General features: G+C 42.3%; 4 protein-coding genes across 9 annotated transcripts; 1 reads left to right on the top strand and 3 right to left on the bottom strand.

The window, feature by feature from the left end:
• Positions 1-21,523: 21,523 nt before the first annotated feature.
• Positions 21,524-26,722, bottom strand: prdm14 (PR domain containing 14). The gene is made up of 9 exons (XM_044037897.1): positions 26,610-26,722; positions 25,072-25,748; positions 24,876-24,929; positions 24,458-24,618; positions 24,101-24,371; positions 23,771-23,973; positions 23,361-23,462; positions 22,208-22,427; positions 21,524-21,812 (listed from the first exon to the last, which is right to left on the bottom strand). Exons 2-9 carry the CDS (start codon positions 25,694-25,696, stop codon positions 21,637-21,639), a joined length of 1,812 nt encoding a protein of 603 aa, XP_043893832.1. The 5' UTR covers positions 25,697-25,748; positions 26,610-26,722; the 3' UTR covers positions 21,524-21,636.
• A 4,237-nt stretch (positions 26,723-30,959) lies between these two features.
• Positions 30,960-80,806, bottom strand: ncoa2 (nuclear receptor coactivator 2). Of its 6 annotated transcripts, none has more exons than XM_044028011.1 (23): positions 80,718-80,806; positions 80,447-80,566; positions 66,567-66,652; positions 58,852-58,959; positions 57,495-57,667; positions 54,135-54,238; positions 51,197-51,374; positions 49,198-49,386; positions 47,201-47,302; positions 45,656-45,796; positions 45,207-45,354; positions 43,486-44,839; positions 38,507-38,702; positions 38,188-38,397; positions 37,351-37,551; positions 36,859-36,988; positions 36,513-36,690; positions 36,133-36,429; positions 35,460-35,537; positions 34,866-35,337; positions 33,908-34,085; positions 32,760-32,964; positions 30,960-31,097 (listed from the first exon to the last, which is right to left on the bottom strand). In XM_044028011.1, exons 4-23 carry the CDS (start codon positions 58,941-58,943, stop codon positions 31,086-31,088), a joined length of 4,638 nt encoding a protein of 1,545 aa, XP_043883946.1. In that variant the 5' UTR covers positions 58,944-58,959; positions 66,567-66,652; positions 80,447-80,566; positions 80,718-80,806; the 3' UTR covers positions 30,960-31,085. The 6 variants fall into 6 exon arrangements, with proteins under 6 accessions (XP_043883946.1, XP_043883977.1, XP_043883985.1 ...); XM_044028042.1 differs by having other exon boundaries at positions 36,522-36,690; XM_044028050.1 differs by having other exon boundaries at positions 35,109-35,337; positions 80,718-80,805.
• Positions 80,807-82,020: 1,214 nt separating this feature from the next.
• tram1 (translocation associated membrane protein 1) lies at positions 82,021-89,447 on the bottom strand. The gene is made up of 11 exons (XM_044036594.1): positions 89,017-89,447; positions 87,314-87,377; positions 86,246-86,367; positions 86,024-86,140; positions 85,877-85,935; positions 85,703-85,787; positions 85,450-85,520; positions 85,191-85,295; positions 84,931-85,074; positions 84,502-84,653; positions 82,021-83,335 (listed from the first exon to the last, which is right to left on the bottom strand). The coding sequence occupies exons 1-11, from the start codon at positions 89,137-89,139 to the stop codon at positions 83,265-83,267; spliced, it is 1,113 nt and encodes a 370-aa protein (XP_043892529.1). The 5' UTR covers positions 89,140-89,447; the 3' UTR covers positions 82,021-83,264.
• Positions 89,448-91,403: 1,956 nt separating this feature from the next.
• Positions 91,404-94,345, top strand: xkr9 (XK, Kell blood group complex subunit-related family, member 9). The gene is made up of 3 exons (XM_044036581.1): positions 91,404-91,730; positions 92,016-92,230; positions 93,447-94,345. Exons 1-3 carry the CDS (start codon positions 91,414-91,416, stop codon positions 94,070-94,072), a joined length of 1,158 nt encoding a protein of 385 aa, XP_043892516.1. The 5' UTR covers positions 91,404-91,413; the 3' UTR covers positions 94,073-94,345.
• Positions 94,346-144,179: the final 49,834 nt, after the last annotated feature.

The following is a 144,179-nucleotide window of genomic DNA, read 5'->3' as shown; positions in this document are numbered from 1 at the left end:
GTATAGGCTGTGTTCTGCATCTATTTTTTTCCTTTCCTTTCGGTTGAGGACAATAAAGTATTTTAGATGGTAAAAGGAACAATAAAGGCAATATCTACTGGTTGATATAAGTCGGTGGATGTTAAAGATTCCCAAACGTTTGGGGAACAGTGCTTTAAAGTGATGGAGAAGAATTTAAAAAAGCTACTACTTAAAAGGCCACTTACTAATTTTACAGAGATAAATGTGTTATTTGATCATCAGACAGTGGATCTGAGACACATGCCTTATTCCCACATGAAAAACAAATGTTTTTACTGTCTTTACTGTTTGTTTCTGTCAAGTTTAATGTGTAAAAGATCTGAAAATAAATAAAACAAACACCGCAGCATCGAAATGATTTTACGTTTATTCTTCATTTGAAGTGTGGAGAAAAGGGAATGTGAAACAGCCCTTTAATCTGGCTGCATACTAATCAGAGCACTGACTTCATTTTTATACGGTATATCATAACAGCTGATACTTATGACGCGACTTTAGGAATACAAGTTTTCTTTGTGCAATTATAAGATGCAGCTCAAAGAGCATAAATGACTTTTGTGAGCAGATAAGCGATGACATCATCATCATCTGCAGCCTGGCTCGACACCGCATGTGGCCTTGGGTCGCCCCCCCCCCACCCTGCCAATCCCCCCGCTCCTTCCCACACTTCTTCCTGTTAACCATCTCAACTTTATTGACATTACAGGAATCACTAATGAAACACTGTCTGCCCATCAGGTTCAAACTCACACACACACACACACACATACACATGATCATAAATATACTGTACATCCCCATCCCCCACCCTGTTTACATCCACACACACACACACACACACACACACACAACGTCATCTTCCTGTACGTAGCCTTGGCAAACATGTCTGTCGTACGGGAAAGCGCACCAAAGGCAGACAGTGAGGTGTGAGTATCTGTAACTGGAAATCACCGGTGATGAATTCCAGGACTTTGAGAACATGAAAACATGCTTTATTTAAAAAAATAATAATTCTCCTCAGTGGGCCCCGCCATCTTAAGACGCCGATATTCTCTTCGCTTTGTCTCCGACTTCATCAGCTAATGGCTTTACAACAGCACTTTAAGATATAAGAGGACTCTATGCTTGAACTATCACCCTCTGTGGAACTGTTTTACCACATTCTGCTTCCAGGGAAGGCAACCTTTTCAATTAGTCGTGCTCTTTTTTTTTTTGCTGCTTTCTAAGGTCAGTATTCTTCTCCCTGGTTTGCAGTCAGAACTACTCCCCAAATTAGTTTACTCATTCAGAGAGACTTGCAGCTGGAAACTTTGCAGCCCCAGAGAGCGACTTCTACATATGAATAAGACAAGCAGATCAGGACAGAAGGGTGGTGTAGTAATTGTGTTAAAAAGTGCAAGGCCCCCCCCAAAATAAAGACCCTAGTATAAGCCTGCAGTTGCCCCTTACTGTGCCGAGCAATCCCAGCAGATTGGGTCCCATGCTTATGCAAAAAACTCTGCACCCCCCCATCCTCCTCCAGACTCCATCACCCTTTAACCATCGCCCCAACTGTCTGATTGGTGGGTGAGGTCACTCAGTGAGTGGAACTCAACTCAGGTTCCTCCATAACAAAAGACTCACTGAATGTTCCTTTCCTAATAAATCATCAGGGCATTAACAAATGTTGTTATAAAGAAAAAGAAGAAGCTACTTTTCCTCTGTAAGGATCTTTATCGCTGAGGACTTTAAGTCTAGTTAGCAGTGTGATTTATACTAAATGCCATGATTGCAAATTAAAACACAGCAAAGTGAAATTATTGTGTGGCACAAGTGAGAAAAAAATGTCTTCCTGTGGAAATTTCACTCATTTTATTTCACTTTTGTGCATGAATTCAATGTATGCACTTAAACCAAACATGTGTGTTGTGTGGAGATGTTTATTTACCGATATTACGGCAAGCTGCCTTGAATTAATTGTGCAAAGAACATCAGTGTAGTAGCCCATAGAGGAGTTATAAATACATACTGCACATGAAAACATTGTTTGTTTATGATCGAGAACTCATCGAGGGGTGAAAAGCATGTAAAAGCAATAAAAACAAAGGCTAGTTGGAAGGCTTAAGAAGATATTTCTAAGGCATGAACTCAGTTTTAGCATTTTAATTCTCTATTCATGCAAAATGAAATCACACATGAGTCTCGGCTTAATTTGAATTGTGCCAAACGTGGACAAGTAAATATCCTTGACACATACTAGTTACAGTAACAGTATAAGAGTGAGTGATGGCTGGATATGGGAGGGATGCAAAACTCAGAGAGAGGGGAGACCCTGAGTTTACTGTAAACACGGGGCTGTTTCAAGCCCACCTCGATTCCCCTAACACATATGGAAATGGCCCATACCTTGAGGGCTTTGTCCTCCTCCAAGAACATCCACATAGCACTCACAATGTTAAAGGAGGGACTGCCAAACATTTCATATTCATGGGCAACAATTACCTCCATATGAATGGAATAATTGCTCTTTAGAGGCTTAAGCTACCAAGTGAAGTATGTGTGCATTTTCTTTTTTTAAAGCCCCTGGGCTAAAGGTGATCACCATCAGCCGCCTAAACAGAAGGTCTGCTCTTTATGTTAGAGGACAGGAAGGTTTTAATGCAGCGGCAGCATCTGTGTGTGTAACACAGGTCCTCGTGTGTGTGTGTGTTGTGGTTTCTTATTTGAATGACGAAAGAAGTGTAAACTGATCATTTATTCTGGCTTGAATTTATTCTGAAAATGAGAAAAGTTGCCAAAGATCGCAGTAAAAGTCGTGAAATACTTGTTATGATGGAAAACTTTGAACAAATATACAAGATAAACAACTGATTCTTCTTCATATTTAAAAAAAACAAATGTGAAAACTTTTTAATACAACACCAGCTTATGACATCTGTAGGCAAAATTTGCTAATGAAGAAAATGTGTGTAAATCATTGATCAATAAGTCACGGTGACTCCTTTTCCTCCCTGAATGAACAGGTTGAATAAATCTAAAGGGAAATCCCTTCCCATTGTTGTCATTCTACCCCAACACACATCAGCTCGGCTTGGTCCTCAGAAGCCTGAGGTACTTGAGCATGTGCCTCCTTAACCCCTGAAGAGGATCCTTCTGCCCGGCTCATCCCACTAATTACCTTCTAGCCATACTGTAAATGGGCCACTCCTGTTAATCAGCCTAAGCCAGGAGGAAGGCTGGATGGAGGTACAGACAGAAGGAGACACGGGGACGGATGGAAGTTGAAAGGAAATGGGGGCATCTCAGTGCAGAAGATTAGCAGAGGGCCAGAAAGCATGGGTGAAGTTTTCACGACATCCATCCCCTGATGCACACGGTGATTTAAGATCAATACCCTCCCGAGTAGCTGGTTAACTTGTGATCTTTAAATGTGTTTGTGCAGTGTTGGCAGAGTCAGCGAGCTCTGGAAACATCTGTGAAAATGTGTGTTTTTTTATGAAAACATTCCTGTTTTAGGCTGCAGGCATAAACTGTGAAAGTGTAAACTGAAGAACAGTTTTATGACTTCTGAATACTTCTTAAAGCTTGATCGTGAATATCTTTTTGGCTAATTGAAACTTCATGTTATCAAGTATTTATCTTTATTGACCTCTCGCTGCCTATATTAAAAACACAGTATGTAATTTCTACCACCGCAGTTCTCTTAATGAAACAAAAAGAAAAAGACATACCTCTAGTTGAAGATCTGAAGATCGGCAATGGAACATGCAAAAAAAAACAAAAAAAAAAAAACAGAAGAAGACACATTGGTAAGATTTTCTTCCACAAAAAAAACTCTCTATAAACACCAGAGACAGTAAAAGGCAACTGAAACAAAAACAGAGATTTCTAAGGATTTAAAAAGTGTGGGGAAACTTTTAGGCTACTATCGTTTTTAGATTTTAGATTTTATTCCAGAAAACTGTTTTATTGACAAGTAATACACATATGAGGAATTTGCTTTGGCGCTTTGGCGCCACAACATAAAAGAAAGACTACACAATATAAAAAGAAAATGAATGGTCCATGATCATGTCTTGAAATAGTTTTCTGATCATAAAATTTGATAACGCTGCATTAAAAGTCGCAGCATGAAATGTCGCAAATAGATTTATCCGTGCATGTGAGTGAGTCAGTGTGCGATTCTTTGCTAAATTATTTTTTCTGTAATCTATGATGTCAAAAATGATGATAATACAGTTTATTTAGTAAAAACAATCATGCACCAAATCAGCAACTGGGTATCTTTAAATACATTTACTCAGCTTTATTAGTTATATTACCTAAAAGTGTCATAGACTGTCCACACAGGTAGCTGAAAGGTATTTACCACTTTTTTTGAGCGTGTCCTCATTGCTCTATGACTCCCAGGCAATATTAACAGAAATAGAGGAAACATTTAAGCTGCAGATCTTTGCTCCTAATCCCTGTTCTGGACCATCCTGATGGCCACACACACATCCTCCTCTTTACAGTAATCAGGTTCTTGAGACACAGCTGCTAATGGAGCAATGCCTTCTGCCCCCGATCCACACGTCAGCACACACACACACACACACAGACACACACAAACACAATACAGCCATGTTTGCACTGTAATTACTGCAACACTGTCTTTGTCTCCGCCATAATCCGGAGAATCTATTGTTGGCCGTACGTGCCCGCTCCTTCATTACAACCAATACTCTACCCTCCTGCTCATCTCCCCTCTTTGCAAAAGGACTGTCTCTCTTTCACCCCACCCCTCCCTCAATCCGCCCCACACACAAGAGAAGTGTGCTGCGTCTCAAAGGAGACTAAAAGAGAGGCACAATTGGCCCCATGGCAGTAAGCTCCAGCGTGGGCCAGGAAGCATGCCACACAAAAGAGACAAACTTTTATACGGCGCTTTAATGCAAACAGCGGAGTGTGCTGCCTCGTGCCTCGGCATTCAGAGGCCGCACACTCTCAGCACGGGCCTTTTGTGACGAGAGAAACAAGTGGCCGTTCGTTTCATTTATTAGTTAGCCATTAATTGGGGAGGTATAGTGTTGCTATTCAGGCACAGGAGGGAGGTGGTGTTAAAGGGTGGAAAAAAAGAAATAATCAGTGGGCTGAGCCTTTAATTCAATCAAGTCATTCAGAGATGGCTCTGTCAATGATTATATGGGGATCAATACAGTGAGGGGCAGCAGCTATGTGAGCTGAAGTGAGAACCCAGTGATTTTTTTTACTGTAAACCACTCTGAGGAAACCACAGAGACACACAAACACTCACACAGTTCGGTCAGAGTGCAAACCCTCGAGCACACGACACAAAATGGCTCATCTTGTTTGTGGCGCTAAGCTGTGTCACATCCCTTCAACAGGTCTCCACTGCCGCTCTGTATCCGCAGTGCAGGACCCACATTAATGATCTGCAGGCTGAAATAAACCCTGTGCGCTTGTTCTCTATCGATCAGGCGATCTGACAATCGGATAAGCCAACAGATCTATGAAGGACCCGTGCTGTAATTGAGTTGTTCTCCACGAGAGAGTGTGTGAGTTTGTGCCTCTGCTCCTGTTCGAGCACATGTTTGGGATTATAAAGCCACCTTTAGGCACAACCGTGTTGCTGTTTTTTTTTTTTTTTACATCAGTGACCCAAATGGGAGCTGTGCTCCCTGTGCTAATTATAAGTTGTAAAGCAGGTTGTGATTGTGGTTGTTGGTTTGAGTCCCAGAGGAGGACCGGTATTCAGTCTGTCCACTGTGCTGTGTGATTAGAGAGGAGGAGGAGGAGGCGAGGAAAGTTTAGATTGAGATGTGGGATCAGTTAATCCCGTTTGTGATTCCATTCGACTGTGTAATCAATGCATCTCAAAAATCATGCAACGTGACTTGTTTTGGGCATTAACTTCACAGTATTATGTCGAGTTGCACAAAATAAAAGCCTTTTGGGACAAAACACAACATAACATTCCCATAAAATTCTCGGGAAACTATACAACAGGTCATTGATATTTTCCGTATGAGCTAAAACAACAAGAAAATACCTTTTAATGAGACACTTTTACTAAATTATATATTCTCCATTCTGTTTTAATTTTTTATAGTCTTATTGTTGATATTTTTCTATATTCTTTACTTAAACATGTGTGGAAATGCATGTTTAATATTTTATTACCTTTATCATTACTGTCTTTGCAGCTGTGTAAATGTACATTTCCCCCCCTGTGGGACTGATAAAGGACTATTTTATTGACTTATTTTATCTGATGATATATCATGATGATATGCACCGATTAATGGACAACACTAAATTAGTTAAGAGTACCAATATACAGTATGTATATGTCGGGGTATGTGTGTGTTTAAGTTACAGGCTAAGATATGAATTGTGGTTAAGTTATAGTTAGGGTTAGACATTAAAAAGGACCTTAAAAGGATAGCAGTGTTTACCTCTACTTGTGTGTGTGTGTGTGTGAGATGTTGTCTCTGTGGCCCCTCCATGCTTCACTGGTCACCTGTTGCTAATGTCACCTGTCAGCTCGCTCACCACAGAGGCCGCGCACGAGGCGGTTACAGGACGACAACAGTCACAGGTAATGGACACTGAGTCTAGTCTAGATGGCGAATTGCCATCATTAGATGCATGTGTGTTGAAGGGACAGTCTAATGGTCAGGTTTAAGGCTAATAGGCCACAGGGGGGATCTAGGGCACAATGGGTGAGAACCTGCTGCTAAACACATGGACTATAAGAATAAAAGAAGAAAAGGACATGATAGAAACACATGTTTGCTCACGATGTAGTATCTGTATTGAGAAGTTGTCTGTTTATGTTTGTGTGCCGTAGATTGTCTAAATGAAAACATCCATCCATTTTCCACCGCTTTATCCTCCACGTGAGGGTCGCAAGGGGTGCTGTGCCAATCTCAGCTGACATAGGGCGATAGGTGAGGTAAACCCTGGACAGGTCACCAGTCCATCACGGGGCCACATAGAGACAAACAACCACTCACTCTCACACTCAATCCTACAGTCCAATTGACCTAATCACCATATTGCATGTTTTTGGACTGTGGGAGGAAGCCGGAGAACCCGGAGAAAACCCACACACACACGGAGAATATGCAAACTCCATGCAGAAAGGCTTTAATAAAACATACTTGACAAAAAATAAGGAGTCTTTTATGTGTATGCACTTCAGGCAAGGGTCTTGTTTTACATAGGCCACTATTTTGTGTTTCTACCCCAGCCTAAACGGACAAACCAGACAGTGTGTGCATTTCGTGTTTACTTACTCTACACAAATATAGACACAAAGATCCACGTACGTGAAGGCCGCTTAAAAAAAAAGAGGGGTGAATGAAAGATTCCTCCATACACTACATTTAGTATTTTGTGCTTTTGGAGCAACACTTGATTTATTTAACTCAGATAACCTGAAGCTTCACGCGTGTGGCTTCCTCCCACAGTCCAAAAACATGCAGATTTGGGGATTAGGCAAATCAGACACTCCAAATTGACCATAGGTGTGAGAGTGGGTGGTTGTGTGGTGGACTGGCGAACAGTCCAGGGTGTGACCCCGCCTATCGCCCAATTTTTCCACATTGGAATCACATTAAGATTGACAGGCAGATTCAACAAAGTCCATAAAAAAAGTAAGCGTGTGTAAGAACTGTAGTGAGACTTTGTGAAACCTGTGCTTTAAAACACCTTCCAAAGCAGGATGCCTATCAGGAGTGACCCTGACCTTACACAGCAGCTCCAGGTAGCATAACTCACACACAGTTATCTTTGTGGTAACATCAGCAGGGATCCCGGCCTCTAAATCAGGGCTCAGAGCCCATTAGAGTTTCCCCCCCCACCCCCACAGCCTTTCTCCTCCTCTGCTCCAGACACGACTGATGGTCTTTGTTTGAGGAGGTGCATCATCGCTCACAGCTGCTGCTGCTGCTGCTGTAAATCTGACGGGCCGCTGCCACTCGGCCAAGAAAACCAAATGAGCTCATCCTTTTGGCCTCACTCCGTTACTGTGGTGAAATATCGAGAATGATAATGTTGATGATGATGATGATGCAGATTATTGGTGATTTTCTTTACAAGGGGAGGAGGAGAAGAGTGTGCTGCTCTTTGTCATTTTGTCCAGGTCAAAGCAGGATGGATTGTTTGTCCTCGGGTCACTGTTTGGATCGCCTAACTGATCGTATTTTAGCTGCTGATTAACTAAGGCCAGATTAATGTGGGAGCTATATCTGGTGCAAAGAGTAATGACTCCAACTGTGTCCTTCCTCAGCCAGTGCTGCTGTAAAATGGTGCTTTACAAATGGAGCGCTAAAGTTCTCTATCTCCTTCCGAGGCAGACTCTACAGACGCCTGCTCCTCTTCCTCTCTCCTCGTCTCCATGTTCCCTCTTCCTTTAATTACTGTGTTCATGCTTGACGGGCACTGATGACTTGATTAAGCCTGCTGTGTGCAGTTCCAGTCTCTACCCTGCTGATGAATGAGTCTAAAGCTTATTAACTTACTCATTCTGATCAATAATGCGCTGGGCCTGAACACTGCAAGGACAGAGAGGAAACTCCAAGAACGGCAGCTGGGACGAAATCCACACACACACACACACACACACACACACACACACACACACAGGACCAGTGTGTGTAACCGGTCCTGCTGCTGCTGCGTGGAGGGATGAGCACAGGTAGATTGATTTTACAGATTATTTTCAGTAGCAGAGACTTCATTTCAGGGATTTCCTCCCCTGTCCTTCATGGTTAGGGTTGCTGCTTTACAAAACTTATTGAATTCCTTTACATAATAACAGATGCTGTATCGTGACAGTATTTTTGAATTATTCAAATCAAATAGGTACAGATTGTCTGCTATTTTTTTTTTTTGACAACAGGTGATATTGTACAGTGTGTTAAATGTATTGTGCATTGTATACTTATTGTACTTGTATGTATGTTTTAACTTGACAACTGTCCACTGACCAAATTGTTAAAGTTTTACTTCCTCAAATCAAAAAAAAAAAAGAGAGAGCTTGAAATTGGAATTTGACTGGAAAGTCAAAATGAAGAAGAATTAAAGTTTTAGGGAAGTTTTGCAAAGCAATTTTTATCCTATTCAGTTAAGATTTAGACAACATAATATTTAGTTCTTAGTCACAAAGAGACAAAACTTCAGTTGAATTTATATTGTAAACTTTACTTTTAGCAAAGTTGAGCACTGCATTAATGAGACTTTCAAATTAAGAATAGAAAATCAATGTTAATGTCATTTTACCATGTCTATAGTTCAGAGTTCTCAAGACTCACTGCCCCCCACTCAATTTAATGTGGCCCACCATAAAAACCTTTATATTGTAAACTATAGATCAGTCCATATCAACTACTATAAAAAACACAACTCCTGAACAATTGCCTTTTCCCCATAAAAAGTTAGATTGACTTACTGGTCACACTAGATACTTTATTTTATGTTTTAAACCTTTATTTAACCAGAAAATCCCATTGAAAAATCCCCAAGAACCTAATACACAACTTTCAACAGTTACAAATTTAGCAGAAAACAAATAAAAATAATCCAGATTAAATATACAACACATTGTGAAAAACAAGTGCATGTTCTTGAGTCAGCCTCTCAGTTTGGATTTGAAAGCTTTCAATGTTAGTGTCCAAGACTTTCTGCAATATATTCCATGCAAAAGGTGCAGATAATGCAATAATGACATAAAAAAAATCCATTAAAAGAATCTGAAGGATCAGTCTAATACAGTCCAACGTTATTTATAAAGCCCTTTAAAACAACCAAAGCTGCTCAAACGGCTTCAAACACACAACAAACGGAGCCACCGTCTTGTTTTTAAGCCCGAAAAGCAGACATTTTATTCTCTTTATCACCTGCAGAGGATTCCACTCACACATCAGCCACTGACTCTTAACTACTCTATACTTTATAGGTTTTCCCACAGCATCAGGGGGCAGAGGCTGATCTAAACCCTTTTCCCCCGAGGAGGCCTTTCAGCTCCACCAGGACCTTCAGCCATAAGAAGGGGGAATAATTGAAGCTAATTTGACCTCCAATGGAAGCAGTCAGCATGCATGTAGCCTATACACTTGCAAGGAGATAGTGTTTGAAGGTGTTATCTTAACTGGTAATCCTTCTAGTGGGAGATTATGAGTGAGAAAGATGCCACTGATGCCGCTTTAGTCCTGTTGCATTGTGGTCAGAAACCCACACACATGCACAGAGGGAGAGGTTTTTGATTCATTTTTCATGTTACAAAAACACACTTCCTGTTGCAGAGAAGGCGCAGATCACACGATATCCCCTCACGCGCCCTCGTGTCTGAGAACTATCTCTGGTTCTGTCGGGGTCTTTAATGAACATGGACTTTGTAATGTAAGCCTGTAACTGTTAGCAGGCCCGGCTACAGGCTAAACACGACCCAGTGTCTGTATTGACCTCTGTCTCTTCTCTGCTCGCTGCTGCTGCTGTGTTTGTAGCATGTGTGTGTGTGTGTGTGTGTGTGAGAGAGAGAGTGTGAGCAGGAAGGTCTTCTGGGAAGAGCCCTTTAAGATGATGTGTGCACCATTAATGTGACTGCAGGTCGGCTCCATTTCAGAGACATTGATCCGCTGCTGGAGCGCACAGAGTCGTGTGGCAGCAGAGCGGATTTGGGACCCGAGTGAGGGAGCGGAGAGAGCTGAGGGTTAACCCTTTACCGGGCAAAGAACTATATTTGGTAACTTCCGCGGACATCCAAAACAGTTCCGAAGCAGTTCCAAAAGGCAAAAAATACAGTCATGTGACTCTGTCTTCTCCTGCATCCATGCGGTAATATCTTATGGCGTGTTCAGGCGTGTTGGAGCAGGGAAACATCTAAAACATGCAGGACAGGGGTCCCCAGGGGCCAGCAGGATTGGGGAACGCTGTTCTAAAATGTTCTGAAATAATGTTCCTTTCACTTTATTTGTGTTTTTCTTGTATATTCTCATATATGCTGTTTTCAGGGGGAAGGAACCATATATGTTACCTTCATGGACCTTGATTTTCTACATGGAAATAAAATCCTCCAACAATCCAATCCTCCACATTTTTAATTTCCAAGTATTTCAATGAGTGCCCTGTAGAGTTAAATGTTTCAAATGTTTGCATGTGTTTTGTGAAGAGAAGAAAAATGATTCCTAAAATATAAAAAATTGGTTGGAAAATAATTAGTATTATTAATATTAGAAGTCATTTAATTAGTTTACTGGTTAAATGTGTTGTCCTTTTTAACTAAAAGCTTACATTCTTTTTCTATGGCTTTGTTAAGATATAATTTAATGCATGTGTCTGAGAGAAAAAAATGAATTGTTGAAAATGTCATTTGTGAAAAATCACGTACTGAATAGCACAGCACAATCATTAGATTTAAAGATGTATGTCACATTTCTGCATTCAAGTATCTATAAACTACAATATTAATGTTTTAATTAATGTAAATGCTTTTAACACTCTTTAAATCTGTAGAAATATTTGTATTCAACATAATCCACCGCTGATTTATTCATCCCTGTAATCATGTCTGGGACATTAACTCAACCCTCTTGAGTGCAGTTTGTGATGTGATTTTCATCAGCATTGGACAACAACAACAACAACAATTCCCATGATCCCATGCTGTGCTTTCTGATGTCAAGGTCTTTTTTTTTTTATTAGTCGCATGTCAACCTCTACGCAAAGAAAGACTGGACATGTTTTTGCTGAATGTTTATGACATTTGTGTCTTTATAGAATAATGTACAGCACTTTCAAAAAAAATAAAGAAAATCGATAAGGTGGAAGAATCCAGACACTCGGCAGGCTCCATATCCATATAGATTCTGAGGTGAAGAAAATTCTTGCAGAGCTCTGCAGTTTTTCCCCCCCGATGAATGTACATTATCAGCGCTATAGACTGACTCCACTGTATCCTGACTCTGACCCATCTCTTCTGTGACTTCTATTACCTCAGTCAATAAGAGTATTGTCAATAATGTAGTCTGAGATGTATCATTTGTAGTAAGTGAGGGTTTAAGGGTTGAATAAAGAGAAAAGGTAGCCTGCATAGGTCGCATTATTTCAAATAATGTTTATGTTTGTACGACTGGACTCACGACAAGAACCGGCAGTGATTGCCGCCGCTAATTAATTGGCCTGTTGTTACCAGATGAATCAATGACCATCAGAAGATGAATCTCACGTGTTGAAAAAAAAAAAATAAACAAATCAATGGCGCTTCACTTTGTAGGCCGGCGATATGGCTTGGATATCCGTTCCGTTTGATGCTGGAGTGTGTGTGTGTGGGGCCGATGGTTGGCCTTGCAACCAGAGCCGTAATAGAAGCCCATTTAGCATATGGCATTTTTACCACGGAGAGGTAAACACAGTGGGGAGGCCAGGAGAGCAGTAAAACACACTGCTCAGACCAGATCTCCCTGTGGACACACGCAGGGTGGACACACACAGAGGACACAGTGTCGAGCCCTAATAACAAGCCGAGGTCATTCAAGTCTCCTTTCAATTCATTTATTTGCGCTCCCACAGGTTATTGAACAGCTAAACTTTTCCTACCACGTTACGTCTAAGTTTGACTCTCCTTCTTTTTTTGGGGAGGGTGTGGACGATTGATGACTGGTGATTTAAAGCTGTCACAACACTCAGGGATGTTGATATCAACTGTCAAACCTTAAACCCTAATGGGGCTTTTTCTTCTTAAAGTGACAATCTTAACAGATCAATGCTCACCCATAGGAGTCGCATTACAGAGACTGTCAATGACCACACGTGAAGGAGAGGAGGGGATCACCGCAAAAAAAAGAAGTCAACCCTTAACTGACGCTGACAAAAAAGAAGGTAGATGTAGTCTTCTGGTTTGCTGGATCACAACAAATTGACAAATTATGTTCTCATTTGGAGGAAGAAAGATGATAAAAAGAGCAAAGATGAGTGGACACCAGTGTGACCGACAGCTGCTGTCGTCCAATAGGAGCCTGGATACGGATGACGTTAGTGATTCTCCGGTTGCAAAACCTCAACATGGCGGTTGACAAATAGCTCATCTCTCTCGGAGTTCAGATCCCTTGATGTAACTAACAACCGACAGTCCCGGGATTTTTCTCCTCCACAGTTGTCCTTTGTCAAAAACAAATCAGGCTGAGGCTTTTCCACCAAACGGGTGTGAAGGGAGCAGGCAGGCAGTGGCTGGGTGTTAAGAAGTTAGATGCCGGGAAGCAGTGCTAAGGTGGTGCTAGGCTAGAGAGGAGCTATAAAGGCCTGTTAGGGTACATTAGGTGGAGTAGAGGGTCATAAGGCTTCATGAATGTTTCAGCAGGACAGGGTGGGTGGGTGGGGGGGCATTTGTCTTCCAGCTCTACTGTCAAAAGCCATCAAGACTCAGAGTTGGGGGGTTGCGGCTGCAGGGGGCCAAGACACTCTATTTCCCTGTGGCGGAGCATGCAATCACAGACACAGGCAGACAAACGCGCCGCACAACGCGCAGCACGACACACCTACTACACACACTCTTAGCTGTGGTAGTGCACTGAGTGCCCGCCTAATCCTTCAGCCCTTTCTTCTCCATCACTGTCAGCGCTCCTGCACGCAGTGGCCGATGAATCATTGCCTCTCGTCTCTTGGATGAGCAGGTTTAAGACCTTTCAGCGCCACACTTGCTAATGTTTGGCACCGCTGCAGCGCATCAGGTGCTTAAACAGTCATTCAAGCCTCGAGGTATAGATGCTAAACATCCACACCTCGGGGGCCGGTCAGGGTCCTCTCCCCTTTGACCCCGCAGACCTCCGGGAGCTGCCTTGGGTCACGGTCAGTTGTCCCACGAACAATAGAAAAGTAGCCGTTGATAGTAGCGTTGGACTACATAACCCGGGTGGTAAAGTGATTTTGAAAAAGGCAGTGGAAGCAAAGAAAGATCCTTTAAGAGGGAGATATTGACCCAGACATTGAGCTACATCCTCAAAAGCTGCAAAGTGCTAAAATGTGTGGAAGTACATGTATGCAAGCGTGCATTATTACCTTTACAAGCCGCCAGTAGAGCTTTGTTTCTTCACTTTTGACTACGTGGCAGCGCCTTCGCTCATGTCCGCAGGCGACATGAGCAGGTCACTCTCTCAAATCTGCTCCAAGATAGGAAGAAGCTTTTGCCTGGAATAAAAAAACAAAACACAGATAAGAAATGACACATATGCAAACATCCCATAATCTGCCAGTTCAGACAATATGACTATACATACAAAGATGAGGTTATTCTTAAAGTGTCCCACAATAGATCTGTTTTTATGGCTCAAGCGGCACAGATCAGTGCCGCAGGTGCACCCTTGCTAAATTGCAATGGGAATGAAACACAACTCCTTATATGGACATCCTTTATAAGTCATATCTTCAGGCTTTTTCGTCTTTGTATGTGTTGTTGAGTCAAAGTTATGATTCATTTTATATCAGGACATTTTTTAGCAATAATTGTGCCAAGCAAACTTTGAACTTCCAAATTTCACAATGTGATTTAAAACATCTTTTTAGTACTTTTTGCTCAGGGGTGTTTATAAAGTTTATATACATATATATATATATATATAGATTGTATATAAGTTGTGCTAAAAATAAAGGATATAAGACACTCTGTACCACACATTCTTGAAAAAAATGAAAAAATGCTAAAAGCTAAATGCTCTTTGTTAAATGTGAAACACCTTTCCCCTTAAATCTTAAAACATCCTTAGAAATCAAAGTTCTTTCAAATTTTTGACTATGTAAAGCACATTGTGGTGCATCGAAAGATTATTAAATACATCTTGTAATTTTTTACTGAATTTAAATCCCCACATTCACACTCACAACTTGTGCAATTTAAAACCGAGAGTAAGACATATATTATTTACTAAATTACTATCACAGGCCTTAGCATATTATGTATGAAAACATGGTTATAGACAAGTGCGAAGGGAGGACGCAGATTACAGCCAACCAGTCTTCATCCTTTACTGCCTCACACGCATAAAATCCCCTCAGCTGTGCTGTTGTTACCCCCAAAAAGACGACTAAGTTAATAGAGCAGCAGCGTGGCGATGATTAGAGAAGGTGAGGCAGAGCAGAGGAGACGATGAGAGGAGGACGATAAAGCAGTTGTCCTCCCTCGTCTCAGTGCCTCATCTTTGTTAGATGTGACTGACAGCTACCGATGAGTGTGTAGCTGATCATCACTGCACACGCGTGTGTGTGTGTGTGTGTGAGAGAGAGAGAGAGGTTTGGTTTGCAGGGTCACAGTGAGCGGTGTGGCTCACCCTGATACCGTACTCTCATGATGGTCCGTGGGGAATCCATCATCGGCTGTCGTGTGTGCGGCTGGTGACAGTGCATTCTCCACAAAGAGGAGATGAGGGGGTTGAAGGTTGATGGGGGAAGAGCAAGAGTGCTCATTAGCTCATCCACTTCAAGGAGGTTTTCAAATCACCCACTTCCTTCACTTGCTTTTTCTGTTCACTTACGAACATATAGAATGTGGGTGAAAAGTCTTTCTGGCTTGTTTTTTTTGCCTCATACTGTCTTGAATATCCGCTTCGCCTCCCCCCCTCAAACAGTAGAAGGCAAACATCGCCACTCGACGGGGTCGATGGCTGCCATGCGGGAGCGCTGCCCTCTCAGTGTTCATCTAAATGGACAGCTTAGTTAGGATTAGCTGGACTAACAGCAAACATCTTCAGAGGCAGGGAGGTCACCTCGCCTGTGCATGGACGCGCATGTGGTTGCAGTACAGTGTCCATATGTTGGAAATCCTGGCCTCAGGGGACACACACACATGCAGTCCTTATTTTTAGCCACTATAAAATACACATTGTCTTTTCTTGTTTCAAAACGGTAGTGCATAACTTTTAAATCATTGTCCAATGAGTTCTCATAATGATCCAATAAATCCAGGAATGCAGGAGAGCTTGGCAAAAACACAAGACAATCAGGCTGAGGGAAGGCAATAGTGAGCTGGTATATACATATATGTATATGTATATATAGGGATACTAATGAGCTGCAGGTGAAGAAAAGGGGCGTGGAACAACAGGTGGTGAGGGCAGGATCTGAAATGACATGGAAATAATAACTTTCTTCATAAACACACAGCGACTCTGCACCAATAAAGCGAGACGGCTGCAGAAAGGTCAGAGTATGACTAAAAACACAAAGATGTGTCCATGAAAACTTTCAGGAATGGAAACAAACGGCTCGGAAAAACACAAAGTCGTTTAACAGCAGTTTAACAAAAATAAATGCATCCTGCCCCTGTGCCGCTGATGTATACACACAGGCAGGTCTGATAGTATTGCTTGACAAGGCTTGTTTTCTATTTCTATTTTTTCTATTCGTGAAAAACAAAACAAATATCAAATGTTTTTTGGCGACAGTTTTAAAATCTCTCTCTCTCTTTGAGTCCCCACCAGGTCAAAGGGCTGGGGTACCGAATCCCCATTGCTCCCCAGGCAGCCCACTGCTCCTTCGAGGAGGGTTAAATGCAGAGAAAGAATTAATAAAGTACCCTCTCAACTCTAGGACACTGTACAGGGAATGGATCTGATATGTCTTAATGTAAAGACTCCCCAGGCTGAACTAAAACAAATCACTGGATTCAAGCATTAAGCACCAGTATGAGTGTCCTTCCTGTGGTCATAGCAGCATGTGGTTCAACTGTCCTAAAGTATCAGTTGAAGTCAAGCCTGGGCCTTTCAACACCACCGCCCCACCGGGGTGAAACATTCGCGTGAGAATAGACCCCCGGCACAACAGGGGCAGTCGAACAACATGAGGCAACTGTCACATGGGAATTACGTGCTCACATTATGTTAGAGCCTTCACATAATGCAGCATTTGTGCATAAGATAGATATCTGGGAAATAAGGAACCCTCTGGGTCATAAATTCTGCTTATTTATGAAGAAATATACAAATGAAGTAAGTGAGGGAGCAAGAAATGATGCAAATATAGACAAATAGAAGTGTGTGTGGTGAGAGAGAGAGGGTGAGGGAAGCAGGGGGTACTGTAACAGTAGCTCTACTCTGTGCTACTCTACTGCGAGCTTCATCACCCACAGGAATAACAGTTGGATACTCACAAAGGGCTTGCGCATAAAGACACACAAACACAGTGAGAACTATTGTAAAGCACGACGCATGGGGAGAAGAACCCTATAACACTTTCTCACGTCCTGAATGACAATGGCCCGCGTCAAGCGACAAGCATTTCTGACTCTTTTCAGTGAAGCTGCATAAGAATCGAGTCTTAAAGGAGAAGCACCGCGGTCTGTCGGCGGGACACAGTTCAAACAGAAGCGGGGGCAAGACGTCGCTGAGTTAGTTAGTGACACACAGAGAGACAGGCAGACAGACAGAAAGACAAACATATAGACAGACAGAAAGACAGAAAAACAAACATATAGACAGACAGAAAGACAAACCTATAGACAGACATAAAAACACAGACAGAAAGACAGACAGAAAGACAGATAGATACACAGACAGAAAGACAGAAAGTAAGACACACAGACAGACAGACATACAGAAAGAAAGACACACAGACACACAGACAGATAGATAGATAGATAGATAGATAGATAGATAGATAGATAGATAGATAGATAGATAGATAGATAGATAGATAGATAGATAAGGGGGTGGGCCAAAATATGTTGCCCCATGGGACCACAGTGGAACCTCACACCAGCCCCCACAGAAAAGGATAAGACCATCTGCCCTCCTCAAGCATCAGTCCCACCTAGAACACACACACACACACAAACACAACACACACACACACACACACACACACACACACAGAGTGGAGGCTTTGCAGAAAGTGTTTGAACTGCCTTTCATCCAGTCAGAAGCATGTGGACTGCTGAGCTCCTCTGTGTGTGTCTCCTGTATTACTGTCCACTGTCCCAGTGGAAATCACCGGCCAATGACAGCTCCATCCTGAAGCATGAATGACACGACACAATCTGGTCTGACTCATCTTCTGACTGAGGGGGAAACAGGGAGTTAAGAGGCTTGACTTTGGTTACATTTGACATTTGTGTGTGTGTAGTGTCTATAAGAAAACTATAGCATAATATCCTGCTTATGCAAACATGTTACCTCAATCTTCCACTATGCACAGGGAGGGAATACATTATTGGTCGGCACAAGGAAAGTCTCTCAAAACGGCAACACATTGCATGGTCATCATTTTGCTTTTTCCAGTGCTTCTTTAAAAGGAAAAGGAGAAGAAAGATGTGATTGATGTCTTTTACTTGAATTTTGAGAATATAGAGTATTTATTCATAATTTCTACCACTCATTGATGTATTATCTTATATTTTCTTTACTCTATGTAAAAACATTGCGTCTTATGATCTAACGTGGGGTTGGCCAGACGGCATGACACCAAATAAGAAGTAACAAACTATGTTCAAAAAAAAAAAAAAAAAACCCACAAGAAATGACAAGTTTCCGCGTTGTTACTTTATCTTCATCATTGCTGAGTTTTCATGTGGTTTCAAGCTAAATGAGGAGCAGAAATGACAAAGAGCTGTTGTGGTTTTAGTTTATGAGTGTACTCATCCCAGTCTGAACACACACACACACACACTGCACTACGCTACTACACTGACAGCTATTAGGCAATCAATAGAAGAGTAGAGCATTTGACCACTCAGCTCCACGAGCTTAGCAGACTGGAGGAGAGGAGAGGAGAGGAGAGGAGAGGAGAGGAGAGGAGAGGAGAGGACCTCTGCAACAGCATTTGTCCTCTTTGCATCAATAAATATTATGAATTAATCACAACTTTGAATTCACTTGTGGCTAAATTTATGAGGTGGATCTTAGTGGTCATCATCGTCGTCATCATCATCAAGCCTCATGTTTTGGAAAGAGAAAGAGAGAGAGTTATGGCTTCATACTTTCAGCCACACGGGGAATTGACATCATCAGATCCATAAGCCATAAAATCCACCGCTGCTATCATTAATATCACATTAATATAGAGAGTAATCTGATGGATCGTCCTCCCGAGGCGCTGTTAACTCGCCAGGAGGTTAAGTGTGAAATCAATCCATATAAACAACCCTGATACAAATTCTTCCATGCAGAAGAGGGAGAAGGAAGCAGAGGGTAAGGAGAGAGAGAGTCTTAAATCAGCCAATCAGAGAGGCGCTAGTAAAATCAGTCTTTTAGCACGGCTCGCTAACAATCTCAGTATTTCAGCTCTGGCAGCTCATTCTCCTCTTTCTCCTTCTGTCTTTCTTTTTTTGTCTTTGTCTCGTGTCACATACCTCTCCACCCCTCTGCTGCTGGACGACCACAGAGGGGAGTTCTCCGTCGACCCCTTCATGGAGGCTCGGAGGTTGTATACGTGGGAGGGGCCGGTCCAATGAATGCTGATCTACACTTGTTCAAGCATCCATATTTTGGCTATTTGAAGGGAGAGGGAGGCTGTTAAACATTCAGTAAGGAGGTGACCCCTGACCCCCGCAGACTGCTGTCCATCCTGTTACAGAAAACAAACAGAGGAGTTGCAGGCAGAGTGGCACTGATTATATATACTGCACGGACACCAGAGCATGAGACTCACATGTTTCTTTCTTCATGTTTTCTGTCCACTGACTTTTCTTTACAATTTGGGACATACATGGCTTAATATCATTCATTTCCGGGTTTCTCAATCCTGGGAATCCACTGCCATGTGTTACATGTTTTCCCTGCTCCAACACACCTGATTCAAATCGTTTACTCATCAGCAAGAACTGCAGACGCCTGATAATGAATCAGGTGAGTTGGGGAACATAGGGAAACATGGCAGTGGATCCCCATCAATCAGATCATCTAAACCAGAGGTGTCAAACTGGCGGCCCGTGCGCCGCATGTGGCCCACAACTAAATATCAAACGTAGCCCGAAGCTTATTTGGAGTTTTAATTACTGCGCGATATCGTCATGGAATATTGTGTAGTTTCCTCTTTAGAAAGGCCCCCCTGCTCTTGACCAGACTCCACGCCCATTGGCCCCACGGGTCCTTAGAGTTTGACATCCCTGATTATTCAGACCACAGAGCATAGGCAACAAAATAGGCAATTCACTAGCATTTAAAAAAAAAAAAAAAAAACATGGCCCTTTAACACTGTGAAACTAAAATCTAAAAAATAAAATCTATTATCTCTTCTACAATGTGATAAACCAACTCAAAGGGATCGTTTCGTTTCCGCTGCTGGCATGTGCCGTGTGTGAGCGCTCGACACTGTTGCTGCGTTGTCGTGTCTGACGACACACATTGTCACCATGACGTATGGTGACCCCGGAGGTCAAAGGTGACATAACAGAGCAGCACAACAAAGGCCGGACACTGTGTCATCTGTCAGACCTCACGCCGCTGCCACCAACACAGGGATAACTAGGCCTTTCCTCACTTTAACAGCAACTGCCACACATACAATCTGATTACCTATCTATCAATCTGATTACCTATTACTGATATCTATTCACTTATACACAGACTATCTATCTATCTATCTATCTATCTATCTATCTATCTAGCCATCTATCCCAGGAGGAGAACATGTGTGAGGGCAGATGTCAGTCAGAAGGAGCTTCCTTGCCTCCTTTGTGTCAGCAGCAGTAGACCACCTTACTGCTCCGCTCTATTGTCATTCATTAGCTCCAGTGGGGTTTGTTCATTTTTTACTGTGAGCATGCAGCCTCCAATTCATCACAGAGCTCCAGCACAAGCAGACAGTACAGAGAGAAAAGAGGCTGTGTGAGCACTGACGGCTGCACTAACTGGACTGACTGACCACAGGCTGAAAACACACAGATATGCAAACATCTAACATTTATGCTGCGTAAATTTGACGATTTAACAACAGTATATATCTGATTTTTTAATGTGACTGATGGGGAATGGGTGGGGAATTATAAAAACGTATTATATAAATTAAGTTTGACATGACAGTCTGAGATTTATTGCAGTATTTGACCCATTTCTTTTTTTTTTTAACCTGTGATTTTCAACTCAGACATTATAGCAAAACCAGCCTCTCGTTTCCATGCGTTAGTGTTTTTATTTGTTGATCATGAAAAAAAAAAAAGCAGCAAAAGCTCGCAGGGAACAAACAAACACCGCTCTTTTTTGCTTTCGCAGCCTTTCATTACAGTAGAAAATATGCTCTTACTTTTAATTATAAATTAAGGGAGATTATCACAACATTTATTTATGTACACAAATATAGGCTTAAAATCTACAATGATTAAAAAATACCTTTGCTTTTCAAGCAGCTCGTCAATGCCAGAAAACTCAACATACAACAACAACAACAATAATAATAATAATAATAATTATAATAATATAGAAGTTGTTATGATTATGATGTCATCACAATGAGAGTGAAAGCTTTAAGCCACAAAACAACACACAACATATTTTAACATATAAATATTTTTTTAAGTTATGATGAGTCTATTTAAATATGTCTTTTTTTTTGGTCTTAAGCAGCATTAACTAAAAGGAAAAACATCTATAAGCTCCTACATTATTGCATAATAGGAGCTTATGCCTCGAGTTGTGTAGCTCAACACGATTATTTCCAGGGCCGATACTCCGGATTTAAAACCGTTAACCCGGTGTACGTGAAGTTGTGTCTGGCTTTTGTTTGTCCCGCTGCTGGACTGTCCTTCACTGGAACGATGACGGTGTCCTCCTGTAACTCAGTCCCCGGCGAAGACGGAAGGACTGTGCTGTCCATCATCTGTCTATCTGTGGATCACAACGAAGAAATGACAAAATAAATATTTAAACAGTGTCCAAATAGGAATATTCTTATTATTTCGTTTAATTTGATTTTCTGTCTAATCCAGGGGAGAAGAGACATTTAAAAAAATAACTTTTAATGTATTTAAATTACACATTATATAAGTAGCAAATTCAAATATTACAGTCTATATTTTACATACATCAGTAATTAAGAGGAAAACCAACAATCATGCAATAAATTATGATTCAATAAAATAGGTATTTTAAAAAATAAAATACCTATGGATACAAATTGAAAGATAATATATAAAAAGCATGAATAATTAACTAATAAATAAAATTTAAATATATTCTGTTTCCTACATAACAATACATAAATAAATAAAATGAAGTCTTACTTTTGTGACTTGTCATGTGGAATTGGAGCTCCTGCTTCTCCTGGAACGAGGTCCCGCACAGATCGCAGGGGAACGGCTTGTCCTTGGCGTGGGTCCGCCGCACGTGGCTGTCGTGGGCGGCGTGGGAGGCGAAGGCCTTCCCGCAGTGCTTACACTTGAAGGGCCGCTCTCCCGAATGCTGGCGGATGTGAGTGCGCAGGATACTGGAGGCAGTGAAGGCCTGCGACACAAAACATTACAAACCAAGCGTGTGAATATTATATTTGAACTATTTACAATTCAAATATCGAAGACTTTCGTATTTTTTGGAACAGCTTATGCTTCTGTCCTGTTAAATTCAAGTTTTTTTTTAACTTAAAATAATTATTATCACTACTTATAGTGTTTTTTTTATATATAGATAATAACAAGGTGCAGCGCAGCGTAAAAGGAGAAAAAGGATTAAGTGAAACAAAAGCGTCTCTGGGTGAGTTAAAAAAAAGAGAGAGAAAGGGGAAAAGGGGAGGACATTCAGAACAAAGGCCAAAAAACAAAGTTGTGCTCATCGCAGAGCCGTAAATTAAAAGTATATTCTCGGCAGACAAAGGGGTGGGTGTACATCTGGCCATAATTAGCATGTAAGTGTGTCTGTGGAGCGTGCCCGCGGAGAGGAGACAATAATGAGGGGCTCGCGCCAAACGCACCGTGAAACGAGGTGTAAATGGATGCGACTTCAAAAAAAAGAAAGAAGAATACAAAAATAAATAAAACACGACTATAAAGCTTAATTTTGACCAGAAACGATGAAGAAAATTCTCTATATTCTGTTTCCAAAATGTTTATACATTATACATATTATATATTATACAGTTTTAACTTAAACCATGCAATAAAGCACATTTTACATTGTTAGGCCTATACTGAATATATACGACTATAACATATTATAGAATAAAGTCTCTAATTACTATAAGATATAAATGTATGATGATTTAAATAATGCAACAAAGCCATTTTCACATTTTTAGGCCTGTGCTAAATATGTACAACGACTCAAATGTAATCATGACAATAAATACATCAGCCACAAAGAATTAGAATATTTGCAGCTCCAAATTGACTCTGCAAATTAATAATAATTTCCGAAAAACATAGATAAATAAATAAATCTTACCTTATTACAGTAGACACACTTGTATGGTCTTTCTCCAGAGTGAACACGCATGTGTTTGTTGAGACTGGAGGACTGAGAGAAACTCTTTCCACACACGGAGCACTGTGGTAACATAACAATAATAATAACGTGAAAATAAATCACATTTTTTAGATTTAAAAAACATTTAATTTTATTCGTTAAAAATTTAAAATTAAGTAAATGTTAACAGAATACATTTTAATTTCATTGTATTATTTAAAAAAATAACTTTATTTTAAATGTTTAAAGAATAAATTACATTAAATTAAATACATGTTTATTTTAAGCCCATTTGTTAAACCACTTTCTTTTTTAAACACGTCTCTTTTTAACGAATAAACATTCAATATCAATCCTCCATCCTGCGTGACTGTGACATGACGTCATACCTTGTGCGGCCTGTGTTTCTCGTGCACGTGCAGGATGTGGATCCTCAGTCTGTCCCTCTTCTCGAAGGATCTGTTGCACAGGTGGCAGGGGAACTTCCGGTCGCCCTGGTCCACGCAGCGCGTGTACTTGAGGTGCTTGTCTCTGTAGTATTTGTAGGCGAACACCTTCCCACACCTGTCGCACTTGAATCCCTCTCCACTGTCTGTGGGAGTGGAAATACAGGGGGAGGAAAACACGTGGAGGTGAAATAAACCACGCAATCAAAGCAGGAGTGTGTGTTTGTGTGTGTGTGTGTGTGTGTGTGCATCGCGACAAGGTTCCACTCTGACCTTCAGTGGGAGGAACCGCGCTGCTGTCTTCTCTGGAGTCCTTCAGTGTGAGTGGGATCCCGAGGAACTGCAGGTAACAGTCTCCATACCAGACCAGGAGCTCCTGACCTGGTCTGACCTCCTTACAGGTCTCATAGAAGATCTGACCCTGGACCTGCACCGCGATCAGGTTCTGCTCCTCTGGGAAACGAGCGCACTTCACCAAGGACATCCAGTTCCCCGATCCTCCTCTGCCGTCCACGAAGTGACTCAGCCGGCCGTTCTCAAACACCTGGAGGGAGGAGGAGATGAGGAAAGGAGATAAGGAGAGTGGAAAGAGAACAGTATTCTACATAGAAGAACATTTCACGCACTCACCTCCCACATCAGCGTGTTGTCATCATACGTCTTTATCTCGCTGGTGTTGACCAGTTTTCCTTGGAAAGGTCCAAAGCGAGTTCCTTTGGCGATGCTGCTTTTGTCCGTGAAGATTCCACAGTGAGACACGTTTCCCCACGCGGCTCTGAGGACAGTGAGACCTGCAGCAGAGACACAACACACGGTCACATCTGTGCAGTCAAATACATTTGTAACCTTTACTCATATTCTTGTCGTGTTTTGTTCTTGTTCATTCTGTGTTTTACTATGTAATAAATATATGTGCTGTAAAGCTGTTTTAACTGTAGGAGACAGGCCAGGTTAAGGTTTTTATGTAGGAAAGGAAAGGAGAGGAGAGGAGAGGAAAGGGAAAGCACTCAGGTAAAGAAAGGTAAAAAAAAAAAAAGTGATTTCTTACCTTCTGGAAGTTCCAGAGTTTCTTTATCCAGTGGGACAGAGTGAGAGTCACACACTGAAAATGACATAATAATAATAAATTACACAAATTAACATTTGTCTCCAACAGTTTATGAAACTAAAATACATCCACACATATTTTAAACTAAATAATAAATCTAACAATAATGTCATTCATTCATAAGCAGAGGTCTCACCTGAGTTTTCAGGCAGGGCCACTCCTGATATCGCGTGACCCACGCGACCCACGCTGCGCTCCTGGCCGCCAGAATAACCATAGAGCACCATGAACAAGTCGTCCTCGCTGAAATTGTAGGACGCGCGTGCTTTTTCCGGCGACACGTCCGCGCCACGGAACCGAAACAGGCCCTCCTTTGGGGGCGAGGTGGTGTTGATGGACGTGGACGAGCAGCGGTCACTGGACGGACTGCTGAAGTCTGAGGACAGTGGACCCGCCGCGTGCTCCGTCACCACAGCAGCCAGCTCCTCCGGTTTGGAGTAGAGCGAGTGACCGGGCAGCACCTGCTGGTTCAGGTAAGGAATCCCGGAGCCGTTCAGCATGTGCACCGGGACGTGGTGGAACGCGGGGGCACCTCCGGCCTGCAGGCTGAGCGGCAGGGACGCCTGCGTGTCCGACACCAGGCGACCGAGGGACTTGAGCGGGTGCAGGAGGTTGTGCGTCTGCGGGAAGAAGTCCATGAAGTGGTGCGAGCCGTGGAGAGGCGCGTGGTAGAAGCTGCGCGCGGGACTGGCCTTCAGCATCCCCACTGGGAAGCTCTTGTCCTTCAGCATCACGGGGAAGCTGGACAGGGACACGGACATGTCTCTCTGCGCGGAGGGTGAGGAGGAGGAAGAAGAAGAGGAGAAGGGAATCCTTCAGAGGGTGAGGGAGAGAAAGACAGAAGAGGGGGAGGAGGAGGAGGAGGAGTAGGAGGGGGGCGAGTTATAAAAGTTTAATGGAAGAAAACTAAAAAAGGAAACATGGCTTGACCACACCTGGATTGATTATTGTGATTCCAGTGAGATTTCACCTTTAACCTTAACAACAACCTCAATATTAAATAAAGATAAGGGAACAATTACAATTACAATAACAATTGTTTCCTGTAGGGATTAATATCACAAAAGGCTGCAAAAGGACAGAATTTGTTTGTTTGTTTTAGAATACAATTATTTGGTCAATAACTTATCCTGAAGGGAAATAATCAGCCCTCAAGTATGTTATTCCACATGCACTTTTACAACTTTTACAACGTTTAGAATTTTAGAATTAGTGTTTTTTCAAATAATCCTATCCTAAAATCCGGACATTTTGTGCCACCAAAGATGAAGAAGACGCACACGGCAGAGGACATGGACAGCCGATTTTGCAATTTTTCCAGCTGAGAGAACACACACACACACACACACACACACACACACACACAAACACATCTGAGTGCGTGTGTGTTTTTGAGGAACCGTTTACCAATCAGCCACTAAATAGAGGGACAAACCAGGGTCATGACACCAATTACAGAGGAGTCGACTCGAGCAGAGGTCAACATTAATGAAGCCGTTAATGGACTTTACAATTACAGCACAAAAAGGACAAAAAAAAAGAAAAGAAGACACGAGCTGGGCGGAAATAATGATGCTTCAGGAATTTTGCACATCATTGATTTAATTCAGACATGAAAAAAAAAATAATTAAAAGCTAATACAATTAAAGACATAAAGTAACAAGAGCACTTACCTTTCAAAACAAAGCAGACACAGTTCACAGTGGCGTCTGTCCTCTCATGTCCACTGTCTTCATGTAAGATTATGTGGACAAGTCAGAGCTGAAGATGCAGGACCTTCTCTCTCTCTGAGTGTCTGTGGTCATCTGAGGGCATCCAGCCTCCACTGTGCACACTCAGGTCAGCTGGAGCTGCTCCACCAGCTCCTTCTTCTTCCTATTGGTCAGGAACATGCAGCTCACCCTCATGCATCTCAATGCCCCGTCCTCTCTCTCTCTCCCTCTCTCTCTGTGTGAGAACACCCACCCACTCCTGCAAACTTCTCCTCCACACCAGTGCGTTTTTTTGCCCCCAACCAGAGCAGAACATTTCCATAAGAAGACCCTCACTGAGGAGACCCATTACTAACACTTGATAAGATGTTATCGCAGGGGACCCCCAGTGGAGCGCAGAGATGTGCTGTTATGACGTGGATGTGGTGATTTACGCAAGGAAGAGGCCAAACAGTTCTCCTAATAGACGTTTACTACTCCAACCTGCGCTGAGAAAACGAGAAAAAAAGCCCAGTCCTCATAATAAAAGCTAAATTTGCTTTAAATAAAAAACAATTTCAATACTGACCTTATTTTTCTTGGTGACCTGCGTAAAATCCTCCTTTACGCACGGGTACAGGAAACGTTCCCGTGCGTAAAGGCCAAGTTATAGAGACATTCTGATAATAATTACCCTTTAAAACATCAGCTAACAGTAGAATTCCTTTAATTACTTAATTACTACTATTATTACTTAAAACAAATAAAACAATCACTTTATATCATTTAAAATGAATTACCAATAAATTACCTTCATATTTGGTTATTTAAATACAATTTGACAGCTTGAAAAAAGTAATTACAAGGCAGACATTTCACATTATTGTAGCTATTTAACAAAAACGTGTTAAATTTAACAGTTCATTTAGCAGAAAAACCATGGTAGGGCCACTAGATTGCCTTTCCTTCTGTTTCAGGAGAAATTAAGAGTCACTTAGTTAAATATTGCAATAACAGAATTCTTTATTTACAAGGCAAATAGCATCAGCGAAGCCATATTAGTTCACAACTTGCATAACTGTGGTTTTAACTTCTCTTGTATATCTAATTTTTGCATAAAACGCTCACACACACGCACACACACACTCACACTCACACACACACACACACACACTAGGGGTACAAAGGTGGATGCGGGTGTACAGTGTGATTCCTGTGAACAATGCAGAAAAAAAATATCTTGGTTGGAGGAGGAAGAGGGGGGGGGGAAAAACACAACAGTAAGCTTTCTTCATGAAAAAAGAGTCCATATAGTATTTTACATATTGCTTCAATATCCCTATGTGTCATTTTCACCATACAAACAGATGGGGGTGTGTGAAATCAAAGCGAGTCTTCAACCCAACACAGAACAGAGAGCGATGATGGGGGGACAGTCCACCCCAACTGTGACCCAAAGAGTCTCCAGAAACTGAGGCGGAACCATGACGCACCCATTCAGTATTGTACACAAGTCATTATACAAATTTATACAGACAGCGGTGTAATGTACAAGAACAGAGAACGGATGAAATCTAAGGCATTATGCTAGGGTTTCTTAGCATTTCAAGGTTGCATCTTAGCTCTAAGAAATTGGCAGACAATACAAAAGGGCATTTAAAGTTCTTCAAAACCATAGAGGAAAGAAAATAGGTCTTTTAGTGGGTCCAAAGCCTGGATTTCCATTTTTTTTTTAAATACGGGGCAAAAATCATTTCTTTGCACCTGTCCTCATTATAAATGCTAAAAAAAAAAACAAAGAAAAAAATTAAAATGCATTGCTACCACATGGCTTTAAGTCTCCAAAATCTTGACAATCTTTGGAAATTTGCAAAGGGCTCTGAATGATACTTTAAAAATTGCTCAACAAGGCGACTGCAGTTTTACAATCAAATCAGCATTTTGTCAAAAGAGGCGGGGAAAAAAAATCCTGTTGGCCTATACGGCGAAAACAGCAGCGGTGACAGCGCTGCTTCCCAAAGTTGACTTTGCTACAGCTTCAAATTTTTTGTTAAGAACGTTGTTTTTTGTTTCTCCGTTAAAAAAAAATAAAATAAAGCAACGATGGGCAACTTCCTCCGTAAATGCTGAGAAATGTCGTGACGTCACATCCTTTAGGCCTTCGACGACAGTACATTCAGAATGATTCGTCTTGTGTTTTTAACGCTGCGATATCTACACAAGACCCTGTTAAGTGACATCATCATAGATTTCTTTGTTTTTGGGCCTACGACCGAGAACAAAGTCGTCGCTAGGAACGTAAAAGCTGGTAGAATTCAGGAATCCAATTGAGAAAAGGTGAGGAATATTTGGCTTTGCTCCATGTCTGTCCTGGGTTAAATAGTCGATATAAAAGTTTTTGTTTCTTTGAGGAAAATGTGTTTTTTTTTTGTTGAGGTTAGAGAAGATGAACTTGCTTTAAAATCTTGTGAAGGTCAAACCAAAACACCCCACCCCCGACACAAGAATAGCATGTCATCGCTGAACACTTTGTAGTTGAACTAACTGCCTGAGGTCATAAAATATGGCTAAGTGTGTGTCAGAGCAGGTCTCGGTGAACCATGCAGTCTTTAAACTCTGACCTCTGCTATAGAACAACGGCTGGAGGCAGAGAGACAGACAGAGAGCACACGTGTCGTCACAAGGATCAGCCTCGGCCAAATGCTGCATAATCTAATAGGAACGCTGTGTGTGGATGTAGACTTTCTTGGTACAAACTGTAATAAAAAACTTTTAAAGTTTAATACTGCATCCAAACATGGAGCAAAAATGTGTCAGTTTTTTTTTTCTTCTTTTCTTTGTTTTAAACTTCAGGAAACTGTACAAAAATTACAAAAACGAAAAGACAAAAAAACCAAAAAAAAACCAAGAGATTCTCAAGTAATCGTTATTGCTTGTTTACATCACACCAGAACAGTTTGCACCTAGCAGCTTGTATGAAGCATTTTCACTCCAGACAACATAGAAAGCACACTTCTGTTTTTTTTTGTTGGTTTTTTTGAGTTATTGTATGGCTGTGTTGAATTTGACCTGTTGTTTTTTTGTCTTCTTTTTTTCTTTGTGTTCTATGCTAAAGGCAGAGAAGCAAGCGATAATCTGTACACTGTATACACAGCACACCCACATACATCCCGTGCCCACTTCCCACCCCCCGACCCCTGTCTGCGTCGTACCAGAACCTCTGAACCAAAGGCTCCACATCCAAAAAAACCCACAAACATCTTTCTGCTTCAAGAGGCAGTTGTGACCAGACAGGGGAACTAAAACCATTAAGAATAAAATAAATAGGAAAAGAAAATGTCTTACTTATTGGTATGTACAATCTCTGTAAATCATTTTTAAAACCATATTCGACTTTGACATCTTCTGAAACTACAGGACCAAAGCATCATCATCATCCATGACTCAGGTTATTAATAGAAGAATCTTCTCAGAAAGAATACAACCATCACTGTTAAAATCATATAAAAAAGTGCCTCGTCCGCACTTTCCGGAAATATTTTTTTCTTGTTGCTACCAGGATAAAGGATCATCTACAATAATTAAAATGAATCTATACAGAAAAATAAAACTTAATTTAATAATACACTATAGAAACCTCTTGACTAAATTAGTCTAATCATACAAATCACCAGTTCCGCTCAAACCATTACTCCGCAGTGTTTTTCAAGATCAGTTTTTTCAACCATCTTATTTCTCACATAAAGAAACAACTAAAAATAATAACAACAATAATAATAATAATAATAATAATAATTATAATAAAATAAAGAACAGCAAAAAGGCAAAACCGGCCAAGTGTTTCAGCTCCGTCCTTAATTGCGAACGTGACTTGGGAGTCTTTGCTGCCATTTTTAGGATCTATGTGGAAATTGTGTGAGAAAAGAAGGACATCAAAGAAAGAAAGAAAGAAAATCAGTGTATGTCTTTCTTGAGATGAGATTGTAAATGGCCGCTGTCCACTGAGAGGAATACATTCATCAGAACGAGGGATCTCACCCACTGCTGCCCCTGAAGTCAGTGTCCCCACCAGGAGGCGTACAGTAAGTCACACTACGGTGAATGCAGCCGGACAGGCAGACAAACTGGCTCATCCCGAGGCTCTTCCTCCTCCACCGGGGTTAGGGCGTGTTGGACACAGATCCGTAATCCTTCCCCAGCTCTCTACGCACACACCTCCCGTTGTCTGTCCGAGGGGGGCCGGGCTCCTCCGGCGCTGCTGGAGAGGCCCGGCGGGAACAGACAGCAAATTTTGGCTGGGGAGATGGGGGGGGGGGTCAGGGGTGTAAACCTCGCTGGTTCAATGGGGGCTGTCGGTCGGTCGACGCGTTTGTACAATTTTTTTTTTTTTCCATGGGCCGACGCACTCCTTTGCACCAGCTGATCACTGAGGTTCGGGTTTAAGAAACTCCATGAGGGTCAACAGTACTTCTGCAGAGATACACAGCACATATCAGACTTTTCATCAGAAACAATGACAACACGACTGGAAACTATCTTAGAACACTGAGATTTGAAACAAGCCCCCCCGTAAATCACGAAAAGCTAGCGCTAATGGCTGAATGGTGAATAATTGAAATTATCTAAGTGCCAATATATTCCTATAATACTGGAAGGGGGGATAAATCAAGTGACAGATATACTGGTATGTTATAACTGTCTGAAGTGCAGACAATCAAACGGGCAGCACCTTGGTTAAATATTCATAGGCCTTTACTGGGGCTTAAAAGCATCACGGACAACAACAGTGCATTTCACACACTGAGCTACGAACACCGGTGAAACAAAGGAAGACGAGTTAACTCGGGGGGGGAAATGACATTATTCGGTGTAATCTAAATTTTTCAGTTGGAACTCCTGCCAAAGTAAACTGTGCTGATCCTCTGTTGAGAGAGTGCAGAGATGACTTCTTCTATGTTGTCCACGTAAAGCCAACGAGCTCACGAGTCTCCACTGCAGACTCTGAACATCATACGGCGAACTCTTTATCGTCTAAATGGTCTGGACCTAAAGTGCCCACTGCTAATTACATCACTGTCCTCTAAGTTCAAGTCGGAGTACAAGAACTCGGGGGGCGGCAGAAGAGTTACGTAAGCGGCCGTGTAAATTATTCACCAGCACCGTTGTTCAATAAGTGTACCCAAACACTTAGGGTCTTACGATAAGACAAACACATGCATAAGCAGACTGGTAGCGGGGCGGGTGGGGGAAAAGAAAGATGAAGCTTTTAGTTTTTTCTTGGTCCCCTGATTACTGTGTAAAACTGAAAGGAGTCCATTTTATCAACCTCCGATGGCTTAAACTTGAGGATGTGTCGGACTTGCATTACTACATTTGGTTAATGTACAGGGATATCCTGAGGATATTAGTGGGCCCTGTAAAAAACCTCTAATTGGTCTAGCGTTTTTTCTTTCTTTTTTTATGGGGCCCTGATAAATAAACACACATTTCTCTGTGAAATTCATTCTTTTCACTCTTTCATGCCGTTCAGGGACCGCACACATGAGAACGAGTTCTGGAGGATCAGTAAATGTTTTGTACGATTTTGTTTCCTAAGCCGTGCTGCCATTGAGTCGTTTCGATTCAGTACAGTATGGTATGTATTGCGTTTTCATTAGGAATGGTACCAAAATAAGACAGACAGAACTGGTGACGCGGCCATTGGGCACAGCGCACACCTCGGTGTGCAAGTAAAAGTACTGTCCTCAGGTGAAACGCAAGCATGACACAAGCTTTACCGTACCAAACCAAAGTGTACTATGATGGAAACAAGGCTTAAAAAGCCCTAAAACTCAATTTCTTGTTGTCTTCTTCTTGTGTTAAGACAGTTTTATGACACATTTTTTTTCTTTATATCAATTTCTGTGAAAGTATACACTGCCATTTTTGTTTGTTGTGTATTTCTGTGGCAGCGTTACAGCGTCTCACACACAGGTCTGGCATGTGTACTGCAGCGTTTAGATTTGTTTCATGTGAATTAAGAAGACATTCCTTGACATAATGCTTAAGAACGGAAAAAAGAAAAAGATCGTACAGGGGAAGTTCTGTTTCCACGTGTATAAGCCTTCAGAGGGCTGATGTCAGGGTAGTTACCTGTTCTTGCCCCATGGAGGGCAAGCTGGGTGAAGGCCCTGAGGCCATGGACGTGACACTCATCTGTCCAGCCACCTGGCCCATGCTGCTAGATGCCATGTTGTTGCCCATGGAGACGCTGTTGAGGTTCATACCATTGCCGTTGTACATGTTACTGTTACTCTGCTGGGTGAACTGTGGCGACGCCTGCTGCTGTGAGAACATACTGGGGAGAGAAGAGGGAGGGGAAGGTGAGCGGTAAGACATAAAAGTGCTGCGTCTGCTGCAGTTCTGTTGTTCGCACAAAGAGCGTGTTTGCTACAGAGCTGCTGTGGAGATTCGGCTATGCTTTACATACAGCTTTGCCCTTAAATGCCAGGATTATTTAGTTTGAAAAGCCACACAACTGTAGATCCTGCTAACATTAAACAATTTTACTTTGAAATGTGACACAGACACATAAACACTGTGACTGTTCATACTCACCATCTATTTTGCACAAGGCTTGCGGCCATTTCCAAAAATAAGCTGCAGACCTGTGTCTCATGTGGGCCATGTGAACGCTCTACTAAGTTAAAGTGACACAATGTAGGATCTCAACCTTCAAATAATATCTCCAAGATACTTTTAATCAACTTACAACAGGGTGAATGGCACCTCTTTTAAAGCCTGAGCAGGTCTGCATCACATGCATTGGCACGATGTAATTTCTGGTTTCGGGGTATACTTTACAGTATATCATACCCTGACTCCAACTAGGGTACAGAGGTGGAACATTTCATTGAGTGGATGTCATGGCAGAGGGTGAAGGAGAGGGAATAACAGGGTGGACAAGGGAGAATATCAGACTGGCTTCCACTCGCTGGCGTTTGCTTTCGTTTTATTAGCAAAGGGTTATTTGACCGAGGGGGATCCTAGTGTGTTGGACGAGTAAGAGTAAATAGTTTGCTTGTCATGTTTATCGAGAGTGTTTGAGCTTGCCGTGAGACTTTCGTCCTCTAGTTCATAAATCAAGTGACTGAAACAATGTGCACACAATGAGCCACAGGTTATTAAAACCAGGCTGAGAACACAAGCAACGCAAATTGAGGCAGTGTCTTTCTTTTGTTGTCATTTTTCAGGGTTACTTTGTACTTGACAGAATATGAGAAACTCTGAGCCACATTCACCTGTTGCCTCCCATGTTGCCCTGTGGCCAGCCGTTCATGTCCGGGGAACCCTGGAAAGCAGTGTTCCCTTGGCCCTGCTGCATCATGGGGGACTGTGTGTGGGCCATGCGAGGAGAAAGCAGGGGGCTCTGGGGTGTGCCTGGACCTCCAAAGCCTCCGTCTGCCTGTTGGCTCATACCTGCGGTGTTGCATCAGAAGAGGTAAAACATACTGAACCTGCACAGACTCAAACTAAAAGTTAACACATCATAAAAGACGTTCAAGTTCAAATTCCTTTGTCATTCACACATGCCAAGACAAACATTTTTGACAGACACTACAGAGGAAAAGCTGTTGATGATTAGTCCATTCCAGTGTGCATTTGGAAATACTGACAGGCAGGTACCATTTCCTACATGCATGTAAGTAGTGGACAGACAAGGAAGTAGGAAAAAGGGGAACAAGGAGATGGTTTAGGAGGGAAGGGAAAGAGAGACGTCTTCTCAAGAGCGTACGACTTTTAGGGCCAGAATCAGGATAAATCAAAAGATGTCATTATAATTTTAAATAGAAATACTACTGCAGAAGACAGACTGACACATACAGTCCAGGTTACTTCACTGCCTGAGTCAATCAGTGTATACTGAAATAAGCTTTGATTACTGTGTCCTGGTGCCCTCTGGTGGAGAGAGATCGTATCTGCAGGACACCATTTTGGACAGTACACAAAACAATGAGTTGGAGAAAGCAATTATATAAAATGACTGAACTGTGCAGCATGGTTCATATAAGTGATTAATGCCGTCACCCCATCAGTAAATTAGATACAAATTAGATGATTGCCCCCTGATTAAAAAGCATGTGATGCAGGGGTCACATCAACATACAGGACACAATGGTGCACGTGTATACAGACACACACACGCACTCGAAGGATGTGGGGTAGAGTGTTTGGTAGGCTGGGGTGTGGGAACAGTACCTGAGTTGGGAAACTGAAAGGCACTGTGCTGCATTTGGGGGCTGAGTACTGCCCCGTACTGTCCGCCCATCATGCTTGTGTTTCCCATCATCATCTGTGAGGAGGAGGAAGAGGTGGAGGAAGAGGAGGAGGTGCCATGCATGTGGAGCTGAGGGTTGGGGGGGAGAGAAGGCAGGCTGGGAGAGAGTGGGGAGGAGAAGGGGCTGGTAGGGGGAGGTGGCGACGCCAGGCCTGTACTGGTACCGTAGCTGGGCGGGTAGGGAAACTGCTGGGGGTTGGCCTGGGGAATGCGGGGGTTACTCATGCCTCCTGCAGCCAAGTTGGGAGGCAGGTTGAGGCCAGGGCCCCTCATGGCTATGCTCCGTTGCTGCTGGACCTGCTGGGCCTGCTGCACCTGCTGCTGCTGTCTCTGTCTCAGGTGATTACTCAGCAGCTCCCGCTGACGCTGTGCCAGCATCTGAGCATTGATAGTCTAATAGACGGATAGATAGTAGATAATACATAGTAAGAATCAATGAACACCCATAAACAATATGTTCATGCTTAGGGGTTGAGTGACAAAACAACATTTTGTAAAAACAAGTGGTAACCTACCTGGTTTGGAGCATTGGCTCTAAGAGGTAGGTTCACATTTGACACACTACTCATCTGAGTCATCATGGGCTGACGGTTCTGAGGGGAGACAGAAGAGGACATTAACACAAACACCATCCTCCAACAGAGTTGAAGTATTAACCTTTTGAAAACATACTACAAACTAATCAATAGTGCAGCGAAAAGGTAGATATGATTCGAGTAAATGCATCAAAGGATCAACAGGTTTACCACCGGGTAGACCGAGGTGTCTTCAATAATTCTTGTGTGTTGCAAAAGATCTGCCAAAATGTCAAACCCAGGGATAAACACACAATTCCCACCTGAGAGTTCAATCACACAGATGAAGATGCAAAAGTGTTTACAAATGGACACTTGCTGCAGGACAGTACAAATCAAATGTGGCCAACAACCAGTCTACAGTTCTATATCAAACAGTTCGATCTGGCCTGTGAGAAAATTCACAAAGACAAGAAATGACGCCATGATTGTATGGCTACTAATCAGTTCTGAGTGGCATGATCCTTTTACACCTTCTAACAATCAGCCTCACCACAGAGAAGCATTATTTCCAGCCGTTGCACTTGAGTGCTCACGTGACGCATGTGTTCAGTAATTTTGTGCAGCTCCTGATGGGAAAATCTACATCTTACGCCTCTAATTACAAATGTACCTGCTGTGACTGTAGCCGGTGCTGAAGTTGCAGCCGTAATGTGTTGGGCTGATTGGGGACGACCCCAGCGGGCCTTAGTCCGGGGCGCGCCTGCATCCTCATCATTGGGTATCCTGGCCGTGGACCCATCTGGCCAGCCATGGGGTGAAAGCCTGGCTCTGACAACGGACCACCAGAATAGCCTCTTTGGGCCATATGGGAAGGTGGGGGACCAAATTGCTGGGTGTACATTGGGGGCTTCTGGTCCAGCATCATTGAGGATTCCTGGGGGAACTGCTCTGGCTCCAGGGATTGGCTCTGAAAAAAGCCACATATGCAAAAACAATGTAAAGGCATGAAAGAAAACAACAAACCGGAAAGACAGAGAGAGACAATCTCACTTGTTCTACCAGAGCTGGGATCCCGAGGGCACGGTCAATTTCCTCCAAACCATCAAAATCTTTCAGTGCTGTATAGAGTTGGGACATAAGGGCCCCCTCATCTACTGGTCCAGAACCATCACCGGAGCTGAGCCCTGTACTGCACTGTACTGTAAAGTCATCCTGAGGCCCCGAGTGCCTGAGAGACAGAAAAGGTACTGGTTTAATTGTAACTCGTAAAAAACAGACACACAGACACACACCCACACACACCCACACATAAGATACCTTTTCAGAGTTCAGTGACAACTATATACAATTTGCAAAAAAAACAAAACAAAAAAACAAAAGAAAACAAGCAGCTTACCTATTCTGGTTTACAAATGCTGTCTGGTCAATTGGCATCATGCTGTCTGGCCAGGGGGCCGTCTGGTTGGGTGGAGCTTGCTGCTGGGAGAAATGGTGGCTAACCATGCCCATGTCCATATCAGGTTGAGCTAAACAGAGTAAAAAAAGTGAAAATTATTTAATGAGCTACAAAAACAGTTGAAAACAGGAAACACATTTATTAAATAAAGCACAAGAACAGACGGTGGTTATTATGGCCATACACTGAGTGAAATGTTATGAAGAACCACAAGGTGGCAGCATTTACAGTTCAGAGAGGCAGACATGCATGTGTTGGGGGGTCTTCCCATTTATTAAATCAGTCCTGCTCAATAGTTTTTTTTTTCTCCAAAATGATCAAGTATGATCAGTTTATTGAAGGTGTAGTCATAAACCATGAGTGCTAACACTAAAAGTTTAACCTCAAATCTACCGTGCAGATTCAGTTGCTCAATCAAACAATCCCCCTCACCATTCGTTATCATTGGGGACTGGAGCATCTGCCTAGGTCCTGGCTGGCTGTTGGGCCTCATGGGAGCACTGTTTGGCCCCATCCTGCCCTGCATGGCTCCTTGCTGCCCAGGGCCAGACGCTCCTAGAGGAGGGGCAGAGGCTGGGCCCACCCAGCCCTCCTGCTGTATGCCAGGCCGTGGTCCACCCGGGGCCATAAGACCTAGAAGAGCAAACGCACACAGGGACACAAGAAATGGTGAGATATGTCCTGGGTCAGATTTCACTGAATGTCATTTCACCATGATGCAGTGGTGCAACAAAAGGAAGGAGCCATGATCGGTGTGTTGCAGGGGAGGGGGGACGTTTAAAGGTCTGTGGGAGTGCCAGAGTGGGTGCATGAGTGAGTGACGATTTCCTGTCACAGGAAGTGAGTCATTGTGCCATTGCGTGATAGAGTACAGGCTGAGAGTGACAGACGGTGGGAAAGAGGTCTTTCTTTATAATTTGGAAACAGCTACATGTGTTAACTATGCCATGGAAAACAATACAATTGTGCTTCATTCAAAAAATTGCAAAACACCCAAAACAAGATGAAACAGTTGAGGATTTACATTTGATAGAGTGAAAATGAAAACGGGATCAATAAAATTGATTCAATTTAGTATTTTGGTGCTTTATAATTTAACACATTTTCTTGTAGCTGGTATATAAAAAAAGACTATGTCCAGGTCACTACAGTGTGAGCATCTTTAATTTTTACTTATGGTAAATAACTAAATCCCAGCATGCAAGGCTAGACAGTGATACAACAGATCATTTTTAAACATCACTACAAAAGTCTGATTCTCACACTTACCTGCATTGACCAAACTGGCCTGGTTAGCCATCATGCTGTGACCTCCCACCATGCCTTGCTGCTGTTGCTGCTGTAAAAGGGTGTATGGACTTGTCGACCTTATGGGATACTGTAATGGGGACTGCTGCTGGGGGGACGCATTCATGTCCAGAGACAAACTTCTCACAGGAAGACCCCTGCCCGGCTGGTTTGGTCGCACACCCACAAAGTCTGAAGACGAGAATACAAGTTGTTGTCAAATACTGAATCATTTGAATCATTATGATTGAAGTTAACATCTGATGCTGTGTACTGCACCATATGCAAGTATGAAACTCACTCGTTGGGCCCATGCCAGGGCCGATGCCCCTGTGTTGCTGCTGTGCTGCCATGGCAGGATTGTTCTCGGACATTTGCAGGATGTCATTAATGATGTTCTGTTTGTCCATGGGACTGGGCTGGGAAACAGGCCGCTCGCAGAAGAGCTGCGGCTGTGCATTCTGCAGGTCGTTCAGGATGTCATCCAGCTCTGACGACTGGAGAGGAGAGAGACAGAGAGATGTGAAAACAAGAAACGGACAAAGGCCTTCCATTTAGAAACCAATTACTGCTTCACCAGCAGGCACACCAACAGAATGATACATGTGACAATCACACAGCAAAACTGGTGTGTAAACACACAGGAGGAGTCAGGCTTGGCTTTGTTTATAATAACAGCAATAACACCGGGATAAAGTGGACCACTTTCAATCAAATATAGGCCACACTTCACTTTAATGTAGCTCATCAGACACTAGTTACTACTTAACGCCTGGTGCTGGAAGAAGCATCTGTAGTCCACCCTGGACTACAGATGCTCCCCATTTTATAGCTGATAATTTTTAAGGACATAATTAAGAATTTATTTTAGACTGATCAAGTGTGGGGGAAAAGATGGTAAACATGGGAGAGTGACATGAAGCAGCAGGAGAGAGTTTGGTTGGTGGCAAAGCTTAAAAGCTCTCTGTCCCCCTATTGTAAACAGCTGGACAGAGGTGGTCCAATATAGCCTCAGGCTACAGACATGGACTACCTGGGCAGTTTGTGTTCAGTTTTTTGCACAACTCTCTTCAAAAAAAAAAAAGAAGACAACCCTGAGCTTGGATCTGGTTTCACTCGCTGAAGGACTGCTGGAACTATGAAAGGTGAACCAATGTCACAGGACAAAATAACAAACACCTAAATGATCGGTCAAATGAATCACCTTGACAACTGACGGCCTCAAAAACACCATAAAGTTGATAAAAATAAGGTACAATTTCACCAAAAAGAGAAACATACAGATCTTTAGTAAAAGCCAATGCAAACTGCAGTGTTATCATATTAAATTTCACAATACTGACACAGAAAAGTAGGTTACACTCAATCCTGGACAAAATATCAACATAGGTGACGACTGTGCTTGCTAGAGGGGCCAGAGGGACTTAAGGTAAATAAGTTGCACCGCCTGGAAGTGGCCACCAGAGTGCAGCACACTTGGAATCACTGACAAGAAACTGATCGTGACAATACTGTACAGCAGGAAAAAAAGCACATCAGCCACAGTCTTAATGTTGCACTTCTTTGTTCAGTCTGAACAATGACATATATCTTGGGCATGTAAATGCTGTGTGAGACCAAATGGCTGCCACAAATGCCGTACTGAAGAGTTGTCTTCTGTGTCTACTGTAACTAAGGACTAAAGCCATATTGTTGGTTATTTTGCTCCTCCATATTAGAAGACCCTGTTGAAAAATGTTTCCATGTACAGTACACAGAAGCAAACACGCAGCCACAATGTGCTGATCGCCCTTTACAGCAGATAAACATACACAGGATATGTGGGAGAGATAGAGAGAGCAGCAGAGTGAGGGGTGATGGGTGGCAGTGGTGGGAGAGAGAAAAGCCCTAATGAGGTCAGGAATGATGTAATGCTCCTGTATGCTCTCTTCCTCCTCCTCTTCAACTCTCTCTCCTCCCACTTTCTATTCTCTCGACTTCTCTTTTACCTTTAATGGGTCTCATTTCTATCAATTCCTGCTACTGTCTATGCTTTCAGTGCGTCTATATGCACGTAAAGCAATCAATGTGAGGTCTCTAGTGCATCTTAAGGCTGATATACTGCATTCGGGTAAAATTACAAGGATTTGTAAAAGCCAAATGACCACTATTAAATATTTAGATTCAAGTCATGTCTCATTTACGGATCACAGTTTCACATTTTCACTCTTTTGGTTTGCGAGAGAGTTCATATGCGTGTTTAAAAATTCTGTGTATGTTTCACTTTAGGCTCGATCTCTCTACACCCCAAGACAAAATAACTATCACCGTCTATTTGAAAAAAACGATAAGAAATAAAACCTTCAGCAACACTCAAGTAAATTGGCCCACAGTGATTTAACACATCTGTAAAAACATAAAACTCCACAATCAAATAAATGTGAATGACTTGTGTCTGTCTGGGACTGTTAAAAGCAGTCACATTTGTAAATGAACAGGTCACAATCTATCTCTTTTTCATGAACGGTATGTGTCAACAAAGAGTCAAGGGCAAAAGCACCACTCGTGTCTTTCTGACCTAGTCCATGTCATGTTATAATAAAAGGAAGTGAGAAACAGGGGTGGCTGAAGCAGAAGTGAGACAAAAGGAAAAGTTATTTCACCCGAGATTGGTATTGGCATTTTTTTGTGACTACATACATATATATATACACACACACACACACACATATATATGTATATATATATATATATATATATATACACACACATATATATCTATATATATATCTATATATATATAGATATATATAAAAAATGATTATTCGTAATAATTTCACTTGGCTGGCTTCATCATTTAACTGTTGTGAAGGTAAAAAAAAGGTTAAGTTAAAACTTTAAATAGTTGTATTAGTGATTATTCTTTATGTTTCAGGGTTTTTTCTTCCTCCAAATTATCTTTTAGGTGATTCCTGGCTCAGCAGTTTCTAAAATCCCCTTCACAGTGTGTGGTGTATGAACAGACGTCTGGCACGGGAGAGTAAACACCCATGGAAATGACATGTTTTGGCACGAAGTCTGTCATTATATTCTTTCTTGTACTGAAGAACTGGGCCAGCAGAAACAACCGAGCTACTATTAAAACATAATAGTAGACTGTGGTGGCTTAGAATTAATTAAGTCATATTTTGTCCCTCTATAGTCAGTGAATCTTTTTGAAAATAAACACCCCATCCTAAATGGAGCTGAAATCATTCTACATAACAAAGGAGTTTTTGCTTTTGACAAGTTTGACATATTTGATTGATTTGATAATGACTTTTGTGGTATAATATGATGAAGAACATAGAAAAATCTGAATAAGTGAATTACACGCACATATACACACACAAGCCTCCAATAAGCCCATGGGACTAGTCAACCATATCTATAGTTCCTTCAGCCATCATCTAAGCCACTACTGCTGCTCTGTGCTCTGATTTCTCATTTAGCTCTGCTCCAGCCATCAATAATTCAGACCTCAAACAATCATCAAGAGGAAGGTAGCGATAGAGAGAGAGAGATGGAACAGTGAGTGAGGTTAGTGGGGAGAAGGATGAGAGGACTTTTTTTGAGTTATACAGTCAAGCTTTCACACATGACCAGGCAGCAGAGAAACCCACTTACAGGCGATATGGCTCTAAGTTCAGATCTACCTCTTAGTTCAGATCTAAAAACACTTAAAACTTAAAATTGATCAGAAATGAACCAATTGGAGTGATTAATAATTACTCAAATTGGGCATTTAAAGAAAATAACACTCTCATACATATTAAAACTCAATTTTCTCTGATTGTTTGTTGTATACTGCTTGCTCTACAAACACCACTCCCTCTCCCCTCTATCTCCATGGCAGCAGAGAGGACATGCAAGAGCATATGGCTCATCATTTTCCCTCTGCCTGCCGAGGCTGGGCTCTCCTGGGGGTATCTACACTGCTCTTCTCTCCTCCTTTGTTCAGTTCAACAGCAGCTCTTATTATCCATCCAATCACCTTTTTCTCTCTTTTTTCCCCATGTATGTACCCAGGTGGCCAAGCACATACTGTACATACACAGCTAGCAGGCATGGCTCGCTGACATTTTGTACTGTTGTCTGTCTGAAAGGGGAAAACAGTACAGAATGTACCACAGAGGAGGAAGAGGATAATTAGGGAGCAACAGTGTGAAAACGGGATTATTTCCCTAATATTATCCTTGTCATAGCTAATTACAATCGGTTTTGGCACTGCTTTACTGACCATGAGCCATATCAATGACATGTAAACAGCATGTATGTAACATATTGGCTGGTCTACGAAGAGGATGAAAGCTCACAGAAAAGTGAGAATTCATTCATGTCATTTTGTTTAATTCTATGCAATTCTGTGGTTTAGCAGTGACAACTACATTTGCATCAATGTCCTAGACTTGTGTTAAGTGGAGCATTGTACACAGGTTTCCTGTATTTTGCTTTAAGTCTAACTAAACCCTGGTTTTTCTTTTCTGCATCACAGACTCAGGAAACCGAAGCCTCTGCTTCACAGAAATGGTGAGATTTACCAGCAACACTCTCGCTGCTCACTCCTTTTTACTCTTTTCTCCTCTTCTCTCTTTCAGTGCCAGGTCTGACCTGAGCTTGTTGCCAAACCTGAGGGTTCTGGCCAAATGCAAACAGGATCAAATGGCTGGGGAACCACAGGGGCTCCTTCCAAATGTCACAGTTGTTTGAAGCTGGCGGACAGCTTCCCTCAGTTTGTGCTGCCAACACATAAGCTGTCAAAGGACCAGATGTGTTTATATATGTGAATAAAAAACATACATGATGTCGTAAGTGTGCATAACTGAACGTGAATGTGACAGTAAATGGGTCACAAATGCTGTTTGGCGTTTACACTTTCAGACCATTTGTGTGGTTAGCTGTAACATCATGTGTGAAAATAGGATTTGAAGGAGCTAAAATCTGCTACCAAACCCAGATTAATGTTCAGACAGAGACAAGACTAAAGTAGAGCAGCACAGGGCAAAACTTTTTGGTTTGTGCACTGATCTAAAGAGTCCAGTCTGCATGGTGATGTGTCCTTGGACACCAAACTCCAAATAGCTGATGAAACTGTATTCAGTGTGTGAGTGAATGGGTGAATATAACTTGCAGTGTAAAGTGGTTACAGTTAACGTAACGTTCTTCAAAACCATTTTAAAAGCACCACGACAACCTTTTTACTTTTGTATGATTTCAAAAGGTGGAAATGGTGCAGTAGACAGTTCATTTTTCAACACTGACCTGCTCAGCTCGGTCGTATCCTGCATCTTGTTTCTCCGCTTTGACATGGGTGGCTTTGCAACCTTCGACCTTGACCTCCCCAGGCTCCAGCTTAGGGACTTTGTCCTTCAGAACAGTGTCATCCTTATCCAGTAGGTAGCGTAGCAGGGCATTGTCCTTCTTCTTAGGGCTCAATGGCTCCTGCTTCGGAGTAATGTCTGCCCCAGAAGCTGTACAACCAGCTCCCTGGGTTTGGTCTTGGCCCACTTCTTTGCCCGTGGCCTCCGCAGTGAGTCTGGCCAGGTCTACAGGAGACGTACTGTTCTGAAGCAGTTGGTGGAGGATCTTGTGTTTTTCTTTGAGGGATGTGGCATGAGTGTTTCCTACCGCGAGGCCACCCCGTACCCCTGCCCCAGCCTGGTCTTTGCCCTCACCTCCTGCACCAGGGGACAGGGGCGTCTCTAGAGGCTCTGGCTTGGTGGTGAGTAGTTGCAGCAACTTCGTGTGAACCTTGCTGTCATGAAGACGGCTGTGAGGGTCAAGACCATCAGGCGGCGCTTCCCTCTCCTCCTTGGGCTCAATCAGGTTGCTCTCTGTCTGGCTCTGTGCGTGTCCCTGACCCACATCGGTATGAGGGCCAAATGAGTCTCCTGTACCACCAGCAGCACCACTGCCACCTCCAATTTTTGACATCAGATGAGAGTTTACCCCTGATCCAGGTGTGACACCTGCTGGGGAGCCTAGCTTTCGGTCTGGAGACCCTAGTGTGTGTGTATGAGGGGGTCCATGCCCATGTCCTACACCATGGCCTTCACTTAGGGCCTGCAGAGCAGACAGAGAACTGCTAGTGTAGTTGTTAGCATGGGCACTAGTGGTGCTACTATTGCCTGCTCCTCCAGATCCTCCACCACACATTCCCACAGGAGACGGTGAGTGCAGGCCTGCTACACGGGGACTGCCTGCCCCCCCAGGACTGCCTCTGTGTCTGGGTGACAGCATAGAATTCTGTTGAGGTGGATGGGGGCCTCCGGCTGGGCTGGGGCTAGCACGTGAAGGGCTGTTCATCCTCCAGTTTGGGCCCTGCTGTGGAGGTTGCATGCCTCCGGTGTGGTTGTGTGGTGGTGGACAGCCAAAGCGGTAGCCCGGCATATGGCCCATGGCTGCTGGTGATCTGGGGCCAGCAGGGCCTGGAGGGGAGAAAGGTGTGCTGTTGCTGCTGATGGTAGTGTCTTGGCCCTGAGGCCCCGAACCTGGCAAACTGCCTGGTGTTGGAGGAGTCATGGAGGGAGTGGAGGAGTTCATAGGTCTTGGAGCCATCCCTGTGGCCTGATTGCCAGGACCCATATCCTGGCCCATGCCACAGACAGTCTGCTCTCTAGAGGCAAAAACATATGTTCATTAATCTTTGAACATCTGGAAAGGTTAGAAAATAAAGAAATACAAACTGTTCTTTGAACAAAACAAACTAAACCTGGTTGCCAGTAAACATTTACATACAACAGAGGGATATTATGTTTAGTTTTTGGATGAGCTAACCTTAATGTCTGACTAAATTGTGACATTATCCCTGAGACCCAGGCCATTGCCAAGCACAAATGTACTCCACATTATCCCATCCACACAGAGCACAAGAAGCCATCAGGTTGTGCTCCAGGGTACAAACAGGCTAAAACATGTAAGCAAGTTCACGCTGCAAATTTGTCTCTCTGGTTCTGACACAAGTGGAGTTTGGTGAGACATACCTCTGTAGAATGTGCAGGGACATGTAAAGCTGGGGTTCGTTGGTGGCAGGAGAACGCACGAGCTTGCTCTTGGTGTGAGCCGACACGATGGTGCCGTCCGAGAGGGAGAACCGGTAGATGGGACTGAATGCTTGGCCATGGCGGAGCACTGCGGACACATGCACACACAGATCAGGAGATGCCCACATGAACCATTTTTACTTTGACGAGTAATTGGTATACACATGGTAAACTGTGTTCAGTTCCTTTGCCGTAATTGCAGTAAAAATAGTGATTGGATTGAGGATCACAAAGCTGAAGCCTACAATTTCCCATCAGCTTTGGTTAGAGTGGACCAGTGATTAAATCCCCATTACATGCCTGTGCAGTTGTCATACAAAAGTCCACTGAAGGAACTAACTGACAAGAGCCAAGAATCAAACAGGACAGTTCTTGCTGTTGACACTTACCTTCCTGCTGATGCCTCTTCGCAAAAGACATCTCTCCATCGTTCTGTAGGTGGAACCTCTGGATGCAGCGCCTCACCAGATCCTCCCAGCCTGGTTTCATTGATGCCCGCAGCAGACTGGTATCCAGAGATGTAATCTTACCTAAACACAGAGATGAGGTAGGCGTAGGTTACACAGGTATACAGAGATGTCTGCACACATGTTGAAACCCACACGAAAACGAGCTGATGAGGATTTCATCAGGGAAACATAAATATGTAGAACACCTTGTAAAACAGAAGATAAGAATAACTTGTCACAGGCTTTAGCTGAGAATTTTTCCCGTGGTGTACGGTCCTGGCCAGAAAGATTAGAAGGTTAGAAGGGAAGTACAATTACTGTCAGTACAAATTAAGCAGGAATGCCATTAAGACACTTGCTACCAAACGTAGAGGGATTCATTTAAAATGAAACCACCAGGGCAAGTTTGCTATCTTTAGAACTCAACAAATGTGCAACTGCAACCTGTGTGAACAAACACGCACACTCACTTGTAGCGGTGTAAAACCCTCACAGACTGCAATTCACATGGAGGCAGTGACGCACTTGAAGGGCTGACTGCTGCGTGACTGGCAGTCAAAGAGACTGAGGGAAAACTTGTCACACATGAAACGACAACAGGTGTTTTTTTTTTTTCCAACACCACATACTGTAATATTCAATCGGTTCTCTCATAATGGCTTAACCCTTGATGGATTTCTGCATTAATCAAGTATTTGTTTGGTCCATAAAATAAAAAATGTTGATTGGTGTTGGTACTAAACGATACGACGAAATGATGATGCTCTCAGACGTCTTGTTTTGCAGTTCCAATGACTTCTTCGTCAAATGGAGCAATGCAACCAGAAAAAATTCACATTTAAGAAGCTGAAAAATCAGAAAGCTTGTTTTAATTATTTAGAAAAACTGAAAATAGTCGACGATTAATTTAGTAATTCATTAATAATCGATTCCCGTTGTAGCCCTAGATTATAGAGGCGACATATATTTAGCACAATATCACCCAGATAACCATGACAGAGAAATCATGCAGTCAATTTTAAATTGAGAAGATAATTGAAAATCACACTATAAGACAGGCAAACTTAGCCGTGCATACCTACAGAAGTAAAGGTGTGTAACTACAGAGGGTGAGCAATTTCGTGTGTGTGTGTGCCTGTTTGATTGCATGCCACACATAAATAGAACAACCTGATCAAAGACCAGGTGAAACGCAGACAACTGAGGCAGTGTTCAGACAGGTACTTTACCTCCCACCGTGTAGACAGAGGCGGGAAATGTGTTCCTCTAACGCACAAGAAACTTCACAAGGGATATAATAATCTTCAAATACCTAAACTGCAATGTAAGGTGATTTATTGGCATGTGACATGGAATGAAGTAGTTTAGGAGGAGGTCCCTTACATAGGGCACTAAAATATTTTTCCAAGAGTCACAACAACTACTAGCCTTTTAAATGTTTTTTTAAATCTACTTATTTTGTTTAGTATTAATGCTTTTGTGTACCTTGCAGGTCCTGGCGCGTGGTGAAGCTCTCATGTGTCGGGAGCGCGGGTCTTTCCTTCATGGGCACCCTGCGAGCCACACAGATCAGGCACGACTGGAAGTCTGAGGAGATTAAAGAGGAAGTGAGGGAGAGCAGAGGAACCGTGCACAGGAAAGAAAGGAATGACGTGGAGGTTGTAACAAAGAGGACAGGACGGAGACATAAGGTAGAAAGGGGGATGGGACCGGAGAGGGGAGGATGGGGGTGTAAATGATAGAGACAGAGGGAGGGAAAGAAAATGAAATGCATGTTATTTCCAGGCAGCATAATTAATACAGTTATTAATGAGCATGGGGATCAGAGCCCCACTTCTTTCATGAGGAGACGCGGCCATTGCTGGCAAGGGAAATGATTAAGTGTGACCTTTGAAGGTGTGTGTGTGCACATGTGTGCAAGCGCATGTACAATATGTGTGTGCCCGTGTGCTTGCATCTCCGGCTGGTGTCACCTAAAGTGCCATCTCACAATGGCCCAACATTAAAGATCACCATCGCTCAATCATGACAGTTGCCACTAACACACACACACACACACACACACACACACACACACACACACACACACAGACACAGATGATGCCAAGTCCAGGGCTAGGGTGACCCCAGAAAGCATGCCATCTAACTTTCCTGTGCCAGTAATACCCACAATCCCACACATGCTTCTTGCCAAGAAAAGCCTGCCAGGGCTGACCACGCAGGCATGCCACCATGACTCTTGGGTGGTCTGGCCAATAGATCCATCTATTTCAGGTCCTTTTCTTTTAGTTCCCTTTCCTTTTCTTATCGTTTCCTTTCCTTCCACACACAGAGACACACACACACACACAGACAGGCCGAGACAAGACGAGGAATGACATATTTACTTTTTAAACTTATTACTTTAATTAAACAGTCTTTTATTGACTGAAGAGGGGAAATATATGGTCTGATTAAGGTTGTTAAAATGTACAATATTGCATTTGCTTTTCAGAGCTTCGCAAATCTTTGCTTTACAGTGCGGAAAAGTTCTGGCCAAAGAAAAGTCACTTGTGATGTAATTTTACTCGAACTACGGGCTCTCAAGTTCCTGGGTAAAGCCAGGAAAATCACTGGAAAAGCCCAGTGACCTCTTAGTGACTGAACAATAAAATGAGATCATGGAGAACATACTGTACAATTCAAACCATTTCCTTGGAGAAGCAAGTTGATGTTTACACTAGTGGTTAGCACAAATGCAGCTTCCCGACTTGCATTTTCATTCCTATGTTGTTGTGTTGAAACCTATTTGAAGGTTATCAGAACACTGGCTCCCTGATGCAATACACACGATTAAATCCCATCCATCCCTCGGAGTCATAAGCTAATTTGGGAGGAATGTAAATGAATTATAGATAGGCTTTAATGACAGCTGCCCAGCCACTCATCTCCCTTGTGTCACTTAACTTTTCATGGATATAATCTGAGTGGCATCAGTGCTGCTCTTCATCAGTTGCTTATTTTCACATGTAATGCCAGTTGTAAGACTAAAATTCAATCTCCACTCATAATAAATGTAAATGGCAGCAACTTGGATTAATATTTAAAAACATTTTCCATTCAGCAGCAGTTACATTCGGATGTTGCGTACAAGAAAGCCTCTCAGCCCTCCTAATTAAAGATTAACATCAAACATGGCAACAATCAGCCTGTTGTTACTGAGGTTGACGATTATGGTTTTGTCATTTGTATTTTTCAGTCAAACTACTATAGGTTTTTCCTTTTTTTCCTTTTCCTCTTATTACATACTCCACTATCCAAAGATAATTACAGACCTTTGAAAGCAACCTCTAATTTTCCAATATTAATTTTAAAGCTCTAAGTTTTTCTTTTTTACTCATACATTTTCAACATTTATTTCAAAATGCAAGTTATTACAACTGCTCTTGATTTAATTTTGATAGTAAGATTGTTGTTTCAAATTCTGGATCCCACTTTCATACCATCTCCTTCCTCCTTGATGGACTTGGGCTCCGAAACGGCAAAGCATTGCATGGTCTCGTATTTCTGCTGCTGGGACTCATGCTCGTGCGTCTCATCCTGGTTCTCGCTGTGGGGATTGACCAGCATTCGGCAGTTGAACGTGTGACTGTTCCTCCTCGGACCGTCGCTGGACCACGGCACGCCATTAACTACAGGGGGAGCGAGAAGGGATAAGGGACATTTTATTTGACCAAGTTTACAGCGGCTAGAACAGAACAACAAATGAGTGAGGCAAAAAAAAGGGCTACAAAGTAGAGGCTGTAATGAGAAGAAGATTGAGAGAGGATGAAGGTGTAAAAAGTACAAAAAAGGGAGGGTGAGCAGTTAAGAAGAGATCAGTCATAATGAGCAGTTAGAACTCAAGAGCCTTGTGCAATCTTCCCCCCCGCTCTGCCAGACTTCCATATGCGTGTACTCTAAAACATCGCTGCCAATCTTTCTTCTTCTTTCCAACGCTTACACAGGCGTGTACAAACATGTGAAAGCAGACACACACACACACACACACAGGCAGAAAAAAAAGGACAGAGATGAAGAGATGGGTACAGTCACAGTGACAACTCATTTCACTCCAGCAAACTCCCATCACACTCCATCTGGTTTGTGATCTCATTCAGTGCATTGATAATCTCCCAGTATCTGGGACACAGACCACTGATCATTTCCAGGGTTCTCTGCTCTGTGCTGCTCTGCCACTCTGGCACTCAGACCTCAATCTGAGGCACCAGGAGAGAAAAGGAAGTGGAGAAAGGACTGAGAAAAAAAGAGCGCTCTTGATGGGCTGCACTGACACATATAAGAGGATATGTGGGTATGTGAGGCATGAAAGAAGGTCAGGAGGGGGTGGGGGGAGTTTAACTCATACATGTATGTAATCCTCGGGCATGCCTTGAATAAACCTGGCGTAATACTACTTTTTCACAGCAGATATTGTGATATAAAATACTTTAATTGGACAAACAAAAGTTTAACCAATAACATTAATTTAGGGTTCCACTCCACTTTTAAGAGAGCAAGAGTTGTAACCTGTAGAAGCTGTTTGTTCCCTGAAAAGACTATTATTAATAAATAAAAACAATTATTTTAAATGAATAATGACACTATAGGGTCAACAAACCTGATGGTGGCCTGAGACTTTTGTAGTACAGTACTCTCAATGTCTGCTATATAATAATAAATTGGTTGTTTTCTTGGGATGAGTAATGCTAGGATAAAGACAATGGCATTCGTGGAGGTAGTGGCTAGGTAATGGAAAAGAGAGAACATGAAAATGGGAACTTGGTGAGGGTGTGTGGCACAGTGTGTGTGTGTGTGTGTGTGTGTGTGTGTGTGTGTGTGTGTGTGTGTGTGTGTGTGCGTGTGAGAATAACACACAACTTGTACAGAAGGGGAAGGAAGGGCATGAGATGAGAATATAGGGAGCAATACTGCTGACAAGGGAGAGAAGCTGAAAAAGGAAGTTAATTAGGTGAAAAGAGAGGGAGGGAAAAGAGAAGTGGAAGAGCAAATGTCTAGCTTGAGCATCAGCAAAAGAGAAAATTAAGGACCTATATTTGTTATGCACAACGCCAACCCTGGATCTAATGCCGAGCACTTTTCCACATCCTTAGCAGTTTTAACCATAAACGTGAGGTGTTTTCATTAAAACTGACTCTACTATAATATCAAACTTAACTTCCTATACAATAACTCTCTGAGCAGGGTGATGAAGAGACACAAGAGTGTCAAGAAATGGAGACAATAACTAATTGTAATACAAAAATAATTAAATAATAAATCAAATAACACACAAGAGATGAGGCCAGGGTGTTAATAAGAAGCAGAGGTGAAAGTGGTTCAACTCAAAAGGACACACATGCAGTTTCAGGGTAAGAGAGAAAATGCCAAACTGACACAGACAGGTAGCAAACACCAGAGAACATAACCAGTGCTGGCAAGGAAAATAAGCTGGAGGCTAACCAAGGGATTTGGGCAGCAGGTTCTTGATGAACTCGGCGTGATCGCCGACGTGCAGCACACTGTAGACACTGGTGTTCATAAGCTCCTCCTGGTTGTAACGCAGGTACTGGGTCACATTCTCAGACACAAACACAATGTTACCCTCCATGTTCACCACAAAGAAGAAGCCATCCAGGGCCTGGAGAGGGAGATAAGACAGAGCAGACACATTTGTTCACTAAATCTTTCACATGGATACAGAACAAATCTCTGACAGTTAGATGGAAGCAAAAGTAGGGCAGTAAAAAAATATGCATAATTATCTACCCACCAGTGCACACTTCTAGTACAAAAAATACAGTAACAGAGTAGGTTGTTTAATGCTTAGTCCTATCCAAGGTAATTTTACTGTATTGGTTTGAAACTCGTATTGTACATTTCTTATTTTCAGGGCTTTCTACAGAGCAGAAGTTGGAGGACGGACACTCTGCGGGTTCATTTTCTGTGTATGTCTGGTTGTCTGTGGAAAATAAAAAGTTAGACAAAACTACTCAGGCTTCACATCTGCATATTGTCTAAAAAAAAAAAAGAGGTGATTAGTACTAAATGTGCACCTCCATCTTCTCTGCAGATGCTCAACATCAGCATGGCTGACAGAAAGCATGTGTGCCTGCAGACACTGGAGGACGTGAAGGAGGAGAAACACTTAATTGAAATAATACAGCCCCAGGTCACCAATTACACAAAAGATGGTGTCAATTAGGCCGTCAAATCACCCGGAGCCCTTAAAAGGAAATCTGGTGGTTGTAAACTGGTGTCAAGATAAGAGATGAGAGATGCTTGTCAGGGTGTCTGCACTCACCTCTGCTTAAATAATCATTAACTACACACACACACGCACTTTTTAACCTCACTTTGCACGTATTTACATGTAAAAAAAAACTGTCTGGGAACCAGAATACACTCATCTATTTTTATACAAGGCATTGGGACTGTCAAAGATTTGTTCATCTCTCCCTCTCCTTACACAGCACCCTGCCAGGTTTTGTAACTACCGCGCACAACATACAACACAAGAAATGAACCAGCAGGCTTGATTCTTGGTCGAGGCAGAATAACGCATCACAGATTACATACTATCTTGTGAGTGCAGACTTTTTCCCGAGCCCAAGTTAACGCAGCACGGGCTGAAAATAGATTTAAAAATATCTCATCTATCACTGTGTGGAGCACACTGGTTCCAAAAGGCAACATGGTTGTGCAAGTGCACCCAGTGTGAGGAAAGACCATGTACTGGACAAGTAGGGCAAATACAAACAGAGCAAACACTCTACAGTGCCAGCTCTTGCTTTCCTTCAGACACTCTCACTTGCATAATGCCATTATCCAGTACCTGATTTACAGTGCCCTGGTTAGCTATGCAACATAGAGATGACTAAAGCCTTTATAAATGAATATACTCAGAATACATACTATGAGCCACCACCACTCTCTGTGCACCTGTTCTAATTTGCACCAAGTCTATTCTCTTGATATATGACTATATTGCTTATCTTCTCAGTGTAATATAAAACAGAGGGTGGATTTGTTATGGGAGTAGGGGTCTCCTTTGCTCTCCTCTCCTCTTGATAAACATGCATTTTTAGCACGATAACCCACGACTATCTTGTTAAAACAAGTTAAACTGGTCTCTAGCGGGCCCAGAATAGAAGCAGAAAACGTTTTTGTACCTACCTAAATGTGTGAACAGAAAAAACTGGCGAGAACCAGAATCTGGCACTGGTTGGAGCCATATGCTTATTTTTTAAATATGTTTACTTACTTATTTATTAAATATTTGGTCATTTTATAATGTAAGTTGCTGCATTGTTGAATATTCTTCCAACTTTGATTTATTTTGTTAATTAAAAAAAATAATTTTTTTAACATTTTAATACTAAACAAGACATGCAAAAATGAATAATTCTGGAATCTCTGGTACCAAAACTCTGCTATCATCGCTCTAATAACGTTGTCATACCAAACAATGGCAGCCATATGCGCCAGTGTGAGAGGAATGCAAACTATATCGGTCACATCGGTCATGTGACAAGAACAAGACATGCTCACAAAGGGTTAAAACAACAACACTGGGATGTTTTTTTTCACTGCCTTGTTTTGTCTCTCTGTGCTTGTGTGAGTGGGCAGCAGAGAGCCTTGGAGGAGGGTCATGGGGCACGTGGGTGCATTTCCTGCAGACGGCCATTCTCCTTGGAGCACCATGTAATGAGCTCTGGCTGGTGGACGGGGACAAGGCTAGAGTGGAGCGGGTGTGAATGGCCGATGGTCGCTGTGTTTTGGGGCTACTGACAGATGGGAAAGCACACAGGCTGCGGTGAGCTATATTTAGATGGAAGTTAGCATGTCGATTCAGTGACGCTGGACCAGGAGAGCTATAAATATTCCATGACAGGACAGATCTAGAGGCAACGATGGGTGGGGAGGAGGGAAAGAAAAGAGCGTGAGAGAGAGAGAGAGAGAGAGAGAGAGAGAGAGAGAGAGAGAGAGAGAGAGAGCTGAGAGAGAGAGGAAGTGAGTGAGAGGACAGGCTCAATGGACTGATTCATTCGCCAGGCTGTTGCTTTCTTCCCATTATACGTAAACACTTCAGTGGCCCTCTGTGGGACAACGAGGCCATTGCTCCGCTCAGTGATTTACAGCCAATCCGGGGCAGATACAAGATGCTGGCAGCTTTTACTTCACACAACTGCACTACTGGCTACTACTGGCTAACCACTACTGGCACCATTTGAGATTGTGCTCTGTGGATCGCACTCTTCATTATATACCAATCATGATTTAAACTGTTGAGGATATCCTATGTGACTGTTTAGTTTGAGCGTTCAGCGGTGTGGTGTTTCATAACATTTCACTCCCGGCTACGACACCATGATTAAGCAAGACAAGGCCTTCTACCCACCTCCAGCATCATTGGTCCCAAGGCATCTTTGTCAATCACACTTTGGCCTGTTGATGAAACATCAGCCTTCTGTACCTCCTCCTCATTTGCTGCTGCAGCTTTTTCTGTTCAAGGAAAAACCAGAGAACAAAGTTAAAGAAAAAAAAAAGTGTAGATAATTTTAAGTATTCTGTAAGTATTTTTTAAGTATTCTATGACATGACACCAAAACAGGAAGGTCAAAAGAGAAAAAAATCAGCTTAAAACATGTAACAGAGCCAAAGACTTAAAAAGAGTAAAAAACAAAAACAATTTGAGGCTTAAAAAACACAGCTGTGGCTCAGACCCAAGAACAGAGCAACAAGCTGAGTGAAAGGTTATTGTAAATGCGTGTGTGAGGGCATGCAGCTGCTACGCTGGTGGCAGCCACTGGATGGATTGCATTGTCATGTACAAAAAAGGCTATTATGAAAACACAGTGACAGTGTGTAAACAACCTTTGTTCCAAATAGAGTAGCAAGTAGTGGTCAAGCTGCAAGGGCAAGCCTTAAATCTCCATTTAAATAAAAAACAACCATAAACCTCTGTCACATTCATGAATACAAGTCAAGTGAATTTAAAAAGGGGCCTAAATATTCAGTTGTTCCTACTGTCTAGCCTGGCGTTCTCACAGGACAAGCCTATCTCAAATATGTGTATGTATAAATAAGTATGGATACAGCAGAAGTGACTTGTTGCAGCAGTACCTTTGGGTCTATGGCCTTATTAACTGCCGCAGATCGTTAAATGTAAAGGTTATGTGACTGGGTTAATTGGTTTTAGTTGTGAGTCTGCATGCTGTAAGTGCCTGTACCTGCACTATGGTGCCATGCATTTGTCCATGTGAGTGATTGGGTTAATAATCATGCAGAGAAGCCTTATGTTCAGAGTGTAGGCTGCCCTACTTTTAGAGATGATGTTGAGAGGCAATGTAAGTGGGCTGCTGGGGGGCACATTTAATTGTTACACCATGCCAAGAAATGGGCTGGTCATATGGTGAGAAACATTGTGGGTAAAATCAAACAAAAATCACATCCTTCCTCTTTTTTTTCCCCCACTCAGAGTAGACGTGTGAAAGCCGACACAAATGCAGGTTTGGACCTTGGCTCGTGCAATGGCACCGAGACCCACATTCATCTCTTTCAGCATTAATGATGTGTGCATCAGCAGGGCCTCTCCAGGCCCAGCGGGGCCCAGTATACCAGCACAGCTGCCCTGGGTACAGACCATCACTCAGTGTCAGTGCTTCCTTCACAGACTCTCTGTCTGTCTGCAGAACTGAGCCACAGACAGAGGAAGAAACTGGTCACAGGATTTGTAACTGGCAATAAATGCATTCATAATCTGTACAAAGATATTTATTCAAATGTCTTACATTTAAGAGCATTTTAGCAATTTAAACATATTGTATGTATAATTAATTAAAATATAATACAGAACAACGTGCTGGCTGCTGCTCAGCAGCTATTGTGTATGTAATTGCCTCCAGCCAATGAGAGCTGAGATTTTACTGTGTTGGCACAAGTAAGAACAGGAGTGTAAAGGAAGCTATAAAACACTTGGGCATGCCATAATTTTATAGCCTCAGTAAAGAGATTATTACTCAACAAATTTTCTGTTATCACGTAACAAAATGTTAACACAAGAAAAAGGGTATGCTCACTAATCCACAAAAACACAAGTAAAAAAAAACAAATGTATGTCTGCAAAAGGAGAGGAACAAACAAGGATGAATTAACAGCTTTTGATAGAAGGGCACTTTCACAGAGGCCATCAAAGCTATATTGCACTTCTCTGCGGGGCTGTGACACCAATCAGTGAGAGTTATTGAGTCACATTAGTGTAATTTAATATATTCAATAGAGTCACCATAAACTGAGAATATCTTTTACACAGTAATGATGCCGTCAGGGGAAAGTAATCCAAGGCCTAGAGAAGACGAGATACAAACTATCCTATACAACCCTGCAACATAACACTAAACGGGTGACAGATGAGGTGCAATGACAAGAACAAATGGGGGTAGTAAAATGACATAACATCTACTCGGAGCATGAAAACTAAATGAGCTTTCAGAGCATCAGTGGTTCAACAAGATGTACAACGACAAAAAAAGAGAATGGCAGCTGAAACTGCTGTCCTGAACACAGACAAGGTGCAGAAGCTTTTTATGTTCAGGATAAAAATGCATCTCCATTTGGCCGTCGAGGTGTAAAGAAAATAGCAGAATGGAAAAGACTGTTCGGCTCTTCCCTCTTTAGTAGCTGCACAAGCACAATCAAAGCTTCAGAAGCAGGGAGGGGGATGTCATTCTTGTCAGGTGTACTAACAAAACTGGAAATGAGAAGAGGAAGGGTTGGAGGGAGGGACAGGATTATGGAATAAGACAGCAGAGTGGGGGAGGGAGGGACAGACGCTAGCCAGCGTTTGTTTGTGATATTTGCATCACATTGCTCATCATTACATAATGTGTGAGTCACAAAATGACATGACGACATTATCAGCTTGTCGGATTAATGTAAAGAGTGGGCCACTCTTTGTCTACCAGTGACACAGTGGCTTTTTCTGCATGCATGGGCAACGTATAATCATAATTTAAGTATTTGCCTGGTTGCTTAGCTTTAAGCTACATTTACACTTGTGTGGAAACTCATGTCAAACAGGAAAATAGTAAAAAAGAGAAAGAAAAAGAAGAAGAAAAAGGCAGATGCCATGTAATTGCTTTAAGGCTACAAGAAAAGAAAAAGCTGGCAAGTGCAACCAAGCACACTGATCCATTTGCCTGATGTTCTGGCTCAGAATTAAAGTGGGAAAGACCAGCAGTCAACATTAAACTACTCTGGTTCATGCAAATTATATGATGAAGTGGTGGAGGGAACATTAAATCAATTGTGCTGCTCTTTAATAACAACATCAATTACGGTGTATGGAGCAGATCCCAAACCATAATATTTATACTGTACCATCAAATCTGAGCTTTCTGCCAACACAATGCCACCTGTGGCTCCTGTGGTTGTATCAGGGCCTTGTAATCCTAAGCATATTCATGACAGTGTAGCACCTTATTCATTGTACAAACATCTACAAATCAAACCACTGGTAAACCCAACTGAAGGTACTCAACTTAAATTAATATGTATCTAGGTTGCATGTCATAAAACTGAAGAGACAGCCTGTGGATGAACAGATCATTTAAATTAAGTTTTTTTTAGTTTTTTTTTTAGAAAAAGCCAGTTGAAAGGAAGCTGTGTTTTTCCACTGTTGTACTTTGGGACCCATTGCCTTTACTGCTTCAACATAAGTAGACAAAGTGTTATAAACTTAAAGGTGTGCCACTCGTACCTTGTTCCTTTATTTGTCTGATTTGTTTCACAGTTTCCTTCAGGATTGCACATTTATCAGGCTTGACATTGAAGTTGTCGATGTCATTGAAGTTGGCAAAGATCAGCTCGGCGAGCTCTTCGATGTATTTGTTCTCATGCTCGCGGTTGCGCTTCTCGTTGCTCCGCTTGGGACTGTAGCGACAAAGAGAACAGCAGGGTGAGAAAAAGCAGAGGTAAAGGCATAAAAGAGAAAGACGTATGGCAAAAACAAGGTTATGTGATGTGCAAATGAACGTGCACTAATTGCCAATTCTACTGTAATAACAAACTGAATAGGCAGTCAGAAAGCACCCAGAGTAAGGAAGGAAAATAAATCCATGAGAGGTGAGTGTTCACAAATATATTGCATGATGAATAAAAAAAAAATCACTTTCATTTTCACAGCTGTTAAATGACAGTTCACAACATCCACTGTAAACCTTGGCATAGACGAATAAAACTGGGGTCAATTATGCTCCATACGACTCGAAATATACCTCTGAAGCTCAACATTATTAAAGAAAAACACTGTGCAACAGTCTTAGGGCACCATGAGATCTTTGTGGTTTTGGCAGTGCTACAACGACCATACAGTATAATCTCTCAATCACTTTATCGGAACATACATACAGAGAATGCGGAAACATGTATGAAGTTATATATTCTTCTAACAGTTAAAGTGTCAACTGTCTAGTGTGACCTACCCTTTAACTTAAACAGCACGGCCCTGGCTCACTTAAACCTGAAGTGAAACCCTAATTAATGTGATTGGTATAATATATGTTTGTCCTACTATTTAATGTCAACAAATATCTGCAGTGAAAAAGATCTATTATATACTATATAAGACCAACTTTCAGTCAAATCATTCCAATACAAATGACAATGACAGAATATGACGACATAAAAACAACAAAGCTGGTGGTGCCCTAAGACTTTTGCATAGTACTGTACTATGCAAACAGAATTCCACAGTACAACAGGTTTATAGCAACCATCACAGTTTATATAAGGGTTGAAAACTAATATGATGCTGTTGCGCATAATATGATAGTAAGAAATATATTTCACAATCTTGCAGTTAGTAGAGGAGAAACCTTTTTTTTAGCAATAGCAGACACTGGGCAGTGGTTAGCGCTGTCAGCTCACAGTAAGAAAGTTCTGGACTAGAACTTTTTGGCCAACCAGGGCATTTTTGTGTCGAGTTTGCATTTTCTCGCTGAGCCTGTGTGGATTTTCCTGCAACAGGTTTGCTCCAACAGACCAAAGTCAACCTCAAGTTTTGTTTCAGGGAGATCTGTCTTGTTGACATGGACAGGTTTAACAATTTTTTTTACCTGGGTCCTAGAAGTTCAGCGGGACATTCTTTGCGTTTTCTTGACTCTGCCCTGGCAGGGTCAGATGAGTTTTCACCAACTCCACTCATCATCAATGCATATCAGCACCTGGAAAAAAAACCCACAAAACACAGAGTTTTACATATGCAACATCTGATAGACCAACTTAAAAACAACAAAAGAGGATGTGTGAGCATGCCGACATGAATTCACTCATATAACACACCCACAGACACACACACACACGCCTGCACCAAGGGTATAGGTTGATTCATTCAACTTGTAGAAGTGAGTGAAAATAGAGCAGAGAAACAGATTCAATCATTTCTCTCTGATGGTGAACCTCTCCCAGGAGAGAGTGAAATGAGAGCACTGTACTTTGCCCACAGCACCAGACTGAACGCTCAGCCATGTACCAAGAAAAACCCATCAGTTACACAAAACCAGGCAAAGCCAGATCACAGCTCGAGTTAACAGTGGCTTTACGATCATAACATATGTCTCTGTTTTGCCTGCATCTGTCTGTAAAATGCAGTTAAAAATTAAATGCAAGACCGAGATCTCTAAGTGGGAATTCGTGTTGTGCATGTTGGAGTGAGGTTTCTGTTACTCAACCCCCACAAATCTAACGGGGCTTCGCTGCAATACAAGTTGAAAGCCTCTGACAAGTATATGTGGAAAGATCGACCCTCTACAGATGATGTTGAGATTCGTCCACCCCATCATATCATTTATTGTGCTCCTCCTTTTACCAGACAAGGCAGCACGGGCTGAACTTCATGCTACAGGATGAGAGAAGATCAATTATTGATCAGAGTAATGTCTTATTAATTACCACATATGCACCAAATATGGATGATCGGTAATGGCCTGGATTTCAGGAGGATCTCTGCTGAGAACACTTGTCGTCTTCCCAAACAAGTGGTGCCATTTAAAAAATATTAATGCATAACAATATTTATTGTCTGATGCAAAACCCTTTGCCCAGTGCATAAGGTTGGGGGCATGCTGTGTTGTGATACACTCATAGCCACTCTTACCATGGAAACGGCTATGACACACACTGCTCACTGCTCAGCCATTACATAAGGCAGAACAGAGAACAGCAGAGTACAGCACAGAGCAGAGTGCAAGAGCATAGCTTAGCAGAAGCAGGCTACCCTGAAAAGGGAGCTAGTGACCATGCAAACTTGAGTCGGGCTCCCTCCTGGCCCAGAGTGACCTACTTTAAGCTAATGGTAGTGTCTGGGCTTAACGGTGGAGGTACAAGCAGTCGTGACTGGCCAGAAAGATAGAGGAGACTGTGAAGGGTAAATGACATTTTTGTTGTTTTAACGAAAAGCAACTTGAGTAATATCGAAGGCCTGGACGCTCTATGGACAGATAATGATGGAAAAATGCCATCAGGTATGTCTGTTCATGTGTGCATTACAGTAGCAGCACAGGAGTTATGTGCTTTTTATTAATGACAACAGAAACAGGCCATTAAACTTCCACAGCCAAATGGCACTCTCTGTTCCTATTGGTTGTGCCTCTGTGTTTCAGTAGAAGTTACCATGGGGATTCAGGGCCCGATTGGTTGTGCCTGTCCTGTTAGGCAAGATATGATTGGATGCCTACATCTCCTTGACATGGCAGTAATGATGGGTCATTGTACAATGAGACAAATAAGAGACACTGGAAGTACCAGGCACGTTTCAATGACACCAACACAGACAGCCAGACACCGTGGCTACCAGGCCATTTTTGTTGCTGGGGGGATTGATCTTGACATGAGCAGTAGCTATGGATTTCTAATCCTACAGGTTTCTCTAAATCCCCAGTCAGCTGTTTGCACTCCCTGTACTAAGCTGTGTCACTCAGATAATTATCCCTGTCGGTCACTGAAGGAGGGTTTCTTGTTGAACAAACAGTAAAAAAAAAGAAAATTACAGAGACGCATGAGCCAAATTAAATCTAGACCCAGAGTTAATTTAACACGTCAGAAATTCAGACATTCATCTCCATTGAAATCTGTGTATTAAACATTTTTTTCACATTTTTTTATCCTTCAACAAAATAACATTACATTACATAACATAACTTTTGTGGTTGTAATTGTGATATAAAGTCATTGCTGCTGTGAAAGTGCAATTGGGACCTGACAAAACACTTAATGTTTTGTTCACAAGGAAATTACCTGTACTGCACATTATGTAATACACATTTAAATAAAAAAACAACAACTGAGGAAAACAGACTCACAGTGACATTTCACAGTTATTAAAATGTATGTGCGAGAGAGAGAGAGAGAGAATCTTGTAACCGCTCTGAATGCATCGGTTCACGTATAAATTATTCCCCTTACCTTCACTCACCAAATCAAGAAAGAATACAACTTGGACAACATCTTCAAAAGCATGTCAACAACAGTAGCAAATTGCCATATCCTAATACAAGTAGCAAGATGTTAAGAAAACAGTACAGCAGAATTATTACTAAAAATCTGGGTGATTCTCAACTCATTTTGTTTTATGTTATTATGACCAAATGGCGATCCATGAGAAACATCATACACTAGTACACCTGTACTGTGTGCAAATACTGTATGATTTACTCAGAGTTAGCGCAGGTGGAGTGACTAACCTTGTTTGGCACAAGACTGAGTGGCTGACATATTCTGGAAGGCATCTAACAGATTTACAGTTCATCAAGCTGTCAGTGCTTATACTTCATCGGTATTGTATGTTGAGGCTGGCCCGTTGTTAGTCATGCTACCTTCTGATAAAAGTTCTCTTTGTGTTTCTTTTGGATTATCTGCTGTATATTTTGGTAGGGGTGGGTGACGGGTGGGGAGCTTTGTGTTTAAACGTTGAAGCACTTCGAGTTGCATTATTTTGTATGAAAGGTGCTATATACATAAAGTCCGATTGATAGGTTTAATAGTCTGTTGTTGGCAAAGAACTGCAATATTGACAGTCAAGGAAAGTAGGCTACACACTCAGGATGTGACTGGAAAGGGGCTGTCCTCTGTGCACTTGTTTTGCAACTGTGAAACTGTGATGAACTCGGGTTACTTCCATAATGTAAGAGTAGTAAACACCTAAGTAGACCCTGCCCTCTTCCCGTCCCTCCCACACACTGTATATGCACACTTAATTGTATATTTGTGTGCCGACAGCTCAGCTGTACCAGTGTGAATCCAACACGTCTCACTTCATTACAGGTTTTCATCTTCATCATCTGTGGGTCTGACTCATGGGGCTAAATGAAAGGTTGGGCTACTAAACCACAGCAGCAGCCACAACACTGCCTCAGCAGCAAAAAGCTGATGATTCTCCAATATCCAAACCTGTTTACAAATACGACTTAAATATTGGGACTTCATGGAATGATGACGGGTGTTAAATACCATTTACTTCCAACTGTAACCCAACAACAAATCGCTATGCAGAGATAAACACATAAGCAAAAGTTTTACAAATCGCTTGACTTTGAAAGCACTGGTTGCACTTGAGGGAGACGATCACAGGTGTGTGTCATTGCTTATATCTAAGGTGTCACAGGAGTAGGCTTTCCAGGACTGAGTTGGAGCCAAAGAGTCTGGCCAGGGCGGACTACAGAGACAACACAGGGCTGCTGCAGCTCCTGCCCAGACTGCTGAAATTTCCACATAGTACAATACAACCTGTACATGACTTGATGTGTCACAATTAACACCCCAAAAAATACGATCAACTTTAACACTTTTACTGCACTTACGGCAGGATTCACCCAACAGTAGAAACAATGCCTGGCAAATGGTGAAATAGTTATGCTACACAGATCAGACTTGATATTGCATTGAAGACTATATGAGATCTCAAACCCAATCAGTATGAGTGTTTGTTGCCGTCATCCAAATATCACGTTTATTATGTTAAATATTGGTATTCCTTTTGTGTTGCAAAGTGTGCAGATGTAAAAGAAGTAAAGATCTGGGGAGTGGAACCTTCGAAAATCACTGAATCATCCATTCCAGTCATCGCATATTGGAGAGGGGAAAAAATAGATGCAGTAAAAAAAAAAGTCTCTGATTGCCAGGGGGAGAGGGCATTTGCCAGTGTGCCGTTCCTGTAATCATGTAGGTTCACAGGGGTTTGATTTAAGAGACACACCCAGTGCTTCTGGAGCTCAGAAGAGAGCTGGGCATGACTGTGCATTAAACTGCATCAAAAGCCATTGGAGAAGTATTTGAAGTCTCCTGCACTGTAATAATGAGGGCACTTCTGGAAAGTGCAAAACCACTGAGGGGCACTGAACAATGTCTCACTGGTGTGTAATCTGTCCTCACATGACTTCTTGGCACAACAGACCCCAAGAGAGAAACGGAGAACAAGAGCACACCAATAAAGACTGCTTCTGGAGGGCTGCAACACGGGCCATTTATTTCCCCACTAACTGAAGAGAAAATTGTGATAGAGGAGGGGCCCCAAGGACGTGTGTTTTCTCATTTCACATCCCAATATTTGGGTGAGAAAAAGAGCTGAGAGAGCCAAAACACACAGGACACGTGTTGGAACCATGTCAGATGTATTAAAGACCAACATGTATTTAAAAACGATATTGATTTCAACAGAGCGCAACTTGGGCGGGGGTCTGCGGTGAACTTTCGCCCTGCTGACAGCTGCTGTTGCCTTGAACCAGATGTTGTGATATTAGGTTTGGGTCAAGGGAGAGACAGGGGGAGGTGGATGGAGAGAAGTGATGATGGACTGACAGAGATTAAGAGAAGTTAAAACCTTGGATCTTGGATGAATTTAACAAGACTTGAGTGATGTGCATTTTCACTCTGACCATGGAGGAATCAGATCAACAAAGAGAGGGAATTAGGCCTTATCCACGTGGAATCAGGACTTCCCCTTTTTTGTTCTTAAAAGGTTTTCTGTAAACACAGCATCGCATTGGGAAATGTCTTCATTCACAGGAAATCACGTAGTACGAAATCACTACACGTAGCTTTATTATTAATTATTAATATGTATACATTACAATGTATACAATCGCAGTAACCGATGAAGAAAAAAAGACCAAACAAGAGGAAGACGACGATGGTAGATAGAAGAGAAGATAGCAACAGTGAATGCAAGAGCAAGGGAGAGGTGGGGCTTTAACATCATGGCTTTCCCAAAGTAGCGTATTAGTTGTACACATGAAAACGCAAGGGTGGCGTATTGAGATTTTCCCCGCACTGGGACCCGCTTTCCAAAAATAGTCTTTCATTGCTCCCAGAACGCCCGTTCCGTGTGGTTACAAAGCCCGTACGAACTGCAAAAATTCTCCCGGACTTATTTTCCCTTAAAAATTAAGTCAGAAGAGTAGACGCAGAGATGAAAAGAGGTCATGATCCTTCTTCACTGAAAAGGTTTACTCAGCGTATGATGTGTTCAATAGATCCTGGGTGTAAATGTTGAGAGACTAATTTCTTCACAGCCCCATATAATAACATTTATGTGCATTAAGGTAAGTCTCAGTTCTCTCCTCAAGCTCTCCATCCCTCGCCCACTTGTGTGTACTAGCCAGAGTATCTAATCTATATTAACCCCCCTGCCCCTCCCCCAAGTTATCTCAGCAATTTACTGGCATATCTTTAATTAAAAAACAAAAAACCGATGTGTCCACAAAAACTGACACAAACACACAAACAGGCTGTTGCCATTTAGCACACAGAGAGGCATGCACCTTGCACGCTACCAAGTCCCACTCAAGTGCTTGTCCACTTGTGAATCACTGCAAGTTAATGGCTCTAAAGTGCCGGAGAGCAACCAAGAGCCAGGCCCCCCATTTACTGAAAGCTGATCATGCTCATGAATCTTTAACACAGGCCGTCACTTCAGAATGTCACAGGATGGGAAGAGGGGGGCCTTTTGCAGAACAGGAACAGGACTGGGATGTGCAAACTGGTCATTTGGTAAACATACACCTGAAAGGCTTGTTGTAGAACCACCCTGTTACCCACAATTACCCGACACGACACATGCGCTCACTTTAAAACTCGTCAGGATTGTATCTAATAGACACAAAAGCTGGGCTGAGGTTATCCAGCTGGTGTGTACACTTCAGATGTGTGATGAGTGGAAAGTCACTTTTGTTGCTCATGTTATGCAAAATGACACAATGATAACCACATATCCCAAGTTTAAATCAGTCAGCTGTTTTCTTACTACTGTAATAAAGGAGCAACTGAGAAACTGTATTCACGGAATTTTTTTTATTTTTAAATGAGCATTGTGTTTAATGAAGCTTGATTAAATTGCATTTATTAGAGTGTTCTGGCACCCATTTTAGCTTATTTTTAAGCACACTTTTAACTGTTGATTAATGTTATTATATTTTATTTTCATGAGACATCATTTTTGTGGATTACTGGTGCAGGACTCTGGCACAGTATGTTGGGCTCTGGCTGTCAAAAGGAAACGCTGAGAGGAGAAGAGACTAAGACTCAAAACGATGGCAAAATTGATTAACTGGTAAATAGGCTCCTCTCCACAACAATCTAGTCAACAGTTCAACTGTGGCCGAGAGCATTGCCAGAAGGGAGACTCAGATGTCGCTACGGAAATCAGATTATTACATAAGGTGAAATGTGAGAACATCCTGAGCTAATCGCTCAGGGTTATTCGCTTTAATTGATCAGGACCTTTAAATCTATCTGTGATTCTTTTTTATTGTAACCAATTGTGCAAACAGATGGCTGCATTTTAAGCACTGGAGGTTATTCCTAATTCACTGTGCCAGTGTCAAGCAGCGCAACAACAAGCTTACAACAGAGGATATGGAAAGCATAAGAACATGGCTGCTTTAAGCAAATAAATGCTTCTGTTATAAAATGCATTCAAACACTCAAGCACAGCAGCTTACTGGAAACACAAGGCCACATTAAGTTCAATCTTCTTGTGCACTGCCTCACAAATATTACATAGGAAATGTAAACTCTGGATTTAGACCATAAACACATACTAATGGATGACTAATACAGAAGGTGGGGAGAAAGTAGGGCATGTTCTGATTCAACGCCAACTGACTGACTGCAACGAAACTCATGTCAGCCAATGGAAACCATTATTTTGATGATAGATGTTCCAAAAATGATTTTGTAAGAACTGCTGGCAATACAGTAATCCTAAAAGACACATTCTAGCACCAACTGAACTGTAACCTGAAAAGTAACAACCTTGCAGGAGGAATAATGGTTTGAGTGGAGCTTTTTTTCCACACAAAATATATGAATACTGCAGACCAAAGGGAATATTGGATGCAACAAGCACTTTTACAAAATCGGCTGGATCAGAACACCACCAAACACAAAAAAGTGGAACTGTGTAGAAATGGATGAAGAGAAAAGGTATGGTTCCTCTGATGTCAATGGAAAAAAATCTTCGTATCAAAACCACTATTAATGGTCTTTCCTTATAACTAGTGAAATCATCCAAGAATCAGCTTAGCATACAAAGTTAAGTTGTGGGAGCACTTATCCAATTAAGTAACATAGATGGGACACAAGCCAACAAAACAAATGTTGCAGGAGACACTTGAGCTTGTTTTCTCTGACTCTCATGTGGCCAAGTACAATACTAATACAAATATATTTCTATTTAATAGTAGATGTTTGCTTCATCCGAGCATTTTGTGTTTGGATGGGAGAAACTAAACAGCAGGGTGAAAAAAAGACAGTTGGCACTGGTCATGCTTTTTACCTTGGTTTCAGTCCAGAGAGTCCCTCAGGCCATTGCTGCAAGATGGTAATGCTGGGAAACCTTTAAGCATGATCCACTTCTCCCTGCTGAAAGAAACAACAACAAACATTAAACGTAAAGTACATGGTGTGAATCAGCACAAAGGTAGAACGGAGTATAGTGGAAAAAAGATTATAGCACCAATTTAGTGTGCTATTTTTGTGCTACTAGTGCCACGACAAGGAGAGAAAATGTGATATTATATTCAGGGCTGCAACTCACAAGTTTATTGTTGATGAATCTATGGATTATTAATCTTTATTGACCTTTCAATTGATACACTTGGACTCGAGATTTTTCAATAATTGTTGTGAAAAATTCGATTTACAAGATTTATCAGTTATTAAAATAGAGGATTGGTATAGTTACATATCTATATAATGACAGTTAATATGCTTTTTTGTATAGGTTTGTTATTGCTCAACAGTGCTTTAAAGTGTCTATATTTTGACACCACACAGAGATAGGTCTCCTCATACTTCACCAGCTCAGAAGTAAAAAAAAAACAAGGAGAAAGAAAATCTTGAATGAGCCATGTTAGGGAGTCCTAGCTGTGAAAAATGTTGTGTTTTCTCAAATATTTAGAAAGTTGTCATCACATATATATACACACACACACACACACACACACACACACACACACACACACACACACACACCATATTACAAATTACACTCGGGCTCCTGGAGCCAAACCACGCCGAGTGCTGCAGGTTACATCCACACAAGAATGTTTTTCTTTGGAAACACATCACATTTGGCAGGTTTATGCCTGCTGTACGAGTTCTTGAGAGTATTTGAGAATAGCTGCTAGATCAATTTTATAACTCTGCCTTCTGTTTGCACTTGCACACACAGAGAGAGTATGTGAATGGCCATATGCACTCTGTTTTCAGGTGTGATGGTACGGAATGGTTGCAGGTTACTTTTGAAATGAAGCTGCTTTAATGTTCGTTTGGACAGGGATGTTTGTTCTATGACTGATTGCGTAAGAAGTCAACAAAATGCACGGCCAAAGTACACACACTGACAGGACAACCCCATCCCGTACAAGCTAACTTAAGTCACTTAATGCAGTTAGAATTTAGTAGTACAATTCACAACATGTTAATTCATCTTAAGTGCTTGCACTAAGTTAACATGAAGCTACAAGTCAAGTGACTACAGAGTATATTCATCTCCTTGGGGACATTAATGCCCATTACGTTGCGTACCTTTTTAATTGTGGCACACAATTAATTAGACAAACGTTTCAGTTTTACACCACATTCCCATTGGATAATTAGAAAATGCAGTTTTGAATAAAAGGGAGGATTGTGATTGATTATTTAGAAAAAAAACAAAGCTATAAATGAAATGTTTATGTGGAAGAGCTTGTCTTGTAAAACACGTAGCCTGTTTCAGAAAAGGAGCCAGCCAGCCACTCTTGGCCTGGGTGATTTCTCCCAAATACGTGCCAAGTGAGCCAGCTGAGGAATGTACTCACGTGATGTCATGTGCTGACATAACAGAGTAAACCGATTCCCCTTTTGAACCCTGCACAAACCCATAGCTGGAAGTCGTGCAGAAAGGTGATATTCAGTATCCTGTACTGCTGCACATGCAATCAGCAAAAATCTGTGATGAGTTATCACTTTGAACAGAAGGCAACAACGTGTACAGTTTACACACAAAAGCTGCTGCCCTGTATTCAAACTAAATATTAAATGTAGCCATTATTCACCACATTCTTAAAAGCTACAGGCAATCTGATTTTTATAATGTAATTTTCTTAACTGTATTTATGAACTCCACCTTCCTCTTTTCCTTTTCCCTTTCCTGCATGGCTCTTAGTTCTCATACTCTGGAGGAATTTCCTAAGGGCTTTAATGCTGTCACATGCTCAGTCTCAGTCCAGCCCTTGATCCGTGGACTGAGTGACAGAATAAGGCAGTGTGTATGTGATAGGAATAATTTTTAATAATGGCCAAACTAGATAAATTAAAGTGATTTGTGAGTTAAGTCTATTCTTTGTTTAGAAATTTTAACAAATTGTTCAGAAGATCCACTTAAAAATGATTTCCTCTCCGAAAAATCAATCGGCAACTAAAATAGGAGGAAATAAATCATAGAGAGGGAAACAAAAAATAGTGTCTTACAAGCAATACTGAAGGGAACACGCGTACATACAGTTACATTACTGTATCAAACTCCTGACATCCCAGGCCTCTAATGTGGTAGCATGTGCCAACACTTGTATAGTTTTACATGCGAGTTTAATGCCCCAAGTGAGCCAATATGAGTAATATTCACCATGTAACACTGTGCCAAACAAGTGTTAGGCACATATAAGACCAGCTGAGCCGAGCCAATGCTTCCTGTGATATTAGGGGTGGAGACCTGCCGGTGATCCAAGACTAGTGCCAAGTATGCATGTAAAACGCCTGCCGATAGGGATCTTGTAAGGAAGAGACTATGCTCCTTGGGCAGCCCTACTCTTGAAGAGCTATTGGCACAATTTTGTTGAGTGACACATGGTGTAACCTAAATAAAAACAAACCACTCTGCCAAGTCTACCACTGCATTTTAGCAGCTTTATTAACTGCGTCTCTTCCTACCCTTGAAAACTTGCATCACACAATTAGATAAGTAAGAATTGGGCCGCATTTAAAAAAAAAAAAAAAATTTACAATAAAAACATTATTTACAAATAACAAAAATCAGAAAGATAGAGACATTGGCATATTACATGCCTGGATCATAGGAGTCACTATTTGGCTAGTACACCCTGAGTCCAACCATCTGTTGGTATTTAAAGGGAGGTTAAAGATCATCAGGTTAAAAGTTCAAGCTCCTATTAAACCAGAGGTGGGGGGATGTCCGGCCTCTGGGGTGTATACGACTCACGAAAATGCATGATCCACCACACAAGGCAATTCTTAAATACATAAATAAATATGGAGAGCAATTGCCTTATTACTGCTGAAAAAAAGCTTCTTAAAAAAAAAAGTAGATCAACGTGTACTTAAGAGTACGCCTGCCTGGGTCACGGTTAGGGTGAACACAGCGCAAAGGTGGTCCCTGGTCCCTGGTCATTGTCGGCATAAACCGCAATCACTGTCAAGAAAATTAGATTCAAATTGTCACACATACATTATGGAAAATTGGTGTTTTGTTTTAAGTAAAACACAAACCGCTGTGCCTGGTGTGCGGGGGATGTTTATACAGTGATGGAAAAGGTCAGTTGTAGGTATCATTACAGCTGAAAACATGCTAAACTGGAAGAGTTGCATGAGGACAACAGTAGTTGGATGTAATTAACTCTCTAGGGTTTCTGAGCCCAAAGAAGATGGTATTTTGACAGAGATAATGGCTTTTTACACCTGCCGTTTTCTGTGATCGGATTGCAATCGGATAGCGCCTGACCACCTGTATGCACAGGTGTAAATACACACACACGGGATGCATCCTGCAGTCTGCTGTTGGAAGCCTTTGCAGAAGAAGAGGGGGAGGTTACATACGGGGGAATGGCTGCGATAGGGTGGCAATCGGATCCTGATGTGGACACAGGAGACGCTTGTTAAGACCAGGTGTAAATACATTTGGTAAAGTACTATCCGATCACAGAAAATGCATTCTAGTGTCAGGTGTAAAGGGGGGCAATGTTTAATGCAAGGAGGTGTTAAATTAACTAGAAGTTGAAAAGTTAAAACCTGACAGATTGTATTGAAGAACTGTCACAGAGTGTATTATTGATATAGCACATTTTTGGGGAAAGAAAACTGAGCACTGCAAATACAATTCCAGCGATTACTATACTGTTTTGTAGACGGCAATGCATGCTTTATGCAACTGAAACGGGATAACTTTTTTTTACTCTGCAGTCTGTGAGAACAAATACCTCCTAAGAATATGCAGGTGAGTTGGCAAAAACCCTTCAGGCATTTGAAGAGGGGCTACAGGAAATGAAAAGCAAACAAAAAGGACCTGGACATATTTGCTATGATGTTTAATGTAGAACCAGCTGAGGTGTGTGCATGTCTTCAACACAAAGACGAGCTCAGAACAACAACATCTCTATGGCGATGTTCTGAGATAGTGTGTGTATGCACTGAAGATTGTCCAAGACCTGGAGAACCACCCTCAAATGTCATCACCACTGAAGAGAAGAACAGTTCTAGCCATTGCCTCATCAACATGATAAATGTTCAATAATGTAGCATCAAAGAATATGACTGATGGGGAAAGGATTTTGCACCCATGTCAAAAACAAAATGCAGCCACTGAAATTATGATAGATTTTACACCCATACACAACCTTTATGCTCACTTCAACACATCTCCACATTTGTGACAGGACCAGTTTGAACATAAATGTTGCATAAAGCCAAATCTTGGGAATAGATTCTCTTTTACTCAAAGTTGGCAGGTGGCTGCCACTGGGTAAAGGCCTTGTCAGCCATGGTGGGCCAATAATGCAAATGAGCCATCTAATCAGGTTCAGAGAGGACAACGGGTAAATATGCTGGAAATCGACCAAAGTGGTCGGGTCACAGAGGAGCTAAACACCAATGGAGCTGGGTGCCTCTTAAACTGCCCACTGATGACCTTTAATTCAATAAGAATCAAAGCTAATGTCGACCCTAATGAAAACACCTGGCCCTAAAGCTCTTGTCACACTGTGGTCTGGTCAAGACGGCTTTTCTAACCAAAAATCAATACTCTTTGGTAGGGACTGGCGTTTGGGTGAAGCATGGTAAAGATTTCAGGTAAAACATTCCGTACAATCTGAAATGCGGTGACAGAACATGCATTTCACAATTAAGTTTGTGACAGCTAAAAGGTTAAGAACTGTTCATTTTAAAGCACAAGGTTTAAATCCATGAACCAGGCATCAGTCACCATAAGACCCCTGTCATCTGTGGAAATGTTAAAATGTGCAAAATATCTACAGAACCACGGTCAGGAAAACACTATTAGATAGACAGATCTACTGCTATTACTTTATCCACTTTCAAACCATGCCAACAGATTTCAATGGGTTTCTCTGATGCAGATGCAACACTGTGCCAGGTGCCCTTACATCTGTTGCTCCAATAGCAACAGCTAACTCCTTCAGCTGTGACCTCAGGGACAGTAAACACAAATGTGTCAGAACCATAATGAGACTGATAAGACTTAGCACTGTAAAATGTGAGTCACTGAAGCAGCCATGTAAATGCAGTGTGTGAGTGTGTGGGCAGAAAGAACAATTTGTATGCACAGCTGATTGTATCGTGGTTTTGAGACAATCTGGAGCTCATCTTGTGACTTGTCGGCGTGACAACTGCATATCTACTGTGTCGCTGTGTGTGTGCATGTATGTCCACCATCTTTCATTGCCCGTCACAGTTTGTAAGGCTTTCGTTCCTGTGGAGGCCCGAGGCTATACAGTGGAAGCAGAGTACGGATAAGGAGGTGCCATGTTAACAAGGAGGGGAGGGGAAGAGATCAGCTGACAACCATGTCACTTTATCAGCCAAAGACTAAAACAATGTGACAGGCCAATGCTCAGCCCGACAGGGAATTCACACACCGAGGTCTGACAAATCCGATACTACTAAACAAAAACAGCTCAATTAAGATTTAAATGAGGTAAATGAAAGAATGCCCTTAGTTTTTCTGCTCCGGTGAACCAAAGTGTCACCAAGGTAATGATAATCGGTGAAGCACATATAGAAGGATGACTTTAAACCCCAGCATTACCTGATTAAAAGCATTGCTGACAGTGGAACATGTAATTGGAGCTGACAGAGCAAACAGCCTTCTCTCTCTCCCTCTGTGTTTGACTGTCCATACAAAAAACAAGCCTCGATGAACCAACTAAAGTTTTTTTTATTATTAATAATATTATTATTATTATCATCATCATCATCATCATATCAGCATTTTGATTTGGGAGCCCCAAAAGGCAATTTTTTAAAAACAGTTCCCAGAGTGGGAAAATCTCAAAACGCCACCCTTGTGTTTTTATATAAAGAACCAATACACTACTTGAAAAACAATGACATCATAATCCTACCAGTCTCTTGCACTGGCATTCACTGTCGCAATTTCCATCATCATTATCATCCTCCTCCTCTTGTGTTGGAGATGGTTTGGTCCATTTGCTTTGCGTTAACTTTCATTTCCTTGTTTAGTCTCTCTGGCTTGTTTCACTCTGACGTATGCGCATGCTCAACATCTTCTCCAACAACACAATGGACAACAATGGAGGGCTTCAATCAGCTGACTGTACCGTACCGTTTTTTTACTCCCGGAGGGAAGGGTGCCAAAGAATGGAACGGATGAACCATTGCCACTGACTACTAGTGAAACCTTTTTTACATGTAATGTAAAAAAACCCTGTCCGGTCAAATAAGACTCATTTATACAAACGTTCATACAAATGTGAAATTGTTGGCAATTATCTTTTATTTCAGGACTCAACAAGTACATATCTATTCATCAAAATCTTTTAGAATTGAGCCAACTCAAGTAGTTTATGTGAGTCATTGCTGGGTTAACCAGCCGAAAGGTGTTTCGTTAATCTATCTTAACCTGCAGAAGTTTCTAAAGGCTGCAGTAACATGCTGCCACATATAAACAAGCTCTTATCATGATCTGACACATGTACAGCAGAAATGACATAAGACACTCAAATGGCCATAACTTATGATTTATAAATGCTGAGTTTGAAAAGACGTATATATTTTCAAGAATGCAGACTTTTAGAGAAAATAATTATACAGGAGGGGTGCGAGGGAGAGAGGAATCGACTGGCTGCACTATCTTATAACTTAGAAGGTTAAATTAGTGGCCACAGGCAAAATGAGCTGTGCACAGACATCCAGCATCTAACTGTTTTCAAGTCCCTCCACTGCAAATCTCATTTCACTAAGCTTATTCTTCATGACACCTGGTGCATAAAAGCTTTCACTTCAAATGAAGCACAACATCCTGCACATTGTACACAAACCATAACTGCACTATTTTGACAATAAGATGAATAATAGCATGACATATTGCTATATTTTCTTAATCTCCCAATAGAAATGTTTATATACTGAGAAATTGTCAGTGAGCACAACATTATGACTTGCCTGTCTTTCATGCAATTCTCCGTCCAATGAGTGCCTTTGTTTTGCACTCTTTTGCCAGATGAGATGGGAAGCGGTTTGTTTTGACGGCCCACATCTTCAGGTGCCAAAACCACAAATCTCTGGAGTAAAGGCTTGAATACAAGCCCTTGTAACATGCAAACAAACACATGCACACTTTCACGCAGTCCACGAGGCATTTATCAGAAATGTAGCGAGTATCAGAAAGAAAAGTGGTTTCTCTGCATTCTGTAGACATTGAACTAATTCCAAATATTTTTGAGATACAACATGATAAACTAATGGATTATACTCATATGACCTTGCACGGCTCCTTGAGGTCTTGAGCCAAACGTTTAAATTAAAGTTTATCACATGACCAAGACTCAAACTTGGCTTCTCAGTAGCCATGAGAAGTGCAAGTTTCATTTACATAATCTGGTTTGTGAATACATGACTTATATTTGTTGATATTATCACAACTTAGATTGGGCCCACTTGTCTCACTTGTTTCCTCATGCTTACTAATGGGATGAAGCTTGTAATTAGAGAAACAGCATTTTGATCCCTTAAAACAACAACAACAACTGTCACCCTAGCCCTAATACATGTATCCAGTTATGGTCGATAAATTCCATGAACTAAAACAAAACAAAAAAACACTATGAAAGTTCTGAAATGATGCACTGAAGAAACTACAGTATCCTCCTACACAAAACAACATCAAAGATGCACTCATTTTCATTAGATTACAAACCACCTTAATTTCTATATTAGGCGAGTGTCTTAAAGGCGACATAGAATGCTTGTATCACACATATGTTAGTTATGGAGGTCTACTTACATATATTAACTTGTTTTCATGATTAAAAACCTCCTAATCACTGCAAACGAGCCGATCAAAATATCTCCTCACTGATGCTCTCGTCAGCCGTGCTGTTTCAGACCAAAACCACACCCCCAGAACGTGGACTGTGTTGTGATTGTTAATAAATAATCATTAGTTGCAGCTCTAATTGGCAATGTTTTCTGTCATCACCACGATTGTGGCTGACCATCACCAAACAATCACTATTTTTTCTTTCTTTTTAATTGTTATTTATTAATAAAATAAATAGATAATTTACCATTTTATCTTCTTAAATTACAGAAATGAATGGGTACATCCTGTACTTTGATAAGTGTACCAATCATCAAGCAAAGGAAGTTTATGGCAAAATGACAAACAGTTATTATACTACAGTATATGGACTAGATTAGTTCATTAAAAATAATCAGCTGGATATCACCGCATGTTCATCAGGTAACTTAACAAAGAGCTTATCCACATTTAAACTTAATGGTTATGATTTGTTCATTGTAGGAGTTAACATGGCATGATACGAGGCACATGGACCTGTGCCATATTTAATGATCTATGTGATTAATAAAAGCATAACAAGTACTGTTGTCAATTAGTTTGTGCATAATTTTGCCATAATATCAGCCCCATGTATATCCCGCTGTAACAGTATTGGAAAGTAAACTCAGGTGCATTCAGGAGATTCCCCCTACTTCACTGAAGGCTGTATAAGGAAAAGCAAGCAAAAACACATTATAGGTCACAGTAGGAACACTGTTGAGTCAGCAGGGAGTGAGAGATAAAGAGGGGTGGAGAGGGATCACGGTCCTCAGAATTTGACCCTCACGATGTGTTAAGAAATTAAAAGCCTGAAACAGAATCCCCACATTCCTCTGGCTTTATGACATGCGAGTGAGAAATGCTACTGCTGGGCATGTCATTCCATACTACCATAGTCCAGCCTGAGCTGATGGTGACCAAATGTCGCTTACCTGCACTCCACCATATGTCTACCATGTATACTACATTTTCTCAGGACTGAATCACACACTGCATATTTTTGGACCACCCAGCCGACTCCAGCAGGCAGTTTGCTCAATCCAAGTTCCCTCTCCCTCCCTCACTGCCAAGGATTCCACCCTGGGCAGTGGGAAAGGTGCCAACCACATGCTAGCACCCTCACTAAAGCACCCGCTGCCACTAACACACTGTGGCAGAGGGAAAGGCAATTCACCCACTCTCACAAATTAAGACGCACTTCCTAACCTTTAACTACGACTGCATCCTATTGTGCATTAATTTAGACAACACCATCTCATATCTTTAAGACCCTTTCACCTTTGATGACTGTGAAAAGAGCAACATAAGCCCAGTCCCTTTAAATAATAAGATATTTCTTACATGTCAAAAAAATATATTAACAGATAGTCCATGCACCATATTGTACTGATAAGCAACACCAGCCTAACACATGAGGAAAAACAGCTGCAGAAGCATTGTCACACAATCATGCGACCTCTGTTGTCTCCTCTGTTCAAGCCAAACAGTCTAAGGGCACCTTCTTGGCACTGAGCAGTAGACACCACAATATCATTTAGCTTGGGAGATCAATATGCACTTTGCTGTGGCTGACCTACATAAGCAGAGGAGTGTGGACTGTCGAAATCATTGGATTGCCTGTGAGCCTCAAGATCCTTGGAGCCCTGGTGGACTCTCCACGGGAGTAGAGGATAGGGAAGCCTATGGTGTGATGTTACACGTCTCGGGTCTAAAATGCATTCGAATAACTTGCCATAACACTAAATGCCTTCCGTAAGAAATGACCCAGCTAGGAAAATGATCACAGAGAAGTCAAGGACACTTCGTCGGTGCATTTGTTTGCCAATATACAGTGGCTCTTAATATTCTTGTATATTACTTTTGAGAGGTGCACTCTACCGTGGCTATTTATTACATCATATTGATGGTCTAACACTGCAATCTTAAGGGTGAAGTAGTAGAGGCCTAATATTACTAATATTCTTATACAGCAAGACTAAAATCATAGGACTGTTGAACGAGCACCGTACATGGAACATGTCTGTATAACACACAGTCTCAAATCCAGCGCAAACTGCTGTTAACAAGACAGGATGTGCTCTCTGCACTGATAGATGGGACAGCTGATTTGAGGTCAGCTAAACAAGACAATGACAACATGCCTCGAAGCAAAGAGGGAGTAAATACTCCCTGCTCCTCCTCTTCCATGTCAAAGCCCTCTCAGCTTTCCATCAAACATCCCTGCCTTGCTTCAGTCTTCTGCCGTTTCCCTCCCTCCTTCTTCTCTCTCTGCTGTAAAAACCTAGCCATTACCCCACAGCTCATCCCTCACGCCTACCCGGGATCTGTCACATTGCTGTTTCCATGACAACAGAAAGCAGAAACAGCAGGGTAAGATGCCCAGTGAGACAAGCCAAACAGAGATCAGGGACAGGGGGGTGCATATACTCTGTGCTTTACACACCGTGTGACGGACAGTGTCACCCGATTACAACTACACTTGAGTGGACGCTACATGGTTCCTTCTGCATCAGTTTGACCCACAAATGTCTACTTTGTCATAGTTTCGTATCAATTACTAAATGTAATTCATTAAATTGAAATCTAAAGATCAACATAAACCAGCACATCTGGTTAGACTAGAGTACACTTCTTTAAAAGCAAAGAAACAACTCCCTGAATGGAAAAGAAAGATTTGAGAATAGGCAGTAATTCTTTGCAAAGTCTTCATGAAAGCCCAGATTCCTACCAGCCTCTCTGCACTGGATGTTGCCATTTGACACTGCATTTACAATGAAGCCCAGTAGTACATATTAAAGAGCCTGTGTGAGGCCGAGGGGTATGTAATGGTGGTATTCAGGAGGTGGTCATACAAAGGCAGTAAAGACAGAGATGTCCATTTTCCAGCCTGGTTCGAATGAGTCAACTTAATGTTGTTGGCAAAGCAAAGTGTGTGGAAACGAGAGGAGCAATGACGATAACTGGTAAAGTGGGACATGTTAAAGAAATGGATTTCTTTAACATTTGTTTGTTAAAGTAAACATTTGAGTTTAATATAAGTATTTTGCCACAAACCCAGACACGAGGCTAAAGCACAGAGGTGAGTGCAAATCTTTTTAAAGTGATTTTAACTTAATTTAACAGCAAACCAATAAAAGAAGAAAAAGGGGTTAAAATTAGATGCTAGTTCACAGTATAGTGAACACAGAGGACCTCTAAAATCATTCAACTGGGACAAATGTTGCTCTGTCCAACAAAAACTCAAAACCCCCAAAATATTCAGTTTACAATAATAGTAGGTTAATATAAACCAGCAAGTATTCACTTTGGAGAAGCTGAAACCAATATCTTCCCCTCAATATGCATGAACTGATTTGTAAAGATTTGTAGTGTACAAAGGCATAAAAGTCTTACATTTTGCAGTGTGGTTTGTTAAAGTAGAAAAGCCTCACTACCACCCTAGCTTATTTGTCCGACATTGACAGAAAACAACCAAAGCAGGAGCGGAACAAGGTTCAAATGATTACAGTATCACTCAGGTGATGCAACAACACAACCTATCACAGAGCAAAAGTCAGTGATTACAAGATAATAAGTTTGTCTCCAAATACACGGGAACATACAACTTTGTTTTAAAAGAATTGTGGACACATGCTTGATCTTAAGTATGCAATGACAAAAGGGGAAACTGAGAAAGACAAGACTGTGTGAAGACAAGACTGTGTGAAGACAAGACTGTGTGAAGACAACACTGAGATTGGGGGGGAGAGACGAGTAAAAAAAGAAAAAAGGTGTCTAGTTGGAATAAATAATTTCTCTCTGCCACATATTCGTTACTATAGATATAATTTACATTGTGTATGTAATATAGATTACGTGAACTGCAGCGAGCGAATGTGGGGAAAAAACATCCCGTCACTTATCATCTATAAAACTGCATACATGCTGGTATGAATTCCTGGATTGTCACGAGTCACAATCCTGACAGGCATTTATGTGTTGCTAATTTGAAATGACAAGAACAAAAGCCCAGCTATACAATTATCTAACAGTCTAGTACGATTCAACTTTGAAAACAAAACAACATGTAGGGGTAAACACTGCACCCCCTAAAGTATAAAAAGAGTGATTTACATACATAATATGTCTGCTTCATGTCCTTATCAAACACACACACACACACTTAAAATTAAAAACACAGCTAAGGAACAAATTGCACTAGTCCCATCTCCCAAGGCCAAACTGATGCAGAAAAACTTGTAGGTTTTGTTTCGTTTTACCGCACACTAATAAGTCAACAACTTCAGGCACTCTCCCCTTCAGATAACAGGCTTTCCAGGCTGTTAGGAGAGGTGTTGACAGTTGACAGAAGACATGGATGAATGCATGCATGAAATAATCACATCTTTGAGATCCTCGTTTTACATCATGTGTGGGGTTAATGGGAAACACGAGGCACGTAACAAAAAACGATTGTTTTACATTATGTTGATAGTTAGCTGTGCTCGCATACAGGTGTACATCTGACTGAAATCCACCACACTGCATGTGCAAAGAGGCGCAGAAGTCGCAGCCAGAGAAACACAGCCGAAAATGTTGCATCTCATGTCAATGATATGACACGAATGCCGTACACCATCAGGTGGGCAGGGTGACGCAACAGAAACTGTTCAACTGGTTTCACGGGGTGCGTTCCTCCAGCATTACTGAGAGCAGCGCTGACAATCGCTGAAATGGCGCAAGCTGTCTGCCTGTATAGTCCCAGATCAGTCAAGCAAGAGAGTTTCTATAGAAGCAGAGCAAAGCACTCTCGAGGCAGGCAGGCACAAAAACGCAACACACAAGTCAACCCCCCTCCTCTGCGCTGCATTCCTCCATACTGCATTAGTGCCTTGCAATTTACATAGAGCATCCCCTATATTCCATTAAACACCACGTCTCATTAATGGAGCGTGCGCGTACATCTAACAGCTAACAACACATTTAATTAACGTGTTATTTTTGTTGTGATTTTGCAGAGTAATGCCACAAGATGCAAGTACCACGCAGTCCTTCCCTCCTATCCTCCACTTAGAACTTTATGAACACTTTTTCCTTTACATTTCGAAAACGTTTAAAACGACTGCTTCGAGAGTCCAACGCCAGGAACACTGTGTTTTTGCTGCTAACAAGTCCACGATCAGACGAGCACCTCCACAATGCACAACAACGCCAACCAAACACAGGAAAAACATTAGTTCAGCAAAAACAAAGATGAGAGTGGTCGCTGTCTGTCGAGCAAAGGCAGGGTATTTCAACGGCTTACCCGTCCAAGCAAGTAGTAACGGGGACACGGTTAACACAACAACAACCCGCTCAAACACATGGTGTACAGAACTGTCCCGAGTCCTGACTCACTTTCTTTTTCTGTCATCGCGTTAGAACAGCAGCGCTAGCCTGCAGCTACACTGCTAGCATGCTAACTCAGCTGCTACACTGGCGAACTTCGCCCGGTGTTGAGTGCACAGTCACTCGCACACTCAGCACAAAAAAACAACATTGCCATATAAAAGTATTGTGCACGCTATACCTCACTTTGCGCTCAGCACATTCGCGGCCACACATGACAGCGAGTGAAAAGCGCGAATAAACACTGCAATAATTCCTGTAGCGAGCTCGCTGTCTGGTGAGTTTGCTGCAGAAAACACTATTGACACAAGCGGCGAGCTTAGCCAAGACGCTAGCGCCTGCTAATATGCTAGCGCCGAAGCGAGAGACCGTGCCAAACAGACACACAACCGAGATTGAACACCTCGCTCATGGGTTTCACAACCAAAACATTCCGACCGCCTCGAATGTGAGCACTAAAGTGTGTGTTTACTTACGTTTTAATACTTCCCGCTGTGTCCTCGCTGTTAAATCCCGTTTAAGAGAAGCAGCTCTGACCTTCGCGGCAGCGAAACAACATTTCTGCTGGCTAACTGTGCCGCCATGTTACTCCTGCTCTGCAAACCAATACTGAGTGTTTATCTGGCTGGTGCTATGCTATCCTCCCCCACACCAAACCACATCACGGGGCTGTAGCAGCTCTATCAGCTCACTTTACCGCCCGGGTTCGTGGCGTTTTTCCCCTTTTACCTGTTATAACATACTTACCCAGCAGTACACGCCAAAGTGACTCTGCGGCATCACTTTTTTGAACACTTAACGTGTCAGCCACTAACAGCTGTTTAACGAATGTCAGTTATGTTTAAACTTGTGGTCGTGGTTTTTTAAAAAACAATATGGTCAGACTGTGACCCACCCCCTCTATTTCCAGTTTTCTGATTACATATATAAAAAGCATTACAATTTTATTTTTTTTTGATAAAAGTCACACTTAATAATACACTTACTTCAGTGTAACTACTGCCCACTCAAAATTAGTGTGTATTTAAGGTAATAAAGATTTATGTCAGCCTATAAAAAACAAGGCTGCTTTAAGGGACATGCAGCAAATAAAAAAATGCTGGTAATGGTATCACTTAAAATCACGACACAATAGTACATGTTAGGGTAATACAGTGTTTATAACACTTGTAATCATTGGTAGCGACTATAGGTGAGAAGAAAAGTGCAATTATTGGTGTTTGAACAACGTTGGTTTGAAATTAGTGAGCGAAGATGCTTCAAAAACGTTACATGCTTTGGATACATTTGAATAAACTCTGCGTACTATTTTTATTCAGTTGGCTCCAGCGTCTGCTCAACAACTATCACTGTCAGTGACTCAAAGCAAAACAGCACGCAGGCGTTTTCTGCGGGTCAAAACCCGGGCAACACCGCCACCGTGTGGCAGACACGTGAAGTGCGAGCCTCGCGTCACGCTGCTTTTTTACACGTCTTCATTTAGCAGTAGAGTAACGCGACAAAACAAACAGGCAAACATGTTGATAATTTCAAGGCAGCTGCTTCCGCTCTCACATTTTTTTATGTTTAACCAGTTCTCTGGGGAATTTAAATTTCAAAATAAAATGTACACAAGTTCATTTCAATGTGCTTTTCAATGTTTTACGGCATGTAAAGTCATTCTGATTTATCTGGACAGTGACTGATACTGAATGAATAATATATGCATAATTAAATATAAATCCTCCCTTTTACTGTTAATTATAGTACATTTAATTTAAAATTTTTTGACTGTAGTCTTAAGTTATGTGATTTTATTTTGAATTTCACCTTAAATCTTACATTTCTTTAATAGTATGCTTGAATTTAAGAGAAAAGAAAATACAAAGACTTTATCATTCATCAGATTTAGATGATAACAGTCCCTGAAGATTGATAATACGTTCATTATCTTTTCAATTATACATTTAAATCTAAAATTAAGAGGGGAAAATTCACATTTCTTAGGACAGTATATCAGATGGGTAAAGTACAAAGTGACAACTGCAATAAAATAAAAATCTGATGATTCTTTTTTTTTCAATAAAACATTTTATTCCTTTACAAGATGGATAAACCCTCAGGACAAGTCAAAGACAACGCAACCACCTCTGATGCACTGCCAGAGGCAACGTGACTCACAGTTATGAACCTACATTTTGCAAATTTGATCCATTCCTTTCAGAAAAAAAGCCAGTGTTACCTAGGTGATTGATTGTGACGACACGACTGCACGCCATAGCTTTGTAAATTAGTTTGATGGCATGTAAGTAAGAAGACATTTATCAACATCAGGTCAATCAGGCTCGTTTGGCACAGTCCATATAGAGGGCGAAGGTGAGAGCCAAACATCCCAGTCCCATTCTTTGACGACAAATCATTCTCATGGACGCTTTCAGGTTAGCAGTAATACACCGGGTCATACAAACACAACAAACCCATTTCGCTTTCACTACAAGAGAAGATGGGCACACAAGGTTCAATCAAAGTTTTATCCAATTTAGTTGTTTTTTTTTACTCGCTGATAAAATTATTTCTGCCGTCATTACAAAACTGTTCCAAAATCCAAATATTTGACATTAAACGTGAATCGAGCAATGACTGGATGTTGTGTATTACTTCCACATTCTGTCTTCCGTTTAAGGTGTGGTGTGAGTGACGCAACGAAAACACCAACAATGTGTGGGTTTGAATAGGCCGTGGTGTTAATATTCCAAAGGAGAAGAATGTAAAAAGCTTGTATACAACCTCCAGTCACTACAGGGAAATTAATAAACTGAAGTCAGGGGAAACCGGGCTACACATTTTAAATGGAAAAAAAGAAATTAAATATAAACCGGAAAACACAGTATTTAGGAAAGGCATGACTAAGGAGACATTTCTAACACTGACGTCATCATTCCTGAATTTTTAAAATTAAACACATCCTGTACAAAACAATCTGTATCAATCAATAGGCACTTCTTTTTAAATATAATGGTCTATTTTTTTTGTTTTTAATAGTTGATATTTTTTTTCAATTAGTTTGCTTTTCACTGGAAATGGCACAGCAGAGCATCGACTGTTAAATCACGGTGCGCTGGAACGGCTGGCGAACAAGCAAAGCGAAACGCATTCGGTGCCCATGAAATCCAGCTGGGAGGGCAGTCACTGTGTGGGAGTCAAAAATGCAACGGTGGTGGTGGTGGTGGTGGTGAGGTGGAGGATCTGCCGGTTGAACGCAGACGTGGAGGCACAGGGAGGGAGAGGCGACGGGACGAGCTCAGGGGAATGGGTTTACGATGACTTCTCTTTTCTTGCTCTTGGTGAATCAGCTCCATGGGAGGTGACTCCGTTTACTCCATTAGCTGGAGATGAAGAACACATCAAAGTCAGTGCCGTGTAAAGTGTCTCTAAGCATGGAGTGTTTCATTTAAAAAGATACCGCCCCTGATGTCTCCTGAATGATTTAAGTGTTGTGGGATACTTGAGAAGATTTACTCGCAGAGTCATTTCAAAGACATAATTCCGCCAACTGTGTGGCAAACATTATTCCTCCCAAAAAGAAGAAATAAACATCCCAGAAATGACTCAGCTAAAATATTTTAGTTTTTAAATTTACATGTTTACAGTCAGTGATTTTGACCGATACCCATCCCTAAACGCTACCTCCATTTTAGTCTGAAGAGGCAGCGGCGTTTGAGGCAGTTGCCCGCTTTCACTTCCTGATTGCTTCTTATCAGCCACAGCTCGGCCGTCAGCTGGGAAACACTTATTCTCTGTTTCAGTTTCACAGAAATCCTTGTTCTTACTCATCACCGTTGTCGTCTTTCGTGAGTAGCAGATTCTTAGACTGAACAAACGACTGCTCGGGAGAGAATGAACAACTTCCCATCTCCACCGGCACGTTCATGCACAGTGTAACTAAATGATAAGATTTGCATTTTTAGACGTGCTGGTGTGGATGCAAATGACTCTTTTCCTGGGTGAGATGTCACCGTCTAATCTCATGTTTTAAGTCTGTTGTTATTTATTTATTTATTTACTTACATCTGGTTATTTATTTAATCTAGTGCTAATCTAGTCTTTAATCTAGTGTTGTCGTTTTTTTAAATGTGCTTTATAAATAAATTGGATACGTTTGATACGGATCTGAAACATCTTGACACAGATTTTTGTTTTTATCTGAAAAATACAGATTATCTATATATCTTAAAGCCAAAATGTGTGTCAAATGACCATCTTAGATTAAAAATGGTCCTACAGACTGAAGAAACCATCTTTGAGCACAAATATCACACAGTACTCATTTTAAATATGTTATCCAAATGTAAAAATGACCATTGCCTCTCATATTTTGCGAATCATATTTGTAAAAAAAAGTATTTTAAATAATGTATTTCACTGGCAGCAGATTGAAACGGTGTGTGTTTTGGTATTTTTCTTTGGGAAACACAGTGTGTTGTACTTTTGCAGAGGAGATTCTTCATAAAGAAGTAAACACTCTCCAGCTCAAATGTCCCCGTTCCCTCACCTTTGTCTTTCTTCGATTTGCTCTTGGAAGGCGCCTGTTTCTTTTTCATGGTCTGAGCCTGGGCATGCTCTCTCCACCGGCGCAGCTGAAAGTTGATAAATTTCCACATCATGAAGGCCTGAGTGAGGCAGACGGCAGCCAGGACAGTTATCCTACAAGGAAAGAGGGAAACAGATTAGAGACTCGCAAGGGTCATTACACAAGTATGTGTGTGTTGCACTATGACACGTCTCAAATCTAAGATAATGTGCAAAAAGGGAGAACTAATGTCAGAGACTCGATATTCAAATGGACCCATTGTACATGTGGTGAAGTGTAATTCTGTCATTTTTAGTGTTTATTTCTAGATGTCTAACAATCCTACAATGTGTTGACCTGCACGACTGTCGAGTCCCTTTATACGTGATTTTAGGATGAATTGTTCCTTACCGCACAAAGAGAACATTAAAGTTTCCTGCGGCCAGATCAAAGCCTTGATTGTCAGCGTTGGCGAGGCCGAAGCCCACGGTGAGGACGGACAAGGACAGGGTGAGCAGCCGGGCGAGGACAAACAGTACGGCCCATAGGGTGAAACTGGAAGACACGAGACGCCTTAGTGTCACAAATTCTTAACAGGTTAAAAAAAAAATTCAAGACGACATTGACTCAAACGTCACATAAAAAGATCTATCTGAACCTAGAGAACTCACCCCATTTGTCTGTTTTCGTTGCTGAAGTAGATCAGACGCGAAACATGGAAGAGCAACTCGACAAAGTAGTGCAACACGAGCAGGACCAGACACAGACGGTTCAGGCTAAAAGAAACAGGAAAAAAGTATTATTATTATTATTATTATTATTATTACACAGGACAGACAGCAGAGGTTGTGCAATGAGCAAACAAAACAAACGTCCCTTGTCAGACACATAACTTCAGGCTTTGTGTGAGGGCATAATGGCAGCTCTTACTTCAGAATGTAGGCGCCCGCAATGTGGACCAGGTACAGGAAAACATACACGAGCTGGCGTGGAATATCCTCCTGGAGAGCACAGACAAGAGGACGTCAGGCCAACATATTTACAGCAAGATTTAAGCGAAAGGACAATGATTCTTTGGAACAAGTCAAATATAACCAAGGAAGTCTGACAGGAAATAGCCTCAGGGAGCCAAACAAAAGCAAGAGACAGACAAACTATTAAAAAAAAAAAACCACTGGCTTACCTTCTTTGTCTTCTGGAAATAGAGTTCCGGGAGAGCATGCAGCCAGTAGCTGAGCTGACAAATCAAGTAGAATTTCATCTGGAATCTGAATGAAATGACAAGTTTTTAAAGTGTACATGAAGTCTTCAACTTGAGTCAACAACACTGCCGTTTAAAAAGACTAGGCCCACTTACGGCATCAGTGTATGGGGATATCCCTCCCACAGGGTGACTGGATTGGATAAGAAGTTTTCCTTAGGGCAAAAAAGGCACAAAAATTACAATCACGGACAGTTTGAAGGGTTTATGACACTTGTAAACAAAAGGTGCGACTGTACGTACAGAGAGAAGGATGCTCGCGCCCCAACCAAAGGAGAAAAAGTAGAACGCGCCGAGTTGTCCCGACTCATTAAACTTGCTGTGTTTGGTTTTGGAGAAGTGTTTCTTCCGGTTGATTTTCTGCCAAGAACAACAAAAGTAAAGTATGCAGAAGAGTTTTGCAGATAAAAGTGCATCTGTGTGTGTGTGTGTGTGTGTGTGTGTGTACGTGTTTCTCCGACTTACATCAAGCACATATTCCTGAATAATGGCATGCATGATGATGGCCACCAGCATGTAGAAGAAGATAGTGGCCAAGTCCTTGATGCCGTGGTGGAAGTGGTTCACAGCTGTCTCCTCTGGGCCTTCTGCAGCACATACACACACACACACACACAAGACATGCAGAGTCATCGCGTTGACCACGGTTAAAAAACAAACAAACGATCGTTTCTGAGAAGTATCAAGTGTGCGCACTCAACACAGGTTCCTGAATCCTACCCCGAAACGCTACGCCACTTGACTTCCACCGACTCACAAGTCTGATCATGTTCAAGCTGTGCATTTGCGATTCTTGACTGTGCAGTTTTACACCACAGCGGAAAAACGCTGCATGTGCACGCCAACTTTTCCACGCACGCAGCTTTTTCTGCCTCTCCAAAGTCACACATTATACATTCAGCCCGTCGACTCCATATTTGAGCACCACAAATTACCGTGAAGCGCTGCAGCACTCTCTGTGCGAGTGGTGATACGCCAGGGCAGCTTCCATCAAGTAGTTGGAGGAAGCTCTTGACTCAAGGTTTACGCAAGCACACAGAGAAATCAATTCAGTCATTTGTAAAAGTCGGCAGCAGTGATAAAGAAAAAAACACTGACTTAGTTTCACTGAGTGGAGTAATATATGTGCTGCGGCATGTTCTTTGTTTTGTTAGATAAAGGCTGTAAACAGATGACAGTCAGGTAAGTGGCACCGTCGCACAGATAACTTAATCACCAGCTTACAGCTTGCACACCAACCAGCCTCAAACCACAATTTATAACCTTGAAATGAGAGAGACTTGAATTGAGAGGCCTATATTACACCTTAGCCCAAATTTGCCCGGCACAACCTTGCCACAAGAGAACTTTATAAATCAGGCAGACTAAATTTAGCTCCAGTGGGAGGAAAAAAAAAAAGGAGCTCTCAAATGAGTTTGTGTAAGGCCACACGTGTACTGCTCCAGAATCCAGATGAGAGGCTTTCAGCGGGACGACTCAAACAAGACGCTAAATGATGTGTTTAAAGACAAACGCATTCAATATTTCACTTACCGTTTGTGGAAATGGTGACATTGTACTGGACGGTTATGAACAACACTGCAAACTTCGAGGTGACCTGTGGATGGACGACAAAACATGTCGGTGAGGAGAGCATGGAGACACTTCTGATCAAACTATAAAACAGGTTACAAGGGTCACATGTATTTACAGACACCAAAACACAGAGAGATATCTTTACATGTCAACGATTCTTTGGGTAAAATGTGACAAATTTGATTTAACCTTAAACCTAAATTAAATTAAGAGAATATATGGGAAACATGCATTTTATTATTGTGGAACAACAGAAGGAAATTTAATAAAACTTAAGCAAACTCATTTTTATGGGTTCTGGGAAGTGAAAAAAACAGGAAGAAAATCAATAAATAGATACAGAATTACAAGTAAATATACTATAATGTATGTACATAAATTACTGTATTACAGTGCGAAAAGGAGACTAGAGTTGTCAGAGAAGAACGACAAAAGAAATATTTTAGATCTTTCAAAAATGTGTTTTAAAACTAACATTTTGTTATTGTTATTTATTTGGCATAAACAAAATTCATCCTTTTAAACCCAAATTTGAACATTATTTAGTAAGTAACTATGTTTACTATTAGTATGAATTAGTAAATACCTAGAATTTGACATCTTAATAAAAAAAAATATAATATGTTTCTTATAAAAAAGTTTATAAAAAACTTTGTGGATAACAATAATCATTTCGTAGTAATAGTTTCCGTGAAAAAGCTTCTACATACTGGTGTATTAACTATTACAGAAACAGAAAAAAATATGAATGCTGTTAATTTAGGGCTGTATAAATGTATGTTGTTAAAATAACTAAGATGTAACTTAAAATAAATAAATAAAATAAATCACACTGGCACTCGCATATCAAAAGGGCTCTTATTTTGGAAAACAAAAACAGGAAGCAGTTTTAATTAGGAGGATACTTGACTCTGCTGGCGCCGCTGCTCGGAGTAATGTGAAAAAAAATGGACACAACTTTGTGTGAAAGTATTGTTTTCCTTCTGCGGGGGGAGTTTGGAGTGTGTATGAACACGTCCACGCGCGTGGGCTCCAGCGATATTTGACTCTCCTCATAGGAGAAGTTGTGAGTTTGAAGTCGAACGGGGTTTTTCAGTGATGACAGACTCTCACTCAGACAGTCGCTGTGTGATTGCCACGTAACACATAAACTAAGCGAGTCTGGGTCGTTGTTGCACAATATGGTGACGAGGAGGATCGATACAATGATGCGGGGCTGCGCAATAACACGCACACAAACACACACACAGACACACTCACACACTCCCTCTCAGTGTTGTCCACGAGTTACTTTGTTCTTTTGTGGTCACACCGCGGGCCCGTGGGTGAAATATTTCAACATTGGATGCAGCCAGACGGAAAGTAAACACAACTTCCTACGTTGCTTTTGTTTTAAAAGCAGGGAAATAACTTGTGCCGGGAAAACATTAAGCTGCAAGAATAAGCCACAGAGGCGGAGAGAGGAATAAAAAGAAAAAGAAAATAAAAGAAAACTTTAGGTTCACAGGAGGAAGCAGTGAAGACCAGGTCAGACAGCCATGTCAGTTACCAGCACAGCAGATGAACAGACCTGTGTCTCCTCACAGCTGTGTCCACTGTGCCAGTCCAACACCGCTGCATGTCCCCCACACCACGGAGAACCATTCAACATGTGAACTCACCTCAAACATCAGCCCGAGGAGGAACACCATAGCAACACACGAAACAATGTCTGCATGGTTCTGGATGACAAACTCGTGGCTCAGCACCGGTGGGTTCTTGTTCGCCTTTTTTCGAATCCCCATTTCGCTGTGATTCGGTTCAACTTTTTCTTTTTGCTTGTCGTAGCGCGGATGTAGTTCGGTTTTCCCAGCAGATATGCTTCTTTCTTTTTTTTTACTAGCCTTCGCGCAGCGCTCCCTTCTGATTCCTACAAGCGCAGGGCCAGGCAGCGATTGAATGGCGTGTCACTCTTCTGTAGTGGGAGGGTCCACGGGGAAAGAGAACCGCTGCGCCTGACCCAACGACTCTCTTTACGCACAGGACAGGAACAGCTGAGGCTCCATGTCGCCACCTAGAAGTGTGGAGGACACATTTTACCTGTCTGCAGACACCAAGAAGTCTGTTGTCTAATACAGTATTATGTAATAAAAATAAAACAATAAAAGCAGTTTTTTTCGATATATATATATGTATAAATAGATAGAAAAAGGTTAGTTTCACTGGTCACTGTTCCTTTCTAAAGAAAAATGATTACAAATTACGTAAAAAAACAACAACAAAAAAAACCCAGACATTAAACATAACACATAACATATGTGAATAAGCACATACGTGGACTTAATGTAGTGTAGAAATACAGATGTGAGAATATATTATTGTATGTAGGTTAGAGCTGAAACAATTACTCGATTAATCGATTATTCAACTATTTTGATAATCGATTTGAAGCTTTTTTCATGATTAAAACAAGATTTCTTGTTGTTTTAGCTTTTTAAATGTGAATATTTTCTCACTTTCCTTGCTCCACATGATCATTAAAACATCATTAAAACTGAATCATTTTGGTTTGTGGACAAAACAAGACATTTGAGAACATCGTCATTTCCACGTCTGACAAGCACTGATCAGCATTTTTTGACATTTTATGACATTATATGGACCAAACTATTACTCGATTAATCTGTCATGAAAATAATTGACTGATTAATCGATTAATAATCTATATGACAATATCATAATAATCTATATGACAATATCATATCTCTCAGTAAAGGGAAATATGCAGAATGTCATTTATCATGTTTCTGAATGGGATTGAAGATGCATTGTTTATGTCCACTTTCTCTAGACCTCATGACCTTTTAGCTGCATTTAGAGATGCATGAAGCTACTGGGCTTTTTGTGGAATATGCATTATATGCACATGTTAATCATTTTTGAAAATGTTTAAGGGAGACAGTGCAACTACACTCCATATGCTAAGTAAACTGTGGCAGAGTAGAATCTTAGTCAGTATACTGGCTCATGTCAGCTACAGCAACTAGCATTAGTAAACATTAGTAAACATTAATGCCATAAGCTGATGTTTACGCTAAACAAATGTAGTTATGAAATCCATGAGAGCACAGAATTGAGCAATGGTGAGTTTAGTGTAATATAAATAGCTTAGTACTTACTAAATTGTTTTTAAAGTTTGCAGTGGTTGTCTTTTGAAAATGGTGAACTACATGTCACGTTGCCCTGATCTCAGTTAAGCCTTAAAACCACACTTACTGTCAGTGCATCTATTACAGGAAATGTCACATCAACCTACCCCACCCTCACAGGGTGTTCACAGGGAGGAAATAAAAAAACACCTGTTTGATCTTCAGAGCGAAGCAACACAAGAATGTGACTGAGCATTTCCAGGCTGTCGCGCTGTCACAAGACGTGCACACATAGCAACGCGCACAAAGACACAATCTTTATTATGTAATAATGACACATGACCGGTTTGCCCATAATTGGTGGTGAGAGTCACAGAGGTGGAGCCTGTCACAGGTTTCAAGAAAAGGGAAAGAGAACTGTGTCGTGCAGACATGCTTTACACAGCGGTGGACAACCATGGTAAGATCACTTGCTGTGCGTGTGTGTGTTTACTGAAGGTGTGATCTTAACAGAAATAGACATGATTTACAAAGAAACATTACAACTAGGACAAAAATGTCATTTAGAGTACATATAAGTGGACATTACAATTGATTATTTGCTCATTATGTCGCTCTGTAAGAAGAGAGAATAGAATCTAGTGCAGCTGATGGAAGAATCCAGCATGAGCACAGGGAGATTTTAACCATTTTTATTATCCTACGTCTTTGTTGATATGTCTGTTGCATTTATCAGTACATCATAAGTGTTTATGTCAGAGGGTCAACGGGCAGGAGGATATGATGTGGCAGCTGACTGCAGGAATGAAACTGATTGTTATAGTTGTCCTTTTTTTGCTTTGCTGTGCTACTTTTACAGACTGACCAGAATGGCACGTGAACGACAAGAGCAGCTTCTCTGCAGAAACTTGAAGGCCAACTGACAAGATTATGCTTCCGTCACACTGTCAGTACACCAAACTACGATGGCTACTCACCATCGCTGGACTCGTCTTGTACGTCGTGGACATTGGGACAGACATAAAAGTGGCTCAGATATATTTTCAAGAGAAACAGTACGTCTGGGCTGGACTGACTCTGGTGTTCCTTCTCAATGGACTGCTGGTGACCCAGCTCTTCAGCTACGCCTGGTACCAGGACGACATGAAGGATGTTATCCGGAACCCAAAAGGAACGGCAGCCATAGCCGGTGTGTCAAATGGTGGACTTGTTGTCCTGCACGTCTTTGGCCTGGGAGTCTGTACAAGGTATGAAAATGAATAATGACAGCGCTGATGATTGATAAGAGTCCGGCAGCTTCAGAGGGCATGAACCCTGTTGTCTGCAAAATAGACTGAAAAAGGAGTGTCTGCACATTGAGAATCAGAACACAAAACATGCTACTCAGACATAAAAGCATGGTAAAAATGTGCCGACTGGAAAAACAACATTTAAGTTGTACTGTGTCACAAATACCTTTAAAAAGTGTGGACACATACAGTGCAAGGCATGGTGGCAGCAACCTGTTGACATTGTTTGTGATTTGTTGCTAGGTACTGTCAGCTGCTGAAAAATGCTTTTAAGGTGGTTTGGAAAAAAACGGATTCCTGCACAGTGGAAGAGAGGAGGGAAGAGCACCACGACCTGTTTTGCCTGGCCACTGATCTGAGCATGCTCAAACTGTTTGAAGCTTTTTTGGAGAGTGTTCCGCAACTCCTTCTACAAATATACATAGCACTGGACCACAGGGAGGGCTCCTTCTGGCAGTGTAAGTAGTGGAATAAAAGTGAGACACAGCATTCTTTGCTTAAGCTGTAGTGCGAAACCATTAAATAGAAACAAAATGTCATTCAAACTGTCGTCATATGAGTTCACACAATGCTGATTAAGCCTTCAACTCAAACATAACTATGAGTCATTCTGGTCAACCCGTGACTAAGACCCATAGGTACGTTTGCAACCTTACAAGTATTTTTGAATGCTATGTTTTTAAATGCGACCCATTTTTTAAATGTGACCCATAAGTAAGTTTTCAAATGCGACCCATAAGTAAGTTTTTAAATGCGACCCATAAGCAAGTTTTTAAATGCAACCCATAAGTAAGTTTTTAAATCTGACCCATAAGTAAGTTTTTAAATGCAATCCATAGGTAAGATTTTAAATGCAACCCATAAATACGTTTTTAAATGCAACCCATTGGTAAGTTTTTAAATGTTACCCATAGGTAAGTTTTTAAATGCGGCCCATAGGTAAGTTTTTAAATGTGACCCATAGGTAAGTTTTTAAATACGACACATTTTTTAAACACAACCCATTTTTTAAATGCGACCCATTTTTTAAATGCGACCCATATGTATGTATTTAAATGTGACCCATAAGTAAGTTTTTAAATGCGACCCATAAGTATGTTTTTAAATGTGACCCATAAGTAAGTTTTTAAATGCGACCCATAAGTATGTTTTTAAATGTGACCCATAAGTAAGTTTTTAAATGCGACCCATATGTACGTTTAAGTACACAGAAGTACACAGTTTAAGTACACAGTAGGAGTGAGGATAGGGTTAGGGCTAAAAAAGACAGGTCGAGGTGGTAAGATACAGACAAAAAACAGAAGCGTGTAAAAGTCTAACTTGAGAGTGAAAGGGTTAAAGTGGTTACAGTTAAAGTTCAATGCTTTAACCAGTAGCAAGCTTCTGGTGGAAACCTCACCGAAGCTATTTGATGACAACATACCCAAGGGACCAGATCAGTGTTAATTATACTGCCACTAGGGGCGCATTACCTGCATACGTCCCATAGTTAGGAACAACTTTGCTGGTAAAGCCGCATCCACAAAGTGAATTCAACTGCTGTACTGACAGTCTCGTTTGACACCCTGCTCGGTTCACAAAGAGGCACAAGATCAGCATGAAACCTTAACAACAACAAAAATCCCTACATTCACAGTATCTTTACTTTTCCCCCTTGTCCCCCACTGTCTTCAGATGCATCCATGGGCTTTTCCTTCGTCAATACCGCCTGGGCCCTGGTGGATTACCGCCGTTGCTTACGCAGATCCCTCCCCTATATCCGCGAGATGCCCTCTGGTCTCCCCACAGCGATCTACCTCCTGTACAAACTCGGCACCATCACCAGCCACATCCTCAGCTACAGCTTCCTCCTCATACTGAGCTCTTACAGCACAATAGCTTTCGGCATCCTCTGGCTGCTGGGGACGACCTGCACACACCTGTTCAAGACCAACTTCTGCTCGTCCAAAGGCCTGGAGCTCCTCTACCAGGCCGTCATCGGAGTGATCCTCACCTTCACCTTCTTCAACGTCAAAGGACAAGACACGAAAGTAGTCATGACCGTCTATTACGTTTTCCACTCTCTTATAAACATTATGGCTCCGTTGTTGCTGGCCTTCTTGAAGCCCGAGGTGCAGACTGCCATGTTCTTCCTGCCGCTCAGTTACTTTATTTATGGAGGTTTATTGTTGGGGCTGGTCAACCTCATACTCTACTACCTCCTCCTGCATCCTACTGGTAATTGGCGTGACGCGGATGAGGTGGACGGTCTGGGAATGCAAACAGAGAGCAGGAGAATGAGAACCTTTCTACAACCTTGAAGATCGTTCATTCATTCTAAGCTTAACTTAACATGGGGATACATATGCACTTTAAATGAGAGATAAGAGATAATTCATGCGCTCTCTTCTGGGATTAAGTTTGCCTTCTTATCAATGACATAAAAATGTAGCTGGATATTTACCTGCGATACAATATAAAGTAATCATAGTCACTTGTGTAAAAAGTCAACGATATATTTATTTTTATCATGTATATTTATGTAATATGTTATTGTAACACAAATACTACATAGAATTATTACATTAAAAGCATAAAACCAATTGAAACCGGCTTTTCTGATTGTTTGTGTTGTAGAGAGACACAGTATTCATAGTAGGGTTTGTGTTTTTATCTTTAAAATAATCCGTTTTCTTGACAAAACTAATTGAAGCTACTTTCATTCTGCTCGTCTCAGAGACAGAATACCCCCTGTAAACCGGTAACACTTTTAACCACAAGGGGGCGCTGTTGTATAGGCTGACTCCTCCTCCGGTGTGGTCCTTCAGTACACTGCTGCTGGCTCACAGTACATGAATACTTTTTTAAAAATAGTCTTTTTTCTGCAACAAACCTGCGCTCCCTTCATATTTAATTATTATTTTTTTTATTATTATTATTGAAAAAAGCCCCTTCATATTTAGAGATGTTTACTCTAATTCTTAACTCTAATAGCGCAATTAAAGTGATAGATTAAATGTTTAACGCTGCTAAGGTATTTTTGACCCTTAAGCAATGTATTATTTTTTTCATTTTCTGCCTCTTTTCACCTATTTCTTCGCCACAGAACGTCTCTTCACCTTTAATGATCCAGCAGTTCACCGGCCTCTTGCTCAAAATGACGTCTAAGCACTTTGGCTGATCTTTAATTAAAACTGCTAATTCAGCTACTTCACCTAATCCCCAGAAGCTCAAAAGGTGGGAACTCGACGTTTCCCCCCTCTCCTTAGAAATAATGAACACAGGGACCCTGGATGAGCTAACTAGAAATAACAAACTAGTGCTAATTTTGTTTTGACTACCAGCTAAATATTGTGAGAGTCAAGCCGAAGAGCTGAGGATGCGATTTCTCCCTGGCTTGGACATTTGGGGAGCAGTGGGTGGGCGGTTTGGACGCGAGTGCCGGGCGCAGTGTGAGCTCACCTGGGAGGAACGCTGACAAACCGCAGGGTCCAGAGAGCACAATATGTCTTGGCTCTCAAAAAAGCTCACCCCTTTTCAAACCACCCACCTCCCCCCTTTCTATAATTCTGCCAGACTCAGAGCTTTCTGACTTGTTTACTCCGAGAGGCCACTTTAACTTTCATCTGTCAGTTGTGCTCTGTCAGAGCCACCCCATAACATGACAAATTTAAGAGGGGAACTTGTGTTGGGAGGGGAAATGAATCACTGTCAGGTAGTCACCACACAGAATTCGGGTTTTACTGTGGACGTCGAAACTCTGTGTGGACTTTGTGTGTTTAGACTCCAGGCAAAAGTAGCTGTTCAGCTATAAATAGACGCGGGAGCTGGACAGGCGGCCAAAGTGATGTCGATGAAGCAACCAAAAGGAGGATATCGTACCTGTAAACTTGACTTTGTCATTAGGGATCAACTAAAGTGACTTCATCCTTTGATATTCAGATGATGTATGCACCCATCTCTATTTATCGACTTGTGATGTAAACCTGCCAAAGGGACTTTTATTGGGAGGAGACACATGTGTCCCTCTCTTGTCTTCTCTTGCCTTTGTCGAGCTGCACATACTTTGAGCTGTGACTCATCGTGCACGCGGCTGCCAGAGACCAGTCACAAGCCATTGGGATGAAATGTTTTGAGTAAGGCATTACCTCGCTCTCTCTAGGAGAAAACAAGCAGAGAAAGAAGTCTGGCGTTGACAAGGTCTCGGTAATTTCCACTTCTGGCACTGAGAGTTTAATGCCTAGTAATCTCCCCCTCTGATCTCACTGTAATGCACCTCCGCGAAGACGAGAGACCGCGGCGAGAATCCGAGAAACTAATAGTGAATCAAACGCGATGACACGTGACACGGCAAGTGCTTCTTTATCAAACACGCGAAAGGACAAACGTGCGAGAAGTGAACTCCATTCTCTGCAACTCGCCGTGACTGACTAGTGTTCTGCGTCTCCACCAAAAACAAAACCCTGACCGCTGACCTCTCCATAACCAGCACTCCACGTTTCACCAAATCTTATCCTTTTGTTTTCCATCAAGACTTCCTGTAACAGCTCGTGGGGGCAGGAGGGTCAGCGCTGGCGTACGCCGTCCCCACAATTTGTAAAGACACAATAAACCCGGAGAGGCAGGCTGTTTTTCATTAGGGCTTCAAAGTCCATATAAACCATGATTAATGAAGCCCTGAGATGGTGTATGTCTTTAATTATTATGACTTGACTGCTGCACCAGTGCCTCAGATGCATTAGCAATGTTGGCGATCTGTACACATCTGCCTGGCTCGTTCTGACACGGCGGCGTCGCCTCATTCTCGGAGATTCACCCCCCACCCCCCGAATGTGGAGGAGTTGTGGGAAGGGGAGTGATAGAAGCCTGCGTTCTTTGCATCGGCGCAGGAGTTTCTTTAATCACCGTACAGGCGCACTTAGAAACGAGTTTGGGCAATGACAGATTGGCGAGCGGGCCGAGGATAATTACATGCAGTGGGGCTGGTGTGTACGATCAGAGCGTGACATTGCGTTACCCAGAGGGTTCTCTAAATAAAGTCCTCATGCAATGAATGAGGAGATTGTAATGTGCATTACGCCCGCGTACAATAGCATTGTTACTAACAGTTTGGGTTGGAGCAGGAAGTGCTGGAGCTGGAGTTAACTATTGCCATAAATCGGACCAAATGGCACCAATTACCGGCATTATCTAGTCACATGCTACGGATAATTAGTTTCAGTGTGACACAATGTTATTCCCCGGGGGCTTCAAAAGAACTTTATTAGGAAAATGTACACATTTGTCCTTTATTTAAATATGTATTATAATCAAAATACTACTTTTTCCCCAACGGCCTTTCTTAGAATTTGAGTTAATACGCAGAAACCAACACAGGTTAGCTGATACGAGCATTAAAATAATGTATTGTTTTAAACATGTCTATTTTATATAATGTTAAACACTGTTTAAAAAAAACAAAATCTTGGCTTTTCCTTAGACGTCTTCACCGGGCTGTGTGAGGGGAGCTTTGTTGTTCTTTTGGCCGAACGCTGCCTTCATCGCGCTCGGTGCGAACACAGCATAACAATAACAGTAACGTTCCTCGACTCCATATGATATCCCGTTGTTCAAAGAGGGATTTCGTTATTGCAGCCGTTTACTCAACGTTTACCAGGTTCTCCGACTCAGTTTTTTTCCACATGTTTTTGCAGCCATTTTGCAGGAAGCACTCCGAAGACATACTGTACATCGGACTAAATTGTTTGTGGTGGATCAACAGTGGATCCTTAGAGTCAAATGTGCTGCGACAAAGGTTCAAAAAACCTGCGTACATGACTTTTTTGTCACCCTTTAACAGAGTTGACCAAACATTTCACACCTGCCTGAAACAACTGTAGTCTTACACTGTTGTCCTCGGGTCAGCCCCACTGGAGCAGTCACTTTTATTGCTATTTGGGAATTTAATGGTACCTGTTGAGGAGGGAAAGTGTGGTAGTTAATCAAACGCTGGTTCCAGGTTTTTTTAAGAGTCCAGTCAGCCCACGGATACAGCTTGGAACGTACCCGTCTATTTCCATAAATGCGCGAGTGTTTGAAACAGTGCAAAGAATTATTTTAGCGTCCCTGTTCATTTGCCACGAGCTCTAGAAGATGCCGCTGTGAAACGAATGCTCAAATGAGTGGAGGATTGAAACAACGTGCACTCTTCCTCTCCACGTTTGCGTCTTGTCTCGACAACGAGACACATGACAAAAAAAACCAAAAAAAAAAACAAGGAGCCCAGAGGAAGCTCATTTGTATAATCCTCATTTAGTGCAGGCGGTTCATGTTTCACAGTCATGGACAATCAGTGAACACTAACATAATAGTGCTACCCATCCCGGCCCTCCCACAGTCTCACTCACACAGATAGAAAACAGGAGCCATGTTTGCGTTGGGCACACTCCCACAGCACACAAGATGATGGATTATGGAGGGAACCTGTTTATTTATGCTATGCTGGGCAGAGAAATATGGGCAAAGACCTCATGCACGCAGCCTGTGTATGCATGTATGCATGCGTGTATGGCAAATACAATCAGCCGTAAAATAGGATTGCATATTATGAATGAGCAATGTGTTCACACACATGAAAAGTACAAGGCAATCAACCCCCCCCTCCACACACACACACACACACGTCTTTTTTTTTGCAGGGGAGGCTTGTCTTGATTAACCTGGCCGGGGGAACCCGACATGTTTTTCCCTTTACGTCATGGTCTGTTCCCTGAGTGGCTCAGTGGAAGCCATCAATTCTAGTTTGTCTGCAGTTTGTCTGTTTGAATTTTTTGCTAATCTGTATTATTCATTGATGTCCTGTTGGCCTCGCGCAGGAAGTGCCGAGTGAAGACCGCGGTGGTATTTCTTACTCGAGACATCATACATCATGCTTTCCCTTCAAGAAAAACGCGGCACGGCTCGGCTGGACCACCTTCCCCTGCCCTCTGCCTTCAGGGGAAGAAAGTTTCCGCGTTTTGATGTTTTATAGAGTCTGTGTTTCCCTGCAAAAGCTGGAGGAGGAGAGGATTATCAGCGTGATCCAGGGAAACAGTGAGGAGGTCTGTGATGGACAAATGCTTTTCTCTCTCTGAGCTGCGTACTGTGCACTGCAGCCGATCACCGCTTGACAATTCCTTTTGTTGCTCGCAGGATCAGGCGGCCCACACTTAAATCTTCAGGGGAGGAAAAGATGCCATGCTTGATTATAACAAGAGGGTCACGTCTTTGATGCCGGCACGGTGAAATTTGTTATATGTTAAGCCAGTGCTAATGTGATTATGGACATTGATCCATTAAATCTACTGTAAAAATGCAGCCTGCACTAGTTTTGAACTTGATACTGAGGAGAAATGCGAGAGGTACTGTGAACATTAAAGAAGCTTTGATGTAATATTTAACCCATCTGCAGTGAAAGAGGAAAGGGGTTCATAAAATGCATTTTGGACCAGAGTACGAGGTAGAGGCCATTGTGAGAAATGAGATGTGTGATTTTCTTGCAGTGCCGTTGCAGCGTGGGCATGAAGAGGGGGCAACTGCCCGTCACGATTACCCTCATGGACGTTTTATCAGGGCAATAAACTCGGGCTCTGTGTAGCTGGAATACACTCTGGAACTTCCCAAACCCCGCCTACAGGGATCAGCCCAAGTCGCAGCCCGTCACCTCACTCCTCTTCCGCCGTGCACAATAAAGATAAGGATTTATCCCAAGTATGGTCAGCATCATGCAAAGAGCAGTAAAGCAGTGCAGCTGAGAGTTTGTTTGGCAAACTGCAGCACAGACAGACAGACAGACAGTATGTAATGGGATTATATGCCTCTTCATCCATCCCAACTCGTTTCTGATCAAATACATACTGCATTTTACTGCTTCTTGTAGTCGACACAGCAGCAGCAGCAGCGACTGTGCGCTAAAGCCATGACTTGAAGGAGACTTCAAACTGACGACTTCAAAATTCCATCTCTTTACCAGACCACGAGGAAATGACTTAATTCAATTGTGGGTAGGCAATAATTTCTAAGCTGGGTATCCCACTTTTTTTTTTTTTCTCCTCAAAGTGTGTCTTTCTCATTTTGTAATCGCAATTTGTCCAGTGCATTGGATCTGTTAATGTACGCTGCACGAGACACCGCAAATGCACTGTATTTAGCTTTATCTGATTTAGCGAGTATGCCGCGAGCAGTTCACGTTGTGTAAGTGACTTTAATGTTGCACAAACATTGCCGCATTGTCCGTGATCACAACGCCTGATACTCCATTCTGATTTCTGTTGATGAGCAAAATAATCTACTCCCTCCCTCTCTCCCTCCCTCTCTCCCTCCCCTTGTGTTTCTCGAAGACAGATATGCAGACCTAGGGTCAGATGAATGATGATCCGCCTCTATGTGACTGTCAAAAAGCTCACCGAGACGTCCACACAGTCCGTGGCCTTTCACTCTAGTGCATAATGCAACAAAGGTGTGGTGACTGAGTAATCTCCTTAAACAGTCCCCCTGCCGAAGCCAAAGGTTCACTCCTGGGCCCCAAACTACAACCCCCTTCAGATCCCAACTCAGATAATACACACTGATGACATCACCATCTTCCCCCCATTTTTTTTAAAAAAATCCCAAAACATCCCACTGGTCCTCCCTTATTAGCATGTGCAGTGTAGCAGGCAGCAGGAATAATAATGTGTTCTCCCTATCACGTCGACTGAACTATTCGGGTGGAAACCACAGAGCAGCAAAGGCAGCAGCCAAGCTAAATAACAGCGAGGGGGGAAGATGGTCAAAGCATCACAATTAGAGGCCGTTTATTTTGTATTCCGCCGGTGCCAAGAGGGACTGCAGACTATAATTTTAGCGCCAGGGAAGTTACAGAGTTTACACTGACGGGAGAAATCTGTGGAAAGTTTGCGAAGGCTGCAGATAGAGGAGACGGGGTCAGAGGTGATGCTGAGGCAAGGTCGACCAGTAGATACGAGGAAGAAGAAGTGGCGTGCTACGGAAAGCATGCACTGTGACGAGTTGCAATCAAATTCAAATGAGTTTACACGAAGTTCAAGGACCGGACAACAGAGCATGAGCATACGGAGCGTCGCACTGCACGATATTCACTTCAATCGAGCCAAAATCGCTGGATGTTGGACAAAGACTAAATAAAAAGTAGCAACAGCCTTTGAGCTTCACTTGAGCTACAGTACAAAATGACTGGGGGACACTTGGTCATATTATTCTCATTACCAAGCTATTGCACGGATATTTCTCAGGAACTAACGTAAAGTAAATACAAAGCTGATAACTGCTTTAACTCATGAGAATCACATATCGCCATACTGTCATTGGACTGTAATGTAAGGTGTTACTGGACTGCTATAGGCTGTGATATCAGTATTGGTATTGGACAAGAACACAAGGTATCAAACCGTCCCCCGGAGCAAAGACGCAAGAATGAATGAATGAAGTGCCTTGTTCTTAAAAGGGCAACGGGGACCTCGAACAAACACTGCCGCTCGGCCCAATATTAACAAGTGATACTGTGATGGCAACCTTAACTTTGACTTATGATTATTATTGATCATTTTATGAACCGTGTAAAGGAGAAAAAGTACAGTTTATGCCACCCCAGGGTCCAGTCCAGCCTGGGCTCAAACACACAGAGGCAGAGAGGGCTTTGAGTTCAGTCAGGCACATTTGGAACTCCCCTCCCTCCCCCTCAAACATGCACAGTTCCAGCATTATTATAAAGCTCTATATGTGGTGTTTGCTACTTTCTTAACCCACACAGAGCGAGCTGTCGATGCAGATTGCAGATGCCCTTAAGGTTTGATTTTCAAGCATTACATCTTATCTACCCCCATATATATGTTCTGTAATTCCTCCAATCGGGCCATCACAGAACATAAATAAACAAACACTCAAAAAAATGGATGGTTCTTGAAGACCACGTAGGAAGAAAAGTCTGTTCAGGAATATCTTGTGTTGCCACAATGATAGACTTGAATCCATACACATACGAGAGAGGCAGACAAAATAAGGGGAATAAATTGCAGTCCAACAGGAAAATATGTGATCCATTAAAAAAAAACCTCACCGCAGATCAATACACATTAAGTCTGATAAAGAAGGAGGAAGGAAAATGCCCGAGCTGGATGACGGAAGTGCAAGGAGCTTATGCGTCCTGACCATATAATTCCAAGGTGCAGTAGTCGATGTGTAAATTTACAATCTATGAAGTATCAGATGGCCTGATATTTGCCCAGTAGATGGCGGTATATGTACACAGAAGCGCTCCCTGTCCTCCACGACATGGCCCCTCGGCCTTCCAGGTCTCCCAGTCTCTGGCTCTCCGAGCAGCAGAGGCCAGCGGTCAGGAAGACACCTGATCCGGCCTCACTACCCTCATCACCACTCTAATTAGCCGAGCGGCCAACGCTTGACTTGGTCTCAAGCAAACTGTCCTTTGCCTGATTAGGTTTTTTTAATGAAAAGCTTTTAGTGTACGCACTGCTTTAAGACAATAAACCCCACACTCATGTTACTCTGACAGACAAAATCTCAGTTTAGTTTTTGAATGATGGGAAACTGATAACTGGTTGTTGTTGGTGTCCCAACAGACAACAATAGTCATAAAGAAAATAATGAATGAATGAGAGAGGCAATACCATTAAGAAGTAAAATAAAAAAAATGTAGATGTAATATTGGAATGTTAATATCCCCTTGTTACAGCTTATATTAAATCACAATCAGCACTGTGACTATTTTGGTCTCGTAATTATAATTGCGGGGTAATTTAATATAATATAATTATGTTATAATTACCTGCAATTTAATTAAAAAAAAAAGCATTTTATTGTGGCAGCCATATCCATGGTAAAATTTAATTTATTTTAATAAAGCAATTCAATTTAGTCAGAAATAACAAAAATGCTCTCCTGAAACATTGCTTTTAAAATTGTAAAATTGTAAATAAAGGCAACTTAATGTATCCCATTATCATTATTGATAATTATAATAATAATAAAATATAACATAATGGGCACGTCCAGGGGGTTGAATCATTTACCACAGCATTATCTATTGATCGTCTGTTACAGAATAGAAGTGATCCGCGTGCAGCAATACGGGCCCACAGTGAACGTCTCGCTCACAGCAGCAGCGGGTGATCAATAATCCCGGGGCGGTTTGGGACAGTGAGGGCAAGTCACGTGACGGCGGATTCCATGAGAGAGGCAGCAGGACAGGGCCAACCTTGACACTAAAAGGACTATTGAGTTTCAAGACAGCGAGAAGTTCGGGTTTCATACCTAAAATGAAGTGCCCACACTTAATGAAACCGGAAAATCACAGTTGGTAGATGATATCTAATCAAAGCTGGGCTCTGTTTTTTTTTTTTTTTTTTTTTTTTGTTTGTTTTTTTTAGAGCAGGAGAGGATGTGCAACTGCAATAATATCTGCATTTTTTTTTTCTTATTTTATTACTGTAAGCGCATAAAAAACTGAATTCACATTCGGACTGAACGCGCCGTACACACACACACACAGCCGAGAAGTAACACAAGACCATTAAAACGACTTTTCACTTTTCATTCGCGTCCGACACCAATCGGCCGCCGCTCTGCCTTCAATAATGTTCCCACCTGTCCTGAAAAGTGATAAAGCTCTTCATTTCGCTTGCATGCTTTGCCAGGAAGTGACGGCCTAGTGCTCCTACTTAATGATTTCCACAGGATAGGCTGCGCATGACAGACGCTAAAGAATCAGACCTCATCTCTCACACACACACTAATATCTATCGTAGGGATACTCTACTCGGTCCAGCACGTCTCAGTCCTGCCTGTGTTTGTATAAGCTTGATTTTCACAACTGGAAAGTAATAGCCATCTGCCCAGGCAGGCTGGAGGGGTATCATATGTGAGCAGGTAACTGATGGCTATTAAAATCACACACACTTGGACCAGGACTCCTGTCACTTTCTCTCTTTCTCTCTCTCACATACACACACATGCTGCAAGAAGCTAAAAGAGAAGAAGAAGACAGAAGGAAAGACAGATGAAATATAGTTCAGGCGCCAGTCTGAGAGAAATTCTGTCACTGGCAGGACATACCAAGCACAGGAACATGGCATCGCTGTTGGGGATGATTTATAGGTGTAACGCAGTATTTCACAGACCTGTAGCAAGAGGACGTTTGTTTGTGCCGTACAGAGGCAGACATTAAGGTTAAAGTGCGTGTGAAAACACAAAATGAAACACGTTGAAATGTTTCTTCTTTTAGAGCGGACACATGCTCACGGGGCAGAGCCGGTCAGACTGGCCAACATAAATCCAGGACACGCTTCTATGACAAGGATGACAGGTGAGTGGAGTCAGTCAGGCCCAGGTCTGCCTGCACATTCCCAGGCCTCGTCTCTCCAGGTAGTGTGGGAAGGGAAGGGAAGGAAGAACCCCCGGCCTCTGCTCAAAGGGCGTGTGCGACCCCGTGATGACATATGACCCCTTCAATGGCCCTCCAGAGCCGCATCTGTCATTTCCCACAATCCAGCTCCCATTTTCGTTTCAGGGTAAGCTGGAAATTACAGGAAAGAACAGTGGAAGCTTCCCTTTGCCACTGCACTTCTGCAAGTCAACTGCACTAGTTTGTGAATAAAGACTTTGTCCATTTTTTATTTTTTTTTTGCATAATATGAAGCAAATTGTATATGACATAACTTTTTGCAGGTTGTACATTTTAAAGCGGACTGCAAATTTAAATATACATATTTTTGCTTGGAAGAGAAAGTTGGCAGGACCACTGCTGGTCTCCCTCAAACCACTGGTGCTCTTGAAGATGGAGCCAATGCAAAAGAATGTACACTTGAAAAGGTTTTTGAATAAAAAAAAAAAAATTCAAGACAAGGTATAAATGGTTTTAACCCTTAGTGCTCACGTGGCACGGATTAAATTGCTGTGAGAATAATACACAACTCCTCATATGGACGTCCTTGGGGTGCGTGTTCATAGGTCACAGCTTCACGCTTTAGAAAATGTTGTTTTTTTTGGTCTTCTTATGTGTTGTTGACTCAATCACATATTATTTTTTTAAAACCGAGAGAAGTGATAACTGTGCAGAAGTCACAAAATAGACATTTATTCTTTAGATTTGTTCATACAAACGAGCCAAGAAGTTCTAGCATGTCACACATTTAACCAGATTTTAATCATTTTGAGTACGTTTTGCTTTATATAGTTGGTGAAAAATATTATTTTTATTCTTTTAATCATATTGCCTACACTGCACATTTATATAGCCTCTGTATAAACGTTTCAACATAGCAAATCAGCTTAAATCCTCTGTATTCTAAGGGTTAAAGTTCATGTTTTTGTTCTGCATTTATTTGACAAAAAAGGAACATCCCTACAGGCATGACTAATTAAAAAAAAAGTAGCTGCTGCACATTTTAACATCTCATTTATTCAGAAGACATAGGAAGTGCTCATTTATTCCCTTGGCTATCTGTAATGGTCTAATTACTCCCTAAAAGCTTCTCCGCTGGCGTCTGTGTAATGAGGCCCCCGTAGACTACAGGTTGACATAGGACTGCCTTCAGCTCACCCTCGCTGCACCTTAACCCCCCCCACCCCCCACCCCCAACCACGAGGCCATATTGAAGGGACCAGCAGAGGTCCATCTGCATAAGACAGGCTGAGCACAGACGGAAGCCATTGAGGTGGAACATACAGGAGAGGTCCTGACAAGATAAAGATATCAGGAGCAGACAAGGGCAAAGGAACATATTGATGGAGAGGGCCTCTCTCAGGACACGCTGACACCAGATACCCCGCTATTTAAAACAGTGGTTTCGCTTGCTCATGGATTTGTCCATGCTGCAGTGCCATAACCTAACTGGGAGGGCCGTGAACTCTCTCTTTCACTATCTCCCTTCTCTCTCTCAGCCCTCCTCCCCTTTTCCATATCTTCATGCTCTTCCTACGCCTTAACCCTCTTTTACACGGTGTCAAGCAGACAAACACGGTCACCCCCCATAACCGCTAATGCCGCCGACGCAAGGCTCCATCGTTGGCCCCCCCAATGAAATCGGAATATGCATTATGGAGTTCCAAAGTGGATCATATTAAAACAATCATCCCCTCTCTCCACCCAGACTCTTCTTTCGCACGGCTCAATCCAGAGTTAACCATTAGTGTTTTCTCTAGTCTTTCAATGGGACAGGGGCCCCGGCTCAGGCCTGTCTGGCTGGGGGCCAATGCCCCTCTGAGGACGGATGCTGGGATCCACTCTACCCATTGGCCATGGATTGTGTGTGTGTGTGTGTGTGTGTTCACGCATGGAGCCAAGTGACAGTGAGTCTTGGGCAACAGCTGAAAGACGGGGGGAGGGTTCCGTCTGCTTTGAGCTCTGCCTAAATATAATAAAACTTTTCTTTCTGTTGCAAGAGCCAGGATCACATTTTTAAATCTTCCAGCTGCATTCATCAATCTCTAAATTTGACAAATATTTAGTCAAATCTTCTTAGCAAACTGCAGAGTCCAAAAACAGCAAATAATTATTCTGCCTGGCGCAACGTGATGTATACACCAAGTCTGGTGGCTCCGTTTTGTATACTTTTATTCACCAAGGTGTTATTTTATTGAATTTACACACACAGCACAGCCAACGCATTAATAATGATTCGTTTTTGATTAATCATTCACATAAGCTGCCCCCATTTTTGCCGCCTGCATGATGAATACCGTGTTTACGCGATCACGTCGTTACCGAGCGACTCTAAACTGTGAGTTCATTTCTGACCATTGTGTAAATATTAACTTATGTCTGTGAACATTTTAGCACGGAAATTGGACGGATTCGGTGGGAAATCTGAGACGATTTGGAGTAGAATTAATTCTCTCTGTCCCACACAGTCGTGGACATCATTTTCCTTATATTAAATAACTCAAAACCATAACCCCACCCATAAGTTAACGGTAACTAATCCTGACCCTAAAACCAAGTCTATATCCTCAAAAAGGCCTTTAAAGTTGAGGACCTGCTGCAATGTTTTCACAAGGACCAACATGTACACATGTCTATTCAAACGTTGCATCCTCTAACTTAACACCCCCTCTCTCCCAGCCCATTAACCCACTCCATCCTTCTACAGTACATTGGCCTTTCCGTTCACCCCACTGTCGGTGACTGGCCCCTCCCATGTCCCAAAGCCCATTATAGCCCCTCAGTCCCTTTACCACAGTCTCCACGCTCCTGCCCCCCCTCCTGTCACATACTCCTGCCCCTGCCTTGTCACACCCCTGCACTGATGGATGGCTGGGGTCAGTGGTTCAGCTGTGGAGTTCAAGCCTGCAGGCTCCATGATCTCCCCACTCCCCGCCGCCTGCCCCCCCCCACACCTCCCTTTTTACTACTCCTGCTCTCCCCCTCCTCCTCGGATGAAAACAACGTCAGAAACCCAAAGCCGGGCGCTCAGCTGAGAAAACTCATAACTCTCCGCTCAGCGCCCACCTTCCCCAACACCCACTGTTAACACTTTCATTCCTCACTGGGCACTCAAACAGACCCGGCTTACTGGGGCCACATAAATCAATGGGAGGGTCAGGCTGGGCCTCGAGTCAGGGCTCACCTCATGTTGAATGGGTGGAAGCAGGTCACTCACTGTCACTGCCTGCTGAGTTATCTCTTTATAATGACGCCCTTTGGGTGTCTACGAATGTGTGCGAGCACACGCGTGGGCGCGGACTCGTGTGAAAATGAGGGAACTTTGCATTTGAACTCCTCGAGTTTAATTTGGCCACGGAGCTCAATAGTTCCAGCCACATTTTGGCTGCGCGTCGCATTAGCTCACCCGGCTCTCTGTGGTGCTGTTCACTGTCTGATTGCTCGGTCTCACATCTGCACTGCTCAGGCCCTCGCAGCGCCTGATCGACCCTGCCCTAACGACTCCGTAACAGGAGTATCTGGAGAGTCTCACGAGCGAGACCCGAATCTATGCTGACACACACTCCGCTCTTATGCTAATCACAATCTTCAGAAGCATTGAACCGACAAGGGGGTCGGGACAGGGCCAGACAGAGTTTGGGTGGGAGGCCCGACGAATTCCAGTAGTTTTGAAACGTGGCAATTATCAGTATTAGCCTGCACTCCCGACCCAAACCGCCAAAGTGAGCGGAAATGGCAGCAATCAGGCCCGATTTCCCTCGGAGATGCTGGATGGGCTGGACACACACATCCCAGAGACATGTGCCCTCCAGTCTGGGAGGGAAAGCAGCACCAGGTCCCGGCAAACCCCTGACAGATGCGAGCAGAGTGCGGCAGGTCCTGGGGCTGACAGCAATGTTGCTAAAATTGCTCTTGGATTGACTAACAATTAAGATATCAAAAGAGATCACGGCAGCTCACTGACAGCTGCTTCAATTGTTTGCACCTGCTCCTCTGGTGTTCAGCACATGTCTGGCATGGATTAGGCCGACTCATGCGGGCCACATTTCACCTTTCCACAAGCGATTTACTCCAGAATCATCCTCCCTGCCTCGCTTGCTTGTTGAACACACCCTGTTGCCGCTCTCCCATTAGGAGGGAGGGGTAGAGGGCAGACGGGGTAATGGCACCATTAGCATTCTCGTTGTCATTAGAAGTGTTGTTATCCGTCTCTCATCTCCTCTTTTTATACCGTTTAACTGCTGCTAAACGGTATAAAAACTGCTGCCCTGCTGTATTTGTCTCCACAAATGTACATTTTTAGCTAAACAGTAGATACTGTTGCAGTTATACAACAAATATAAACGATACAGGGCTGAGTGACATGGCCAAAAATGTTATTACAATAAGAAAAAAAAAGATCAGATAGCGAAAGAGTGAGTTTTGGTCCTGACTGAAAAAATGATTTATGGACAGATAAGTTTTCGTTGTGTTTTAAAATGTTGACATTGAAGAAACTTATGTCTTGAAATATATTCAGTAGTAGTAGCAACAGGTGTTTACTCTACAAAACAAAAGTCTCAAACTGTTCAGTGTGCTAACAGTAGCTTGTGTTATAATGCCGTTCTATCTGTCATTAACACACATTGTGTACTGCATATGCAAAAAAAGGTGTGGTTTGCAAAATCTATACCGTCTATCATATGTGTAGGGGGTGTTTTTTTTTTCTGCACGCTCGCAGGAGATCTTGATAAGCTGGTGAAAACCGAAGCCCTGCCGTGATAAAGAAAGTCTTTGTACGGCGCTCTCCTGCCCGACGCTTCACCGTCCCTCTGTGGATGACTGAGGGTGGATGGAAACAGGTAAACCAATGTAGAGTCTGTGCAACTCACCAGACGGACCTGTTCTTGCCTTTTAAGTACGGAGCACATATTGGAGTGAGTAGTAGCGCAATCTCAGGGGCGGCTGTGATTGGCCCGAGGCGACGCTCGTCCTCCCTTTCCTTGGCGAGCATCCCCGCCTTTTGTCCTCAGATGTGTGTTTGAGGAGCGGAGCTGCGAGTAGAGTACACACACTGAACATGGATGCATGTATATACACAGCTTGCATTTGTTTGTAATTGTGTGTGTGGATGAACAGCAATAACATATGCAGTTTAAACATTGCAACTCTGGCCCATTATCTTTCCATGAGCTTTAGGCTCCATTAAAACTACACTCCCCATCCTGTGCACAATAACACCAGTATTCTCCTGCCCTGTGTGCTGTCATTGTCCAGACCCATAAGGCATGGTTGGCTCTTTTTTTCCCCCCCTTTCTTACCTGCTAGAAAGCTTCCTCTTTATGTGGCTGTATGTGTGTGTGCCAGTGAGTGTCAACAGTATTGCTTATAGACCTGTAGACAAAGTAATTACCAAAGTATGTCCCAAAAGAACAGGAAGGAAGGATGTAGAGGTGGCAGCTGGTGCACTCCCACCACCACAACCATCCTTCTACAGCGGCACACACACACACACACACACACAGCCTAGTCCTACCCATGTCTGGCAGGGGGGAGACGAGGCCAGTTGTACCCAGTGCCAACCCCTCTGGAGCCAGGCCAGTCCCGCTGGACCCTCTGGATCGTATTCTGGCCTGGGCTGTTGTGGCTGGTTGGTCCCACTGTGTAACTCTAGCTCGGTCTCTGACACAGTACAGGTATGTCCCCTGTGGCCCAGATTACCAGGGGACTGTGTAAACAGCCCTGCTAATCTGAGGAAGTATCCTGTTGGCATATTTCTGAAGGCTGCCTCAGCGACAGGTTTGGTATTTCATTTGGGAAGCCACTGATAAGACCTGGGGCTGAGGAAGGATTTAATATATACATGGTCATTATTTACTTGCTTACTTCAGAAACGGAGCATTTTATGTGAATGCACCTTGAGTTGTTGTCATTTCATTTCATAGGTTACATAATATTTAATTCATCTATTACATCTGTCGTTTTCACCTTAGATTATGACTTAATTATGGAAATTATGGGGGGGGGGATCAATCACCACTGACGATAACACTTTTTTTTTTAAATAACTAACTGAAATCTAGTTCAGCTCAGAGCTTAATTGACCCTCAAGGGAACTTTTTTGGCAGCAGGTAGTAAAAAAAAAAACAAACACGACAAACACGGCACAACTTAGCGTGACTTCAATCGATTATCAATCTATTTTCAGGGTTTATAAGAACTGTAATTTGATGGATTTGATCTAAAAATGAAAAACCCTCAAGGCTGGGCTTGTGTTCAGGAGTGTATAAATATCAAAGATGGAAACGATCACCTACAACATTTGTGTCACGGCTGCCGTCTGTCACGTAAATGACAGAGCGTCCTTCAAATGACCGTCACACAAAATCTCTGTGTCGCCTGCTTTACCTTTGTCATGGAGAATTCACGTCCGTGCATCTTTAAGTCACTTTAATCTGCTAACAGCTTGGGCTTGGGCCACTCGGTCATTTCTTTAACCCTCTTTCCATTGTCCTATATGTCATCTCCAGGCAGACACTGTTTAGATATTAATGGCTGCATGATGAGATGGCCTCCTTACAAGGCTGCCCTCACTGGATAATTCATCATGTAGTGAATGACATGATGTGGTTCAGGTTTAGGTCTAGCTGCTTCACCAAGGAGACGTGATCAACTTTTTTTTTTTCCTTCTTCTTGTCTTTACGGCACACCTTTACTTTGACGTTACAACTCCGCGGTGTCGGGTTCGCAAATGGATGCCCTGTAAGTTGACGCATGTTGATTTTATGAGATTTGATTAAAACGGGAAAGCATGGGGGGGGGGGGAATCTCATTCACACCCAAATGTACAAAACAGAGCCAAAAAAATGTGGTAGGGAAAAAATGTTAAACAGAAAAGCCTGAAAGATGTAAATGACACATTTTAAATAATAACTCTTACAGTGTAATGCAAACAAGTTTAAAGAATCTCTGTGTGGTTTCTTTTATGACTTTACTATAGCGGTAACTAATCCCGGGGCCAAATGAGAGAAGTAATGACCATTCTTTTCTGACATGAGTGTGTTTATAGGAGTGCTGCTCTTGCATGTAAAGAGAGATGCATGGAAGCACTTCTCTTCCGTGGAATAAAGTAATTAAGGAGCTTTTTTTTTTTTACCTCCTCCTCCTCTCAGCCAAAGAATGTAGCTTTCCGCATGTCAGTCGATCATCGCTGCAACTTGACATCTTGACCCGGACATTTAATTTATTGATCTTCATTTTATTCGGATGTAAGGAGTCTTTGCTCTTCTAAATTAATCCAGGTTAATTTGGCCAGGCCCCTTATCCCACCCAGCATGAATGGGCCCTCTGTTGGGCAGAGCTCGCCCGGGCCACCCAGTTTTATGGGAATCTGCAATGAATTAGAAAATCTGTCAATGCGAGAGGAGCTGCACTGTGCGGATATGCCGTGTCACTCCACCTGTAAAAGAACTGCTCTTTGTCCATTATCTCCCAGGCTTACCTGAGGAGAGTTAACCTTGAGGTCAATAACATCTCCATGGTGTTTCATGACTGGCTGGTCCTGGGCCGGGGGTCTGAGGAGAGCCATTGTTAACACGGGGGCTGCAGACCCACACTTCCTCCCTCTTTGGCTCTCCCATCAAATACCTCTGGGAAACAGATCTGTAAAGAGCAGTGACAGGAGCCATAAAGATGTGATCACTTTCACAGCAGAGAGCAGCCACTGTACCGGTTTGGCTTCGCTGCGATTCATATAAATGGGTCATTTCTCCAAATGAAGTAACAGCGTCAGGACATTTACCCCCGGGATGCGTTTCTTTGGCGTCCTGTACAACTTTTACCTGGCAACCATTTAAATCCAGCCTCATAATTACACATAATGTACAACCCTGCGCAAGTACTCCATCCATGAGCCACGCTGGACCCCCAAAACCAAGGATGTGGAACTTTTGGCTGAATGTTCTCTTCCTCCTTTTTTTTTTCCGCCTTAATATGATTCATGCGGCTCTATAGCGTGGCCTTTGTAGTTAAGCAGGCTGGTATTCAAATCTAAGCATCCCAGATTGGACTATAATTTGCCTGTGCATATCTGTTGCTCTCGCCGTAATCATCCACATGGTAGACATAATTCTAAGATTGTAGGAAAGTTTAAGGTCACGTGCCAAACAAATAACAAGCATTTTGTCACAGCAGTGCAGCTTTACTTCGATCAATCCCATCCTTGTTGTGAGTATTAGGGCAGATATTTTGTTTACTGGCGCAAGAAACAAACTGCCCAGTGTATTCATTAAATCAGAGATGGTCTCCCGGCCGCATTATCTTAATTATTTCCATTTTCTTGTCTGCAGAGACCTTATACAAATGAGTGCATAATCCCAAATCAGTCGAGGATGTCTGTTTTGAAACGCTCCCCTGTTCAGATGGAGACATTTGAATAGGATTTGACCTGCATGTAAATGGTGCGTTGGGAGAAGTTTACACTGAGAGCAGGCCGGCAGGTGCAGAGCACAGGAGAGTCCAGGTGTCCTGCTGCCACTGACAATGACACGGATCATCTGTGTTGCTGTTTGTCTTCCACCAGAGGAAAAAAAAAGACGACTAAAGAAGTCTCATTTAGGCTTATTTGCGTAATTTGAATGGATATTCTCAAGTCAGTCGAGCATTTGTCAACAAAGTACAACAAAGTGGGACAGACAGCTCCGCGCTGTGCAAGCGGACGGCAAATCAACCAGCGCCGGACTGATTGCTGCGTGCCGTCCAACATGGATTTACTTTACCAAACAAAAGCGGAGACAACTGTCTTTTATTGAGACGCTCGTGGGGAAACGTGTCTCTTTCCCACGTTAAACACAACCATACGTGCCACAGCCCCACAGCTCCACAGAGACTACGCTAATCAAGTATTGATCCGTCTTTGCAAAAATGACGAGAGCCCTCTTTGCTTCCTTCTGCTCCTTTTCTGGGAAAATGTTGTCATTGCATTCGCAAGCAGCCAAACCCGAGCGGAGGGAGGGGGGCGGGTGTCGTGGAGGCAAGGGAACACGTCGGGGCCAAGTACATCACCTGTTCCTCGCACCAAAATAGGACACAACTTGAGATTCAATTTTAGCAGCCAGTGGGACAAACCAACAGCAGCGACACGGCTGTAATGACTGATGATGAGTGATGATCACAGGCCTTCACTCACAATCAGCAGCCCCCAGTGGCCTCATTTCACTATACCTGCCACTTACTGTAGCCTGCCATCAACTGTGGGCACTATTAATAACCCACGGACACTTTTCTATTTATATAAAAATTATTTGCAGAGGACAAGAAACTAGATTTTAAAGGATATACAGCTTCTTTTCAGCCGAGCTTTTGAAGTTTGGACCTGTTTAAATCTGACATTTTCTCACTAGCAACACTGAAAATTAAACCATAATAGAAATGACATAATAGGTTAAATCAAGCAGACCCTTTGAGGAAGTTGAACAAGCTCTTATTTCCTAAAAAGAAAAAATCCGTAACCAAGTCCCATAATCAAAAGCTTAAAACTCTTTCGAAAAGAAAAAAAAAATAGAAAATAAAAATATGCCGTAATCAAAATCACAAATCTTCCTCAAAGGAAAATGAAGTCATGGGCTATTCGCGTTTATCGTCAGAGAGATCGATTCTTTTCGTTGATTTCAGCAGCTGCATCTTTTTTTCCCCCTGCGTTCAATTTGCGTCTCGTCTGGCTGCCATATTAAAACACAATAAACCACAAAACAAATATTTGTTTTTGTTTTCTCTCTGGAAGTAGAGGGCTTTGAAATCCAAACCGTCCGCCCTGTGGCTCAAACTCGTGCTGTGAAATCTAAAGTGACAAAGCATTTTTCTCTCCCTCCCTCCCGAGCCCTCGTCCCAGACTTCTTTAACCTGCTAAGAACTTCAGATGTTCCACTTTTTCAACATTTGGAAAACGCATACCTGCCTTCTTTCTGCTTTTGTATCGTTTATCCTTTGTGAAAGCTTGTGGTTATTTGTGGTTGTAATTAGGCTGTTTCCATTAAGGAATATTACTGCTAAATGGATCCATTACTCTCGAGCCTGCTTCGTCATATGGAAAAAGCCTGACCACCTCGGTGACTGGAAGGAGGCCCAGTCTGGATCTGAAAACAGAAAAGACTCACACCTGAAAGAGACAGAGGCAAAACCAGAGTTCAATATCATGAAATGAATCCATTCTGTGCTGCTTAGCTATGGTTCACTGTAAGGTAACAGCACGGTAAGCGCAAGTTGGACGTAATGCAACCTGTAATGTCTTTGCAAGGCAACATCTGAAGGCCTTGTAAGCCATTTTCAGATACGAACGGTGCGAGGAAAAATTAGGTTTGCGAGTCACATGGCACAAAACCAGCGGGAGGCTTTCTTGGTCTAATGTCTGGAGCATCCAAGGGTGGAGCTGCTCATGAAGGAAATGGGACACTCGCGAGGAGAAGTTTCACAAAATGTCCATAGCAACTTTTGAGGTAATTTATGTTTTCACATCTTCACAGCTCCTTGGAAGAATTTCAGGAACATGACTTCAGTTCATGTCCTATAATCCGATACTTCAATCACCTCTACCTCCCCTTTCACTGCAAGAGCAGTGCTTAGACTTTTAAGATCTTTCCTCCGACTTTGGGCTCTTCTATCTGTTCTTGATTCATCTGGCAATAAACTTAAACACGTCAAACATCAGGGTGTTTTGTTGGAGCAAGAATCATTTTGGGGATGAGAGTCAAATTTGCCCATGATCAATACGCAGATTGGTTTGGAGTCCAGAGATAGAGTCACCGTATCCGACGCTGGGACTGCAGCCCTCAAACTTCCAGTCACTAATGATCTTGAGCTTTGGATAGTGAACAAAAGCCACAGGTCAGATGATACAAAAAACACAATGGCACTTTCCAAAATGAATGTTACGCAGCGTATAAAAAATGTGTGCTTTGTGCGGACTTGGCCTCAAGATCGTTTAACCACTTCAGCTCTGACCTCCAACATAACATGTGCATCACGTGCTTCCCGCAGGCACAGGAATAATTTAGATGCCATAGATCATTTAAAAAAAAAACACACCCATCACCAGCTGAAAGAGGGCAACATTTAGCTTGTTCAATAAGTGGGGACAAGTCACCCATTGTCTGTCTGAGGCTTGTGTTGAAAACTTTAACTATTTTCCTCCCCGAATCACGTCAGCATCGACGGAGCCCTACAGCCCGCAGCGCTTGTGGTCACTGATATGGCTGTGCTGTCCCCTAAATGGGTGACACTGACACTAGGATGTCACCTGGACTTTGTTTCTTAGCGTGCCTCCACCTCCCCACCCTCGCCCCTCAGGGTGATTCCCAGCCTCAGCTCCTCTCACTCCTCCCTGCTGCATTGAGAGACGAAACAATGCACTGCCGAGCCTCGGGGCTATTTTTACACCTCCGAGCTTTGTTGTCCTCCCTCTTCTTCGTGAAATGTACAAAATGACAGGGCTGATCAATTGCAAAGAAATTATTTTGGGGACTTTGGAAATAAGTGAATGTGGCCCAAAGGGTTGTTGCACAAAAGATTGAAGGCCTTATTGTTTGTTGTGTGCCATTATGGTGGCAGCCCATAGCGTGACAGCGCTTTGACAACAGCTCTTTTCAGATTCAACGCCGAGTGACGTACTGCTGATAATCACAAACAGATTGAGATCCTCCATGTAACGTATAGTAGTGAGTGAGTTGGCATGCGCTGTATGGAAAAACGCTGCTATTATGACTATTGTTCCGACAGTGTTTGATTTAGTTGATGGTAAGCACCCTCTTCAGAAGTGAAGTATTACTGTCCGTTTTCACCAGAACGAGCTTGTTTTTATAGCTATGGTGGGAGCGGTTTTGGCAGGTCTTTTAGACTACGTCGAGTTGAAATCAGCTTCTTACAAAAACATACAACTGTGTCACACTGAACCTAGAATCCTCTGGTTGATGGACTATGTTTGACTATTGACCTCAAGTCATTAGAAAATGTAGAAATGTACTTCCTTAAATTTCCCGATGAATGTAAAGTAATAGATGCTACAGAAAAACAGTGTGTTGGTTATGTGTCGGTGTATAAATTTGGCGCTTTTTCTCGCCAACATTCTACCCTGCCAGTGAAGCGCGCCCATGGATCTTTTTACTTCATTCTTATTAAGTGCCTTGTATCCTTTGCCTGGTCTTAACTGTGATGGCAATGTTTTCCAAATCCCAATCATTTAGATTTCTGTAAACAGACCACTGCTTTCATATGAGCACAAACTACACAGTGAATACCCTCTAATAGCGCATTTCAATTGTTATTAGGAACAGGGGGGAAAAAAAAGGAAAAAAAAACAGGGGGGTCCGATTATCCCTGAATCTTTAACAGGCCAAATAAATAGTACCATGTGAGTGTTTTAGCCCAGATGGACACAAAAGTCCAGGGGAGTTAGCGTCGTCCAAAAACCATCAGAGTTTATGAGGGAAGTCAGGGTACCTGCCTTACCTCAGCATCCCTTCATCATTAAGGGCTTAGTGTCTCAAATGGGTTTTTACTGCTCTCAGACATACAGCGATACAGAGGCAAGGAGCCGCTCCAGGCTGCACAGCCCAATGAAAACCACTTGTGGAGCCTGTGATGCACTTTTGAGCGAGGGGGGGACCTTTGACTGCAGGACAATGACCAGGCTATTACGCGTTACCATCTGAAAAAAAAAAAAAAGTGGGAGGGCGACGCAACTTTAAAGGGTCCATTTTCTCACTTATCCTGAGGAGCCACCAGTTGTGAAGTTAGTGCGAGAATCTTCCAACGCTTATTATTGTATCGGGAATTTATCCACACGGAGCCAGCAATATGCGAGCCCCAAACTTTCTGGAGTTTGCATGTTCTCTGGGTTCTTCGGCTTCCTCCCACAGTCCACAATATGGAGATTAGGTAAATTGCACACTCTAAATTGACATTAAGTGTGAGAGTGAATGGTTGTATGTCGCTATATGTGGCCCTGTGATGGACTGGTGATCTATCCTGCCTTTCGCCCTGCTTTTCGCCCTATGTCAACCCACAGCGTTACAAAACCACACAGATACTGAATATACTACTGAAGACATTTCTTCAAAAAGAAAAAGACTGTATCCAGAAAGTTCTTTTTTTTTACATGTGGATAAGGCCTACTTTTCACTTGTGTGACAGGTATTATTTATCATTTTCAACATCAGCTTTGTGTGTTATAATGCATCTGGTGAATAATACTTAAAAGTACAGCTCTGGCTGGTTGGAAAAAAAAGCTGATAGGAAATCATTAATCAGCAGGTATTTGGTTACGGTTGTTGAGACGAAAAAAATATCTGGGGATACGGTGATCTGTTCCAATTAAACTGTGCTTCCAGGAGGTTTTAATGTTAACTCTGAGAGGCAGATAAAATAAACAACTAACCAGAGAAACTTGGTTAGTCCTGTGCCATCTCTTTGAGACTACTGTGGAACAAAGAGTCTATAAACCGGTTGACTAGAAAGTCTGTGGAATATCTTTTTCTGGAACAATTTTTTTTCTTGTCTGTCTGGGCTGTTTCTGGAAACGGGGAATTTTTAAAAAAAAAATTTTTTTTTTCACTTCTGTAAACACCACAAGTGAAATTCCATTCGCCACCACTGTATTGGGGTTGACACAGAAATTACACAGGCAGATCATTCAAAACTGTCCAGTGACATGGGAGCGGTGAGTTAAATATTATTTATTGTAATCAGGGTGAAGTACTATATATTTAATAGAAATGCATAAATACATGGACAAAAATGACTTTCTGGATGGCTAGAGTCTCTATTGTGGTGAGAAACCTTTTCAACTGTGATTTATGTTCAGAATAAACAAGGCATTCAAAGACATAATTGTGCTGTCAGATGTGGATCATGTTGATCTTCCTATGAGGGCTACATCTGCCTCTACTGTCAGCCTGATTTGTGTGTGTAAATAAGCCCGAGCCAGAACTACACTGACCTCTGGCTCAGACATCGGCAATGGAAATGAGCCACAGTGTGTCAACAGTCTCGGAGTGGTTTAGCTCAACTTGCTCATCCTGCTTCATTTAGCACTGTGTCAATGCTGATGCTGCCGTCTGACGTATAACTGCTGTTGCAACTTGTCTGTCAGGCCCCTTTCGCTTAGACTGATGATTTTATTTTTGTGTGACTTGCAGAAAACACGCCTTGGCGAGAGAGTGAAAAGCAGCCAACACCTGCCTTATGAGTTAAAAATCACACAGAGAAAATGTAGCCACCACAAACAGCCGCCACCAAGGCTTCTGTCACCTTGTTGCAGTGGGTGCAGTGAAGCTAGATGAGTCAAGAGAAACTGTGCCCTGCTTCCTAGTCATTGGCCTGCATGTCTAAATGCAGCAGCACACAGAAATGGTAGCATTAGGGCTGAGCGCATGCTGCCCAGTCCATGCTGTTTGCGAGAGATGGAGCCTGTCTTTTATCAGTCCCCATTAGAGGGGACAGGGGTCTAGTGTTAAGTGTGTGTATGTGTGTGTCTTTGTATGTGTGCCTTGCTTGAGCAGCCACATTAATCTCCATGAGTGAGTGCTAGCAGGTGTTAACCTACATCACTCCTAATCGTCATGGCAACAGAGTCATGGCACCTGGAGGTGTGAGGGTGTGTCATGTTTTGATCATCTCCACCCAGCCCTCACCCTCACAATACGTGCTCTCTCTGTCTGTTGATGTCTCATGTTATATACTGTATGTGTACAGAATATATATACAGGACAGTATATAGCTGCACATTAGCGTAAAGACTGGAAACAGAGTAAAACGAGTAGCCTGTCTCAGTCTATCAAAATATAACAACAAATTCAAGAATTCTTTTTTGTTCCAGTACTTACGTCAAATATAGCTAAACTAAGGCTGCATTCACACCAGCCCTTCTTCCTCAAACCCTAGTTCGTTTGCTCGGAAACTCATATTTTTTGGGGGGAGGTGTGAATGTGAAACCGAACTCTTGCCTAAAAACGTAGGTCTCAGTTCGCTTCAAGTGAACCAAACGCAGGAAGCGGACTACACCGCAGGGCATTGTGGGTAACCCCAACCAAAACATAAGCCCGTGTAGAACAATAGCTGGGAGAAATGGATGAGCCAATTGTGTTAGCACATATGTGTAGTATGTTCGCATAAGAGAAAATAGAAAAAACAGTTATTCGTTATTCAAAAGGGTCAGTTCGTTTCACTGTTTCACAAGTGCCGTGTGAAATCTAACTCAGTTTGAATGTTGCAACCCCAATTGTACCGAGTCTGGCGGACTATAATGTGTGAAAACAACCCAAAAGCGCCTGGTTCATCTTTAGATTGAACAAACATAGACAGTGGTGACTCTGAAAGAGTGTGAATGAGGGTATCTCAGCTATGTAGTGATATTCTATGCAACACACTAATATTGTAAAACATCTTTTGGAACAACGCAAGGGTTTTCTAAAATATTAAGTGATGAAATTCAATATTTTTTTTCCTGAGTGCAGCATCAACCTTCCCCCCTGTAGGCTTTGAAGCACATTATGAGACTATCTTTGGGGATCAATTTCAAAATATCTTCAGCTGAAGTTAAATACTGTTGGTTTTTGGGAGCGCCCTCTTAGCGTCGCATTAAATCCGCCGGCTCTTTGCTACGTTCGTCTGGCAGACAGAAGTAAACGATGGGTCACAGAGGAAATGCTTCAGGAGACTTCTGGCTGGAATGTGGCGTGGTTCACTCCCAGAAGGCTGCACTGCAGCAGAGGCCCCAGTGTGGCTGCCACACGCCATGATTGCCAGGGGTCACCGCCTGAGGCCGGACCCTTCAGCTCCAGACTCGATGCACATGATGTGGGGTTCACATGTCAGAATATTTCTCAGCTCGATGACCAGCCCCCACATTGTTCCTCCACACATCATCCTCTGGGACTGAGGGAAGTCGGGCGATGTGTGCAAGATGGAGGCCAAGAGTCAGATAAGCACATTCAGATCAGAGATAGAAAAGAAAAATTGAGAAAGCGATGGAGTGTGACACTGGGATCTTGGCGAGACCCGTGTTGCGGCGGTGCTGCTTACCCTCTGAAGAAGGTGATGGTGAAGCCAAAAGCGGCTAGTTAATGCTGGGTGGCAGCTCTCTGAGGCCAGCCCCCTCTGGGCTTTCAGTTGCCTGGCCCAGCTGTCATCTTTCTAATGATTTCTTTATTTTGCAGGAAGAGCTTGTCGCCAGGGGAAACGCGCCACTTCCGGCAAGGGGAAACCCGACGCTGGACCAGGCTGATGCTGGGACCCGCTACGTCTGCAGCCACATCACAAGGGACCTACACACCCTTTCATCCTACTTGTGTTTCTTTGCTTTCTTTCCCTCTATATCCACACAGTCATCAGTATCACCCATTCTTGTAGAGCTCCCACTTGTCCTGGGGGGGTTTAACCCTGCTTCTCAGTAGTAAAAGTTTTCTTTTGACGCCAAATGATTATTTAGCATGCCATTTTGTAACACATAACAGTGCCACTGATACTTGGATAGGATCTAGTTACACTACAAATAATTTGACTGTTTACTCCATGTGGGGTGACATGTTGTCGATACAGATAACACCTGACTGGGAAAACTGACATAAACATAAAACTGTTTTAATTTTGCAAATGTAGAATATACATATTCATAATTGAAGGCTGTACAAAGTGGCCAAAATATTATCAAAAATATTAAATGAATCCATATTGATCGCAAAAAGATAATTAAAGATTGGGTTAGGAATGTTGAAGAAACCCTTCAGTTTTGGTTTAAACTTAATAACAGACAGAAAACAACAAGCACTTTCTGGCAAAACATTCATAGCAATTGAGTGTAAAAGTCTCCAATTGTGGTCGCACAATACATAAAGATGATATCAGTATATATTGGACCTTATGTTGATATCTAAAAATTCAGACAACCTAAAAACTTTTACTACTCATGAACCAAATTTAAACGTTTCAAACTCATTAGTGAGTTCGGGCTTGGGCAGTTGCATCAGGGTGAGAGGGGTTACAGGCCTGAAATGACTTATCTCACCCCAGTGAAGCTTCCCTCGAAAAGGGCGAGCTCATACAGATCTCCAAAGCCCTGGCTTTTTTTCCCCTCAGCCCTCAATCAGAAACCTTAAGAGGGCCTTGAAGAAAAGAAAACCACCCCTCTACCTCCTCCCCTTTTGCCGAGCCGAGCATAATCAGGCCCAGCCTCCCAATCATGAAACCCAAGTTGAGCGCAACTCACAGCCATTCCCCCCATGTTTCTCTCCAGGCCCCTGCTGCTGATTGTTCCAGAAACAACAGATGGAAATTGTGAGCGTAAACATGTAAATATTGCAGGAGTCATGGCTGAGAGCAGCGTGGAGCAGAGGTCCCCTCCACCATCACAGGGAAGCTATTACAACATGAAACGGAGCAAAGCCTTCAGAAAACAACCACTTTGTGTCAGAAGTGATAGCTGTCAGGATCCAACACACAGAAGCATAAACACGCACATACCCACATAAACACATGCAGTCCGACCCAACTGACATAAAAAGAAAAGCTGAAATCGAGCTTCTGCGAATGACTCAGTCACTTTTTGCTCAATATAAACTGAGGAACTTTGCTGAAAGGTTGACCGTCATGTTCGTCAGTGAAGTAAAAGTGTCACATAAACTTGTTTAAACGAGCACAAACTAACAATATAATCATCGCGTATACAAACACGGCATACGGAGTGCATTTAAAAAAACAAAAATCAAAGGGAAAGAAGGGGTAACACAATGGGAATATGTCCCTGTGTCTGCCTGTGTGTGTTCTGTGTGTAAAATTGCTCTCATTCCTGAGAGATCTTAATTGTGCTAGCACAATCTACATGGGGCACCTGAAAGTCAAAGCATGCAGCACAGTTGAAATGTAAACATTTTCAGAGACTGATTGGCATCCCAACCACAGGACCGTTACCTGTCAAGTCCGAGCAGCACTTGCTCAGTTGATGAGATGCGTGTGTGCAGGAGCGTGTGTGTGCGTAAATTTGTGTGTGTACGTACATGATTATGCATGATTGAACCCGAGGTCTGCTCAAGACACTAAAAAAGCTCTGGTTAGAATCAGAGAGTCTGCTCCACTCGAGACTGACAAACGGCATCATATAATCTAAATTCTGCTTCATTTGATTTCTGACAGCGCACGGGGAAAAAATGTACGTTTGCAGGGAAAAAAAAAAAAGCCTTGATGAAGCAGACAAATGTTTTTCCAAGATGGTACGATGGTCAAAAACCTGGCAGCTGACACGCGATGGTGAAACTGAGTTTTTTTTTGCACAACAAGAAAAATACTCAACATCCACGCACTTTGATAAAACCGGATTTAAAAACTGATTTTTCAAAACATGTCTGCATTTACAGTATACAAACGTCTTACCTCATCAACTGCTGCGAGAAGGCAGTCAACACACAATTAATCATTTCTTGTAACGGTTTGATTTCTAAGTTGTTGTTTTTTTTGGTTTTCTTTGTTTCTTTTCTTTTATTCACTCAGTAAAGAGAGAAAAGTCAAGTGTTTACCAAAGAAAACCAACATAAAACTTTGTTCAAGAGGGAGGCGGATGAAGCCACATGCTATCACGTCCTGCCCCTTCATTAGCAATGAGTAATTAAATTATTTATAACTACATGTAAATTCAATGAATTAAAACATAGAAAACAAGCTGACAACATTAAAAATGTCTTTCAATTAGGGCTTATTGATTTCACTTACAATTGATTTCTTAAGACAAGCTTCAGTTCAATAGTCACTGTGCTCCTTTTGAAACATGATGGAGCATTAATACAGGACATAATGAGAATATCAACCATTGTATATATATATATCCAAATGGAAAGACTTTAAGATATTAATTTGCTATTTTTCATTTGCAGAGCATAAAGTATGATTAAAAAAATATAACAAACCATATGTAGCCTTTGTAGCACAAAATTTAAAACTGCAAATTCCATTTTGACGTTCTAATTCAAGTTGCTTTACTAAACTTGGTAAAACTAGCAAATTAACTTTTGGTCTTTTTCATTTTAAACATACAGAATATCTTTGAGTTAAAAACATGTCTGTTGTATAATTAGCATCACTGATTCTGGAATTTTACTGTGGCTTTTATGTGGCATGTTGATCAATCAGCCGCCTGGAATAGCCTACAGTACGTGCTGTATGGCGCTCATTGAATTATGCACCATCTCATTGTGTTTGTGTGGATCTCTGAGCGCCACTGTGAGCCCAGTGACTGACAACTGGGGGGGACTCTGCTGGGGGCTCAACACGACGGGGAGGCTGCCATTGATATCCATTGTGCAATTTTCTATTGGCAGGTGGGTGATGACTGTGATTAAATCTGGGCTTTAGCCCTGCCATCAGCATTATTGTGTCGGGATTCCCCAAGTCCCTGCTCTGCGGATCCTCTGTCACATTCTGTCATGCCAGCTCCAGGCCCTGCCAGCTGGCCCCGTGGCACGACATAACACAGACTATGTTAGCCCCACAAGGGCCTCTGCCTATGAGATCCTCACTCACACACACACACACAAAACAGAGTCTCAGCCATGCCTTCTTTTCTTCTCCTCCCTCTTTCCCACCACTCTCCATCACCCACCATTTAAAGCCAGCTGTATAAGTTTTAGTCTTCTGTCGTTCTCTCAAGCAACGTGTCTGTCCATCATGTTTTGCAGATCAGCTGGCAGAGTGGTGGTGGTGGTGGGGGAGGGGTCTGGGTCACAACAGGTTTACGATGTATTTGGTGTGGGCGCGAGCTTCGTGGGTGTAAGTGATTACTGTCTGAGACGTGCGCGTCTGGTGTTGGCGGGCACAGGCTGGGACAGCGGCTAAAGGTCAGGTGTGGTAAAACAGAAACGCTTCCTATTGATGTCTGACTGGTGTGTTTGTTCAAGAGCAAGGAGGTGAGGAGACTCACAGCCGCGCTCATTGGCTTTGGCTGAGGCCTCTTTACCTCACACACGCATAATTGGAGAGGCTTCAGCACGAGTTTGAATCATCTCTGGGCCGTCAACATCATAATTACCCCATTGGCCTTCCAAACACTGACAAATTATTCTGAGGTAATCTGACCTTCTCCGAAAGGGCAAAAGTGGTTGATTCAGTGACTTCAAAACACTTACTCTGACATAAAATAATAACTGCAAAACAGAATAGAAAATAAAATGGAATCCTTTAAATAGTTACGCATGATTATATGGTAGCATGAGTGATTGCATATTTGTATGGAAGAAATGACTTATATATATATCTGTTTTCTTTGGATAAGGGCTTTATAACTGAACTGCATGTGCATCGAATGCAACCAGACAAGGAATAGATTATAATATAATACGTAAACAAATGTATGTGTTTAACCCATGTTTTAAGATAAAACTACACACAACATACTGGGTGTAACACATACTAGTCAGTCATGTGTGTGTCTTGTCTTAGTTACATGGAACTTTCTTTCATTTTGTCTCGTGACCGCAGCAGTTTACCGATTCAAAATTAGCCCCGTGACACGTCAGGTGCACACAGTATATCATCGGGGTGGCAACCTCTTGAATAGTGAACCTCACGCTGAGAATGTGTCAATATTATGAAGTGCCGTCATCCGATCTAATGGGGTGCATGTGGGTGGACAAGCTGTGACCCATGCCTCCACAGACAGACAGACAGACAGACATTCACAGGGACACAGAGGCGGAGTGCGTCACCCGCGCCTATTATTGGCTATTGTTTTAACAAAATGGCCGCGCAATTTGTTCAGTGTTGTGTTTGTGACTGAAAACGGATCCGATTACATACCATAAGATCGCCGCTGTCTTGGGTGCTGCGGTGTACTTGTTGACTCAAGTATTTTCATTCACGTTCGCACATTGTGCTCCTATTCTGTCAACTGGAAATCACAGTCAGACAATAAAACACGGCCCAGACTATAATGTAAAGAAATGAGTGGTCTTGGAACCCACCAACTCCTAAATGTCTGTGTTTGTATGTGTGTGTGTGTGTGTGTGTGGCCAGTGTGCACATGTGATGCCTGTAAAGTAAAAAAAAAAAAGAGAGCAACAAATGCCAACACACACAAGAGACATTGGACGTGTGCTCAAAGAGGGCCTGTCTGCCTACTTTCAACATCGCCGTCATTTACAAAGACGTGGAAAAATAGATGTTGAAAATCATTATTACCGCTTGTTTTTATTCCATCTGCTGGAGTACAGTATCTGCCATTGATGTTGCCTACTTTTAAACTCACTTTATTGTTTACCTTTAGTATCTATATCTGTTTACCTTGGGTGTGGGCGATTCCTTCGGGTGCTTAAAATGATTTAACCGATTACCTCACCCAGTATACACACTTGTCAAATGGACTTTTGGTAGATTTCTTTTTCTTTTCTTTGTTAAAGTGGGTGTAAATGATACATTTTCTCATGTAGCTGAAGAGTCTGGGAGTTGGGAGGGTTTGTCACGGAGGTACCCAGCACTGTGTGCTCATCACAGACGGCGATACACGCGAGCTACGTGGGCATACCAATGCTGTGACTCTACCATCGACACCAAATCCAAACATATGGCACAATTAGGCTCACGATTAGTCTAATACATGAAATAAGTCTATATGATTCACACACATACACAAACTCACGCACCGGCTGTGTCTGGGGCTCAATGAATCCCAATAGTCAAAAGCCACATTAAAAGGTGAGCGTTGTTATTCTGCCTTTCAGTCCTGCTAGACTCATCAGTTATCCTCTATGGCCTCCAGGATGTCTGCCATCCCCTCCCTCCCTCCTGTTTGTTTTAAGAAAAAATCCCACTCTCTCAAAAGTGGGAGTATGGAGTGGGTGCGTCTGACACAAAAGTAAAAGCACATCTTTCATGTCTAAATAAATCTGACAAAATAATGCTTTATGAACTGCCACCTAAAGGTAGCCCTAAAAGCCACACTGAGCAAAGTGGCCATAACGCTTAATCCAATTGGCATCCTTGCTCCGAAACCGTCTTAGCAGATGGCCGGCCGTAATATGAAAGTTATTCACCCACTCACTACGGCAGTGTGTCTGTTATATCACCATGTCCTGTTATTCTTTATGGCTTCCATAGGCACTAAAGAGGAGAGAAGTTATTTTCTTTTCATTACTTCTCTCTCTTGGGGGACTGGGAGACTTGGTCCAGCTCTTCCCCTTCAGTCCAGAAATTCTTTTCAATTAAAGGCCTATCCTACCAGATGGTAGAGACATTAGGCCAGTCGCTCTGTTGATGTGCTGCCCCTGCAACCGATGGACAGCCATTCCATTTACCAGGCAGTAAATCTAAAGGCACCTAATGCCCCGCAGCAGAGGCTGCCGACACCCTTCAACACACACCAGCCCGACCAAAGTGTTACAGTGAACTTTTACTGCACGATCCTCCGCGCTTCTCTCTCCCTCTCTATCACACATGTATTGTCTTTGCCACGGATCAATTAAAAGGATGAAGTCTAAAAAAAGGGCCATTTGGAAAATGGACGTCCTCTAAGAAGCGAAGCAGCAGCAGCAGCAGCAGAGAGAGCATTGGAAGCGTGAATAATTTATCCCGAAACCCTATCACAGTCTTTGTATCAGTTTCCATCATAAAGCTTGGCGAGGGAGAGGGGTTGGAGGGAATACATCAGCTTGTGTGACAGGCTCTGCAGGGAGGGTACAGTACCGGGTCTTCTGGGCAACCACATCCAAATAAATCCACTTGCTGTCACAGGAAAACGAGGTGGAGAGGAAATGGCACAGTGAGAGTGTGGCATAAGGACTTCTGTCTTTTAAAATCAAGCTTTTATAAGGAAATACATTCTCCTTTTTTTTTTTTTTATTCTTCTCAGAGACAGCAGTGGGGTTTTGGTGCTATAAAGGCCTTTGGTGAACATCATAAACAAAAGCATGAAAATCATAAATTTTTTACTCACAATTTTTTTTCACATGACAGACAATTTATGGCGTGTAGTTCTATGGAGGCATGCGAAACCGCATGAATCACCAGGTGATGTTTGGGGTGCGGGGGGGAGTGGCTTTTCTTTTTTCTTTTTTTTTTTTTTATCAAAAAAGCCTGAAATCTAGTGGAGCTACAGCAAAAATACGCACACGGTGAAATGAGAAGCTGCTGAACTCACAATTAATTCCTTCCTGCCTTAATCCAGACTTTGTTTAACAATGAATGGTATGCAGCCGAGTCAAAGCAGTTCATCACATACACACACATACTTTCCTCAATTTGGGGAATCGGGATGAACTAAGTGAGAACTCGGACATTTCTCAACGCATGATGAAATTATCCCTTTGCATTTTGGAGCGAATTGGTGCCAAAGCAACGTCTGCTTCCATTATAAATATCCCAGACGCTGATTGATTATTGAAGGATATATCGCGTGTTAAATTGTGCACGTGTTACTTCTACGTTGTTCTTTTAAACAAAATAGGTCAAACGAAAACAAATGTCTCCAAAAGGGAGGAATGAATCTTGATGTGGACGTATACCGGCTTTGTAGCATATACACTTGATTTTATGGTAATGTGTGTCGGAGTCATCTATTATGTAAATACTGTCTCCACTGTTTCCAGAACATAAATGTAAATTTGATATTTGATACGAGTGGCAGCTTCCCATTTATGTTGATTTATCCATCTCTATTATGTCTGTTTTATAGTAGCTTGAAATTTAAGGATAGCTGTATGATATATTTTGCCTGGGAAAACAGAATTGTTTTGATGACGGACATCATAGCTCATTCGCTGCCCATTTCCTGTCACATTTGGAGACTTGTAAAAACAAGAGTTCCTGGTGAGTAAGTCGAAAGCAGCAAGGCTGAATTCACCTCAGCCCTGTCCTAGCCAGCAATCACAGCCCATAACTCCCACTGCTCCTAGCTGCGGGGTGGAGAAGAGGAGCTGGGGACTGAGCGGCTGCAACTGGCAGCAGACTCACCGCGAGGCGCGTCTGAAGCCCACGCCAAACCTGGCCGGTCCCAGCGGAAAGTGCCATTTTCTGCAAGACTGAGTGAAAGCCTGCTTTCAGCCGAGGAGGGAGCTTGTTAGGCTGTTCTCTCTCTGCCCACTCCTCGTTCAAAGGGAGCAATGGGACGTTGGAGGAAATCCCACGGAGCTGAAAAGTAACTCAGTCAAAACAAAGGCTCCTGTCAGGACAGGAGCCCACAACTGTTTTCACACATTGTTCTCCCTGTGAAAGGTGTGTGCAGTCACTTTAGGTATTAAATAATAGGGCTCAAGTTGGAAAGAATATTACGTGACTCGCTATAACTTCAAAGATATTGCAATATTCCCCCCCATGCGCACACAAACACAAATGTGACAACATTCATGCAAGGTAATACAGGGAAATACACATTCTTTGGTTTGTGTCCACCATTTTCACAGCAAAACAACATCAGATCACTGTCATATTTTTCTAAAAGTGCATTTAAAGTGGATCTAGGCCAAGCTGTGCTCACATTTCCCTCTGCCACCACATGTGGTAACTATTTCAGATGGTCTGATGGTCTTCTAGACTGAACATTTTGACATTTTGCCCCAAATTCAAAAGGGATGTTTAAATTTCGGGTAAAAAAAAAAGAAAGACAGACCTATTTATATGAATGGGTGGAGAGTAGGGCTGAACAATGAATCAAAATATTATCAAAATCGCAATAGAAGATATTTCTTAAGGCCAAAATGTGTGTCAAGTTACCATTTTAGATTAAGTATTATCCCGACCTTTACACATCACATTCTACAGACTGAAAAAAAAAGTATTTGTTTCTCATAGATCTGCAAAAATAAGCACACAGTAATCATTTAAAATTGAGAATAATTACATAAAAATTAACATTCTCTTTGGGATCACGTAGTCTAATGTACTGTATTTTAGGTTGAAAGAACAATTCTAGGTTATGTGTTAAGTGTAAGTATGAAACCACAACTTATTATTATTGTAAATTAGATGCTACCCTTTCTGCTCATGATTAACATTTTAAATCTCATTTGTCTGATCTGAACACAAACCGACATGTAGAGCTGCAACTGACGATTAATTACATAATCGATTAATCTGACGATTATTTTCTCGATTAATCAATGAATCGTTTGGTCCACAAAATATCAGAAAACCTTAAAAAATGTCGTGTTCGTCAAACCTGGAAAGGATGATGTTCTCAAATGTCTTGTTTAGTCCATGAACCAAAATGATTAACTTTTAATGATTTATTTCTTATCCAGAGCAAAGAAATGAAGAGAATATTCACGTTTAAGAAACTTAAACAATCGGAAATCTTGCTTTAATCATGAAAAAAAGCTTTGAACCGATTAAACGATTATCAAAATAGTTGTCGATTAATTTATTAATCGATTAATTGTTTCTGCTCTACCGACATGTACAAATAAAAACTTGGGGTTTCACGGCAAGTTTATGAACACGCTACAAGACCCACCTACAATACCTATACCACAAAGTGTCACCAATATTGCTTGTCCATCCCTTGTCCTAATCAGTCCTGCATGTAACATATGATAGTGGTCTCTGTGTTTTTTTTCTCCCCCTGTCAAACAGAGGGGTTTGAGGGTGAAGTGTCATTTTACTCAGAATCCATAAATAGATCGTGCAGAGCATATCCCCCATGGAGGTGAATGCCTATCATGTTAGCAGAGCTGAGGAGGTGCTAACCTGCTGCTGGCAACCTCCACACTAAACAATACTTGTTAGGGAGAAACACAGAAATTGGATCACTGTTGTGTGAAAAGTAAACTAATGTTATGTGGAGTAAAAGACAAGAACGCGTAACACAATCTAATGGTTATTGTTGACAAGTACTGCCTCCCTTGGCAGACTTGCATTACGAGTAATTGAGTAACAACAGGGATGTCTTAAGTGGGACACACCTGATTCTCAATAGGTACAAGTGTCAATCTGAAAATGTTTAATTTCAAAATCAAGATGTTTTCTCCATCCGCTTTTAATCTTCTTCTGTCTTTTTTCTTCTTTTAAAAAGATCAGCTGCTCTAGAAGAATGTTTTGAGTGTTTGGTATTTTGATTTTTTAACAGCTTTAAAGAGTTACCCATGACATACTGTAGAAATGAAATGAAATATTGCTGGGCAGCAGTTAACCCAGGCCTGACTACAACTTAAGTCAAATTGTTATTTAAAACTTAATTAGAGTCAATAGAAAACACACCTTGCCTTACCTAAATAATACCTTTTTTGCTCGTGAAGTCACTCAAATTCACACAAATTCAGCTAAACTTGAACTTAAATGGTGCAGAAACGGAGCTAAAATGCTCTTAGAGCATTTACCAAAATAGCAGCAGAACATTTCGCTGAACAAAACCAAGCTATATTGCTTTTAAATTGTTAACTTTAGCCAACATAAGCCACTATGTGTTGTTGCTTCAATGTCAAGATTTTAATTTTAGGAGGAATAACGTGGCTGAGCTTAGAGTCTCATTTTAAAATTGACTGTAGATTTGTTTGAAGTGACAAGGCCCCGACGTTTCTACCCAATCGTTGCCAAAAACCTGCAACAAATTATCTGATCCCATCTGTCCTTTTACAGGCGTAATCATCCCAGAGTTAGAACTTAAATACAGGTTTGGTCTTGCGGTTAACAATGTGTAAAAATTACATGCATTAAGCCAGTGTCAATTACAGAAACCTCAGCCTCGCTATTAGCAGAGAGCAAAGACGCCACTATTTTAAGCACTCGACACTGTACGCGACATGATATTCACCTGCACTCGTATCGAAGAAGTCAGTCGCGAACCAAAAAACATCCCGAGGCGTCAAACGAGCCACCCGAGAAACCACTAACAATTCTGCTTCCTTCCGAAAACACCCTCCCCAGCAAAGTAAAAGCCCAAGAGCTATGCCAACGCACATTAAGACAAAAAGACAGGACAGTTAATATAGTCTTGGCTACCTCGATGTGCCCTGCAGTCATATACCTATTGTTGTCGTGCTCTTTTGAAGCCTGGGAAAAATATCAAAGTGTTGCAGACTGACAGAGCTTTGAACAATTAGACTTTGGCTCAGTGACAGGGAAAAAAAAACTTAGACAACAGGAAAAAAAAAAATGGGATGGAGAGGTGAAAAAGAGGAAGACTGACAGACAATAAGAGAAAAAGATGAACGTGTGCATGTGTATGTGTGTGTGTGTGGAGTGATTTTCTGAGTGATGGGGGAGGCACGGAGAGAGAGAGGGACCTCAGTTATTACTCTACTGAAGCATGACAGCTTGACAAGGAAGCCTCCATTTGAAGCGTGACAGGAAGAAGCAGGTCCTGGCACATGAGCGAACCGCTGCAAACATGCAATACGGACACACACCTACGCACATTATACTGTAGCCGTGCTCAGGAATGTGAAGAACTGTGTCACAAGACGGACCCGCGCACTGAACGGAAGACAAGACAAGGCCCGAGTGGATGCCAAGGACGTCCGTTCATCCCGTTTCCAATAGGAATGAACCCCTCAAAGTTGTTATCCTCTATCTGACAGACAGAGTGGGTCATGAGGAGAAGGAATGGCAGAGTAGAGCAGTAAAAGGAAAGGAGAGCATTTTGGTCTCGCTGCAGCCTGCGCTGCTCCCTTGTTCCCAGCCAGTGCAGGAAATTAAGAAATAGGATAACATCAAAATATGTAAGCCCTATCATCCCGAGCACACCTTCCCAAAAGGCCACAGAGAAGCCAACATAGGGTTTAACTTTTTGAGTTTGAACAAAAAATGTATGAAAGACGAGTACAGTAAATGCACTAATTGTCGAGAGTGGCCCGGTCTGCACTGCTTCCCGTCTAATTCAGATCGAACAATTAAAGCCAGGAAAAACAAATGGATCACATTTTGTGCGTCACACAAATGACGCATAGAGAGCAATGCTGACAGACTCTGCATATGAGAGCGAAACGTATTTAAAACTACTGAAACAAAAGATATAAAGACACGTCAGAGACATAAACTTGAGTTGGCATACACTATCATAGCAACTATGTTTCAGGAAGTTCGATATTTCAACATGCAACATACACTATATACTAGAACATTTACTTTTGAGCCACCAGTGAAGAAGTGAGGGATTTCATCACATGTGGTGTGAATCACTGTTTTGTGTCACAGCAGCCTGCAGATAGCAACTCAAAAGCAGTAAAAACGTTCTCAGCTTTGTTAAGAAATCTGGATCTGACGTCGCTAATAACCCAAATTGACTCTACTTTGTTTAATGTTCCCTAAAATAAATGGGATCGAGATGAAAAGAGTGAAATAAAATAAATGTGTGAGCCATTTTCACAGATTTATATCCTCAGCAGAAAGGACTCGAGTATAGAAAGAGAAAGTGGAAGAGAGAGAGAGAGAGAGAGATGCTGGGTGGGCAGCTGCAGCACGATGGTGGCGTAAATATGGAAACCGGAGCAAAAAAGTGTGAGAAGAGGAAGCTCGCATGCAAGGGTTTTGGAGCAGGTGAGGCTGCTTCCCTCCTACTGGGCAGTGATTACTTTTGGCTGAGGTCCACTGAGCCTGCAGCTAGAAAAACATTATCTATGGCTCAGTAAATTCCCTTTTATTTGATTTCATCTCTTTTTTATTTATTTTTTTCAGGGTGAGAGATTCTATGGTTCCGTGACAGAGGCCCATAATGCATGCACACTTTAAAGCACCACCCCCAAGTTTGAAATATCCCCTCATAAATCCCCCGGTAGGTTATAAGTTGTGTGTGTGTGTTGCGCCGTGTTACCGAGGGGGAAAGTACTTTTGTGGTGTGTAAATTTATGTATCGTGCGATTATCGGGGAAGCAAAACCCAAAAGCGCCGATTCATTTACTGCGGGTTCACCAATGTGCACACACCATTCACTGACTACACATAATTAGTTGCTCTGTGTTGTATGCGGACACTTATTATTAGTAATAAAGGGCATTTTCTCACTGTAATATTACCAGTCATTTTTAAGCAGGAGAGTCATGAAATCGTACTGTTAAAAAACGACGAGTATTATTCTTTTTTATTACGGCCCTTTATAAACTGGGGATGTTTATGGGATACACTCATAAAGGGTAAAGAGAAAAAAAAACGTGCACATGGATATCAGCTGGGTTTCATTCCTCTCTTCTTCTTTTTTTTCCCCCCTTTCCGCTGCTGTCTTCACCGAGACATGGGGAGCTCATAAAGAAGCCGAGTGAGAGAGAAAAAAAGAGAGAGAGAGGATCTGGGTGATGTAATTTGCTCTTAGCGTCAGCGAGGAGCAGCGTGGTGATTTAGCAGGAGTGTGCTGAAGACATGACAGAGACTAATTGCTTTCATTAATCACGTTTCTCAGGGCCCTTTCCCGAGGTAAACTAATTGAAATCCTCTTACCTGTCAGGACGCCAACCATTGTGCGCCCCGGCTGGGAGGAGGGGCCGCGGCGTGGCGGGGAGAGCAAAGGTGCAGGGAGAAGGAACGGACAGGAAATGAAGCTTTAACTACAAATAAACCATGTCTTTGTCTAGACAAATCTCTTTTCAAGCCGTAATGCTCTCTGAAATGTGTTAATGTCATGTAAAGTCTTTCAGGGGGCTGCGGAGCGGAGGAGAAGCCAAGAGCAAATGTGGCTCGGGAAGAAAGGCTCTTTTCCAGCATAAAATACCAAATCAAATTATTCCCTCAGCCCAGCTGCCAGTGGCGTCGGAGAGAGAGAGAGGCTTTAGGCCTTAATACCTTTGTGTGACAGGGGCCATTACTGAGGCCCCTTTATGGTGGAGCACAACAGAGACATCAGAACAGTCCCGGCCTCTGCAGACAGACGGAGGGAAAGACAGGCAGGCAGTGAAAAGATAGAGGAGAGAGTGGATTGTAGGAATCAATTACTTCACCATCTACATGTACACACAAAAAACTGGAGTGGTGAAAAGGCAGCCATGTGTGTGTGTTTGTGCTGCAGAGAATTTGCTACATGTGTTTATATCCACAGATGAAGAGGACGAGGTTTTCAGTGAGATCTTTGCGCACGGGAAGGAGAACTTTTTCCTATATTTTGAGTTAGACGCTGTCGAAAATAACTGATAAATGACATAAAGGCCTTTTAAATGTCTAACTAAATACATCACCAGCTTATACTACATCTCTGGTTTTTGTCTCACTGCATAGCACTCGCTGGTATAACAGATCCTTTTCCATATTTTATCATGTTTCCATGTCTGGAGCCTTCACCCAAAAAAAGAGACTTGAGTCAAAACACACGGAGAAAGGGACCGGCTATTTTTAAAACATAACCAATAGCAGTTTTTCCGCCTTTACTATTCCATATTTTCCATAAATCTTGAGGCGAAACTTTGTTATGTAATTATTAACTTAAGTCATATAGATAGTGATTAAAGGATATGGTCTTTTCCTATGATGATATATTCTGTACCCGCCAGTCAGTGGGGCTTTGGATTTAAAGAAGTGGTCGCAACACCTGCATTTAAGTACACACACACACACACCTTTTTGGCAGAGGTATTCAGGAGTTGCATAGAGGACAAATCCAAAAGTGATTGCCGTGTGAAAGGCCCTCCTCCTGCCTTGAGAGTGCGTCTCCAGTTACGAGGTCACAGACAATTAGAGAGAGAGGATCAGACAGCCCTGCTGTTGTCATGGTGCTGCAGAGTGACTCTCTCTCTCGGCCTCTACACACACACACACAGACGCACACACAGAGACACACAATTGTACACTTATACACACACAAACACTGATACATTACATGAAACATATACAGACATTCCCTTGCGAGCTCTTTGATCATATACAAAATACTAATATCCATGTTTGCAGAGCTGAAAACACGGGTACACACACATTCACACACACGCACACGCACACACACACACACACACACACACACTTGCATAAACAGGGACCGCCATCAGTTAACACCTTGCACTTCCTCTCCCCACGTCCCCCTCAACCCTCCGTCTCAGACAAACACTGCCTCAGGCTTCAAGAGCAGACATTTTTCAAGAGGTGAAAATGTAATTTAAGGTTCTGGAATGGATTTATTTGCCAAGAGAAAAAAAAAAGATCTGTTGATCTGCGGGGTGTTCACTGCTTCCTCTTGTCAGTGACTGCACTGTCTTCCCCTTGTGCTGCAGCGAGGAGGAGAAGGGCCTGCAGGGACAAGGGCCGACTCCAGATCTTATCGCCGCTACCATCCCATATTAGGTTACATTTATTTTTTAATTTAGCATAGTGGGAGACAAGTCTGCATTCACAATGAAAGCCTTTATGATCCGTGTCATCTCAGTGCCAGGGATAAGTATTCCTCTTCATTGTAATGGAAAGGATACCCGTCCAAACTCTGCAGGCTTTGAGTAATGGGAACATCACAAAAGTCTCATAAAGGGATTTGAGGCCTAAAACAATGCAGTTGTGGTGAGAACGTGTCAGTGGAGCGTCGACTGAGCTCAATGCTAATTTGCAAGCTCTCTGACAATCAACGTTGTGCGGAAGATTAGTAACATTTGGTGTTCTCTGTGATCTAGGCCAAGTGACTCCTGTTGCTGGGCCACATATTCACTTCTCCATGACAATAGAGGCAGATTTACTGGTCTGAATTCATAGATATTTTTTTTTTTATTTTCAACAATAGATCTTTGATTTCACACAGAGGGAAATAAAACAATATTTCTTCATCTGTACGTCATCTGCTCATTGAACCGCAGATCAGTTTAGTTCATTCATACAAACATTTCTAATTCTAATAATGAATAATCCAATTTTTTTTTTACAGAAGAACTAGGTGCTCATTTTTACAGGACAAACTGTCATTCATACATCACTGTCCTGGTCTCTTTCTCATTCTGACCCTCACAGTGTAAGAGTAATAGGCCTAGCAGCTTTTTGTCAGGAATAATATCCCTCTACTGCGATCAGTGCTGAAGTGAATTTGCTATATGGCCAAACAGTCCTGAGCAGCTCATGAACTAACTCAAACAATTAACATAGTGAACCCTGTCAATGCTGTGATTTTGTGGGCTGAGGAAGAATCATGAATTATGGATTGAGTTTTAAATAGCCCTGTCTGTTTTATTCGGACTTAAAACTATGCACGTAGCAAGACTTCATACCACAGCTGAGTGTCGACTGCTGCTGGCAGAGTGGAAACTCAAAGCATTATATTTGGTCCAACCTCTAACACTGGGAAAAGACGTGGGACAGACCAATCAATTGTAGCGGATCCATGGTGTGTCTGTGTTACAAATATTTTTTTGTAAAACACGCCAACGTACGACATTTATGACCGATTAAAGGTTAGAGGGTGGACAGGGGCGGCATAGAATGGAGGGCATGGCAGCGGGTGAATGTAGTGTGTGTGTGTGTGTGTGTGTTGGGGGCAGCTGGGGGCACAGGGGAAGGGAAGTGGGTGAGGTGTGGGCTAAAAGGGGGAGCTTGGTTTCCTGTCCCCCAAATTCCCAGCTCCTGTCTGCAGAACAGGTACACAAAGCTTCCCTTGAATGTTTTGGAGAGGGGCGGTGGGATGAAACGCAGCTACTGATGGTTAACAGATCTGTCCCCCGTGGACGACCCCCCCCCCTCCGTTCCCTCACTGCTTGCCAGTGCTGCGTTTGTTTACACTCTCTCAAGCCTTTTTAGCATTTTCAGGCCAGGCCAGGAGACTTGGCGTGGCTCCACGCTGCTGACTACCATATTCCCAGACCAGAAATGTCACTTACCACTTTGCTCGCCCTCATCCGTCAGTTAAACCCTTTGTAATCCCCCAGAAGAGCAGAGTCACCCAGGATATAGAATATATTTCTCGTGTAGCAGTGGCTCCTTGCCCCACACTGCCCCACCATCCCCTCTGTGACCCTGCCCACAACACGGCAAAGCAAAGAAACCATTTCAGCTAACCATTCCTACTGGGAAAGTATGGAATCAAGTGAAAGAACTGCAGCATTTAACAACTCTCATGTGACTCTTTTACAAGATAAGGGCCCCTCTTGATTGTTACACTTCATGAAAAGACATTTTTTGTCAGATATCAGTCACCCCATGGAGATAAATAGAATTTCTATGGTGCCGTTTATAGCTTTAAAAAATTTAAACAGTGACATATCAGGGTTACTGTGGATCACCCCCAGGCCTCACTATGTATATCAGCATCAACATTTCATTCACTCTCATAGATGGCAGCAGATATCTCCAATGTGACGGTGTAAAAATGAGATCAGTGTTGAGCTAACGTCTTCTCATTTACTACTCCCTGAAGGAGTAATGAATTACTACTACACTATGGAAGCTTTAAGGTCAAAGATGTCATGTTTTTTCTTTTTATCAAAGTACATGATATTGATATCTGAATAGACAACTTTTTTTGGCTTACACATCGTTACGATGTTAAAACTGATTGAATAGTGTAATGAGGTTAGAAAAATGACACCCAACATGTTTATTGATCTACTTCAAGCCGGTCCTCAACGGTTTTTCTTCCTCTTTGCCACAGGGACAGGGAAAGAGACGACATTGTTTGTGGCACAAAGAAAGTGCATTATTTCTTATCCAAAACACCGCAGAGCATTGCGTTCAGTTGCTATCATGTTTTTCACGCAGGAGTGCCAATTATGACACAACACCAGCTCAGCGTTCTCAACAGTTCCTGCCAGGGATGCAAACATTGTCTGTTGCCCCTTTAATACAATCAATGTGGGACACACTGCTGCTAACTGGCCACTTTTTGGAGGTGAGAGGTTGTACTGTTCCAAAAAAACAACAACAACAAAAAAACAACAACCCACAAAGCTTTCTGATTCAGCCAAGGACTCCAGCAAATATTGTTATTGCAAAGTCACAAATATGCATGGAGCACTCCAGATGCCACAAAGAGTGAATTATTGAAATGAAAACGACATAAATTACTGAAAGGTGTAATCGTGAGCTTGACGTCATCTCAATAAAACTGACCCAGATGCAATTTCTACCTTCATTACTTGTCCAGAACATGGAAAGTAAGGTATGATGTCAGTGTCTGATCAGTCACCATGACATCCTCGTGTAGAAAGCTATGACAAAATAGTACAATATAGAACACATTATGATAATGTTTCTAAGGTCATTAAATATGAAGCTATCATATCATGGACATTGCTCATCAGCATCATTGTGTCACACTTCACACTTGATTTGGATTTTAGAATAGGAATAAGAAGTTCTGCAGCTCACCCATGAAAACCATTTTCCCCATAACTTAACACAGCTCCAACATCAGGCAACTAAATGAGTAAGTCGTAAACAGACACACACACACAATGGAGACACAAAAATCAGGGGAGCACAACCATTTTGGTTCATGCTAACAACAGAAACTAAATGTCTTTCTTTCAATGATTAACCCTCACAGAGCAAAAGCCAAAGACAAGCAGCAGCAACAACAACAACAGCATGCACTTCAAGCAGCAATATACATAAATCACGTCTTACCCTTGATGGTTTATCATCATAACTCACTTTTTGGTGTATAATTCCAGTGATAACAGCTAATCCAATGTCTATGTGTTACTTTGGGATAATTCCGGCCTTTTTCCGCATGTTTTGTCAACAGGTGCAGCTGTGAATTAAGTCCCCTACTGGCGCGAACCACTTCTATAGTTCCACACGTGGGGAATTGACCAAAACAATTGAGGGGCGGAGTTAATGTTGCTTTCTGTCATTTCTATTGTCCCTAATAGTTTAGAAGAAGTGTCCATGATTTAAATTGACCAATGGGTTAACAAGATCGCCCAGCACAGGTTGTGCAATTAGGAGCTAACTACTTAAACAATTCTACATATAAAACATAGATTAAAATGCCAGCTTTACATGCAACATTTTTCCCAGATAATGTTCAAATGCAGTACTACGGATTGCTAGAGATGTTTGGTTTCATATGCATGAAGATACATGGGATATTAGCATTAAAAATTGGACCTTAAGTTATTAGCAGGTATTTTTATGGTCCATCATTATTCATTCCAGGTAAGTCACATCAATAGTGACGTGTACACCTTTGCAAACATCTCACAAGTGTTACCTTCATAGAGCTTATTCATAAAGTAGTTGTAGAGATATATTGTATTCATTTTAGTTATATGCCATTTTTTTGCCATGTGTTCACTGCTTCTTAAATGATGAGGGGTTGTAAATATCACACACAACCTTCAATCCACTAAATTATTATGTAAAATCCTAATTCTCAAATTATATCGTGCTCCTTGAGTCAACTTAGATATCCGTGGAAAAAAATGTAATACTCCAATATATGTGGTCATAGCTGCAGCCATAAAATAAAAATAATTAAATGAATTTTCTCTCCAAGTACCCAATCCCCATTCATGTTGCCGTTTTATGTCCTGAAATACTACTACCTTTCGAAACAGGGTTCACCTTTATTTCATTTCTACTCACAGAAAAAAGTGAGAGGCAAAAGAAAACATTACCCATGACTTATCGAGCAAAAACAAGCCATGGTGGGACGCGAGGCTGTTTTATTAACCGGATGACTTTGAGTTTATTAAACTGGCCAAGAGGCTCCTTCTCCTGCCAAACGACAGGGAGCTTGGCCCAAGTTCGACACCTAACTGGTCCAATTAACACCCGAGAGCCAGGTCCTTACACACACGCACACACATGCAGTTACACATTTAAGGACACACACATGCACGTAAACACACACACACAGAACATACAGGGAGGTCTGAAAGGGCCGCAGCAGCCAAAAAACTAACCTCAGGGACTCAGTAGCTTATGGCCCCCGAGTTAGCTAAGAAGTTATGCATGTGCACTCTTGCTCACTGTTGTAGGGTGGCCTTAGCTCACTCTGCCACTCACCTTCAAATGAAGTGGTGCAGTGGGCCCAGTAAATATGAGAATACGAGGAGTGTGTGTGTGTGTGTGTGTGTGTGTGTGTTTGACCACAGATGCAGGTGGAGCTACGATGTGGTTGGGCAAACAGTGAGTGCCGTTCCAGCTAGGCCCTGAAAACGCCACTCAGCTCAAATACAACAACCCTGCAGTCGTGGTGAGAGGTTACATCGAAAGTGTGCCTTTGTTGCCGAATCCGCTGCAGTCAATAAAATAAATGCTTCAACTTCCATGATTAAACAAACAAAAAAAAAAACCTCTGCAAACAGGAAAATAAAAACCCAACCCAGCAGACTAGAGTTCGATTTCAACATGTTTCTGCTTTATGATTTAATCACAAATGCGTTGCAGCAACTACTGCTGAGCCAGTGTGGGATAGATACATGATGAGGGACTCCTACAATGAATCTTAGGCTTTATTGAAACAGCATGGATTTTGTCATAACAACTACATCTGGTAAAATTACACTTAATTTACTGTTCTGGTTCCTAAAGACCGAACACAATCAACCCTTTTCTTATCTTGTGGATACCTGGAAACGTATGTAACTGACCCTCTCTGACCTCGACATGGCACAAGACAGTGTGTAAGTCTCGTAATTCTCCACCAAAATGCATTAATAGCATTGTCACAGCGTAGACTCACTAGGGAATGCCTCATCTGTGTGGGACAGGCATAGTTGTGGACACCCCAGCCCCTTTGATTTGACACTGCTGGCTGGGATCCCTGGCATCTACAGCGCCCTGATTACCAGCTGTCCTTGTCCCACTCTCCCTGTGAAATCCCAGTAACTGAGAAATAAACAAACAGTAAACAAAGGGCCTAGTTTAGCACCATTGCCCGCCACAGCATGACAACAGGTCTGTCACTCTCGCTGCCTGCCAGGGGTAACTGAGCACTGGAGAGCAGAGAGAGGGAGAGAGAGAGAGAGGCCTTTTGCTTCATTTTCAAACCGCTGGAGGAAGAACTGCAATCAGCGACAGTTGGTTTGTCTGTCGTGCCTCAAGACAAACAGGCGTGAGCCAAACCAAGAGAAAAGAAATACAGACTGAACCAATCTAACTGCGTGTCGCTCTGGTTCTTAGATTGAGCAGAAACTCTTCTCTTGCTGCTCAGTTAAAGACGACGGCTTCGACTTTAATTCTCCCCTCCCTCTCTTTCTTATTGTTTCAATCTGTGGACATCTGCTCGCTACGGAGACAAATTCCCCTAACTTGAGACACATTAGCCACCAAGTGGAGAACACAGGCCTATTAATAGGCTTCCTGCTCGTAAAAGAGATGTGGCAGATCAGGTTTTTTGGGGGGAGTTTGATATGCATGTAATACAATATTAGTTCAATTGTGATGCACCGTCAGAGGCCCCTTCTATGGAAATCTGCATGAAATCACTGTCTGGGCACAGTCGTAAATCACCGATGGCGTTGTTTATTATTGCAGTACAGTTTTATGGACGGCGGGCGCTTTGCCGGGACGTCCCGGAGAGGAATGCCCAACAGAGGACCTGCAAGGTAATGGCCTCTTTATTTCCACGGAGGAGGTTGATGTGAGTTCAGTGACGATCGAGCCTTCAGAGAATAACACGGTAACGGCTGAGGCTGATTAAAGCACCTACTGTGTATCTATGAACGTAAGCTCATGACATGTTCACGAAGCAGCCACTGGAACCGCAACATGAGAGAACTCGCAAGAACTCAAACTTCTGGATTGTGAGTCAGGTACACGACACAAGCCAAACAGACACAATCTAGCTCTTATTTTTATTCCCATCTGTTCTGTCGGAGCAGCCAGTGTGGCTGGCCAACATGCCACAACACCCACTTTTTCTTTCACAAAATGTCTGGTCTGGCTGTGTCTGATTTACACTGCCAGGTCTCTGAGCATCGGGAAAACTTATCAAAGAGAACAGAGCTTTATTCTGTGCTACAGAGCGAGATGCACTCCTCTCCTGGACCGAGAGCCAGCAAGGACCTCAGACGCTACTTAGTCTTTCAGCTGTTCGGAAGTGGGAAAAGCACATTTGGGGTCACTGTTGCTGGTACATTCCAGCGGTAGCAGTCCGACTTTCCTCGTCCAGGCTGGCAGACGCATACCCTTGGACATCACTCCCACTCCACAGAACACAATTGATATTAAACGGCGCTAAATAAAATTCCACGGATGCTTAATTCTCCAACGCGGTTTTGGAGGCCCGACGCTTTCTTCCCTGTCCAGGCTTTTGTTACACACTGGACTCTCTTAGCTGTGACCACCTCATAAAATTGGCCTCATAAATATTTTTCATGTGTTATTTAAACGAACCCAACTCTCTATGACTTGGAGTGGTTAGATATATGTAAATTGTGCATGGAGGCTCCTGCAGACATACGCTACAAGCCTGGAGCTGTTCCCCGTGTTTGGCTGGACACTGGCTTGGCTTCAGGAGCCTCAAGAATGTGTGACGCACGTTAGACATTGTTGAGGCTATCGCGGAAAAAAAAAAAGCGCCCGTTTTTCTCGCAGGGCAAAAAAAATATCTAAAATATCAGAAACCACAAAAAATGTAAAGAGCCCTTGCTTGCTTCTTAAAGTCACATGCGCTATTCCTAACATAAGTCAGAGCGTTATGTAAGTATGCTTGCAATTTAGAAGTTGCCTTGATGTAAAAAATATTTTATAGCCGCTATTGTGTGGATTTAAAGACGTGATTAGCATGTGGGTGTCGAGTGTTTGGTCTAGACTTGCAGCAGCTCCAGTTTCTCTTTGCTTCCTACTAGGATTAGTGGCTGAGGCCTGTGACATCAGTGTCAGTCTCTGGACATTAGTGGCACATAGTAATGTCATTCCAGAAATAAGAATAATACACAATGGAAAGATATGAAAATATACAACAAAAGGTTCAAATGGGGGAAAAAAAAAAAAAGCTCAGAAAGCGTTCAACAGTTCACAAATCAGTTTTATTAATTTAAACACAATCAAATAATAATGTCAAAAAAAACATCTGTACACATATTTTGCAGACACAACAATCTTTTGCGTTTCACAATGAGGCCCATGTAGTGTAAAGTATTTCCAGTTTGCATTTATGATTGCAACATAATTAAAAAAGAACAAAAAAAAGCGTACTGTATGAATCTATAAAACATTTCCTCTATTTACCTACCATTACCTTGATCTAGCAGCAATATGTAGATACCCTGCAGCACAGGGGGGAGAAGTTGTTTTGAGTAGATGGGGGAGGTGGGGGTGTAAGGGAGAAGAGAGCAACAGAGAGGGATCCAAATTGAAATGTAAAGGCCAGCAGTGACCATGTGCAAAGGAGGAAAAAAATTAGAAACACGAGTCGGTTTCTGCTTAAGAAATTCACAGTCGATAGCACATGTCCTGTATGTTCACAAACCCCTCGAAGTTAGTGGCTTTTCTCTAAACGTTAATTATGGTTTCCCCATCCACAGATGTAAAAGCGCTATGGAAAGCACTTCATGTAGTTCAGCGACTTCAAAAAAAAACAAAACACAGGGACACAGAATGTATTTTCAACGTCGAAATAAAAACACTACATCATACAAAAATGACGCTTGCTGTACAAGAGTTTTCATAACGCTTGTATAAAAGATAATAAAACCTATCCAAGCCTGCTTATTTAAATATGAGATTTATTCAAATTTTCCCGTCGTACACGGCTCCGGCGGGCGGCAGCAAAACTGCCACGTGCCGTTTTTCAAAAAACAGTTAAGTTTGCGTTTGCAAATACATGGGGGTCAGGGCTGCAAGCTGGTGAAATGCCGCGAGGACACAAGTTGTGAGCTACCTTTCTGAATAACTACAAGAAAACATAAATATTTCTTTCCCTGTGAAATTTTGTCTAAAAAGGACTTGGAGTTTAGGAGGTCGACCTGTTCTGCTATTTCACGCTGTGACTGATAGTTTCCAGTAAGGATGAGACACATCACAGAGTCAGATGAAGAGTCATTGACACTTGACATCCATGCTTTTGGTCTTGACAAAACGAAACAAAAACTATTTTTTATCACAAAATCCCATTATCTACACATTTGTTTACTGAACAAAACGTTAACACATCAACACTTCCAGGCGTCGCCGCACAAGCTCATGTGCGATGGGACGCCCTTTTTTTTTTT

This window comes from Solea senegalensis, linkage group LG1, assembly GCF_019176455.1.
Source record: "Solea senegalensis isolate Sse05_10M linkage group LG1, IFAPA_SoseM_1, whole genome shotgun sequence".
In the NCBI taxonomy this organism is placed as follows: Eukaryota; Metazoa; Chordata; class Actinopteri; order Pleuronectiformes; family Soleidae; genus Solea; species Solea senegalensis.
Note: the sequence above shows the minus strand (reverse complement) of the source record. Positions and strands in the feature narration are given on the sequence as shown.

Bases quoted from the DNA above. Each gene is read 5' to 3' on its own strand.
- prdm14 (XM_044037897.1), bottom strand. From the start codon at position 25,696: ATGTCCGTGTCCCTGTCCAGCTTCCCCGTGATGCTGAAGGACAAGAGC. The intron at 24,619-24,875 runs GTAAGAAATCAC...TCTCTGCTGCAG, and splicing joins AACTCTGGAACTTCCAGAAG to GTCTCACTGTCCTCAGAGCC. The intron at 24,372-24,457 runs GTGAGTGCGTGA...TCCTCCCTCCAG, and splicing joins ACAACACGCTGATGTGGGAG to GTGTTTGAGAACGGCCGGCT.
- ncoa2 (XM_044028011.1), bottom strand. From the start codon at position 58,943: ATGATGAGTGGAGTTGGTGAAAACTCATCTGACCCTGCCAGGGCAGAG. The intron at 51,375-54,134 runs GTGGGTAGAAGG...CTCCCTCTCCAG, and splicing joins TGGGACCAATGATGCTGGAG to GCCCTGGATGGCTTCTTCTT. The intron at 32,965-33,907 runs GTGAATGTGGCT...TTCTCTCCCCAG, and splicing joins GGCAACATGGGAGGCAACAG to TATGTTCTCACAGCAGCAGG.
- tram1 (XM_044036594.1), bottom strand. From the start codon at position 89,139: ATGGGGATTCGAAAAAAGGCGAACAAGAACCCACCGGTGCTGAGCCAC. The intron at 84,654-84,930 runs GTAAGGAACAAT...CTTTCCTTGTAG, and splicing joins TTTAATGTTCTCTTTGTGCG to GATAACTGTCCTGGCTGCCG. The intron at 83,336-84,501 runs GTGAGGGAACGG...CTTCATCTCCAG, and splicing joins CAAATCGAAGAAAGACAAAG to CTAATGGAGTAAACGGAGTC.
- xkr9 (XM_044036581.1), top strand. From the start codon at position 91,414: ATGCTTCCGTCACACTGTCAGTACACCAAACTACGATGGCTACTCACC. The intron at 91,731-92,015 runs GTATGAAAATGA...ATTTGTTGCTAG, and splicing joins GGCCTGGGAGTCTGTACAAG to GTACTGTCAGCTGCTGAAAA. The intron at 92,231-93,446 runs GTAAGTAGTGGA...CACTGTCTTCAG, and splicing joins GGAGGGCTCCTTCTGGCAGT to ATGCATCCATGGGCTTTTCC.